The sequence below is a fragment of the Antechinus flavipes genome, chromosome 5, assembly GCF_016432865.1.
Source record: "Antechinus flavipes isolate AdamAnt ecotype Samford, QLD, Australia chromosome 5, AdamAnt_v2, whole genome shotgun sequence".
NCBI classification, from domain to species: domain Eukaryota; kingdom Metazoa; phylum Chordata; class Mammalia; order Dasyuromorphia; family Dasyuridae; genus Antechinus; species Antechinus flavipes.
Genome location: NC_067402.1, coordinates 208317335 through 208435514, shown reverse-complemented (window position 1 = coordinate 208435514; position 118180 = coordinate 208317335). Strand labels below are relative to the sequence as shown.

General features: G+C 35.4%; 1 protein-coding gene across 1 annotated transcript; it reads left to right on the top strand.

The window, feature by feature from the left end:
* Window positions 1–24102: 24102 nt before the first annotated feature.
* Window positions 24103–112532, top strand: IRAK3 (interleukin 1 receptor associated kinase 3). Its single transcript, XM_052001768.1, is given in 13 exon segments — window positions 24103–24306; window positions 43593–43775; window positions 59994–60061; window positions 61374–61428; window positions 64335–64486; window positions 69922–69986; window positions 77299–77413; window positions 82747–82865; window positions 109392–109590; window positions 109905–109967; window positions 110053–110217; window positions 111572–111979; window positions 111982–112532. Coding segments are annotated over 13 exon segments (1818 nt in total). The 5' UTR covers window positions 24103–24152; the 3' UTR covers window positions 112054–112532.
* The last annotated feature ends 5648 nt before the right edge of the window (window positions 112533–118180 follow it).

Here is a 118180-nt window from a genome sequence, read left to right as displayed (position 1 = left end):
AGGAAAAATGTGGTGTTGGAATTCTGATATATTTCTCCCTTCTTCTTTGGCCTTAATTAGTCCCTTTTGCAATCTAGTCATAGGAATGGCTGGATGCTGGGGGGAAGGGGGGGGGAGGTGTAGGTGCTGTCATTCCCCCCCCCCTCCCCCGCACTACCCCTCCTCCCTCCATCCCGGAGGGTGGAGTTGATGGAGGGGAGTCAATTACCTGCTCCTCAGGTGGGGCTGAAGCTGCCTCAAATTCACCACACCCTTGAGCCTCACTTAAGTCTCCCATGCCTGTGGGGATATGGTCATTAAATTGTTCATTGTCTTCGTCCTTTATCTCAGGCTTCCCATTTGGCTATTCCTGGAGTTTTTTCCTTTTCTCCTAGAACTTATACGGTTTCTTAAGGCCAAGTGTATTATATTGTATAAATAGGATGCCTTGATGGAAATTGAATGAGGACCGTTTTTATTGTAATATGCAGAGAGCTGTTGACCAACCAATGCCCATTTATCTAGAGAGATTTGCTCTTCCTCTAAGAACCAAGGGGAGGTGCGGTTTAATGTACCCAGAAGTCTAGCTGCCTGTTTCCAATTTATAAGTAGCCCTAGATCTTCTATCAGCTTAAGCAGGCTTTCTATAGCACCACTCCTGGGTGGGGCTGGGGGGGGGGGGGGGTTGGGGTGGGAGATGGAGAATCTTTAGCTAGGATCTGTCCCATTTCAGCCAAAAAAGGTTACTAGTTTAATCTGTTATACTCACTTAAGTCTCACTGGAGACTTCTTCAGTGAAAGTAGGGTCTTGGTTCCCACGCTTGGGCACCAAATGTGATGACCACGTATTTGAAATCAGCCAGAGTCAGGAATTCAGGTTAAGGGAAAAATCTTCAATCTTTATTGAAGTGAAGAGGTAAATAAGGATTGTGATAGCAATATGGGCAAGAAGGATTGTGATAGCAATATGGGCAGCTGCGACAGGAGGCCAGCTAACAGAGGGGAATCTGAGCTGAAAAGCCATCGCAATCACAATGCGAGCAGTCTCTCCTTCCCCTCCCTTTCCACACCCCTGCCTCCACCCACCAAAATCGTCATTTCCTATACAACACATCAGGACTTGCACAAAGAGTGGGCGGGGCCATTCTTTCTCCAAGCTTATATATTAATAGAGTATGGTCCAATTACTATTTAGCCTCATGTGCTTGGGACCTCAGTGCATCAACTCAAGCCTCAGCCCATTACACACATCCATTTCCATTCATTTTTTCCTCCTTTTGGACCTTTGAAATCCTTCTGGCAATAGCTGGGAAATATTATTCAAATCACCCAGAGCTGCTTCTCAAACTATAGAGTACTTCCCGCTTCTTCCCTATTATTCCCTGAATTGGCCACCATTGCTTCACTTGTATTATCAAATAGATCTCTGATTGTTTTGGTCATTCCCTCCAGCCGTGCAGATTACAATCCATCCTTGCCTGTACATCCCATAAGACATCTGTCCTTGTTCCTTTCATGATGTCTACCCAATATGCTGAAGGTCTTCTTTCCTTTTCTCTGATAGTTTGAGGAGGCTAGCAGAACATTGGCCATCTCTTTTTCCATGTGATCAGCCAATTTTTTTCTTCCTATCATACAATTGCTGGATAATTAGTATCTTACTTATATTCCTTGGGGTTCTTCACTAGTTACATATGACAGCCTGTACAAACCTATTTGATATCTCTCCACTTTCCTCTGTGAGAGTCTCATTCTTTATTCTTCAGAGACAATTACATGTCTTTATGTCATATTTCAATGCTGGTAGAATGTTTGCTTTTTTTTTTTTTTAATGGTCTTTTGCTTTCATTTTACTGGCTCTCAGTTTGAGTAAGTAAAGCCTTGTAATTTCTGGAAAATAATTCAACTCACTAATCTCATTCTGTTCCATTCTGGGCCCAGCTTATTGTTCATGTGTGCCATTTGATTGAATATATATAATGGTGGACAAGCTTTGTGGTATATCCAGCCAACTAAGTGCATGTCAAATTCTGGTCAAGAATTATTATTTATCCACTTGGTCACTGCAGTATGAATGGACAGGTTTGATTCCTTGAATGGCTTATAGATAGATATCCTCCAGGAGTCTTAGCAATGTTCTAGGACTCTTTGCAACTATATAATGTCATTTGCAAATAGAAGCATCTGGAGGATCTACCTCATCATCTACAGGGAATCTCTATCAGATCTAGACCCTGTCCAGGACCTACTAAATACACCTTCCTTTTTTATGCCTTGTTTAATGTTATAGCGTTCTAAAGCTCTTAAGCTGTTTTTACTTCCATTTTTTCATTCTTCCTTAAAAGGCAGTTGTGAAGCAGAGGTCAAAGGGTTGTTATCTCCATGTTACAGATGAAATGGAGACTCAGAGAGGTTAAACTATTTGGCCATTGGTATATCAATGTTATGGAATATTATTGCTCTATAAGAAATGATGAGTAGGCTGATTTCAGAAAAGACTTACATCAACTGAAGCTGAGTGAAGTGAGTAGAACCAAGAACATATTATACACAGTACTAACAAGATTATGTGATGCTCAATTGTGAGGGACTTGGCTCTTTTCAACAATGAGGTCATTTAAGGCAATTCCAATAGTCTTGGAATGGAAAGAGCCAATCACATCCAGAGAGAAAGAAGTATGAAGACTGAATGTGGATCAAAGCATACTATTTTCACTTTTTATTTTTGTTGTTGTTTGCTTGGTTTTTTTTTTTTTTCCCTTTCTCATGTTTTATTTTTCTCTTTTTGATCTGACTTTTTTTTTTTTTTGGGCACAGCAAGAATATGGAAATAGGTTTAGAAAAACTGCACATATTTAACCAAAAAATAAAATAAAATAAAACATTTAATACATGCCTAATTATGAGCAGATCTAGCATAAGAATTCACATTGTCTTGAGTTCTTTCCATGACATCACCTATACTATGCATTTTACTGGGTCTAAGTCAATCAATATTAAAACCTGCTGCTATTAAATGCCATGAAATATGAATTTTAAAGAGTCCCTGAATTCAAATATTTATATTGAATAACAACAATAACAACAACAAACCCAATGGAACTAAAGCACTTGCAGCCTCCTTTAAGAAATAGCCCCTTTCATCTCTGAACTCGTGAATACAGAGGAGAGGGAGCCTAGCTTCTAAAGAGAAAAACTCGGCTCTTTTCTCTCTTTCTTTTTCTCCCTCTATCTTGTCCATCTCTTTTCCTCCTTCAATCTTTCCCTTCCCAGCCCCCCTCCCTTCCCACTACATTGGCCCCTTTCTTTTTTCTTTTTTTCTTCTTTTTTTTTTTTAATACATTGGCCCCTTTCTACCACAACTATAAGACTAGGAAAAATTTTTCTAGAGCTTAAATTTAACTCACATTTAGTGTCTACTTAGAAAGGGTAATAGAAAAGCATTAAAGGTATAACATAAGTTAGTAAAGGATGGTTATTTTTTTCACATACAAAAGAAATGTTAAGCACAGAAGACTCATAAGTGTGCATTAATAGAGCATCTTAAGCAGCAGAGATTTGTAAGTACTCTTCTGGGAGGTTCAGACTTAAACATTAGAATATCAAATATTTTGTGAGACTGCTGAGTCAGCACTTCACATTTCCCCTCCGTTTTGTAGTATCTAAACAGTTCTTTTCATAGCTAAGTCTTCTGCTAAGCCAGTATTGAAGTTGGGCTCATCCTCCTGGCTGGTTGTCATTCTTTCTGATGTGGAAACTCCTGTTGCAGTCATCTCTGACTGAGAGACCTAGGAATTCTGACCTTCGAGACTTCGGGATCATTATTCAGCTACCTAAGGGAAGGGGGAAGAAAAGTAGAAAAGTCAGCCAACACAATTCCAATGGATTTGGGATGGAAAAAGCCAACTGCCTCCAGAGAGAGAATTATGGAGACTGAATATTGATCAAAGCATGTATTTTCATCTTTGTTATTAGTTTGCTTGGTATTTTTCTCTTTTTTGTGTGTGTGTGTTTTTTTTTACCCTTTTTGATATGATTTTTTTTTTGCACAGCATGACAAATATGGAAATATATTTAGAAGAATTACACATGTTTAACCTATATCAGATTGTTTTCTATTTAGGGGCGAGAGGGAGAAAAATTTGTAATACAAAGTTTGCAAAGGTGAATGTTGAAGATTATCTTTCCACACAGTTGAAAAAATAAAATGCTATTAAAAAAAAAATTATTGCCATGCTCACCTACATGCAGGAGAAAAAAAAAAGAAAAAGAAAAGGCAGTCAATAGTCTAAGGACCATGATTAACTCTTCTCCTGGCATATGAGATGCCACCAACAGCAGCCAACAAGGGGTGGGGGAAATGTCTGCAGAACACACTTTAAATTTAATCTATTTCATAAGTCTTTTTCCCATCACTTTCTTGAGTCAAAACAAAATAATAAGTCAAGCCCCAATTCATCCTCTTTACAAATTTACAAGATGTAAATGCTCACACTAAAAATTAAACAGTTGTTTTTCCTAGTTCTAGCACTTCCCTGCTCACAACCATCACACTACTGGAGTGCCTTCCTCCCTGGAAAGTTTAGTGAGAAGAAAGTGAAGCTGAGGATTTTACATTCCCTTGCTTCAGCCTGATTCACTTGTATGTTATAGCATCACCTCCCAGATGCCTTGGTCCTCTTCCAGAATGAAGGACAAACAACAAATTCTGTGAGTAGTAGTAGGAGCTGACCTACTGGGGACCCTTTTGGAACTGGACAGTTGGGCAACACAGCTTCTTTCTTTCTTTTTTCCTTTCTCTTTATTTTTTCCCTTTTTTCTTTGTTTCCTCTGTTTTGCTTTCTTCCCTTCCCCTTACTTTCTTCCTTTTCCCCTTCTTTTTTCTTTCCTTCCCTCCTTCCTTTCTTCCTTGCTTCCTTCCTTCTTTCCTTCCTTCCTTCCTTCTTCCTTCTTTCCTTCCCTACCTCCCTTTCTCCCTTTATTTCTCCTTCCCTCCCTCCTTTCCTTCCTTTCTTCCCTCCCTGCTTCCTTCCTTCTTTCCTTCCTTCATTTCTCCTTCCCTCCCTCTTTTCCTTCCTTCCTCTCTCCTTCCGTTCCTTCCTTTCCTCCCTCCCAAGTTCACAGACTCCAGATAACTCTGGAGAAGAGAATGAATTTGATGACTTTACACAGGCCTCCCCCACTTAAATCCAATTTACTTGCATGTCCAGGTACCACCTTCCTAATTTCATGATCCTCTTCAAGAATGAAGGGCAAAAAGTGAGAGATAATTTCTTGCTTCATAGGGGATTGAAAGAAACAGAAGGCAAAGTTACAATCTTTATGGTGACTGAGCCAGGAGCATTTCTGATCAGTGTCCAAATAAGGATTTCCTTCTTATCTCAAAATGCAAGTAATTCAAGACTTTTCCAAATAGGTTTCCAGCTCTTCCTCCGGCATTCAGCACTTGTTCTATTGAATGTCATTTGTGCAGAACAGTAAGTAAGCAAGTGTGGCTGGAGCAAAGAATGAGAGGAAGTATTATGTAGTAAGTCAAATGGGAGAGCTTCTATTTGATCCTAAAGACAAAGCAACTAGATGACACCTAAATTCAAACTGGTCTCAGATATTTACAAGCTGGGTAATCCCTGAGTAAGCATTTATCCCTATTTGCCTCAGTTTCTTCATTTGCAAAGTGAGGATAATAATACACCTGCCTCCCAGGGTTGTTGTGAGGCTCAAATGAGACAATAATTGTAAAGGGCTTAGAACATAGTAAGCTCTATATAAATGTTACCTGTGATTATTATGTAGCTCAATAGGTGACCCCACAGTGCATAGAGGTAAGACCTGGAGTCAGGAAGACTGATCTTGCAGAATTCAAATGTGGCTTCAGACACCAGCTGTTTGATCCTGGGCAAGTCACTTCACCCTGTTTCCCTCAGTTTACTCATCTGTAAAATGAGCTGGAGAAGGAAATGGCCAACTACTTTAGTAGTGAAACACAGTGGAAACAAGTGAACAATAATAGGAATTCACTAGAACTTTTTTGTTGTTGTTTTTGAGGCAATTGAGGTTACGTGATTTGCCCAGGATCACACAGTGTTAAGTGTTTGAGAGCAGATTTGAACTCAGGTTCTCCTGACTTCAGGACTGATGCTCTACCCACTGTGCCACCCAGCTGCCCCTTCACTAGAACTTTTTGAGCCAAACAGTGATGTGGGAAAATAACATAATATATGGTTCCAGGAAAGGGAGTCAAAGACTGTTTCCAGACTATGTAATGGAGAAAATAAAATAGTGAGTTAGGAATGATCACATCCAGCAGTACAAGTGATTGAAAGTATATAGAAATTTGTGACCAGAGTTGGGGGCGGGGAGGGGAGGGGGAGGGGAATGCCAGAACTGAAATATGATTTTAGGAATCCCTCCAAAAAGAGGGAATAATTAAAATCATAAAAGCAGATGAAATTTTCCTAGGGAAATGAATATAAGGAGAAAAAAAATGGAGATTTTAAAATGAAGTCTTAGAGAGTAGTCACAGTTAGAGGGAATCTACTTGAAGAAGATCCAGTAAAGGTGGTCAGATAAGAAAAAAGAAATCAAAATAATGCACTTGAAGTGGTTTAGGAGCAGGTATTTTCAGCACCAAATGATGTGATCTAAGAGAACAGTTCCTGGTAATCAATGATGAGACTGATATGGGCACCAAATGTTGGGGTTCAGTCCTGTGAAGAATTCACCAAGGTCAATCGCTTTGGCAAAAGGTAGGTTTATTTAGGAGAAGAGGTTACAGACAAAATGAAGAGATCCAATAGACACCAGAATTGGTAAATATGAAATAGAATTGGGAGAGTATATGATTAGTAAGGAAAGGGATTTTAACAATTAATGATGTTAAAGACAAATTCCCTAGTGGAACTCATAATTAACCAGGAGAAAGGGAACACCTTTAAGAGGTTGGAGCCAGCCTTTAATTGGCAGGCTAAATAGCAAAAGAGATTTATCACCCTGAAAGAATTAGTTAGCTATAAGAAGGAGAAAGACATCATAAGCGGAGTTGAGAGGATGGTATGGGAAAGGAGGGAGGGGAAAGCACTATAGAGTGTAGTGATAGACATTGATCCAAGAAGGGGTTCAGCAAAGAAAGTATAAATATGGACAGATTTATAGGGGAAATGTAAAATCATAAGCAGGGCTGCCCAGGACTTTCACAGAAGGTTGGTCTAGGGCTAAACTGATTCCCATCAGTGCCCCTCCCTGCCTGCCTCAGGGCAATAATTCATCCTTTCTCTGCCAACCTCATCACCAGGGACCATTCAGGACCTCATCACATTTTTACAAAGGTCAAAACAAGAATTTCAGAAAATCAGTGGTATCAAATGTACAGTAAAGATGTACTGGAAACAGTACATCAGGTTTTGCAATTTAGATCATTTCCTCAATTAAAAAAAAAAAAAAAAAACTTTTTTCCTCACAGGGATGTATTGTTCACTACTATATAGGACCTGAGGTCAAATCAACAGTATTATTGAGTCTGCTATGTGCTAAATCCTGGTGGTTTAAAAAAAAAAAAAAAAAAGCAAAGAATTTATTATTTAGTGAAGGAAACAACAGGTTTCTGGGTATGAAAAAGAAATGTATAGGATAAACTGGACATAGTCTCAGAGAAGACATAAGCATTGAAAAGGATGTGGAAAAAGCTTCTTGCAAAAGCATAATTTTAATTGAGACCTAAAGGAAGTCATGGAAGTCAGGAGGAGGAGAAAGAGATAAAGAGGGAATTTGGGATACAGGGAAAATTCAAGTGAAAGTGCGCAGAATCAGGAATGGAGGATCTTGTTAGAGAAAAAGTTACAGAGGCCAGTTTTCCAGGGTGGGAGACAAAGAGGGAGGAAGAAAGGAGGGAAAAAGAGAGAGGGGGAAAGGAGGGCGGGAGGTGTAGGGAGAGATTCAGGATTGTTTTAAGAGCACAGAACAATAAAATATCTAGATTCTAATTTCTTCCCACAAAAAAAAAAAAAAAAAAAACCAGTATGCCAGGAAACTACCACATATGTATAACTATTTACTAAATAATTGTCAACAGTTGTGTATACACATATGCTTATATAACAAGCCTACCCACATTCCAAGTTCTGGCTCACCTTATTCAAACCTTGAAGTCATGGTTTCTTTGGGGGATTTTAACCTAGGAATTTCTACTTTTCCCCAGTTTGAACAATTTCCAAATCATAGGAAGAAGAAAGCTGAATGTTTTGTTTTGTTAAGATTTATGCTTATAGTTTGCCAAAGGGCAAAAAGTTCCTATAGAAGAAGAAAAGTAAGCATTTTTCAAGCATTATTGAAACCAGAACTCCTGCCAAAAGAGTCAACAATAGGAACCAAGGGACAGTGACCAATATTTCCTGAAGCAAAACAGGTCCTTGACCCAGGAATTGTTGGCAAATAAAACAAGTCACATTTTTCTGGTAAGAAATTTCTCCACCTCAGATTCAAATTTCTTAACAAACAATTCAAAGCTAAATTTCTTCTATAGGAAGGAACTATTTACTTTAAAAATTAAAGTTCAAGTGGTGTGTGTGTGTCTCTGTGTCTGTATTTTAAAGTGGATGATGAAATAATCCTATAAGGGTCTTTTTGGTGTTGAAGTCAAGCTGTTTTCAAACAAAGTTTGAATTTTAAAATGTGTATTTATATTTATATATTTGTGTATGTGAATGTACATATATATGTGTGTATACACACACACACACACACACACACACACACACACACACACACAGAGAATTGCTTATTCCATGCTATTTCCCTTCTCTTCTTCAATTCCTCCCTTGTCTGTCGCAGCTGCCGACCTCTCTCTCTGCTAGCTGTGTTTCTCTTCTTCTTTTTTCTTTTTCTTTTTTTTTTTTTTAAGGGAAAAATCTTCAGTCTTTATTGAAGTGAAGAGGTGAAAAAAGATTGCGATAGCAATATGGGCAGCTGCGACAGGAAGCCAGCTAGCAGAGCAAGTGGGCCTGAGCTCTCCTCCCCTTCCTTTTTCACTCCCCTGCCTCCACCCACCAGAATCATCATTTCCTATACAACACATCAGGACTTGCACAAAGAGTGGGTGGGGGCCATTCTTTCTCCAAGCTTATATATTAATAGAGTATGGTCCAATTACTATTTAGCCTCATGTGCTTGGGACCTCAGTGCATCAACTCAAGCCTCAGCCCATTACATCTGTCAGTCATTCAATATAAGTTATTAAGTATCTACTAAGTGCCAGACACTTGTAGCTAAGAATCTAAAAACCTTGTAACAAAGAAAAACCAATGGACAGATTGAGCCAGTCAGTCACTTCAGAACCCTAAATTCATTTGGGACAAAGAGACAGAGATTTCATCTTCTGGAGCTGCTTTATCCTGATAAGGGGCCTAGAACTGTCCCTGCCTAATGGGGTCCAGACTGAGTAGGGAAGGTACATGACTTGAAGATGGCAGCAGCAGCATCCAGTGGGGTGCTGAGTATCAGAATCAGTTAGCTGATAGTATTCAGGGTGAACAAATAATTGGAAGTTCATAGCTTGGAGCCTGGAGGAAATAAATCTCACAAGTAGGTTGAAAATTCAGGGACCAAATAAGAGCAAAAAAAGAATAATTAAAAATAAAGTTAGTATGGAGGTTATTAGGAACAGTAACCAGAAAACCTACCCAGAGGAAGACTTGGGGGGTAGACGAGGCTATCATGAATATCTCATATCAAGACAGTTTTTCCTAGGATAAATACCAAAGACATTTCCCCAAAATCCCTGCTTTTGTTTCCTCAAAGGAGTAGGGCAGTGGGTGGAATAGTGGTATTATCCACAGTGAAAGGAGTGCTCAGGGCCTAGGGTGCAAGCACCATAATGTTTAAAAGGCATTAAGCATTGGATAGAGAGGATGACATGTAGAATGGAAATAATAATTAATCTTAAATGGGTTTGATTTTCTTTAGCAAAAGCCTCTGAGCCTTTTCAATCTTACAAGGGAAAGCTTTTACCCAGTTAGTAAAGGTGACAACAAAAACCAAATGCAGATTGAAGCCCCTGAGAGGGGGCATGTGTAAAATCTATCTGTCAGTGCAACTCTAGGTGTGTATCCCTCCTCAGGATGGGCTTCAGGAGGGGGAGATTAACAGCCCTTTCAGAATTTACTTGGGCACAAACTAAGCAGACTTGACAGACCTGTCTAATTGTTTCTCCCAGCTTATGCTCAGTGAAAATAGATTTCACAAGGAATTTGAGAGCATTTTTCCCAAGTGAGTAGCTTGGTTTAGGTCAAAGATAAGTTTGCACTGGATGGTTTTGAGATTAGAAGCTGGCCTGGAGGTGTTTGAAATCACCTAGAAGGAGAAAGAATGTACCTCCATTCTTTAGCAAAGGCCTTTTCCTGAGAGCTGGGGAAGAGTGTAGGAGGGGACTTCCTGGGGCAGAGTCAAGATGGTGGAGAGGACACACATTTCTTTCTTCTCCTACAACTCTCAGACCAATTAGCAGATCCAGCCTCTGAATTAGCTCTGGACCAGCAGAATCTATGAATACTGGGAGTGCAACAAATTACCAGCAGGAGATAATTTCGAAGATCGCCAGAAAAAGTCTGTTTCAATCAGAAATGGAGGGAGGTGGCAAGCAAGCCAAGCACAGATGCCAGCGCAGAGAGCTGAGATTGGGGGATGTGCTGACACACAGCACACAGCACAGTGGGGGTGGGGTGGAGTGCAGACTCCATGTGGCAGAGAATCTACATGGAGGAATCTACAGTAGTGTTGGTTACTCTGCCCTAATTGGAAGCCAGTGGATCAGCAGAGAAGTTATGAAATATCCAACACAAAGACAAAAGGTAAAACGTGAACCATGAAATGCCAGAATCTCACAAGACCTGGCCATGCCGGCCCAGCACCAGGAGTAAGTCAGCACTGACCCAGCACAGATGGGGCCACTTATAGAGGAAAATTGGAAAACCTCTCTACCCTAAAAGTAGACCTTAACTTTAAAAAAAAAAAAGAGTAAAAAAGTAAAGAGGACTCTGATGATAGACAGTTTTATGGTGAAAGAGAAGAACAGATTTCAAACCCTGAGGAGACTAAAAGCAGATTGTCTTCAGATGAAGCCCCAAAAGGTGACATAACCTGATCCCCATCACACAAGGCTCTCATAGAAGAACTTAAAGAGGATCTTAAAAGAGAGCTAGAAGAAAAATGGGGAAAGGAAACAAAAACTCTGCAAGAGGGTTTGGAAAAGGCATATAACTCATTAAAAGAAACATTTGATAAAATGGAAAAAAAAAAAAGCAACTCCCAGAAAAGCAGAATTTGTGAAACAGAAAAAGAAAATAACTCCTTAAAAACAGACTTTGTAAAATAGAAAAAAATTTCATAAAAGAAAACAACTAATTAAAAAATTCAATTGGATAAATACAAAAAGAAGTTTAAAAAAAAGTAAATGAAGAAAATAATTCACTAAAATTCAGAACTGAACAAATGGAAATGAATGACTCAATTAACAACAAGAATCAATCAAGCAAAACCAAAAATATGAAAGAAAAAAAAACAGAAAAAAATCTAAAATACCTAATTGGGAAAACAACTCACTTAGAAAATGCATCTAGGAAAGACAATCTAAGGATTATTGGACTCCCTGAAAACTATGACGAAAAAAAGAGCCCTCGACACTATTTTTCAGGAAATCATCAAAGAGAACTGCCCAGATGTCATAGAATCAGAAGATAAAATAACCATAGAAAGAATTCATGAAACACCTCCCGAAAGAGGCCCCAAAATGAAAACTCCAAGAAATTTTGTGGCTAAATTTCAGAACTATCAGACCAAAGAAAAAATATTACAAGCATCCAGAAAGAAACAATTCAAATACCAAGGAGCCACAATAAGAATTACTCAAGAACTAGCAGCTTCCACTTTAAAGGACTGAAGGGCCTGGAATCTGATATTCCCAATGGTGAAGGAACTTGGAATGCAGTCAAGAATACATTATCCTGCCAAACTGAGCATTTTCTTTCAGGGAAGAAGATGGACATTCAATGAAGCAGGTGAATTCCATTTATTTCTGATAAAAAGACCAGAGCTAAACAAAAAATTTGACCTCCAAATATAGAACTCAAGAGAAGCATATAAGAGTAAAGAGAAAAGAATTCTTGAGAACTGCATTTCTGTTTTGGGTACACATAGAAAGTGCATGTATAAAAAGAAACTAGAAGTGGAAAGGAGAATGCATCATAAGAAAGGGGGAAAAGGAGGCAAAATGAGGGAAATTAAATCTCAGGAAGAGGCAAAGAAAACCTATTATAATTGAGGGAAAGAAGAGAGAGGGTGGTGACATTGTGTGAATTTTACTCTCAACAGATTTGGCTCAAAGAAAGAATATTAGAAATATTTGGTTTCACTGAGAAACTTCTCTCAATTATAGAAAAGCAGAGGGGAAAGGGGAAAAGAGAAAGGATAGGCTAAATAGAAGGGAAAACAGAATTAGTAAAGGAAAGGTATAAGACAGGAGGAGAGTCTCTAAAGGGGGTGGACTGTTTGAGGCAAGTAGCACTCATAAATAAAATACTGAAGAAGAGGGAAAGGGAAAAAAGGAAAGAGAAAAGTATAATTTGGGGTTAATAAGATGGTAGGAAATACAGCATTAATATTTTTAACCATAAATGTGAATGGGGTGAACTCTCCCATAAAGCATAAGCAGATAGCAGACTGGATTAAAAGCCAGAATCCTACCATATGTTGTTTACAAGAAACACATTTAAAGTGGAGCAATACATACAGAGTAAAGGTAAAAGGCTGGAACAGAATCTATTATGCTTCAGGTGAAGTAAAAAAAAAAAAGCAGAGGTAGCTATCCTTATCTCAGATCAAGCAAAAACAAAAAAATGATCTAATTAAAAGAGATAAGGAAGGGAACTATATCTTGCTAAAAGGGTACTATAGACAATGAAGCAATATCAATATTAAAATATATGCACCAAGTAGTGTAGCATCTAAATTCCTAAAGGAGTAATTAAGAGAGTTGCAAGAAGAAACAGACAGCAAAACTATAATAATGGGAGATCTCAATCTTGTACTCTCAGAACTAGATAAATCAAACCACAAAATAAATAAAGAAGTTAAAGAGGTAAATAGAATACTAGAAAAGTTAGGTATGATAGATATTTGGATAAAATCGAATTGAGACAGAAAAGCATACACTTTCTTTTTGTCAGTTCATGGAATCTATACAAAAACTGACCATATATTAGGACATAAAGACCTCAAAATCAAATTCAGAAAGGCAGAGATAGTAAATGCATTTTTTTAGATCATGATGCAATAAAAATTACATTCAATAAAAGGCCAGGGGAAAATAGACCAAAAAGTAATTAGAAATTAAATAATCTCATCCTAAAGAATGAATGGGTGAAACAGCAAATCATAGACACAATCACTAATTTCATTTAAGAAAATGACAATAATGAGACAACATACCAAAATTTGTGGGATGCAGCCAAAGAGATAATAAAGGGAAATCTTACATCTCTAGATGATTACTTGCATAAAATAGAGAAAGAGAATATCAATGAATTGGGGCTTGCAACTAAGACAAGCTAGAAAAAGAAGAAATTAAGAACCCCCAATCAAATACCAAACTTGAAATTCTAAAAATAAAAGGAGAGATCAATAAAATTCAAAATAAAAAAATATTGAATTAATAAATAAAACTAAGTTGGTTTTATGAAAAAATAACAAAATAGATAAATCTTTAGTTAATTTGATTAGAAAAAGGAAAGAGGAAAATCAAATTCTTAGTCTCAAAAATGAAAAGGGAAAACTTTCCACCAATGAAGAGGGAATTAGAGCAATAATTAGTAGTTACTTGACCCAACTTTATGCCAATAAATTTGACAACCTAAGTGAAATGGAGGAATATCTACAAAAATATGGATTGCCCAAATTAACAAAAGAGGAAATACATTACTTAAACAGTCCCATTTTAGAAAAAGAAATAGAACAAGCTATTAATCAACTCCCTAAGAAAAAATCCCCAGGACCAAATGGATTTACGTGTGAATTCTACCAAACATTTAAAGAACAATTAACTCCAATGCTATATAAACTATTTGAAAAAATAGGGATTGAAAGAATCCCACCAAATTCCTTTTATGACACAGACATGGTACTGATACCTAAACCGGGTAGGTTGAAAACAGATAAAAAAATTATAGTCCAATGTCCCTAATGAATATAGATGCAAAAATCTTAAAGCATTAGCAAAGAGATTACAAAAAAATCATCCCCAGGATAATAAACCATGACCAAATAATATTTATTCCAGGAATGCAGGACTGGTTCAATATTAGGAAAACTATTAGCATAATTGACTATATCAATAACTAAAGTAACAAAAACCATATGATTATCTCAGTTGATGCAGAAAAAGCATTGGATAAGATCCAACACTCATTCCTATTAAAAACACTAGAGAATATAGGAATAAATGGACTTTTCCTTAAAAAATCAGTAGTATCTATTTAAAACCATCAGCAAGCATAATGAGGATAAACTGGAACCATTCCCAATAACATCAGGGCCCACTATCTCAAAATTTTATTAGAAATGTTACCTTTGGCATTAAGAGAAGAAAAAGAGATTAAAGGAATTGGAATAGGTATTAAGGAAATCAAATTATCACTCTTTGCAGATGATATGATGGTATACTTAGAGAACCCTAGAGAATCAACTAAAAAACTATTAGAAGTAACACAGCTTTAGCAAAGTTGCAGAATACAAAATAAATCTACACATATCACCAGAATTTTTATATAGCATTAACAAAAATTCAACAGCAAGAGATACAAAGAGAAATTCCATTTAAAATAACTATCGATAGTATAAAATATTTGGTAATCTATCTGCCAAAGGAAAATCAGGAACTATATGAGCAAAACTACAAAACACTTCCCACACAAATAAAGTCATATCTAAACAATTGGAAAAATATTAAATGTTCTTGGATAGGTTGAGCAAATATAATAAAGATTATAATACTACCTACACTAATCTATTTATTTAATGTTATACCAATCAGACTCCCAAGAAACTATTTTACTGACCTAGAAAAAATAACAACAAAATTAATCTGGAAGAACAAAAAAGTCAAGAATTTCAAAGGAATTAATGAAAAGAAAAGCAAATGTAGGTGGCCTAGCTGTACCAGATCTAAAACTATATTATAAAGCAGCAATCATCAAAACTATTTGGTGCTGGCTAAGAAATAGAGCAGATGATCAATGGAATAGGTTAGGTTCACAAAACAAAATAGTCAATGACTATAACAATCTAGTATTTGACAAACCCAAAGATCCCAGCTTTTTGGAAAAGAATTCACTGTTTGACAAAAACTGCTGGGAAAATTGGCAGTATGGCAGAAACTAGGCATTGACCCACATTTAATACCATATACCAAGATAAGGTCAAAATGGGTTCATAATCTAGACATAAAGAATAACATTATAAACAAATTAGAACAATATTGGATAGTTTACCTCTCAGACTTGTGGAGGAAGAAGGAATTTGTGACCAAAGAAGAACTAGAGATCATTATTGATCATAAAACAAAATAAATAATTTTGATTATATTAAGTTAAAAAGTTTTTGTACAAACAGAACTAATGCAGACAAGATTAGAAGGAAAGCAATAAACTGGGAAAACATTTTTACATTCAACAGTTCTGATAAAGACCTCATTTCTAAAATAAATAAAGAATTGACTCAAATTTATAATAGTTCAAGCCATTCTCCAATTGATAAATGGTCAAGATATGAACAGACAATTTTCAGATGAAAAAATTGAAACTATTTATAGCCACATGAAAAGATGCTCCAAATCTCTATTAATCAGAGAAATGAAGATTAGGACAACTCTGAGATACCACTACACACCTGTCAGATTGGATAAGATGACAGAAAAAGATACTGACAAATGTTGGAGGGGATGTGGGAAAACTGGGACACTGGTACATTGTTGGTGGAACTGTGAATGGATTCAGCCATTCTGGAGAGCAATTTGGATCTATACTCAAAATGTTATCAAACTGCATACCGTTTGACCCAGCAGTGTTTCTACTGGGATTATATCCCAAAGAGATTCTAATGGAGGGAAAGGGACCCACATGTGCAAAAATGTTTGTGGCAGCCCTCTCTGTAATGGCAAGAAACTAGAAACTGAATGGATACCCACTAATTGGAGAATGGCTGAATAAGTTATGGCATATGAATGTTATGGAACATTATTGTTCTTTAGAAAATGACCAACAGGATGATTTCAGAGAGATCTAGAGAGACTTACATGAACTGATGCTGAATGAAATGAGCAGAACCAGGAGATCATTGTACACAGCAACAACAAGATTATGACTTTGATCAATTCTGATAGACATGACTCTCTTTAACAATGAGATAAACCAAATCAGTACCACTTGTGCAGTGATGAAGACAGCCATCTGCACCCAGAGAGAGGACCATGGGAATTGAGTGTGGACCACAACGTAACATTCTCACTCTCTCTGTTCTTGTTCACTTACATTTTTTTTTCTTGCTCAGTTTTTTCTTCCTTCTTGATCTGATTTTTCTTGTGCAGCAAGATAACAGTATAAATATGTATACATACATTGGATTTAATATATATTTTAACATATTTAGCATTTCTTGGACTACTTGTCATCTAGGGGAGGGGGTAGGGGGAAGGAGGGGAAAATCTGGAACAAAAGATTTTGCAAGGGTCAATGTTGAAAAATTACCCATGTATATGTTTTGTAAATAAAAAGCTTTATTAAAAAAAAAAAAAGAGTGCAGGAATTGGGGAGCTGAGGAATTAAAGGTGCCATGGTCAAAGGCATAGGCAGCAACACTGGCAGCTGAATCCTGTTTCCTTTGGCCTGAAGTAAATTCCTCTTCTGGTGTCTTTATAAAGCAGCTTGCAATAATTGTAGAATTTCCTTACATAGTAGGGAACCTATTTGTTTATTCATTTGTTTTTTGCTGTCAAAAGTCCCTTTTTTCCATATAGTGCCATGAGCATGCAAAAACATGAAAGGCATATTTGGAGGCAGTATAGATGTTCATTTTTGTTCCTTTCCCCAATCCTAAAACTCTGTGAGAACAAAATTGCTCTGAATCTGGTCAATGGCTTAGGGTGAGATTAGAGGCTTCCTCAATTAGAAGGGCTGTGACAGCTAGCTCTAAGACAGGAGGGTCACTCCAAAGACACCAGGTTTCTTTGAGAAGTAAGCAAGGGGTCTGGGATAGGGTCCCAGGGACTGAGTCAAGACCCCTAGGACCTGGCCCTGTTTTTCATCAGTGTACAGCATAAAAGGCTTTAGGCAGGGCTAAGGCCAGGGCAAGAGATTAGTTTAGCTTTCGGTCTTAAGAGCCTTAGCCATTTGATGACAATTGTGTCAGGGCATTGAATAAATCACAGAGGGGCTTGGCAATAACCAGAGTTAGGTATAAAATTCAGCCATGCCCAGGAAAATACACAGCTGTTTCTTTGAAGAAGGTTCAGGAAAGGATAAGATTGTTTCTTCTTCACTGTGAGCAAAAGGGAGGTGAGAGTTAATTCATGATTCAAATACTTAACAAACCAATACACAGTGTGGGTCTTTAGACAAAGAAACTTCAAAGCCCTAGGGGTTTGTATGACTGCAGCCAGAGAAGTCTCTCAGGTGGGGCTGTGGATCAAGATATCATCTACATACTGGATGGCCAGGCCCTGTCCAAATTTATAGGGGTAGTCACAGAAACCTTGAGCTACTTCCATGTTTTGGACATCACTGCCCAGGTTAATTGATGAGGGGTTACATTCCCCTAGATTTGCCCCTTTGAGGCAAAAAGAAATTGTGAGTTTTTTGTAGTCATATGCAAAAGAAAGCATCTTTAAGGTCTAACATAGAAAACCATTGTGTCCCCTGGGATACTTGTACTGGACTCATGGCTTTCACTGACCATTTGCTCCGATTATAGAAATTTGCTGTAAGAGGAAAAAGCAGAGACACGATTATGATAGCTTCAAAACAGGTCCTTCAGGCTTTAGCCTGAAGATAAAGCATCTTTAGACAGTTTGATCATGAAGTAATAATTAGCCAGACATGGGAATAATTAGGTGGAAAACAAACAGAACTGGGAAACTGAATCAGAAGGATTCCACCTTGAGCAGAGGTTAAGGTTGTCCTCCCAGCTCTTGCCCAGACAAGATGTCTACCTATGACAGATCTGGAAGGCAGTCCTCTAAGTAATTTATGGCATTTCTCTCCAGTGATGGGTTACTGACTTAATGATCAGGCAATCAAATTCAAAACTCAAAAGAATATCAATTACTGTCCCAAGAGATTTTATATATCCGATAACAAATTCTAGTAATCAAAGCTTAGGGATACATACATTATTTTTAAAAGTTTTCCAGGACTTACACACATTGGAAATTTTATTTATCGTGTTTTAAATGTTAAAATTTATGCTGTTGCAAAAGATCAATCATTATTCAAGCTTATGGATTTTTAGTGAAAACATTCCTTGTTTAGGAACTATAAATCCTAAACAGGCTCATTTCTCAGAGCTGATACCCTTGCTTACCCTGATGACTTCAGAAAACTGGCAAGGTTACAAATTAAGGGGAGTTGACAGAGACCCCAAAGAAAGGACTGGACTTGCTGTTAACTGCTCCCTCCCCCCATCCCAGACTATTCGTGGTGTTTTCATGGGCTGTGCTATTTGATACCTCCTCCCACTCTGTGAAGGGGGAAAAGATGTTGCACACCTCATACTTGGAGGTGAACTAATAAAGCTTTCACCTCATCCCTGTTGTTCCACACACAGTAATTACCAATTTTAGATTTAACATGATGAAAATAATTCCAAATAACTTAGTTAAAAATTTTAGAATTTTCGTAATAGCCAAATAGTCTTAGCTGTAATTTCTATTCCCTTAAATAAATTCCCCTTTTGTGTTAGGGGAAAAAAAAGACAATTTTTAAAATTGAGATAGGACAGATTTTTAAATTGACAACTTTAATTAATGAGATTCCCTAAATTCCGATTAAATGTTCTAGACAAACTGAATTGCCATTTGGTTATTTTCCAGTTCACACAAACCATTTCTCTTTTGTGAACCAGGAAAGGGGTTAAGGTGCCAGTTTTTACTGACAAAGCCCTCAGCATTTTGACTCTAAATAACTCAAAAGCAGACTGTTTGTTGCCAGAGTTTTAAAAGTAGTAACAAACTGCTTTTCTGTTTTCCTAAAGTTCCTAAACTCTTAAATCTTCTGTTAACATAGTGCAAATAGATTACAATTTACATATACCTTTAGTGGGCTTTAATTAGAGCTCCTTTAAAATAGTTTTGAAGAATTTGAGTTTCTCTACAGTAATTTAGCTTCTTAATCTGATCTAAGACGAGAGAAGTTAGCAAATAGAGATTTTTGGGCTATGTTATCTTGTTTTACTGAATCCTATCTTGTCTGGAGTCCCCTCCTGTTCCTTTGGGAAAGCATCCTAGGAGGTATTAAGGGACTCCCTCCACTCCACTCCCCAGAGTCCTGAGTGTATCTCAGTTGTGGGGATTGCTAACAAGATCAATATAGCCAAACTTCTTAATTATTGCTCTCAAAACTTTAAGAATCTGTTAAGATGCTATTTTAATTTTAATTAGCTAACTTTGTTTCTATAGCCCCCAACTTGGCCAGAGCTGAGAAAAAATTAGGCTTTTTCTCCTTTTAAGGTGGGAGTCATAATCTTCCCAGCATTCTAAGTACAGCATAGAAGTTTTTTCTTGCTGGTTGCATTTTAAACTTTCCAGGTAACAGAATCTAACTCATAGAACAAACATGACACAGACAGTCTGCCCAGAGACACAGACACACAAAAATGACATGACAGAGGACTGTCCCATCTTTGCCAAAAGCCATAAAATTTCTTTCTTAAAAGCCATCCTATAGCACCTTATCTGCTCTGGTGTCTGAGAGAAGGTGAAAAGATAGGAATTTTGCCGAAAATTGCAAGACTTTCCAAGTCTGAGCGTCCCCAGTCAAGGAAAATTTGCTGAGTGTGGAACTCATGATGACTCAGACAAGCCTTCTCCCAGTTGCTTGAGGTAGTCCAGCTATAGAATTGAAAGAGAAAAAGCGGGGCTTACTTTGACAAGCAGGGAATCAAAGCAGGGGAGGCCAGACTCTCCCCATACTGGGCCACCAAATGTTGAGGTTGGGAAGGGAACCCAAAAGGTTGGAAATCATAGACCAGTGTTGGGAACTGTCTCAAAAGAATTTGCAAGCTTGAACCCATATCCAAGTCAAAGGGCAAAGTTTATTGTAATTATAATGCCAACTGAAGCTGGCTAAGTCCCAAAAGAATTTAGCAAAGGACTAAAATAAGGAGACAAATTTATCCAGTTCTTCACGTCACTGATATGCTAATTTTATGACCTAGAGGGGAGTGGTCTTAGGAATTTGTTTATCACTGATCAGCAGATCTATCACTATCCTAAGACCAGAAGATTGTCAGAACAATAGCACTCTAAGATCAGAGATCTCAGGATCACTAATATATTCCCTAAAGTCTAAGGGAAGAAATATTATTATATTCCTAGGCCAAAAGATTTTTACATTCATTGGTGGCCAGATTGTTAGAACAACAAGTGGTGATGGTGGTGGTGACCTCAAGATCACTGATTCTAAAACCAGAAGTCTTTAGAATCGTTTGCAGATTTTTAGGGAAAAAAATGGCAAGAATCTCCAAATGTAAGCTTCACAATTTGAGTAAATGAAACATTAAACAAAATGTTTCACAAATCCCAGTCTTGTTTGATTTTGCCTCCTGTACTAGAAAGCCTTTTGTAGACAAAAGAATGTTTCACACAAATTGAAATGTCATTTTGGTGAAGAACAGGACATTTTCACCTACACTTTTAAAAAAGTTTTTAAATGTTCAAATGGCCCTTGGAGCCAAAGAAATAAATATTTTGTTTTGTTTTTTTAATTAAAGCTTTTTATTTTTAAAAACATATCCATAGATAATTCTATAATATTAGCCCTTACAAAACTTTGTGTTCCACTTTTTCCCCCACTTCTATCCCCCTCCCCAAGATGGCAAATAATCTATGTTAAGCATGGTAAAAATATATGTTAAATTCAACATATGCATACACATTTATACAATTATCTTGCTGTACAAGAAAAATCAAATCAAACCAGAAAGGAAAATGATGAAAAAAATAAAATGCAAGTAAACAACAACAAAAAGAGTGAGAATGCGATATTGTGAGCTACCCTCAATTCCCACAGTCCACTCTTTGGGTACAGATGATTCTTTTGATTACAAGACCATTGGAACTGGTCTGAATCATCTCATTGTTGAAGAGAGCCACGTACATCAGAATCTGTCACCTTATAATCTTGCTGTTGCCATGTATAATGATCTCCTGATTCTGCTCATTTCACTTAGCATTAGTTCATGCAAGTTACTCCAGGCCTCTCTGAAATCAAACTGCTTATCATTTCTCATAGAACAATAATATTCCATAACATTCATATACCTTAACTTATTCAGCCATTCTCCAACTGATGGACATCCACTCAGTTTCCAGTTTCTTGCCATTACAAAAAGGGCTGCAATAAATGTTAAGAGTATGAAGGGCTTGGGGATTCTTTAGCTGCAAAGAGCTTGGGTTATCTTCAGATTGATTTGTTTGCTGGCCAGTTCTTCTTGTAGAACTGCAGAAAAAGATTTCACTTTTTCTCAAATTCTGTGAGAATTTCTATTTTTTATTCAAGAATCTCTTCATATGTGTCTACATCATAATCCACTTCTTCAGTCATTTGTAGGAGGGTACCCTAAGATCAGATCTTAAAATTATTGCTCTTTCTCCTAAAAGCTATACTCTTTCAAAAGGATCTGGATTTATATCCCAACTATTTACTACCTTTGTGATCTAGGTCAAATTACTGCATTTTCCTTGGCTCAGTTTCCTCCTCTGTAAATGTTTTGGATCAAAAACATCGAACTTTTTTCTAAACTTAGGAAACTTTAATCTTAAGTCAGTTCTGTCTCTTGATGTTATCATTTATATTATGTAGTCATTATGTATAGTGTCCTGGGGTCTACTTTCTTTACTTTATACCAGTTCATATAAGTCTTCCCATGCTTTTCTTAATTCCTTAATGCAACCTAATTCTTAATGTTTTTCATTTCTTACTGCAGCTGAATCCCTATATTTATATACCATAATATGTAGAGCCATTCTCCAGTTGATGGACATCTACTGTTTCTCCTTTGTTTATGGTTGTTGATTTTGGTTATCACAAAAAGGACTGCTATGATTATATCAAGGATTTTCCTCTCTATCTTTCATTTCCTTGGGATAAATATTCCTTAGTATTGATGAGGTTTAGGTTTCGGGGTTCCCTTTTAGGGAACCAAACAATGAGGTCTAGATTTAGTGAACCAAAATGAGATTAGGGTTTCTGGTGGTCAGGGAATTAACTGATGAGGTCTAGGGGCAGGTTCAGGGTTCAGGGAACCAAATGGAGAGGTTTGGCTCCCCTGCACTCCTTTGAAATTCTGTGCAAGGATAGGGAGTTTGGGGAACCCTCTTTTGGCGGCTCAGAGATTCTCTGTAAAGAGACCCAAAAACCTAGATTGATAAAAGAGGTTTATTATAGGCATTGGGAAGTAAGATTAGAAATCCTGACAGAGAGGCATAAAGTCTTGTTATGGAAATAGGTGAGGGTAAAGAGAGGGTAACACTGGAAAAAAATATTATCCAGTGGGCAGAGGTTTCCTTTGCATAACAAGCCTGGCATAGCTGATGTGTCAGGACCTCTGCAAAGAGAGGATTTTAGATTGATTCTTTTATAATAGGAGTTTTGGCTACAAGCTAGGTTTCAGCTTGAGCTGAATTCGAATAGAATTGCATTAGTTTCTTTAATTGAAAAGGGTTGGAATTCTTTTAGCTCAGTACTGAAACAAACACATCTAGATAACAGAATGAAGCTGTTTATGTTTTTTCCCTGGGGTGAGGTCCCTTGAGGTAGAGTCCAGGAGAATTTCTCCTTCAAGGAGTTTTAGAATTTCAGTGTCCTTTCTTCAGTATTGCTATGTTGGGGTCAGTCCCCACATGATGATATTGATGCCAGAAAATGTTGGGGTTCATCGTTTGAATAATTCACAATGACCATTCTCTTTAGCAAAAGACACCATGAGGCATGGGGAGGAGAGGGAAGGAGAAAAACACCATGAAGCAGACCCAAAAGGGCTTCAGTAAAGATGGTGTGAGCCATAGACATTTATGGGGGAAATTTAACCCAGGGAGTTTTATAAAACTTGGATTTCTGACTGGACACAGCAAGGTGGGGTTATCCAAGACCTCCACAGAGAGTGGGACTATAAGGTTAAACTGATCCTCCTCAGTGTCCTTTCAGGAAGTAATCTTACCAGCAATTCGGTCTTTTTCTGCAGTTAGCACCTAATTACTCAGGACCTCATCAGTATCACTGAGTTAAAGTCTCTTTCCCTGTCTCCCCCCCCCCTTCCTCCTCCTCTCTCTGTCTCTTTCTCTGTCTCTCTCTCTCTCTCTCTCTCTGTCTCTCTCTCTGTCTCTGTCTCTCTCTCTCTCTCTCTCTCTCTGTGTGTGTGTGTGTGTGTGTGTGTGTGTGAGCGCGCGCGCGTGTGTGTCTCTGTCTCTCTATCTCTGTCTCTCTGTCTGTCTGCCTGCCTCTCTCTCTCTGTTTTAGCTTAAGAACTTTCTACTTGTTCCTCTCTGGGCTGCACCAAAGTACGTCAACTAAAAGCTCTTCCAAATCATCTACTCAGAGTAGGGAGATGAATGAAAGACAGGGAGAGATGACAGGGAAGATTTGTTTCATTCTCAGGGAGGATTTCTCCAGCGGTGAATCTCTTCTAAATTGGACGCATTTTGCGTCACGGAGCGAACGCCTGTCCAGCTTCAGGCCGTTTGGCAAAGGTACATTGTCCTTCCCACGGGAGTGATGGCACTGGGAGGATTTCCGCAGTTGTGAAAGAGTGCGTCTAAGGAGAGGGGTGGAGGAAGCCCTCGCCTCCCCACCCCAGTTTCCCCTAGTCAACCAAGCACCAGCAAGCAGCACTTAGTAGAGGTTTGCAGGCTCCCGTGAGCGATGGCTGGGGCGCCCGCAGACGGAAGGAGGAACCGCTGGGAGCTTGCCGCCTTCCCCGCGAGCCTACCTCTGTTTGATTTGCCCCCTCCCCTCCTGGGCAGCTTCTGCTCGATCCTAGACTCCTGCGACGGAGCCCTGGGCTGGCGGGGGCTAGGTGAGTGCGGCCGCTGTCCCCAGAGTGCAGAGCTAGGGCCCGTGGGCGGCTAGAACGCATTTGGGGAAGTAAATGGTGTGGCTGGGGCTGAGCGGAACTTCGGGGCTCAGAAAAAATGCAGGTGATTTGGAGGTCCGTTTAAACAATTATACAAAAATCACATCCGTTTCTTTTCCTTGGAAAAACGTTTAACAGCTCATCACTTTGTCTTGGGTCAGAATAATCTGGGAGTGTCTCTGGAAATTAAGTCGAGACACTTTTTAACTCTCGCTTCATCCCCTGTCAAAACAGTAAATGACGTTTTAAATAGGAAGGGACAATTTCCTCAAAACATTATTTGCATGTCCCCGACATTACCAGCAGTCTTATTTGTAAGATTCACAGATAACTAACTTGCAGTACTATTCACAAATTCCTTTTATCCCTTTAAAGTTTCCATTGCTACTCAACTCATACAAGTTAAATTCCCTTTGACAAGCTTACAGTTTTAAACTTTATGATTGTACATTTGTGTATATAACATGTGTATACATAATTACATATTTTATAACATACTTATAATTGTATATTTCTATATACTTTATAACTTTAAGTATGTAGACTTAAATTTACTTTTCATCAGCTACTAAGCGTTTAATTCACCTTGATACAGTGAAAAGAGCATTGACAGAGAACATAGGATCAAAGTTCCATACTGCTATGTACTACTTGCATTAGCTTGGTCATATCATTACAATTTCTTGGGCCATAGTTAATCCGTCTGGAAAATGAAAAGCTGGGGCTCCATGATTTCCTAAACTGTCTTCCACTTTGGAATCTATGATCCCAGAATAGAATAAAGATTTCAGTTCAAAGAAAGGCTTTCAAAATTTCAATCTTATTAATTCTTTTTTCATTCTTTGCTTTTTAAAAATCATATTTTATTTTTTCCAATTAAATGTAAAGATAATTTTTAATATAATTTTTAATAAGATTTTTTGTTTCAATTTTTTTCTCCCCCCCTCCCCAAACTGGTAAGCAGTCTGATATAGAGTATACATGCACTGTTATATAAACATGTTTCCACATTAGTCATTTCTGAAAGAAGAAACAGAATAAAAGGGGAAAATCACTGAAAAGAAAAAAGTGAAAATAGTATGCTTCAATTTGCATTCAAATTCTGTAGTTCTTTCTCTGGATGAGGATAGCATTTTCCAATATGACTCTTTTAAAAATTGTCGTAAATCACTATTGCTGAGAAGAATTAAGTCATTCATAATTGATCATTGCACAATGTTGTTGTTACTATATATAATATTATTGGTTCTGCTCACTTCACTCAGCATCAGTTTACATAAATCTTTCCAAGTTTTTTCTGAAATCCACCTGCTCATTTTTTTTCTCACAACATAGTATTCTTATAGCATGACAGTACTTTCATATACTACAATTTGTTCAGCCATTCCCCAATTGATTCAATTGAAAATTCTTTGCCACCACAAAAAGAGCTGCTGTAAATATTTTTGCACACGCAGGTCTTTTCCTTTTTCATGATCTCTTTGGGATACAAAGTAGTTATCTTTTGCTTTAAAGGAAATGTGAAAAGTTAAGCATGTGTAGATTAGGCAGTGTGCAAAATATCAATCAAAAAGACTTTTTTTCTTTAATAGCATTTTTGGCTATGTAAATACTTGTTTCTACTTTGTGTAGACAATCATTATGTCTCCAATTAAAACAGTTAAAATAAATGTATGTATACATATATGTATTTATGTATATTTGAATTATCTAAAATAATGCCTAATAAATTTATATGCAGCTGGATATGAGTCATGGGGAGAAGTTGCCAACTTGGTAAATTCTGGATCATCTGGGAAAAGTCTCAGACAAGGATCTTTTGTTATTTACAAAGAGGACAGATTTCCAATGAAAATGGGGACTTTCCTTTTGTCATCTGTCACCTCTTTCCTATAGTGGATTTCAATAGTAATACTTCAAAGGACTTGTGCCTTATTCTATAGGGAGAATGTCATTATAAATATAGGTTGAAGCCAGCCCCTTCCAAAACTTAACAGGTGATCTTCGTGTGTTGATGTGTCCAAAATTATTTTGCTCATTATAGCCAAATTTCTGGTAATGAGTATTTTTAGATAGATTAGTCCTCAGACAACCAGCATCCTGGCCAGTATTCAGAGTCTTTTCAGTTTAGTGGGGCCTGCCTAAATTTATTTTCCCTGGTATATCCTTCTAGAACCTAGGATTACCACAATGCCACCATGAAGTACTGAGTGGAACTTTTGTAGGGTTGTACTGGAGCCAGAAATAGTAAACTTTTCACCATGAACATTTATATCTCAGAAGTCAGTACCCTTATAGATCAGGGTTTGGTTTATTTTTTTATTGTTTGTCTAGTCTTCAGTAAGTAATGGAGAAAATGTTAAAAATACAGATTAAATTTTAAATGTGTCATATGTGTATTTCACTCACATCCCTTGGAGAGCCGGTTGTTAAAAATTTAACCAGCATAATTTGGGACTTTGTGAAGCATAGATCTCATAAAGTTACAGGGTTTGAGAACTTCAAGAAATTGTAAAGATTATATCAATCAACCTGCAGACAAACTGAAGACTTAGAAGTAAAATGGGCTGCCCAGTAGCTAGTTAGTTGATGGCAAACTATAGCTAAACCTTAGGCTTCTCTGTTATTTGTGCTATATTCTCTGCTCTACCCCCCACTTATTATTTTAGCTTTCTTCGATTCAATCATCTTTTATCTTAATGAGCAGTTTAATATGTGGCAGTTTTTCTGGAACTGCCCTTCCATGTACTTGTGGAGATTGGGTCCCCAAGAGAGTAACTATCTTCAGGGTATTCTGTGAATCTGTACTCTTTAAACTATTGTTCATGAGCCCCACCAGAGAACTTACCTCTAATAGATAGTCAAAGCAAAAGCATTTACTAATATGGCATCAGAAGGGCAAAAATGATAAAACAATCTCCTATAAACCTGGGGTGCACTCTCCCACAAGTACACATGGAGTCAGCAAGAAGCACTGAAACACAGTTAAATTATGTTAGTAAAGAGACATATACTTCAAAGTCTTAGAATCTACTAGGATTCTTTCTTTTCTAATGGTATTCTCACATTGCTTTCTTTGGACAGAGAAATACTGCTGGGCAGTTTGCTCAGCTGATTTCATGAGCCTACAACTCTCTGTTGTTCTACTCCCAACCTCTAGGGCTAATTTGTTCTTTGAATCCATGACTGGCTATCTTCCTGGTCCGGGTGGGGAATCAGTCCTCAGGTGAATGAGTAGTGATTTTTCCTTCCTTAATTCTTATTGAGTTTTTTTTTTTTTTTTAAACCACTAAGGGTGTAACTGAGTCTTTGGAGCCAGCAAATAGCTATCCTCTAATTTTTTCCTCATCTCCAACTATTACCTCCTGACTTCCTTTTAATTCCCAACTAAAATTTCATCATCTATAGGAAACTTTTCCTAATACCTCTTAATTCTAGTGGCTTTCCTTTCTTAATTATTTCCTATATTCTGTATATAGCTTATTCTTACTTGTATAAGTAGTAAATTGGGAACTCCTTGAAGGCTGGGTCTCTTTTTATACCCCCAACATTTTGCAAAGTTTTTTTTAGCACATAATAAGTACTAAATAAATATTTGCTGATCATTCTATCAAATTTACTTGAGCAACTTTTTTCACATTTTCTTTATGATTTTAACACCTTTTTGCCTCTGTAACTTATTTCTTGACATTCTGTCATTTCACCAATTGGGCTGAGAGGGGAAGTCAGATAATAATCCCTGTTCAACTCTCCCCAGTAGAATACTGTGTAATTGAATGATTCATTTCACACATTTGAATTCATTCTCCTTGTTGGGGCAATTGGAACATTGGGGAAAAGTGCTTTCAAGTATCTGAAGAGGAATTAGTCTTATTCTACTTGGGCCCAAAAGGCATAACTAAGATCAATGGGTGGAAGTTTCAAAGAGGGAAATTTAGATTTAATGAGAAGACAGTTTTCCTAACAATTAGTACTCAGAAGTAGAATGAGTTGCCTAAGCATGTGGTATCACCTTCATTGGAAGTCTTAAAGCAGTGATTGAATAACCATTTGTCCTGTTTGCCATAAGAAGATATTTTTGTTCAGTTACATTTTGGATCTCTGAGTATTCTTCCAACTCTGAAATTCCATGATTGTGCACTCTACCCATCCCCATCCAGCTGTCAACAGAGAAACAAGGGGCTATGAGACTTTGGCTAAATAATTTCCTTGGAACACAATGCCTTGAAATCATACCTCTGAAAATTATAAGCCATCTGTGTTTAATAAACTATGTTAGCTAAAATAAAAACTACTGGAATTTTTTTAGTACTATTACCAGAAATCTAGCAAAACAGGGATGACCATTTTCTGAAAATGTGATAAAAGCATATTCCAGTAGAGTTTTGGGTACGATGAGATAGTTTTTGAGGTCTTTTCTGCCTTTGAGACTGTGTAATTTTGTATAGATAGAGGAGAGCAGAGATGATGCATTTTTAAATTGAAGAATGTTTCCTGCTTAAACAATCTGATAAACAGAAGTTTTAATGGGGATATTGTTGTTTAAAGGGCCCCTTGAACTTGTCTTTGTGAATTAGCATATTTCGAAATACACTGAACCCAGATGGTTGGTTAACCTCATATGTAGAGTTAAAGCTAAAAGAGACCTTAGAGGTAAGCTAAATTCAATCCTCTCATTTTAAAGACAAAAAACCTGAAGACCAGAGAAAGCCAGTGATTTCTAAGATCACCAAAGTGGCAAATGAGATCCCTTCACTCCAAATTCAAGAGACTTGCCACTATACCCACTATCTTGTCTTCAAGTTTTGGAGGCACCATTATGTAAAAGAGGAAATAAATTTTTCTGCTTTACCCCAGTGAAAAGAGACAGGTAGAAGTTGCAAAGACAGATTTTCACAACATCATAAAAAAATTTCCCACCAAAAATGCTAAGGGTTGGCTCAGGAGAGTGTAAGTTCCTTATCTGTCAGAGTCCAAAGTGTCCTAAATTTCTAATTGAGGTTTAGTCAACTTCCAGAGGGTTAGAGTTAGAAAGTCAAAAAAGTCTTTCTAACATGGAGGAGAATCCTCTCTGAGCAATCTGACGCTTCTCTTTCCCTTTTCTGGAAACAAATATACTTCATGCTAGAAATTCTAGGTCTTGTGCTTATACAGATAGAACCTTGTTCACCTTTTCCTAGAGTTTCCCTGCCTAAGATATCAGGAATGAGAAACTAATAACACATTCCTGAGCAAAAAGCAGTACTCTCTTGATGAGGCATAGAGCCTTGCCTACCTCAGTAAATTTCCCTGATTTAGAGGTAAGAAATTTCCCAGACACCTTATATATTCACTTAAGAGAAGACAAGAAAACATAGTAGAAGCTATGTGCCAGTTCTGAGAGCAGCCTATTACAAGACTGCTGCTGATCCCCCAGTTGCATATATCCCCATATGTTATGGCCTTAAGATCCTAGCATCCTACCTTCTAACAATCTCCTTTGTAGTAGCCACTATTATCCCTCTCTTCCTGCTCACTCTTCAATAAATCTTGGACCTTCCCTTGAGTGTGTTAATGAATGCAAGAAGTACTATTTTTTTTTTTCTGTACATCACTGCTCTGTCTAGCCATTTTGTAAAAAGCTTCTTTCACCTCCCAAATGGATATACTCAACTGGAATGCCATCACTAGAAATCTTCAAATAAAAATTGGATGATTACTTTGGGGAATTGGTAGAAGAGATTCCTATTCACATACAACATGACACCCGAGATCTTTTCCAGACCTGGATTTCTAACCCCCATCCATTATGTTACACTATCTCTCAAATCTTTCTCACAGTCTTCTATCCTGGTGACATAGTAGCATAATAAAAAATACTGTTTTGGAGTTAGAGAACCGGGGATCAAATCCCACTTTTGCTACTACCTAGATGATCCTGGGCAAAAGAGCTTAAAAATATTGGTTCATAAATGTCAAACATGCAGCCTACATGAAGATCACAACACTCTCTACCATGTGCCAAGTCAGATTAAAATGTGTTTGGGAAACATCTAAGAAAATAAAGGAAAGTATAGTAAAAATAGATAGTTAGTATGTGGTTTTCTAAGTCAATATAATGCCTGCAATATGTAGTTTGTTGTTGTTCAGTTGTGTTTGCTATTCATGACCCTGTGGACTATATCCCACCAATACTGTCCATGTTTTTTGGTTTGTTTTTGTTTTTGGCAAAGATACAGGAATGGTTTGTCATTTCCTTCTCCACTGATTTAAAGCAAACAGGATTAGGTCACTTATTCAGAGTCACATAGCTAGAAAGTGTTTGAGATCACATTTGAACTCAAATCCTCCTGATTTTAGATACAGTGCTTTGTCCACTGTATCACCTGGTTGCCACATGTACAGTTTAATGGTCCCTATTACTATTTGAGTTTTGTATCATGAAACTAAATGACCTCTGAGCTTCTTTTCAACTTAAAATCTATGATCCTGCAATCTTCAAAAAAATGTACAAAAGTGAATCTTCTAATCAGTCTTGTAAGATAAGCGTCCTTTACCTAGGGCAGATGACAAAAGGATTCCTTTTGGTGGGTATTGGGATGAAATGGAACAGTACAAATAAGTAAATGTTCTTTAACTTTTTAACAACTTTGCAGATGTAATGAAACATTCTAGAAAAGTCAGAGTTTCAAGCCTTCTTCAATGAATTTTACAAAAGATTGATTGATGTTTGAGCTACATTTCAAATTTTAGCCAAAACTTCCAAAATATATTTACTTCTCCACTGATATACTTCCTTCAATGTATTGCATAACAATTTACATTTAATTTTCTTCCTCAGTACAAATAGAGTGATTATAAGGGTTTTCATCAATATGAAATCTGGCCTCAGACACTTATTAGCTGTATAATACTGGACAACACATTTAATCTCTGTTTACTGTTCTATAAAATGAGGCTAATAATAATAATAGTATCTGCTGTCCAGAGGAAGGGAAGGTAGGGGGGAAATTTTGAAATACACAGTTTTGCAAGGGTGAATGTTGAAAATTATCTATACATATGTTTTGAAAATAAAAAGTTTTAATAAAAAAATCATAATAGTATCTACCTTGCAGGGTTGTTATGAGAAGCAAAGGAGATAACATTTGCCACTGACATTTGCTAAATGGTCATTGTGCCCAAAACTACAATCTCCATGAATAGAAGGATTTTCCAAACTGAGAATTCCCTATAATGATTAAATCATATATAGCTTATCAGCACCCTCAAAATTGCCAGACTTTTATTTAGCACAGTGCTGATATATGGAAGTCATTTAATTAGTGCTTGTCTTGCCCATTAAGAATTTCTACTTCAGGAACTCATAAAAATAAAAAGCAAAGAATTTCCTTAGTGTACCCCAGTTGATGTAGTCATATAGCCTAGAAAGTGATCACAATGTATTAAAGAAATGTTAAAGTGTTTTCCTATAATCCTACAATAATGTATGAATAAGTATTTAAGCCATTTTAGGGGATTATAGAGCCTTGGCCATTACATAAAGGTAACTGACACCACACAGAAAATAGCTTAAAAGAATTGTCAAATACTTACAGAATCAGTGTCCCTTGAAAATATATAGACATACATACATATGTGTACAAATATTACATGCACATATATAACATATGTATATGTATTGTATAAATATGAAAGTATATAATATAAAATTATATACACATATATTTAGCATTTGGGGAATTTAGGTTAGGGTGTGCTTTGTGGAGGAGACCCTTGGGGATTTGTGTGTCTATGTATATGTATAGACACACACCATATATACATACATATACATTACTCTTCTTATTTTGCCTTTCCTAAGAGCTAATTAAGCACCTTCACCAATTGTAAATGGAAAACACATTAATGGGGGCTTGGAAGTTATGATGTTAGAAATACTTCTTTATAGGATTATCACTAGAATGCAATATAGCACCCACACTCTGGGAATCTACCCCTCAAGTGAGAGTAAAAGTTAGGAAAGTCCCTGAAGGGTTAACACATTGTATACTTATATATTATTATTAAAAATGTTGTTACCTGGTTTTGGTATTATTGCTTGGTATAAGCAGTGTGGCTGAGTTGTGATTTTGCATTTTTCTGCTTTTTATACAATTAAAAACTTTAATTGGAAAAGTTGGATTGTTGTTTTTGTTTTTCCCTTGTATGCTTTGGAAGAGAAAAAAAGAGAAAAATCATTAATAAGATAAATTGTAAAAATATTGTCTTAATTTCTTAGGGAATTTTGCCTGGGGTTATATGCAAAAACACACATACCAAATAAGGTTGTATTGCATTATTCTAAAAAACCCCTTCAGACACTTATTTGCATACATGAGCATGTGATTTATTGAACTTAAGTTCCCAGTGGTTAACGTGACCTAGGAATGTGTGTAATATAAATATTATAGCTTTGATTTCCTTCCTGAATATTGTATGATTTTGAACTATTCAGGATTATTAGATGAAATATTTCTAAGCTAGCTCCAACTCAGATTTACAATTTGTTGAGAAGGGATAAATAAGTTTGTATTTCCCCCCCAAACCTTCTCTTTTCAGGAAATGCTATGAAGATTATCCATATCTCTTCCCTGACTTTGATTCCCACCCCCAAAAGATATGCTCAATTTTCTGGCAAGCATTCTGTCTTTAATTTGTCTTTTGAACATCTTGTTCTCCAAAGATAGACTCCAGATATTAATTCTGAACTTTATAATTTCTGTTTTATGTTAAGAAAATACCCAATCAGTTATGTGCAAGTTCAATATGAAATCCTAATAAAGATAGTAATAAATGTCAAAGAACATATCCGCTTTTATCTTGGTCAAGAATTTGTAGCATGAATTTCCATGTTGAATGGTTTATTTTCCAGTATCAAAATTTTAAAAAGCAACAATATGGCATAATAGGAAAAGCATATGATTAAGAATCAGGAGACCTGGATTTTAGTTCTTATTTTGCCTTTAACTTGTTTTGTGACTGTTGGCAACTTACTTAACCTTTCTGTGCCTCAGTTTCTTTAACTGTAAAATGAGACAGTTGGATTAGATGGTTTCTAAGCATCATTCAAATTCTTTCATTCTGTGATGATTTTGAGTGAATTGGGTACTTTCAACATTCTATTTATATCTCTTACAGTCCTTTACCATTTGAGAATGAATTACTTCTGTGAGTGTTATAATAGAACTTAATTGTTATTTGAGAGGCAGCTAGGTAGTGTAGTAGATAGATTAATGGCTTAAAGTCAGGAAGGCTCATATTTTTGAGTTCAAATCTGGCCTCAGATACTTACTAGCTGTGTGATCTCGGGCAAGTCACTTTATTCCATTTGTTTCAGTTTCCTCATCTATAAAGTGAGTCAGAAAGGGAAATGGAACTTTGCCAAGAAAACCCCAAATGGGGTCACAGAGAGTTAGCAATTGAATACCAGCAACATCAGGGAAAAGAGAAAAAATATTATAATATTGCAGAGTGAGCCATCAGTTAGAAAAAGGGAACACAACATCTCACGTTTTGAATCTTAAGTTGAACTTATTTTATAGATTTAGAGATGAAAGACTTTTGGAGTTATCTACAAAAATTACTGTGGCAACCATTTGGAGAATGTTTTAGGGTGGGGTAAGGACTTGAGGCAAGGTGACTAAGTAGAAAGTTATTGCAATAGCCCAGGTAACAGGTTGGGAAGGTGTGACTTAGGAGGATGATGGTGGTTGATGAAGATTTCCAACATGGAGAGAAAAGGACTATGGAAGAGATGATGTAAAGATAAAAATAAGATTGGCAACTAATTAAATAAATGGAGGGAGTAAAAGCCAGGAATAAAGAATGACCCAGGCAGAGATTCCAAACATGGCTACCATGTGAGGGCCCTCTGTCCACTGGACCCTCTGTCCAGTGCCTTCCTTATCTCTACCTTCGCCTATACTTTAACTTTGCTTATCTAATAATAAACCTCTTTTATCAATCTAAAAAAAAAAAAAAAAAGAATGACCCTGAGGTACTTAGTGATCCAAGGATGGTAGTGCTTTGACTAATAGAGTTTTGAAGAAGGATGCATTTTAGGGGAAAGAAGTGAGTTCTATTTTAGATTTAATGAATTTGAAATGCTTGTGTAGTCTCCAGGCAGTCAGTGATGTAGCATTGGACCTCAAGAGACTAGCTGGATGCCTCTGAGAGTAATCTGTAGAGAGATGATGACTGAGTCCATAGGAGCTGATGGAATTATTATGTGCATATATAAAAAGAGGGCCATCTCCAATAGTCTTGATCTATATCTACATAAGTTTTCCTTTTCAGATTTATCTGTTTGTTTGTTTGTTTAGACTTTTTTGGAATAAGTGAAAGAGGAAATTCTTTGTCTCAATTCCCACCTAGCCTTAATCACTGAATGGTTGCAACCTCAGTCAAAGTGAGACTTATTGAAAATTTTAGGTTAAAAAAAGGCCAAGGTCTCCCATTTCATCAAGGTCTCTCTCCAGTGGTCCTGATCTATATATCTGGCCAGTGGACCCAGATGGTTGTGGAGGGGAAAGTGCAGCAGGTGACCTTGCCCAGCCCTCCCTCACTTAAATCCAACTCACTTGCATATCATGGAATCACCTCCCTGATGTTATGGTCCTCTTTGAGAACAAAGGATAAAAACAACAATAGCAATTTAGAAAAAAATAGAAAAAAGCCCAGAATGGGGATTTGAAATACAGCAAACCTAGGGAGGATATAGGTAAAAAAATAAGTAAAAGAGATTGAGAAGAAGTCAAACAAGTAGGAACAAAATCTAGAGGGCAATGTCACAAAAACCCCAAGAGAAGAGAGTTTTCAGAGGGAGAAGTTGGGCAACTCTTGTTGTCAAATGCTGTGAAGAGGGCAAGAAGGGATAAGAGTTGTAGGGGAAGGGGCAGCTAGGTGGATAGAGCACCAGCTCTGAAGTCAGGAGGACCTGAGTTCAAATTTGATCTCAGACACTTAACACTTCCTAGCTGTGTGATCCTGGCCAAGTCACTTAACCCCAATTGCCTCAGCAAAAAAATAAATAAATAAACAAAAAATTTTTTAAAAGAATGGGAGGGATTAGATTTAGCAATTGGAGATTATTTATAATTTTGGAGAAAGTAATTACAATTGAATAATGAAATCAGAAGCCAATTTATAGAGGGATTGGAAGGGAATGAATGGAGAAGAAGTAAAGATACCAAATGTAGTTGACTGGTTACAAAAAAAGGCTAGTAGGGATGATAGAATCTAATGGTTTTTTTTTAAGGATTGAAGAGATTTGAAGGTTCTTGTAGGCATCAGACAAGACACCAATAGATAAGGTAAGATTAAAGAATAGAAAAAAGGGGGAATGATAGTAGAAGAAATTTATTGGAGATGACCAGAAGGAATGGGATCAAGGTTTTGGATAGAAGGATTGGCTTTGGAAAAGTTAAGGGCCATCTCTTTATCAGTTTTGAAAAGCCAGAGGAGAGAGATGTTCCAATTCACTGGCCTGAAATATTAGTTGTAGCTGTTCTTTTACAGCCTAACTATGCATTTGAATCAAATCCATCATCCTCACTTAATGTGTGCATGTTTCATTTTTAATAAAGAGAGCTGCTACTCAAAGTTAGAAGTCATTGGTTCCCAGTTTTTTCTGCCCGATACCCCGTTTCTGCACGACTACATTTTTCATTTCCACCTTTCAATTTTGTTTGCACAAGATTTGGCAGCAATCACAATGAAAACATGTAAAGCATAATGTGGTTTTTCAGTTTACAAGGAAAAGCAGACCAGGACTTTTGTATTTGAAAATTTCTTTAAAGCAAAAGAACTTGCCTGTTGCAATCTATGTATAGCTTGCTTAGAGTTTAAATCAAATTACTCACAAGTAGAATAGATGATGTGAAGATGCTCTACCTGTTCAATTTTATTTAATTTTATAAACATTTCTTCAGGGTTTACTATGTGCAATGCATTGTGCTTTTCCCAGGGCATTTCATTTCAAATAGTATACTTAGTCCATCAATCAATAAACATTTATTAGACACCTACTGTGTGCCAGGCACTTAGTGTAGATATCTTTCAAGAACAGTAAAACTGAAGGCTCAGAACTCTGATGATTCACTCATGATTATGGAGGTATAGAGAGAGCTAAGGAGTTTTAATAAATGCAGAGAAATCTGGGGAACTGACAAGAGGTACAGGGAGATCATGATGGTTGTTCCTTTCTAGGATGCATCCTAGATTTTGCCTACCATGCTCCAGAAACATCAGTCACCTCTGAAAGTCACAAGCAATAGTCTGAGTATCTTCCACAAGGTCCCTGGGGTGGCTCATACTGGAGTTTTTAGTACCTTTTTTGGGTACAGCCAGAAGGGATGGTCCCATTTGTAAGCACAAACAACATTAACAATATAAACATGGATAGGAAAACAATATGACCCATAAGAAAATTACTACAATTGTTATAGTTTCTTTCCATTTCACCCTAGAGAGGTGAAGTAAGAACCAATAGCATGTGGTGGTACAAAAATTACCATCAATCTACTCCCAATGTCCATTTAATCAGCACATTTCATCTTGCAACTCAGATGTCCCGTTTAATTGTGTGGCATCTGGAACATTTCTTCTTACACACTCTTCTGTTGAACTGGTTTCTTTTTCCAAGTTACTTGCAAAGGTTCCTCAGATGTTCCTGCTAAAATCTCTTACCAAACAGATCTCAATACAAGTTGGGACAGCTTCTCAAAATTTATTTCTCCAATGATTAGTTCTTATTGTGAAAATCAATTCACATTTCTAATTAAAACTCACAGTTTTAATATAATCAATAACAAAACTAAAAGGGGTGGGGACACCAAATTAAGAATTCATAATTCATTTAAAACTTGTCTTTACTGTCACTAAAATTTGATATGCTTTTTTCCTAAAAATTTTCTACTCTGATAGTATTGTTCTTACATCATTTTGAAATATTTAAGAATTTTATTTCATAAGACATATATACATCTAGTAATAGGCATATGATATTTAGATTTAAAACATCAAGATCTCATATTCTTCTATTGACTACTTGCTAGAAATATTCTATAACAGAAAAAAAAAACAGGATTATAACAGCATTAAACTGGTCCTTTGGGCTGAAGCCTAAAGGTACATATATGGCAGGATAAAGCATCCTTAACTTTGTTTGACTTCAGGTAAAAATTACAATTGACAAACATCCATGCAATAGCAATTTCACCTCATAGCCAGATACAAGAATAGCCGGGTGGGAAACATTCCTGTTCAATGGAAATAACATAGTTGGGAAACTGAGCCAGAAGGATTCTACTTTAGGTTAGGCCAAAGGTTGTCCTTCTACCTTTTTGCCCAGACACAGACCACCAGTCATAACGGCTTCTCCAGAGCTTCTCTGAAGGGTTTAGGCTTTCCTTCCTTTTCACTTAAATAAGTTTCTCTTTGTTTTAGAAAGGAAACAAGACAGTTACTGAAAGTCACATAGAACAAAAATTGTGTAGGACTCATATAATTTGCACTCGGGTTTTCAATTTTGACACACACACCAATTTAAAAAGATTTTAAAATTGATCAATACTTAACTTTAGTTTGCATACTCCTTAAATTCTAACTTCAAGTTCCAATAAACTCAATTACTTTTTGGTTGTTTACTGATTCACACAAACTTTTTCTTTCTTTTTTTCTTTCTCTGTTTTGTTTTGTTTTGTGAGCCAGGAAAGTGTTGTGCTGTTCTATTCCAAAATACAGGTCTTCATCTTGAAATTTTCAGTAACAGCCTTTAAACCTGACTCTTGATAATCATGCAAATTCAGGTCATTTACTGCCAGTTTTAAAGTGAAAATAAACTTTCCTCTTTTTTTCAAAAGTTTCCAAACTCAAATCCTCAATTCACATTGTCAATGCAAACAGTTACCACTTCCTTTCTGCCTATGATCCTCTCATTCCTACCTACTTAAACTTTCTTACTTTCCCTTCTATATACAATTCCTTCTACTGGGTTTTGATTAAAGCCTCTTTAAAACTGCACACCTATTCTGATCTGAAACTTCTCCTACCTTCTACTTGCTTTTATCATCATATCTCAAACAATCTTCACTGAACTTTTTTTTCTCTCTCTCTCCTGTCCTCTCCCACCCTCATCCCCAACCCCTATCCTCCTTTTTCTCGGGGGCCCAGATTTTAGGATCGCATTACCCGTTCACAATCACATACCTTATTTACCTTCCTGTAAATGTTTAATTCCCTTCAGCTGGGCTATGTTTTGCCTTATCTACTTTATCAGCTAAATCCTTGACTACTATACTGGAGCTTTTAATGTATGGTGTTCTAGCTCCGTCTCCTCAGTTAGAGGAGTTATACTCTCTCTATATATATTCTCTCTCTCTCTCTCTCTCTCTCTCTCTCTCTCTCTCTCTCTCTCTCTCTCTCTCTCTCTCTCTCTCTCTCTCTCTCTCTCTTCTCTCTCTCTCTCTCTCTCTCTCTCTTCTCTCTCTCTCTCTCTCTCTCTCTCTCTGTCTCTCTGTCTCTCTCTCTCTCTCTCTCTCTCTCTCTTCTCTCTCTCTCTGTCTCTCTCTCTGTCTCTCTCTCTCTGTCTGTCTCTCTGTCTCTGTCTCTGTCTCTCTCTCTCTGTCTCTCTCTGTCACTGTCTCTCTCTCTCTCTGTCTGTCTCTGTCTCTGTCTCTCTGTCTCTGTCTCTCTGTCTCTCTCTCTGTCTCTGTCTCTGTCTCTCTGTCTCTCTCTCTGTCTCTCTCTCTCTCTCTGTCTCTGTCTCTGTCTCTGTGTGTGTGTGTCTCTCTCTCTCTGTCTCTCTCTCTGTCTCTCTCTCTCTCTGTCACTGTCTCTCTCTGTCTGTCTCTCTCTCTCTCTCTCTCTGTGTCACCACTTTCTTTTCCTTCTTGCCCAACCTGATGGAACTTATCTCTGCAAAGAAGGATTCTAGACCTTTTGGAGTTTTCAAGGTGTCATGCAGCAGTCTATGTGTCCAACATACAGGCCATACTATCCCACTCTAAGTCTCAGGCCATTCCAGAATTCCTCCTGGCCTTGCCTCTGCTCCCCACATTTCTTCAATGTCACACTGACCACATAACTGGAGAGTTCATAGTTCCTTAACCAAGAGAACTCTGAAACTACCTTCTCCAATAAAAGGAATGAGCTATTTTTAAGTTCTGAGTTCCCCAACCAAGGGAACTCAGCCTCCTACCAACCAAGGGGCAAACCAAAGAAAGAGGCAGGAAGGTCCATTATCATTATATGAGTGATTTAATAATCATATGGGTTAGTTACATAAAAGCTGTCTGTGATGGCCACCAGAATAATTCAGTGGATTATCTCTGATCCCCATCATGCAATCTGGGGCAGTTCTGTGGATTTCCTCAAAGACCTGCTCCCTTCAAAGCCCCATGATAATTATAGAAATCAAGCAAAGGAAGAAGACGCTGTAGAATATCATTGCATACATTAGTGCAATTTAGGCTAGAGTTTTGATTTACTTCTCAGTACTGAACCTGATTCCAGTTCGGGGCCAGTTCAAGTAGTTAGATGTTCAGGCACTCAAGGCATATTTGAATATGTTTGCAGACATACATAAGGTTATTTGTTAAACAGTGTGTCCTTGTAATAACTTTCAGTCCCTTTGGTATAACTTTCACCTCAATAGAGATCTCACATACCCTACATTCCATCCCAAAGCCCTTGGTGTGGTTTTTACCACCTGGGACTCCACTGTTCCTTTTCCCTCTTAATATATAAGCTCTTTATGGATAGGGACTGTCTTTGTTGCACTTGTCCTGAAACTTAGCATACTGCCTGGCATGTAGTAAATTAAGTACTTATTAAGTATTTATTGACTGATAGCTTTGGGGACTGCCAATGGTCCCCAGGAGGTAGTTTCCTGAAGAACCCTTCTCATTTTCTCAGGGATAGGGATTTCCAAGTTTTTATCATTGGATACTATCAAGGACTGTGGAATTTGGGGGATTTCCTAACTCTTAATATGACTTTCTGACAGTGGTGTTTCTTAGGGCACTCTTGGTTTTAATTTGAGAATACAGCATTACATAGTGTGCAGAAACAAATCTTTTCTTCAAACTGAGGTTGGTTTTAGTATCTAATCATGGAACTTACTTTTAAGTTCTATGGCCTTATCAACAATCCTATAATTTGATTCGACGCACAAGACTGACTGGCTGTAATTCATAAGCAATAGAGGATGGTTGATGTCTAGTATTAACCAACATAAATCCTTTACTAAAATCATGCCAGATTCCATGAACATATTCAAGGATTTGGTTGTTTTCTTTGTCACCCTCACTCTCCTTTAAAATGCACTTAAAATTTGAAATTCATGCTGAGAAGCCGTAAAATATCATGGCAGCTACATGGTGGAATGGACAACCTGCTGGACTTGGAATCAAGAAGACTTAAGTGTGAATTCTGCTTCAGGCACTTACTAGCTGTGTGACTCTGGATAAATCTCTTCATCACTTGTTATGTGTGAGTTGCTTCAATTGTGTTTCACTCTTAGAGCCCATCATTGGGGTTTTCTTGGCAAAGATACCAGACTGATTTGTCATTTCCTTCTCTAGTTCATTTTACAGATGAGGAAACTAAGGCAGATAGGGTTAAGTGAATTGCCCAGGGTCACACAGCTAGTAAGTGTGTGAAGCTGGATTTGATTCTATCAATTATATATTCTGTCCTTTATCTACCATACCACCTAGCTGCCCTTCATCTCTTTCAGCCTCAATGTCCTTATCTCTAAAATGGTTAAAAATAATAATAATGTACCTCAAAAGATTTGGGTGGTTTTTTTTTTTGTTGTTGTTGTTGCTTTTTACATCAGTATTATGGGTTTTTTCTTTCTGAACTCAACAGATTCACTAAACAAGATGAGCATTTCCATATACAAAAAAGAACATAAAAATAGAATTGTACACAAAGCTGTAAATCTATTACTTTTAGAATGTTTTTCTTTTTACATATGTAGTAAAAATCAGAATGTTATTTCAAAGTTGTCATGCTTGTCTGTTCTATTGGTTTTCCTTCTGTTCTTTTCTGTGCATTTAAAAAATGTTTCAACGAATCTATTTTTCTTAATTTTTTTCCTATTTTGGTAATTTCCCCTCTTCTTTGCTTCTCCCCAAGTCCCTTTACAAACTGAAAGGAAAAAAAAAAAACCCTTTATGTTAGATTTTTACAGTCAAGGAACAAAAGACCACTTCTCTTCTCTGTCCCTTTTTCCCTCATGCATTAACTAAGCCTGAAAATAAATGGATAAATGGTCTATTCTGCTTATTCATTTCTCTGTCAGGGGATAAGTGTCATGTTCTCTGAAATCATGATTAATCATTGCTTTGATGATTTTTCTTAAATTAATTATTTTGTTTTACAATGCTGTTGTATAAATTGCTCTTCTTGAATATGCTGTTCCATCTCTTAGTATTTTCACTGGCTGTGCCCCACACCTGGAATGCTCCCCCTCCTCATCTCTGTATCCTGTCTTTTCTCAGTCTCTTCAATTCACAACAGCAGCAACAACAACAAAATCCTGTCTCTTATAGAAAGCTTTTCCCGATCCTTACTAATTCTATGAGCTTTCTTGTTGGTAAAGTTTTATTTTTCTTGTATGTAACTTGTTTGTATCTAGCTTTTTTGCATGTTGTCTTCATTATATTGTGAGTTCCTTGTCTTTTGCCTTTCTTTGTATCTCAAGTACTTAACACAATGCCTACCACTTCATAGACATTTAATTAATGTGTATTGATTGACCGACTAGTTCTGAACATTTCACTCTGAATCAATTCATTTAAAGCTTGTCCAAAGTCATCTCACAGGGTAGTTATAAGAATCAAATGAGATATGTAAGTAAACCTAAAAAATCACATATTAACTGCTGTATCTTTTAATTCAGTGCATGGACTTCAGGACACGAACCTTTCACTTTAGCATTAGAATCTTAAACATGAATTTTAGTTCAATTTTAGAAATATTTATTAAGCATTTATTGTTATAAAAGTATGCTAAAAGTATAAATATATGCATATTTAAATCCTGCTCTCAGGGAGATGATAATTAAATGAGTGGAAATGACAACTACTCAAATAACTATGTTACAAGAAAAATGATACTAGATGATCTCCCATTTATCTTCCTAAATTCCATAATGTTTTTATCCTAAGTATGAGGAAAGGTCCAGGGTAAGTATCTTGAGATATTTAGGAAGGAAAGAAACAGGAAATGCTTCATGGAGAGAATTCCACATGAGATGGGCCTTGAAGTACAAGGACTGATAGGTAATGGCTTTTGGCCATTTCAGCCACTTTGCTAAAAGCAAAGATATGGAGATGGAACATATCAGGACTAAAACAGAAGATTCATAGTAGAACAGTTTAGCTAAAATATAAAAGAAATAGAGAATATTATGATATAAAGCTGGACAGGAGTTGGAAGCCAATTGAAGAGGCTATTTTTAAGTAGTTATAGATCTGTCAAAAATTGTCACTAATTCTTCATTGCCTCCTTATTAATTAATTAAGGTTTTTCATAGTTTGATGTTATCCTACCTTCTGAAGAATTAAATGTGATCTTAGTTTAAATTTTCTTCAGTAGATATAGGATCCTACTGACAGGGTTTGATTAGAAGTAATATGATCAAGGGCAGTGAAGTGCTGCAATGGGTAGAGTATCAGGGCTAAAATAAAGAAGATTCATCTTCCTGAATTAAAATCTGGCCTCTGACTCTTACTAGCTATGACTCTTACTAGACCCTGCACAAGTCATCTATCCCTATTTGCCTCCATTTCCTGATCTATAAAATGACTTAAGAAGGAAAGGGCAACCAATATCTTTGCCAAGAAAATTCCAGATAATGTCATGAAGAGTTGGACCTGACTAAAAACAAGTGAACAACAATAATGTAGTCAGAGAAAAGTGATAGGAAGATTACTTAGCAGTATGGAGAGAGAATTTTTGTTCCAGTTCTTTTAACTATGTACCTATCTATCTATAAATTGTTTTCCTTCTACATATTTTTACAAATAGCACCTATCTCAGTTGAATATCTCCCTCTCTCCCCTTCAATATTATTTTTGACTTCCTCAGAAGTTTTTATCAACAGTCACTCAGGGGCTTTTCCTTTTGGTCTGATATGAAGATGATATGTTATCTTCTCTATGTTCTCTCCTTTCTCCCTCCCTGCCCCAATGCCACAGCTGAACGTGTTTCCAACAGTTGGCTAGAAGTTCGACACATTGAAAAATATGTTGAGCAAGGTAAAAGTGGAACGAGGGAATTACTCTGGTCTTGGGCACAGAAAAACAAGACGATCGGTGACCTTTTGCAAGTACTACAGGAAATGGGCCATGAGCGAGCAATTAATTTAATTGTGAATCATGGTAAGTCCTTGTTCTTATAATATTGATGTTAAATATTGCTATATCTGTGACTAGTTGGGAGAGGCAATATGGTATAATAAAGGATGGTCTTGGTGTTGGGAAAACCTGGGTCTCTATGACCCTGGGCAAATAAATGAAACTCTCAGTTGCTCCTGAACCACTTTCTAAATTATAGATGAGTGGCCTTTCTGAAGGCATAGAACACAGGATCTGCTATCTCAAAGACCTGAATTCAAATTAGGCTTATGAAACTCATTACCCAAATGACCCTGGGCAAGCCATTTATCCTCAGTCTCAGTTTCTTCATCTCTAAAATAATAATAATAACAACAAGGTAGTTCCAAGGTAATTATGAGATTAAATCTGGTCATTTTTTATAAAACACTTTGTAAACCTTACTCTATAAACATTAATTGTTTTGCTTTAGTCCATATAGTGAGTTCTATACACTGATGAAATTGTGTATGTCTAAGACCAAAAAAAAAAAAAAAGAAGAAAAGAAAAGAAAAGAATGATTCCACTTATTTCTTTTGAAAAATGTAATATTTCCTCAAATGACATTGACTTGTTCTTCTGTCAAAATCTGCTCTTCACCAGTAATTCTATTCAGAAAAGGACACAAAACGTCTTTCACCACATTCCTTCATTCTCAATTCACAATGACATTGATCTGTCCTTTTCTGCAGTTTCATTTCTCTCTAACGTTCACAATACAAATCTGATTTTTTTTTTAGCAAAACAATTCAGTTATCTGTTTAATAAGCATCTGAGAATACTTTTGAGGTCTACACATTAGTTGAAATGAAACACATTGTTACTTTCTAGATAATTTTATGCCCATGATTTATCACATAATTAAATGTTAAGAATATAATGAGATTTCTTCCTACAATCCATAGGAGACTGCTGGAACAGTTCAATGATTTTTTAAAATTTTTTATTCTTTGGATTCTGTTGTATCCCCAACTCATTCTTTCTCTGCAGCAGTCATTCTGGTAACCTTCTTTCTAATTATTTTCTTTTTCTCCTCTACTTTTGATAGCATATAATCTGGAATGATATAATAATAAGTCTTTCGTTCTATTTAAAAGAAAAACCAATCTTTAAAGCCTGTGATCCATGCAGATGGACTCCACCACTAAGGGGCCGCAGCTTTAGAATCATGATGACTTGGTTTAGGACTGGAGGAAAGTTTAGTGATTCCAAAGCATGGGGATATATTTGCATCCTCATTGCTCTTTATACCCTCACACAAGATCTGAAGGGAAGAGTTTTAAAGCTTTAAGCTTTGCTCAAATGGGTCTTCCCCAAAGGAATTAACTTAGCCCCTTCTAGAAAAACACTTCTAGTCAAGAAGTTGACTTGAAGTATCATAGAGGAAAACAATTTCCCCAGAAACCCTCCCTCAACTATCTCAAAAAGTGATGAGATCAGGAGAGCCAAGGATCCAGACAGAAAACCAAAGAGAAACAGCCAATGAGCTTCTCCATCTAGCTCAGGGCTACATAAGCAGATGGCCAGGAGACTATGGGAACTCAGACTGAACAGAGAAGGCAGAAACCAAAATGAACTCCAGGAAACAGCTTGAACTTGCAGGGTGCTCTGAGCAGGGATGGAAAACAAAATGCTGCTGAAGCCATTCCAGAAGAATGATGAAGGAGCCTCTCCACCTCTTGGCAAAGAGATGAAGGAATAGAGGTAAAGAATGAAACTTACAGAGACAGCTAGGGTGGTACAATGGGTAGCACAAGGGGTCTGGAATCAGGAAAACTTTGGTTCACATGTAGCTTCAGATACTTACTAGATATGTGATCACTTAATGCGTTTGCCTTAGTTTCCCTAATTTGGGAAATAAAATGGGAATGATAATAATAAATAACATTTACCTCCCTGGATTGTTGTGAGACTCAAATGAGATTGATATTGATATTTATAAATATATTTGTATAAAAATTATATTGTGTTGTATAAAGATAAAAATATAAAGTGCTTGGTATAAAAATCTGCATATAGTAAGTGCTACATAAATGTTAGCTATTATTATTTTACCTCGGTTTGCCTCAGTTTCCTCATCTATACAGTAAAGAATAATAATAACTGAGGATTGTTGCTAGGATCAAATGAATGCTTTTGGTAAAGCACTTAGGACACTGCTTGAATCACTGTAGGCTATCTATGTAAGTGTTAGCTACTATTATTATATATTTTCTGACAGCCAGCATGTGAATTTGTTTTGCATAACTATATTTGATGTTAGAGCTTTTCTTTTGGGGGAAAATTTAAGGAATGGTGGGGCATTGTTTTTAATTTATTGGGAGCACACATGAACAGACCCTATCAACTTTCTTTGTTGGTACAATTTCTCTATGTGGAGGATTTGGGGAAGCTTGTTTCTAAAAAAAAAAAAAAAGTTCAGTCTGTAAGGGAAGTATCTTGGAGAGACTGTGAAATATAGAAAATCTGTAAATGGTTCTAATCAGCTAATCAAGTAGTGAAAGAAAAGCTCTGTGATGGGCTTTAAATTCCTTGGTTAAGACCATGGTCTATTTTGCTTCTGTCTTTTGAGGGATTTCATTGATTCTGTAATTCAGAGTGTCTAGTGAGAGATAATGTCATAAGGTAAGAAAGCATTGCATATTTTCCTCTCTCTCAAGCCATATGTCTCCAAGAAACAGGTCTGGGTCTTTGGCTTTTTTATAAATGTTCTTTTCTATTCTAGGTGAAGGAAATGGGTCTCCATGACCTTCTGTAGCATCCCAAGTTCTAGGTTGGGTTTTATAGCCTTCCCAGTCTTGATGCTCTAATGAACAAAGAGCAACCTCCTAGACAGATCCATTGAGATAATGATGCATTTGGCAGAAATACTGCCTTTGGATGTGAACTTAAAGAAACCAGTACTATGGGAAACTAAACTAAGTTGTGATCCTATTCTCCCAGATTCTGAGTTAGAATAGAGAAGTATATGCCCCTTGAGATGTTGAGGAAAGACAATGTTAATTTGTTCTTGCTTTGTAATGTCAGACAGTCAGATGGAACTAAGACACTAATTAGTTATTATCCCCTAACAATGGAAGGTACATAGCTAATGAGGGCTCTAGATGATAGTGACAGAAAAAAGAGCTAGCCACCCTCATAATTACCCTTAGAATTCTTAAGAGTTGATGCAGCACCCTTGTTGAAGAAAGAGCCATGGCATACTAATTCATTAAAAATGAAAAAAATGAAAAAATCAATGAATAATACTAATAAAACCCAGAAGAGAACATAAAGAGTTCAGAAGGAGACCCAGATAAGGAAGTGTAGTATCTGCCATTTTAAATTTGAATTATGCGAAAAGACCCAACATTTATGTAATGAACAAAAAAATACATCTATAATAAGAGGTTTAGTTTCATAAATAATCCTCCTTTTCATCTTTCTTTACACATTTGAATGTTCACATTGATGTTTCATAAGTTCATAATTTTAAAAGAGAATTAAAAAAATAAAATGCTCAGAGCAGCATTGAAAAAAAGGCAGTATTAAGAACAGGTTGTCTGGGTCTGGATTGAGAAGTGGGAGAAAAGAAAACAATGACTGTAATATTGGGAAGGAAAAGAATTTTGAAAGCCTTAAGGACTCTGAACAATGCAAAGATCCATCAAAATTCCGGAAACTGACAATAAATCCTATTTCACAATTTTTGGCAGAAAAGTGATGAATTAGAGATACAGAATGTGGTATAAATTTTCCAATACTGATAAAGTATAGACTCCTTTTCCTTGACTAAACCTTATTTGTTCCTGGTAAAGGCTTTTCTGGGAGGGAAGAGGAAAGGGAAGCTAATTATTGGAAAGAACAAAGCAGGTAATGATAGTGATAGCAAAATAAAAGAGAAAAGAATTTAACATGTACACAATACTCAGCCCACCAAGATAGTGTGTTACAAGCATCAACCTAGCTGTACTCTGAACATTCCCTCCAAACAACTTTAAAATTCCGTCTGAAATACAATATCAGAATGTCAGAACCAATAAAAGGTCAGAGTGAGACATTTTTCTGGCCTACAAAACTTTGAAGGTTAGGAGAAGTTTGTAATATGTGGTGAAAACCTGTTCAGAGTATACACACAACAGCAGCAATAAAAGTGGCTCGCAATAACAATAGCAGCAGCAGGCTTGGGAATTCTCATCCCAGAGACTATGAAAGAGTTAGACTAATGGTCAGAAAAAAGATATAAAGGGATCTATGGCTGGCACTGGGTACAACTAGCACTGATTAGCAACTTTTTTGCCCATATGTAGTTTTGAGTTGCAGTTCCAGAGCAAAAAAAGAGCTTGGTCACAAGGGAGTAAGGGCCCTGGTTGAAGTTCCAAGGAAAAGCAATTGCTAATGCTTATGGTTGCAGGAGACAAAAGACCCTTCCTGATAAAGAGTAGACTAAAGAACAAGAGAGCAGTCACCACACCTCTCCCAGGATCATACCCCTTAGAAGTACCAAAAACTGACAGATCCTTAACGTTAGCTCTAAAAAATATCAGGGTGGGAAAAGTTTGAAGTTGGAAATAGGCTCTGTTTATCTGGAGGTAAGAAACTAAGTTTAATACCAAATTCAAAGCTAGGAAATAGGATGGAAATATGAGCAAGCAACTAAAAAAGAATTTGACCGTAAAAAAAGCTATTATGACAACAGGGAAGACCAACACATAAACTTAGAAGATGACAACAATGTGAAAATAGCTCACAAAAGAGCATCAAAGAAAAATGTTAATTGGACACAAGTCCAGTAAGAATTTCTGAAAAAACTTAAAGAAAGAGTGTGGAGAAAAAAATGGGAAAAGAAATGAGTGGTGCAAGAAAATCATGAAAAGAGAATTAACAGCTTGCTAAAAGAGGCACAAACAATGCTAAAGAAAGTAACACCTAAAAACTAGAATTGATCTAATAGAAAAAGAGTAATGAAAATTTACTGAAGAACTCCTTTAAAAACAGAATTGGTCAAATGAGGGACAAAAATATAAAACTTCTTTGAAGAAAATAATTTTTAATTAGAGTTGGGTAAGTGAAAATTAATGACTTCATGAGATATCAAGAAACAACAAAACATAGTCAAAAGAATGAAAAAATGCAAGAAAATATGAAATATCTCATCAGAAAAGCAATTGATCTGAATAATAGATAAGGAGTGATAATTGAATTGTTGATAAAAAAAAAAATAAAAGAGATAAAAGAATTACTGGCCTACTTGGAACCTATCACCAAAGTAAGAGCCAAACTGTCGTATTTCAAGAAATTTTTAAGGGAAATTGCCTCAATATTTTAGATTCAGAAGGTAAAATAAAGACTGAAAGAATTTATTGATCATCTCCTGATAGAGATCCCAAAAAGAAAATTCCCAAGGATATTATAGTCAAATATCAGAACTCCCCAATTAAAGAAAATATTTCAAACATCCAGAAAGAAACAGTTCAAATATTGTAGAGCCAGTCAGAATTACACAAGATTTAATGACTTTCTTAAAAGAGCCTAAGACTTGGAATATGGTAATTCCAAAAGGCAAAAGAGCTAGGATAACAATCAAGAATAATCTATACAGTAAAACTGAGTATAATTCTTCAAGGAGGAAATAGACATTCAGTAAAATAGCATTCCTGAATAGAAAATTTGACATTTAAATATAAGGCTCAAGAGCACAAAAAGGTAAGCATGAAAGAGAAATCATAAAGGATTCAATACTCCTATGTGGAAGATGATAAATGTAATTTTTACTTACTTTATTGTTGTTGGGGCAGTTAAATGGAATTTATGTAAACATAGGGAAGAGTTGTGTTAATCATTTGTAGTGGCAAACAAGGGGATGCTCATCAATTGGGAAATGGTTGAACTAGTTGTGACACACGATTATGATGAAATGACTAGGTGGGTGGTTTTAGAAAGATATGGCCAGACCTACATGAACTGATGCAATATGAAGATAGAAGAACTGGGAGATCATTATACGTAGCAATAACAATGTTGTAATAATAATAATCACTTGTGAAAGAGTTGGCTAAATAATCCAAGACAATTTCAAAAGACATGTTGAAAAAAATGCTTTTGATCTCCAGAGCAATAACTCATGAACTCTTAGTGGAAATAGAAGTATAATTTTCTTATTTTATTTATTTTTTTTGCCTTTTTTGAAATATGGCTATTATAGAAATATTCATAATTTCACATGTGTAATTGATATCATCATATTGTTTGCCTTCTTAGTGGATGGGGAAGAGGTGGGAGGAAGGAAGAGAATTTGGAACTCAAAATTTAAAAAGAAAAGAATGTTAAAAAACAATTTTTAAAAATTTCATATATATTTAAAAAACCAAGCTGTGAGTAATAAAAGATTCATCATTTCTTATATAAACCTCCTCTGTTATCTTCTGTATATTAAAATGTTCATTTTGTTGCTATCTGACAAGCTTACAATAAAAAGTCTCTAAAAAAAAGTATTCTGAATAGAGATCAAGTAGGTATTGATTGTATCCACCAAAAAAGAAATGTTTCAAACATTAAACATGAAATCATGAAACCCATAAGCGTGCACTGACAAATTGCTGAAAATGTGAAACAATAATTTATAATCTTATTATATTCTCCAAAAAGGTTGAGATTTAAAAACATCAGGGCATGAAACATTTTGTGGGATTGCTAAACAGACATTTCACCTTAACCACAATTCTACAGTATCAAGCAAGCTACTCAAAGACCATATCTTTGATTAAGCCAGGGCATAAGATGGTCTCTTCTTCCTGGCATTGGTCATCTCCTCTGAGTAGTTTTTATTGGGAATACTTCCTACTGAATACCCAGTACTTGGTCCCAGGAGCTTTTTGACATCTTAAACTCATGTGGTTATCATCAAAGGTAGAAAATGTCTATCTCAGTATTATTGTTTGGTCACTTTGATGAGGGAAAGAAACAAAGCAAAAGAGATAGCCAGAAATTTAACATCCAATATTTGGCTTGCCTATATAACACATATTTTCACAATCTTGTGTGAACAGCTACCATAACTGCTGTGGGGAAGAAAGAAAAGTCCCCTTGTTTCCTTGAGAGGGATGTTCTAAGAATCTCAAAATGCTTAACATACAAAAAAAGAAATAGAGAATGTGAAGATGAAGTCATTCCTTTTAAAGTCTACTGAGGAACAGCTAAGTAACACATTAGATACCTAAATTCAAATCCAGCTTTAGACACTTGACCCTTACTAACTTTGTGACCCTTGATTGCCTCCCCCCCCAAAAAAAAAATAGAGTTATCCATGCTGACTCAATGGACAGTCCTTGATGTCCTAATGGACAGTTCCCCTCATAGGGAACAAGAGAAATAAGGGTATGGCTTCATTACCCTAAAGTACAAGGCTATGAGAACCAGTAGAGTGTTGCTGATTCATTCCAAATCTTAAATTCTTCAGGTCTTTCTATAAATGACTTAGCATCCAATAGATTAGGGACCAGGAAATGTGGTGTTCCATATCAATTTAAAACCTATTCTATTTTCTCAACCTTTGTGGGTGGAAACATACCAACGGTACTGATCCCTTGTCATCTTGCATGTTTATTTAAGTACATTAGAGTACTTAGAGCTCTTAGGTTAACAGCCCTTCAAATTCATCATCTTTACTCTGGTCCTTTTCATCAATATGCATTTTTTTCCTTTGCTGCTTCTGTGATAAAACAGAATGTGCAAACAATTCCAGCTTGTTACCCAAAGAAACTTTGAACACACAAAGATTTAGACCTTGAAAGTTGAACCTGAAAATAATAGCTTCTGAATGACTTTGGTTGTTGTAGGTTATTCTCTTAATGGGATATAAGACTTAATTCCCATGGAATTCCTGCCATGTAATCAGCTACATTTCTCAGCTTTAGACTTCCTCTACTCTTGTCTCTTTGCTTAGCTAGCAGAGCATTGCTGTATGAAGTTGACTCATCAAGTTAAATTCAATGGGTCCCCTGGAATCATAAATGTGATGCCTTTTCATTGTCTGAACCCTTTTGAGTCCCTAAAGCCTCCCACATGACTTGCTGTTCATGATATAAATACACAGAGATTTGACTGGATACAGCTGCATATTTTATGTCTTGCTTTCCTCAGACAGATTTTGGCATGGCTTTTTACCCTCTGGGTTATTTTGTCAATGTAGAAGAGGCTGATTTGGCTTAGGAAAAGGCCTAAATTCTATCTTTTCACTTGGCTCCATTATTATGCAGTCTATGTAACTAGGATTTTTTTTTTGTCTTAAAGAAAAACCGCTTCCCTTGTTAGTGAATTCATATAAACCCCCTTTATTCATTTATGTGCTTAATGCAAGGTGACAAATAAAAACTGAGATAGAAAGGAATAGAGATTTCAAAGATGCATCCTTCATTAAGGAAGATAGAATTGTTTAACTGTGACTATTGGAATTTCTTTTGTAATGCCAAATTAAATGTATTTGAGCATAGAGTTCAGTAGAAACAGAGATCTGATTCATTGGGGAGAAAAACACAGTCTGCTAGATGCGTATTCTATCTCACTGGCTATATATTATTACGAGTTATTACTAGCTAAGTAAGTAATAAGAAAAAACTGTTGCACTTGATTAAAATCATGGTCGGGTTTACAAAAAGAAGGGCAGTATACTATAGTGAACACAGTATTGACTTTAGAATCGAGACCTAGATTTGAATCCTACTTCTAATACTTACCAGCCATATGACCATAGGCAAACCAACTAATCAAATAATGAGCATTTTGAAAGTGCCTACTATGTGCAAAGCTTTGTACTAGAAGCTGAGGGCATAAAAACAGGTGTTTCTCCTATCTGAGCCTCAATTTCCCCAACTATAAAATGAGAATAATGGCACTTATCTATCCTTGCTACTAGAGTTCTTGGGAGGAAAATATTTTGCAGATTTAAAAATATACCAACCTTATAACAGTTATAACAGCATAGTATCCTAAAGATAGGGCTGGATTTTAAATTAGGAAATAAGGGCTTGACACTACTTTCTGGTACTTACTTACTTTGTGACCCTAATTAGGCCCTTGAAACTCCCAGTGGCTTAGTTTTTTCATCTGTAAAATAGGGAGAATAATGCTTCATTATTGATATCCCAAGGTCATTGTGAGTAAAGCACAGCAAGGAGTAGCCCCAACTTTGAGAATACAGATGCATTTCAACATTTAAATGCTTAGTGATAAAACTGCAAATAAAGATTTCACCTTTCTTCCTTAACAATATTGGCTGCTATCTGGGTGTTTTGACACTGACTCTCCATACTAATGATGTCTTTTATCTTTAATCCCCTATTTTTATGTGAGACAAATTTTTGTCTCATCCCATACACCTAGAGAGTTTGCTGGGTGGTTTGAAAGCAATCAAGTTCCCTGCTCCCATGATAAAATTCCTAAAAGATATCTTTAACTTGGATTATTCAAAGTTTTTCATTGATTATATGTTAAAGCATAGACATCATGCATCCTTCTATTGCCTTCTGTTTAATTTTTTGGTGAAGGTGGTATTTCATTTTACTATTATGTACCAACATGCAGAATAATTGGTATTTAAAAAGATGGGTCTTTATTTTTATGGGAATCTAAGATCAGTAAAGAACGATTAGCTATTTTTTGAAGGCAACCCAACCTGCTCTCCTTCTCCTATTGATGAGGGCAGATTTGAGATACCCAAATGAAAATGAGGTCTAGTGGCAGGTTCAGGGTACAGGGAGTCAAATGGAGCTCTCCTGCAACCTCTTTGGATTTGGCACAAGGATAGGGAGTTAAATGAGATCTAGTAACGGTGTGAGAGTCCCCTGTAAAGGAATTTACAGATCCGAAAACCTAGATTGATAAAAGAGGTTTATTATGGGGGTTGGAAGTAAGGTTAAAGTCTAATCTAGTTAAGGAAATAGGTGAGAGTAAAGAGAAGGGGTATTGGAAACCGTATTCCAGTGGACAGAGGCTCCTTGGGATGCCAAGTATGGCATAGCTGGCATGTTTGGAAGCTCTGCAAAGAGAGGGTTTTAGTTGGCTACAAGCTGAAGGGGGCTCGTGGGTGGAGTCCCAGGTTGGCTCCTCACTGGGTTTAAGATAGGGCTAGAATTTGAATTGAATTCAATGGGTTTCCAGACTGAGTCAACCCCATCCAGGTAACAAAGATGAAACTGTTTGTGCTTGGGGTGGAGTCCCCTCACTGAGGCAGAGTTGAAGGTTTTCTCCTTCAAGGATTTTCCGAGTTCCGGAGTTCCCTCTTCACTACTCAATTCTGGTGCCTACACATTATCTATCTATACTGTGTATCCTAGATGTACATAGGGTGCTCATTCAAAGGTATGCTAAAAAGTGTGCAATTGAGATTCTTCATCTACTTGGTCATAGTTTCATAGTTGTGAGGACTGAACTGAAAGAAGGATTGGTGGTGGGCCAGGGAGCCATTGATATTGCAGATCTTTGTTGCAGTGGATCTTACCTACTTGAATTCCCAAGATATTCCACGAGGCAAGCAGGAGGGAACACTGACAGAATTATTGAATTCCTTGCATTGACAAAATCAACATGACTCCACAATTACTGTATCCAATCAAAAGTACCTCCCCCGCAAGGTAATTTGTCTCTTATAAAAGAAATTCCCATTACCCCACTTCTTTACTTACTCCTTTTAGTATACTAATTGCTTTTAAGGCTACCTCGCTTGCTAACCATCACAATGGTTAGTTTATTAGGAATTTATTATTGCCTTTAGGGCATCTTCCTCCTAATGTGGCATCTTCCCCCTTGTCTGTATCCCATCAGTCCCTTAACACTCATAATTATATGGCATCTAGCACTGAGCTCCTTTATATACCCAGCTTTGATGGAGAAAAATTTGTCAGGATGATTTTTGCAAAAGATGTTCATTTGTCTTCTGTTAATGTTATGTATCTTCTTTTAAGTGAAGGACTTGTCTCTTTCTTCCCTGTTCCCCCAAAGAACATAGAGTTCCTTTGGTCTTTACCTTTAGCCTGCCTGCTTAGCTTGTGTCCTGTTTGTCCCTATATTTGGTAATATAAAAATCATTACAACTTTAAAGTCTATCCAGCTTCCAATATCTTCCTCATGTTTCTTTTTCTCTACTGGTATTCTCATAATATGGCCTTAAAGTCTACCTAAGCTCCTGCAGATATTAATTAATTTTCCTTTATTTTCTGTTATTCCCCACTACTTGACTCCTCTGCTCCCTCCCAAATATATTGCTTCAGAATTGTTAACTGCTTAGTAAGTAGTTTCTTCCCCTATTATAACTGCCACACCTTGCTTAAAGCAAATCCCAAGACTCACATAGCCTGAAATTGGCTGAAATTCTAAACTTTGGAGCTAGTACTGCATGAAAATCACTTGTTTGGGGCTATGCAACTCCCCTTCCCCCATCCCTATAGAGTGTTCATTATTAACCTATTTGATAATTGGTTGATTGTCTTCTGGGAGTGAGAGAAAGGAAGGTAAATTGCAAGTTAAAAAAGGTTAATGGTTTCTTAACTCATGGTAAATTAAAATGACAGAAGCAAGTTAATTCAGGACATTTTCTATATCCCCTTTAAAGGAAATTTCTCAGATGATTAGGGAAAAAAGAAAAGAAACTATATGTTCATAGCAGCTCTCTTTGTGGTAACAAAGAACTGGAAATTGCAGGGACGCTCATGAATTCAGGAAATGACTGAAAAAGTTATGGTATATGATTGTGATGTGATATACTACTGTGCTATAAGAAATGATAAGAAATGATGAGCACAATGATCTTAGAAAAACAGAAAAGACTTGCAAGGAATAATGAAGAAATAATAATAACAGAACCAAGAGAATATTGCATTCAGCAATTGTAGAGGATTGGAATTCTGGAAAAGTATATTTGAAATAAGGTGTTAACTTAGTGGAATTGATGAGATAATGGTTCTCTAGTTGACATATATACTTAGTACATAGTATAGTGATATAATAGTGATGAGGTCTAGATTTAGGGAATCAAAATGAGATTAGGGTTTCTGGTAGTCAGGGAGTTAAATGATAAGATCTAGTAGCAGGTTTGGGGTTCAGAGAAACAAATGGAGGTCAGAATTAAGACAATTCAGCACAGATTAATTACCCCATAGCAGTATATGAGCAAATTATTACTGCTGCTATAAAATTTTGGGGTACCCTCCCAGGAAAAGATCGAGGGAAAGCCTTCACAAAAATAGAGCAAGGTTCCAATGAACCTTTTGCTGATTTTGTTGGATGTTTGCAGACAGCTGTCTCAAGAACCATTGGAAAAAATGCAGCTACAAGAATAATGATCAGACAATTGGCTAAGGAAGTTGCCAATGAGGTTTGCAGAAGAATTATATGGGGACTACACAAAGATGCTCCTTTAGAGGAGATCATAAGACGCTGTGCCACAGTGGGTACAGATGCTTATTATACCCAGACTATGATGAACATGGAAAGGCAGGGTCCCTCTTGGCAAGGGACTTCTAGAGAGAGTCGTTGATATTTTCAGTGTGGAAAAATAGGACATCTGAGAGCTCAGTGTAGGTATAGAGATAGAGGGAGAGGACAGGATAAGAGAAGATCTAAAACCCCATGTCCAAAAGGCAACCGAGGCTTCCACTGGGCCTCAGAATGTAGATTGACCCAAGGAAATGAGAGGCAGGGCCCAGCCCCAAGATATCATACAAAAGACAAGTGGGGCATGATAGCGGCTGAGGTTACACCTTTAGAAGTTCAGGACTCTAATGTGATCAATCAGCAGAAAAGCAATCAGATAGCAGAAAGGGATTACAATTAAGGAGAATACAGGCTTTTTTAACCCAACAGAAGGGCAGTGTCCAGTGTGAGCAGCTCCAATATAATTGCCAGATGATGTGGAAAAATCTAGAAAGTGGTAAAATAGAAGGGACTAGACAGGTTAACTGCTTGGGAGAAAGGGTTTGCTTGTATTTCTACAGATAGAGTGGAATCAGATGGGTTCCAACAAGCACCTGGAGAGAGAGAGAGAAAAGAGAAAAACCTTGAAACAAAGACCTAAGAAATATCTGACATTAAAAGAGCATGGCTGATAATGAGACTGCTGCAGAACTTTAAAATCAGCAGGAATCATTGGATTTCCTGAGATAAAAAATTGTTGATAAGACTGTTACAGAACTTCAGAACTTGCAGGATTCCCCTCACACATGAAGTAATGGACAATAGATTCCTTTTGGACTATTTCTAGGACTTATAGACATATATAATTCCTTATGTTGATTCATGCTATTTGTTACATCACTACTAGCCTGTTACTATATGCTTATGTAATTTGTGTAATTATGTGTAATACCTCCCATGTTGATATTATGCATACCTGTTTCAAATGAGACCCTTCAGAAACCAGCTAATCTAATCTGATTTGATTTTCCATTTCCTTTGGTGTTTTCATCACCCTTCCTGAGACATCAAGAAGGGTATGATCACCAACTTTTATGGTGTTTTCACCCCTTTTTTGAGGAGTCAGGAAAGGCATGATCACCTCCTTTTTGGGGTTCTCACATTCTTGAGAAATGAGGGGGAGAGTGACTACCATAAATCCTAAAACAAAAGAAAGTGGGAGATGTTATGGACCAGAACTCTGAATTTGAAACAAGGATTCTTACAAGGTGCTAACTCAGTGGAATTGATAAAGACAGTGGTAGTTCAGTACATATACTTAGTACTTAATATAGTTCTACAAGATTCACACCTATGATAAGAGAGCATGTAACCTTGGGCAAACTCAGGGAGAGACAGAACTAGGGAAGACAGAGATGGTGGTGGTGGTCCTTCTGCCTCCCCCACAGAAAACAAGATACCAAGATTCAGGAGGACCTCAAGAAAGCTGGCTTTGTCCCCAGGCAAGAAGATAATAAAGGATTTGGACTTTAACACCTGGCTATTCTTCTGATGATTACTGAACTGAAATAAAGGCTGTTCCCAGAGATCCCAAAGAAACCAAAGAAGAACACTGCAGGAGATGATCTAAGCCTACTAGTTCTTTTGAGACACTTTGCAACCCAGCTCCAAACCCCAATATGTTTTGGGGTCCATCCCATATTCCAACATTTGGTGGCTTGTATAGAAGAGTTCTAGAACTTAAATGTATTTTGGGGAATCTAGTACTTCTGCACCCTCTACAATTTCATATACCAAAAAAATCAAGGCAACTACTAACACTATCAGCTCAGGTAGAAAATGAAACCTCCCATTTAATACCCAACTTGTATGATAATGAGTCAAAGTAAAGTCAAGGCTTGTTGGCAAATACCTGTGATTATTAAAACAATATTAGAGGGAGATTAGTCTAAAATTTGCTATCAAAATTTAAGTACAGTATCTATTGGAAAAGTTGATTCATTTTTTCTTTAGTTTTCTATTTTCTTCCTTAGCCTAATAAATGACAAATGTTTGGTAATTATTTTCAGACATATTTATCATGTAAATCAGCAGTAATTCCATGGGTATCAATCTCATTATTGAAGGGGGTTGTGGTCCTTTTAAGAAACTGTATTTCCTATTGATTTGTGATTCCTTTCAGATTATTCCCAGCCCCTCCTGGTTGAGGGCATTTCAGTTCAGGAAGCCAGGGCCTTTGATTCACAAATCCTAGTCTAAAGCATCCCTTTGAATTCTAATAAGAAGCCCAGCCCCCATGGGATCTGAGCCAATTTGAGCTCTCCCAGCCCCCATTCTGATCATCTGCTAGTGTTTCCCAACCCCCACCAAGATAAGCAATATAATGAGCTTCCATCAATGAAGGTCTTTGCAGATGGACCTTGGCAGTTCCCTTTACTGCCAGGATCTTCTACCAACAGAACTGCATTCTCAGTGCAAAACTCCATTTTCCATAGATCTGCCCACTGGAATATTCTTTCCAGTGCCATCCTCTCTTTACCCTCACCTATTTCCCTAACCAGACTTTATGCTTCTAATCCCCATAATAAACTTCTTTTATCAATCTAGGTTTTCGGTCTGTAAATTCCTTTACAGAGAACCTCTGCACCGCCAGAAGGGAGAGCCCTAAACTCCCTATCCTTGCGCCAAATCCCAAGGGGTTGCAAGGGAGCTCTAATTGATTCCCTGAACCCCAAACCTGCCACTAGACCTCATTTAACTCCCTGACCACCAGAAACCCTAATTTCATTTACATTCCCCAAATCTAAATCTCAGCATTATGATATGAATTTTGAATTTATTCTCTTCCCTTGTCAGAAAGAAGCCCAACTGGCTATTATCAGACATAACCTAGTCCCAGACTATCCTGTTTGTGTAGAGTGATTCTAAAAATGAAACTCTTTTCTCAGTCTCCATTGTCTATCTCTCCAACCCCTGAGCCTCTTTTAGCAACCTCTGAGATATTGATTCACATATCTTTACACAGGTCCATCTGGTTCCTCCTTGATCCCTCCCTCTGAGTTGCCAGATTCTTCCCTGATACTCCCCTCCCCTGAAAAATCCCCGAGGTTGTATTTCCTCTATAAAAGATGTGCTCAAGATAAAGATCTTTGCTAAGTCCTTTCCAAAACTAAGCCATGAAAAGATACTCTCTTCCTCATAATGTCTTCCTTTCATTGTAGTAAACTCCTCTAGGAATTTAGGCTGACAGTCAATGGCATATTCAAGCCCCATAGCATATTTCTTTAATGAATTCTTCCAGCTCCTGTCCTTGGTAACCCTATTGATCTCCCAAATTCATTTCACATTTACCATTCCTGGTGTTTGTTCATTTTGTCTATTACCTTTTCTCCTAAATAACTCCACTTTTTTGGCAAAGAGAATGACCATTGTGAATTTGTCACATGTTTATTTTGAACTAGGAATTGCTACTCTGATCTCATCAATTGGTCTTATGATTAAATACTATCACTACAGAATTTTAAGTTCATAAAAGGCAGTAAGGCATTGGGCCAAGAACTGATCTTGGAATTGAGACGACCAGGAGTCCAGTCAGATCTCAGCCTTTGACCTATACTGACTCTGACCCAGAGGAAGTCACTTAAGTTTACAATGCCTCAGTTAACTCCTTAAGACTAGTTTGTAGAACAATTGTAAATAAGCTTTGGTAGAAGTTGCAAAAGATTGTTTACCAGAGAGTTTCCTTCAGGTCTGAGCAAAACCAAAACATCATATTTCAAAAACTTGATTGTTTCAGTCTCAATCTCTCTTATCTGGTTTCTCTTACTTCTGTCCTAGGAAAGACCTTAAATGCCTCATCTAATCAGAGTCAGCAGACAACTGGATTTCCAAATATTTCTTCCCAGGTACAGTACAGTAAAGTCTTAGTAGGGGTATTCAACTCAGAGTTTAAATGTGAGCATAAAGAAAGAACCTGGCCAGTAGATGCCAGAGAAGAAAAATGCTGACTTGATACAATTTTTTTTAATAGTATTTTATTTTTCCAAATATTGGCAAAGATAGTTTTCAACATTCACCTTTGTAAAACCTTTGCAACAACTCATTTGGGGGAGGAAGATTATAAGAGGAAAATCTTATATTGAATCTTGTTTCTCTTTCAGATGAGAACTTAAGAATTTGGAGGATTTTAAATATGGGAGGGGAAAGGTTTGAGAATTTCCTCCTCTTGATAATTTAACTCTGTTTACCCAAAATTTATTAAATGTCTATGGTCATTGACACCATCAGCCTTAATATTAATCACTATTATTCCAGAGTTTTGAGTTCATAAAAGGCAGTGAAGTTCTGGCTTCAAATTCTGCCTCTGACACACAAACTGATTGTTAAGAGCATTGTACTAAATGCTGGAAGGAAGTCTCTTGTCTTATCATAATAGTACATCAGAAGTGATACACAAAGAATATGACCTACAGAAATAGAAAATGGAACTTCTATTCATTGGAGAGGTCTGAAATATTATACAAGATCTTGGAGCAGGAGAGGGAGATCATTTTTGATTGGGCTATTAATCAAGATTACTTAGAGGATGTGTTTTAGAAGCTCAGTTGGAATTAAACAAATGGAACTTGGCATATGGGAGAAATAAAGTATAAAGAACAGTATTCCATGTATTCAAAGACCCCAAAGTAAGAAGTCATGAAGCATATATTAGGTAACAGTTTTTCAGTGTTGGGACTAGCAGTTGCTAAAGGCATTTTCCTTTTTTTTTTCTTAGCTTCCTATGTATTTGTTTTAATCCCAGATTATCCTCCAATGTGTAGTTTCTACCAAGCACCTTTGATTTTGATCTCTACCACTTCTAGATTTTGACTCAATTAAAAATGTTGTTATCTCTTCCTCAGGGAAGAATAAGAGCTTCCATGTCTTAAACCTAAAGACTATACATTTTCCCCAGACCTTTTAGAAAAAAAGCAGAAATCATTGTTTAGAATTGTCTTGTTCCATCAAAATCTTTGCCACCAAGGCCTGTCATCATTTTAGCAGGTATTTCAACCTCAGGTACCAAACTTTTTAAAGAAATGGCACCTCTACAACCAGCTATTGTCTTATGTGTTCTTTTGTAAAGGGATCCCTCTTTTAGTGGGACTTCTGACATTCATAATGAGCTTTTCTCTCCAAGGTTAGAATATTGAATTATTGTAATATATTTTCTTTCAGGTAACAACTGACAACACAATCGATAATATAAGATGTATGCCTGAATATCAGAAAGGTGAAAAAACCTTTTTTTTTTTTTTTTAAGGAATTGGGAAAGGGATAGCATTTTCCATTTTTTAAGTCCAGTTAGTACACTATATTTATGTAAGTTCATTAACATGTTGATTCTCTGTACAAGTAGGAAATACAAGATAAGGTGCCTGTAATTTTGCTGACACTTAAGATGAAGATAACAAATTATTTAGCAAATATTAATTTTCTCACTAGCCTTTGCAAAATCCAAACATGAACTTTTTAGCTAGGAGAATTATCTGCTATCTTTGGTTTTGAAATTTGGTGTTGACTTGAGGTTTTGTTTGTTTGTTTGTTTGTTTTGTTTTGTACAGTGGGAAAACACTTTTGAAATAACCCTTAGGAATTATTTCATGTTTTTCATCATTATGGATCTCATGGATGATGGTAGATTAATTTGGGAGCCAACATCTAACTATGCTCCATATCAGTCTTCACTTTATAGTTTCATTAGCAGAGAAAATAATTTAGTATCACTGGAATCCATTGCATGGTACAGTGGACAGAACATTAGATTTGGAGCTGAACAAGATCTGTGTTCAGATTTTATCTTTTGTAATTACTGAGTGAAGGTGGGTGAAGAACCTCTCTTCTCTAAGCCTCAATTTCTTTATTTACAGAATAGAGATAGTAATAATACTTATTTCATAGGGTTATTATAAGAACTAGATGAGAAAATTTTATAGAACATTGAAAATTTTTAAAAACTATTGAAATATCAATTATGAATGTTCTTAAAAGATTATTATAATCTTGTATAATGCCTGTCCTCTATTATCCTGTGGATTTCACTCTTGCTTTTATTTTATTTTTCCTCTAAAGCTTAATTAGAATAATTATTAAAGAAAAATTCCTGTATTTTTAGTGATCAACTCTATTGATGTATTAAATATTCATGACCAAAGAACTCTCCTTTTTTTTGCTTGAATTGTGGTGACAAGAATTTGACTGTCAAAAATTTAACCAATTACATGGAAGATTGTTTTCTAACTAGTTGATTCGGAAAGTTTAATTTGGGTTTTTTAACACCTTAAATACTTTAGTACTTCATTTCAGTATTAGTTTTATGTTCTGTGTGAATCAGCAAATAAATAAGTTGTTTCAATGTCAGGAAAACAAATTGAATCATCTCAGCATAGAATCTTTGTAAATTCCCTTTGGCAAGGCTGATAAATTTCTTTCTTAAAAAAAAAAAATCAATATATTTTTTAGAAACAAGATCATTTCCGAGCAAACATCCAAACAAAACCCCTAACACAAACATTCCTCAAAAAAGTTATATATTTAAAAGGAATAGCAAGTTGTACATAAAAGATTTAAAATTTAAAACTATGTATACCCATTAGCTTTAGCAATATGTACTTAGCTCTATACAAAGAATGTTGTATTTGTTCAGCGTTTTATTGTTTTGCCTTTTTTTTTCGAGCAGCTGTAGTCATTGTGAATATTGTTCTTTTGATTCTGCTTTCTTCCCTGTGCATTACTTCATACTCATGTTTCCCTGAATTATCCCTGTCTGGCATCTCTGTGGTGCAATAATATCCTATTACATTCATATGCTGTAATTTGTTTACCCATTCTCAAAGTATTGGGCACATATTTTCTTCCCATCTCTGTCTTATCACAAATAGTGTTGCTATGATTACTTTTTACATATGGAAGCTTTTCCTTGTTGTCAATCATCTCCTTTGGATATAATTCCAGTAATGGAATATCTGGAGCGAAGGGTATGAATGATTTAGTAACTTTACTTTCATAATTCCAAATTATTTTCAAAAGCAAACCAATTCCAATACTATTAACAACGAATTAGCATTCTTGCATGTTTTCACAGTCTCTTCACTAAAAACTTTTTTTATAGTTTATCATCTTTGTTAGCTTAGTGGATATGAGGTGATCCATTAGAATTACCTTAATTTGTACCTTTTCATTATTAATTATTTTTTAATATTAGGTAACTACTGATAGTTTATATTTCTTTTGAAAGTTGTTTGTGTCTGACCATTTTTCTATTGGAAAATGATTCTTGATTATGGTGGTTTGCATGAATTCTTATAGTTTTTATGTCAGACTTTTATCATATTCCCTTAATGAAAAAACTAGCCAGTTAATATATTGTCTTTTTATTTTAACTGTATTGACTTTGTATAAAAATCTTTTAATTTTCTTTAGTCAAGATTGTCTCTCTGTTTTTGTGATTTTTTTTATCTTGAGTCTTCTCTTCTCTATATAATTATTATTGATAATTTTATATCTATTCTCATCTTTTTATGTTGTGATTTTCATACTTTAATTATATATTTATTTGGGATTTATTGTGGCATGTGGTAGACCATTATCTATTTTTTAAAAATCCTTTCAGGTTTTCCTAGAAGTTTTTGGTCACATAAAGAACTCCTGCTAAGTTCTTTTCAGGACTAAGCCCTCTCTGAGATTGCTTTCTCTCTCCCTCCTCATAATGCCATCCCTCTAATGGCACCTTTCTCCTTATTGAAGCTAATTCTAGTTAATTTAACTATATGTTCTACCACACTATTTTATATTTACCATTCCTGGTGTTGATTGCATCCCTTCATTTTGTCTGTAACCTATTCCCCTAAATAAATCTACCTTTTGCCAAAGAGAAAAAAATAAATAATTCCTTCCCCAACAATTGATTGATTTTTTTTTTTTAACGATGAGGATATCATCGTTTTATTTGACATAATTAGCAGATTTTTTTTATGGCATATTGGGAACTAAAAGTCTATTATGTATGAGGAGAATACATGTGTGGATTTTGCTTTCCAGCTATTGTTTTCCTCACCTGAGTTCAGATCTAACATATTAATGTAGATTATAATAATTATATCAATCATCTCACTTAACTTTTCTTCCCTCCATCTGAAGGAATAAACCTAAAATCTTCCTTCAACTTTAAAAACATCATAGAAGGAACCAGAAGCTTCCATAAAGATTTTCTAATTGGAGAAGGAGAATTATTCAAAGTATTCAAAGTGGAACTTCAAAATGGAACATTTGCTGTTAAGTTATTTAAACAGGTATGAAATATAATTACCATAACAATCTTGTAGTTTTTATAATTGTTACAACATGTGATTGGTTGTTTACATGCACATGTCTTATCCCACATTTTTCTTCCTTTATTCAGTTTTTCTTTTTAAATTTCAAAACGCAAAGGTATATTTTAATATGCTATAATGTTTAGTCTCCCAACCCCAACTCCTCTTGTTAAGTTCCTAAAATGAAACTACTATTTTGTAATGCCGGAGAAACTGAGGCAAGATAGAAATTAGAGAGTTTTTAATATTTTATTTGAAAGGGAGAGATTGTGCTAGAACAAAATGGATCCATGGTTTAGTCCCAGGGCTGAATGAGACTATCGTCTCCAAGAATCCAGCATCAATGTGAGTTCTCAATGACCTATGTACACATGACTCAGACACAGGAAGTAGACTGAGCCAGGGGCGGAATCAGGGTGCTGAGAGCAGAACAGACTATCAATCAGGTTCTGACAGGTGGGAGGCACCAGACATTCTGATAAGTTGGGATCAAGAAGAACAATGATAGAATGGGGGAGGCACTGGACATTCTGATAAGTAGGATAAGTGGGGTCATGATGTCTTTCTCCTTTTCTGGATCATGATAATTAGGAGGGAGGGAAGGTGTTGCAGGATTGAGCAGAACAATTAAGGGAAACTGAGGCAGGACAATTAGGGAAACTGTGGCACAACATTTGTCTATTCAGGACTCTAAAGTTGGCTTTGAGAGTTTGGAAGATTCTTTCTAATGCTATAAGTCTCTTCTATTGTGTTTCTCTCCATATTTGTTAGTTGATATCAGTCAGTTAACATTGAATTAGCTTTTAGAAAAGGATAGTTACTAACATGGGCAGATAGCTGACTCAATAGTATACAGAATTTTGGCATAGAGTCAGAAAGGCACATTTTCCCGAGTTCAAATGTAGCTCCAATTACTTATTAGCTATGTGACCTTAGGTAAGTCACTTAATGCTGTGTGCTTTCATTTCCTCATCTGTAAAATGCTCTAGAGAAGGAAATAGCAAAACACTCTAGTATTTTTGTCAAAAAAAAAAACAAAAACAAAAACCAACCCAAATTGGGCCACAAAGTCAAACAAGATTGAAATGACTCAGCAACAACAAAATTTACTAAGGTAGTATATAGTTCCAAGAATTGGTACAAAGCATCCTCCCACAAAAGTCTGTGACACACTCCTACTACTATACAGAAATTCTGGTGGAAAGTGGGGGTCAACCTTAGAGCAAATATGGCAAAAGAGGATATTCAGTTCCTGAAAGTTGTTTTGCTAGAATCCTCAAGATTTTCTTCATAATTGTAGTATTGTTTTTCTGCAAGCTCCTCCTAAGGCATTGAATCTGCCTCATCTCATCATATCCAGAATATCATTGTCTCTTAAATATTGTCCTGGGGAAACCGCTAGGATGCTAATGCAAAAGTCCAAATTCTCTGGTCTCTCACAGTTCATGAGAAGGGAGGAACGTGGAGGTGTTCTTATCACTCTCACATGGTGTTTTTTTCCCCTCATGAACTGCTTTCTCTTGGCTTATCATTTACTCCAATTTTTTAATCCAATCAGCTCAATGACAGATTTCTTATTCAACTTCACTCCATTTCTTTCAGTACTTTTCAAAGACATCTACATTGATAAAGAACCTCTCATGCTTGTCTAAGGTTTGTGATCAATTGAAGTGCCAAGTCTTGTTCATATCTAGAGAAATCAACTATTTTCTTACACAGTTAAGGTATCAGTAGCATCTTATCACTTAATTTAAATTGAATGGAAGTAATTGTCTAAGCTAATCTCTTCCTCCTGCCAAGAGTATTCATGGACATCATAATACCTACTTCTTTCCAATTATTTAAGGAGCTTAAATTGAGTGGAATTTTATGATGCCTTGGATGAATATAAAGAAAAAATTAGGAAGTGAATGTCTAGCTGACAGGAAATGTGAGATGGCTTCAATAACTTTATTTTTTGTTTAAATCTACAGCAATAATAAAACTAATGACAAGGTAGTTTATATTCTTATAGTGCTTTATAAATTGTACCCAATTGTAACATACATTATCTCATTTGAGTTTCCTGACCACCCTGATGAAGATTTTCTTCTAACAGCAGCAGGACTTTTGTAGTTCTTTCTTTAACAATTTTACTTAAGGCAAGCTATTATTTTTTTTGTTTGTTTGTTTTTGTAGGCAATTGGGATTAAGTGACTTGCCCAGGTCATACAGCTAGAAAGCCTAACATATCTGAGTCTGGATTTGAACTCAAGTCCTCCTGACTCCAGGGCCGGTGCTCTATCTACTGTGCCATCTAGCTGCCCCAAGCTGTTAGTTTTGATTATTACTACTAAAATTTCTAAGAAACTTTAGGAATTTTAAATGCAGCTCATACTGGATCAGTCTTAAGTGACTTGAGCCAAAGAAAGCAAGTCAAAGGCAAGAGAGTCAGGAATCAAATAGTTTAATTTCAGAGTTGAGGAAATGCAACTTCATGCAAACAGAAGCTTACCTCCCAGAGAAAGAGGGATTATGGCCTATGGTAAGGGGCGGGGTTTTTAAGCATCAAAACCACAAAAAGCAGGACCACAATACGATTATTTTTAAGTCTTCAGTAAACAGTTTCCACAGTTGGTATTTTTTGGACACAACAGGTGATCTTAGGACTTGTGGGAACAGCCTCTGAGTTATTAAAGTCACTGAGATTCGTGATTATCTCAAGTCTTAAGGTCAAGTCTTATTGAGCCTTGTGATCATTTAGCAGGCTACAGAACCAGAGTTAGCATGGAAGAAACAGGAATGCAGCACCTGCTTTAGTTGCCTTAGCAGTTACAAGCTCAAAGAGTGTTCAGAGTGTCAGAAGAAGTGATTGATCACTTTGTGCTGCAGTCTGTCAGCTGTAGTCTCAACTCTCAGACCAGTACTTCTTGGGAAATAGGAAAGCTCCAGCAAATCTAAGGCATTACACATATATAAAATCACAAATCCCATGACAGTATTTGCCAGAGGATGAGATCATTGAGGGAATGAGTATAAAGGATTGTCTAAGGTCAGGTCACAGCCTGCTTGCTGGACCTCGCCTCTGTAAAACAGAGTGTCTCCTAATATCTTGACAGGGGAAATCCAAATTATAAGGAGTACCAGGAATGGAGGAAACTAGAGATTCACCAGAATATTTGTGTGCTATCTAGATGTCAATTCTAACTTCAATTCCTTTTGAGGAATGCTTAAAGTGATTATTCATATCTCTTGTAAATCTTTTACATCTTCTGTTTCTAGTAGGGTGAAATAGAAATTATCCTTTATTCATAAATAAAAAGGAACAGGCCGTCAAAGAACAAAGCACAGTACTACTATAAGATACTTATGTGGGGAATTCTAGGGGGAAGAGATTTCCTCTTTGTAAAGGAAGGAAACAAACAAATATTTATTAAGTGCTTTTTACACATCAGGAACTGTTCACTTTACAAATATCATCTTACTTGATTTTCAAAGGAATCTGGAAGGTTAGTGGTATTATTGTATAAATAGATAAGGAAATTAAGGCAGACAGATTTAAGTGATTTGCCCAGTATTACACGTCTAGTTATGTATCTAAAACTGGATTTCAACTCTTGAAACACACACACACACACACACTAGCTCTATACACACATGTGGGTATTTTTCTCTCTTTCTCCCCCTCTTCTTCTCCCTCTCCCAACAACCAAAACATTCAGAGCTCATCATTAAAGATACATGTATATAATATGATAAGGGAAGGGGGGAATCTAAGAATCTTTTTTTTTTAAGTAAGTTTTATTGATGACTTGTCATTATATTACAGTTGTTCTGTAAGAAAAAAAAAAAAAAACCCTCTCCCTGACTATATTTGACCCTTGTAATACAAAGAAAAACTATTAAATAAAATCATAAGACATAGTGACCATATTTGACAGTGTTTATATAAGCTGGTGCCATAGGTGCCTTCTCTTTCTCAGTGATAAACATATAATAAATATTACATATGTGTGTATAAATGTGATCCTATGTATGTTAATGTGAAATATAATAAATATTAAATATATATGTTAAAATTAGCAATTAATTAACAGAAATCCCCTATTTCTTTGTATTTTTTAATTTGTTTGCTTTTTTCTGTACATTAATAATAAGTGCTTGGGACAGGCGTATTTACCACTATACATTGTTGCTGAGTCATTTTCAATCACATCCAACTCTTCATGATCCCATTTGGGGTTTTTTTTTGTTTGTTTGTTTTTTTTGGTAAAGATTCTAGAACTCATTTTTATAGAGAATGAAATTGAGGCAAACAGGTTAAGTCACTTGTTACTGTTACAGTTATACAGTTAACATATATACAGTATACATACATATATACAGTATACAATTAAGTGACTTGTATAGGATCACACAGCTAGTAAACATGTGAGGTCAGATTTGAACTCAGGAAGATGAGTCTTTTTGACGCCAAGCCTGTTACTGTACCACCTCCTACCATTATACACATTGTATATATATTTGTTTATATTTTTATATTTGTTCTATATATACTTTTTTTTTTTTTTGCACTGAGTCCATTGCAATTGGGGTTAAGTGACTTGCCCAGGCTCACACAGCTAGGACGTGTTAAGTGTCTGAGACCAGATTTGAACTCTAGTCCTCCTGACTTAAGGACTAGTGCTCTATCCACTGCTCTATCTAGCTGCCCCTACATATACTTCTATATGTACTATATATATTTCTCTTTAGAATACATAGAATGCCTTACAAGTAGGAATTGCTAAATTCTTTTATTTGCATATCCCACATTTAGCAGAGTGCCAGGCACATAGTAGTCACTAAATAAATACTTATTGGTTGATTTTTTTTTTGCAAGGCAGCATTTGAATACAAGTCTTCCCGACTCTGATACTGATTTCTAACCGCTACCACATGTTGCCTTTTGTACACATTATTATATGAAATAAGTTAAATTGTTTGATATTTGCTAAGACAAGAACAAATTCTCCTTTTTTGTTGTAGTGGTTAGATTCCAATTCTGGAGTGTTCAGGATCTGACCCTCGGTTATTCCCAAGAGTAAAATGTCATATAGTCAACATACTGTTTTTATTCATATTAAGACATTCAGTTAATGAAATAATACAATCCGGGCAAGCACCAAATGGGGATTACTGTGAGCTACTGAGGTCCAACCGCACATACCATATATCCCACCAAGGAATGACCCAGAAGAGTTTGTCATTACAACGAAAATCAACAAGCAATTTATTCTGATCAGGGTGGGATTTTTTGATATTTGAAGCATTATGTTAATTTTCATAATGAAGCAGTTTGAATGTTACATTTATCAACAGGTTAATAATTTAAGATTTGTACATTTTCTTTGTAATTACACCCAGTTTTTTTTTTCTTTTCTTATATTATTTAGGAGAAAACTCCACAGGATAACAAAAATTGGAAGATGTTTTTCTCAGAACTTGAAGTTTTGAATATGTGAGTATATTTTCCATCTTTAATTCCTCCAATTTCTATTCCCTTGCTGTTAAAAATATTTAAAATATCGTTAGTGTTAGAGTGTGCTCCATAAGGTAATTTTTAAAATGGACAATTTATGTTACTAATACAAACATATTTTAATTAGGGCATTAGATCTTCACAATAGGGCAAGCAGCTAGGTGGTATCATAGTACACTAAGTGCTGGGTTTGGAGTCAAGAATATTGGAATTCAAATTCAGCTTCAGACAAATTCCAGTGACTTCATTTTTATATAAAAACAGTTATATATTTGTGTAGGTTATCATCTTTTATGTATAGGTAATATTTTAATAAATTTTCAAAACACATGCAAAAATAGTTTTCAACATTCACTTTTGCAAAACCTTGTGTTCCAAATCTCCCTCCCTTTCCTCCACTCCCCTCTCCTAGATAACAAAGTAGTCCAATATAGGTTAAACATGTACAATTCTTCTAAACATGTTTCCACATTTATCATGTTGCACAAGAAAGATCAGATCAAAAAGGAAAAAAATGAGAAAGGAAAAAAAAGCAAGCAAATAACAACAAAAAAGGTGAAAATGGTATGTTGTGATCCACATTCAGTCTCCATCTCTCTGGATGCAGATGCCTCTCTTCATCACAAATATATTGGAATTGGTCTGAATCACCTCATTGTTTTAGAGAGCTATGTCCATTAGAGTTGATCACATAATCTTGTTGTTTCTATATAATGTTTTCTTAGTTCTACTCACTTACTTAGTATCAGTTCATGTAAGTCTCTTCAGTACTTTCTGAAATCATCCTGCTGATCGTTTGTTATAAGCAGTACTATTCCATAACACTCATATAACCATAATTTATTCAGCCATTCCCCAACTGATAGGCATCCACTCAGTTTCCAATTCCTTGCCACTATAAAAAGGACTTCCACAAACATTTTTATACATATGGGTCCTTTTTCCTTTTTCATGATATCTTTGGGATATAGAGCCAGTAGAAACACTGCTGGATCAAAAGGTATGCACAGTTTTATAGCCCTTTGGGCATAGTTCCAAATTGCTCTCCAGAATGATTGAATCAGTTCACAACTCCAACAATATATTAGGGTCCTAATTTTCCCATATTCCCTCCAACATTTATTATTATGTTTTCCTGTCATTTTAGCCAATCTGAGAGATGTGTAGTGATATCTTAGAGTTGTCTTAATTTGCATTTCTCTAATCAATAGTGATTGAGTGCATTTTTATATGATTAGATATAGATTTAATTTCTTCTTCTGAAAATTATCTTTTCATATCCTTTGACCATTTATCAATCAGAGAATGGCTTGTATTTTTACAAATTTGAATCAATTCTCTATATATTTTAGAAATAAAGTCTTAGGGGCAGGTAAGTGATGCAGTGGATAGAGTACCAGCCCTGAACTAAGGAGGACCTGAGTTCAAATCTGGCCTCAGACACTTAACTCTTCCTAGCTGTGTGACCCAGGGCAAGTCACTTAACCCCAATTGTCTCAAAAAGAAAGAAAGGAAGGAAAAAAGAAAAACAGAAAGGAAGAAAGAATGCCTTTATCAGAGCCCTAGAATATAATTTTTCCCCAGTCTTCTCCTTCCATTCTAATCTTGGCTGCATTGATTTTGTTTGTACAAAACTTTTTAAATTTAATGTAATCAAAATTATCCATTTTGCATTTTATAATACTCTCTTTTTCTTTGGCCATAATTCCTTCCTTCTCTACAGATCTGAGAGATGGACTATTCCTTGTTCTCCTAATTTGCTTATAATATCACTCTTTATGTCTAAATCATGAACCTATTTTGAACTTGGTATGCCTAGTTTCTGTCATATTATTTTCCAATTTTCCTAGCATTTTTTGTCATTTTTATTATATAGCTCATGAGCACTTGATAATCTTTCAATTGTTTAGATCTAACTTTATTTGTATGAAAAGTGTTTTTATAATTGTGCACTTACAGTTCCTTTCTCAGGTATTTTTAGAACCAACAAGTAGTAAGGACAAAAAACTTAGTCTTACCTCTTATCTTTAGCCTCATGATCAACAATCAAAATACCAAGAATTCATCATTTGAGATTCATGTGTATGTTAGAATAAGGAAGGAAAAAATTTAAGAATTATTATTTTGTTGTTGTTGTTGTTGTTGAGGCAATTGGGGTTAAGTGACTTGCCCATACAGCTAAGACTTGTTAAGTGTCTGAGGCCATATTTGAACTCAGATCTTCATGACTTCAGGACTAGAGCTCTATCTACTGGGCCACTTAGCTGCCCCAAAAATTATTTTTTAAAAATAAACTTCTTTGTTGTCTTTTGTCATTATATTACAGTTATTTGGGAGAAAAAAAATAATTATCCCTAAACACATTGATCCCTTCCCCTTGTAATACCATCCCCCCATACAAAATCACATGATACAATGATCAAATCAGATAACCTTTTGCCCTAATCATATTCTGCTTTTCTGTGGGAAGAAAAAGGAAGGAATTTTTCTTCATTGTCTGTTCCCTAAGACCACACCTACAATTTTAATGATTAGGGTTTTTTTTTTCCTTCTTTTCAAAATGTGTTATCCCATCATATTTCAATTCTTTCCTTCTACTCTCTTGCCTATATAAATCCTACCTGTCCTTCAAAATCTAGGTGGAATTCTGGTTTTTCATTTATTCCTTTGTTTGTAGCAGGGTTTAGGATTAATCTTCACATAAAGCATAGGTGGTATGGTTATCTATCTCTCTATTTGCTATTGCTTACTTCTTAATTCTAGAAGCATAGTTCCACCATTCAGTACTCTCAGAAAGGAAGCCAAAGTTTTTATTAGTTTTTGTTTTAAATGAATTCTCTTTATAATGTCTGTTCACAAGATACAAAACAATTTTTTTTAAAGAAAGAAGTTCTCTTTAACCTCCTTATCTTTGTATCTTTTTAGTCATGACAGTTAATGTAGAATGACAGTTAAAATGCCACTTTCTCAAGATTATATTCCTTCTTTGAATAATTAAATTGCAGAATCAGATCTTTTCACTTAAGGGGAAAACAATTAGCTATTCTGAATTTCTTTATAGTTCATCTGTTATTGTAATCATTTGTTTCTAAGTATGATGCTATGTCTTCAGTAAAGCTGTTGTAGCTATGATTGAAAAATATTTAAGCTTCACTAGCACATGCACATACAATTTTCAGGAATCTTACATTTCATAGTAGGGCTCAAGGTTCTATCTGGTAATGACATTTGTGAGTCAGACTTAGCTAATTTGTCTAAACAAAGAGATGACTATTCTGCACAGCAAAAGTATAAACAGGACATTGCTACTTTGCATTATAGCTTCTGAATTACAATGTCTAGAACATGCATGTATATGGACATATATATTCAGACGTATATTTGCATAGTTATTGTTATCTACATATTTTAGTATGTGCTCACATATATGAGGCAACATGACACAATGGAAAAAGCATTGAATGTAGGGTCCAACATCATGGATTCAAATCTTGGTTGAGTCTCTTAGTATCTGTGTGACCCTGAATAAATAATTTTTATTTTTTATTTATTTTGTTAAACATTTCCTAATTACATTTTAACCTGGTTCTGGGTAGCATTCAGGGCTGAATTTTCCTCTCCTCTAGAAGATCATGAGGAATTTATCATCAAGACATGAAGGGTAGTGGGAGTAATGATATAATCATGAAAGTTATGTCCAATTTTCCTTAATATACATTTTATTTTTCCCCCGGTTACATGTTAAAACAATTTTTAACATTTTTTAAAAGTTTTGAGTTCTAAATTTTATCCCACCCTCTCTTTTTCCCTTCCCCCTCTTTGAGGTGGTAAACAATCATATGTGACCTTGAATAAATTACCTTAATAGGCCTGTTTCCTCATCTGCAAAATAAAGAAAATGGACCATTTTATATTAAAATACAATATGATCCACTTCTAAGCATATAATCATGGCAATAAATCATTCTCATTCATTCCAAATGGATCATGTAGGTTAATTGAAAAATGGGCAAACATTTATTAAATGCCTACTGTTTGCTAGGCACTGAGATAAATAAAAGCATCTCTTCTCTTAAGGCACTTAATATAGATTTCTATACGATACTATATATTATGATTATATTATTATTAATGTACAATACTACATGTTACAAAAATATAGACAGAGTAATTGCAAAATAAATATAAGATTATTTGGGAATAGAGAGGATTAGGAAAAATCTTAATACAGAGGTGATATCTGAGCTTTGTCTTTTAGGATACATGTTATTTTAAAAAATGGAAATAAGATTTGGGAGAAGGCATGGGAAGCTAGAACAAAGACATATAGCTATGAGTTGGAGTGACATATGAGAATCAGCAAGAAGTTCAATTTGGCTGAACCATGAATGCAAGAAGGGAAGCAACAGATAATGAGATAGTTGATTAGTTGTAGAGATCTTTAAATGCCAAACTGATTTTCTTATATGGAAATAAGAGAGGTATGAAGAGATTAGTTTTTGTCCTTTTTGCAGAAGTGAGAGAATATAGGTATGAAAAATTGCTCATTATCTTAGATATTTTTGTATTTGTTAGTTTTGCTGACCTATGTTTGTTCCTCATTTTTATTCTTTATTAGAGATATGTAATATCTTATAATAGAAGAGGTTAGGAGGATTATATTTTTTTAATTTAATTTTATTTAATAATAACTTTATATTGACAGAATCCATGCCAGGGTAATTTTTTACAACATTATCCCTTGCACTCGTTTATGTTTCGATTTTTCCCCTCCCTCCACCCCCTCCCCAAGATGGCAAGCAGTCCTATATATGTTAGATATGTTGCAGTATATTCTAGATACAATATATGTTTGCAGAACCGAACAGTTCTCTTGTTGCATAGGGAGAATTGGATTCAGAAGGTAAAAATAACTCAGGAAGAAAATCAAAAATGCAAATAGTTCATATTCGTTTCCCAGTGTTCTTTCTTTGGGTGTAGCTGTTTCTGTCCATCATTTATCCATTGAAACTCAGTTAGGTCTCTTTGTCAAAGAAATCCACTTCCATCAGAATACATCCTCATACAATATCGTTGTCGAAGTGTATAATGATCTCCTAGTTCTGCTCATTTCACTTAGCATCAGTTCATGTAGATCTCTCCAAGCCTCTCTGTATTCATCCTGCTGGTCATTCCTTACAGAGCAATAATATTCCATAACATTCATATACCACAATTTACCCAGCCATTCTCCAATTGATGGGCATCCATTCATTTTAGGAGGATTATATTAGAAAATGTAGGTGATATAATAACAGAAAGAGTCAGGATGGCTTAGAATCAGGAAGACATCTTCATGAGTTAAAATCCATCAACAGCACTTATTAGCTGTGTGATTTTGAGTAAATCACCTAACCCCTTTTCCTTCAGGTCCTCATCTATAAATAAGCTGGAAGAGAAAATGGCAAACCACTCTACTATCTTTGCCAAGAAAACTCCAAAATGGTATCACAGTTCTTCAGACATGACTGAACAACACTAACAAAAGATGTCCAAAAATTTTTTTTAAGACAGAAATGCTTTCCTACTGTTCTGTGGTGCAATGAACTATAGCTACACCTGACTTGGCAATTATCAAGATAATATTATTTTCACCCTTATAAACATAAGTATAGGATACAGAGTTAAGAGAAGCCTTCAGCATCAACAATAGTCCAACTCTCTAATTTTACAGATAAGACCAGGAAATTTACCACTAGTGGTATTTCACTATGAATTTCAGTGCACATCCAAATTTCCACTATGCCTCCAGAGAGGTACTTTATTTACTCCATGTCCTCATTTTTCATCTTTTTCTGAAAGTCTTTTAAGAACCTGGATTGTTACGCTTCTGAGTAGGCACAAGGACAAAATGCTGCAAAATGTAATCAACACCACATAGCAACATTAACTCTGTGATTTACATTGATAGAAACCATTTTTTAAGCATCAAACTTTACTAGGCATGTGCATATTCACTTATATTTTCAATATCTCTCCAATTTGATAAATCTTCTCTCTTACAGAGTTCTGCACCATTCAAATGAAATTAAGAGTGGAAATATGCTGATTTAAGCTGCATTATGTTTGAATTATGTCTTATATAAAGGGAATGCATAATATAGTTACAGTGTATCCCAAACTACTGAGAGATGCATAATCTGCTCATTGATTCATAAAAAGTTCTCTAGAGAGAATCATAAGCCTGAAGAAACCATAATTTCTTAAATTCTCTTTTACATTTTGAATATCTTATTTACTTGAAAAATGTCTACTATCATAATCATCGAAATCTCCCAACTGAATCTGTAACATTTGATGGAAGAGTGCTCCAGATTGTATTTTTAAAAAGTAGTTTGCTCAGTATATGTACGCTGTTTTCACACTGTATGTCTGAATGTAGCACCATATTCTATTAGTGAAATGAAAAATGCTATATTATGAAAGAATGCAAGGTAATTTCCCAGTAGATAAGTATATGGTCAGATAGTTCTCAAAAAATTTTGGAACTCTTAACAATTTCATGAAAAAATGTTTCGTCACCAATTATAAAAGAATAAATCAAATCAATTTTGAGGTTTTATGTTACATTCTAAAAGTTGACAAAGATGAAAAAAGTGGAAATAGTCCATGCTGGAGGAGTTGTAAAAGATGGGAAAAATAATGCATTGTCGGTGGAACTGTGAATTGGTCCAATCATTCTCAGAATTTATGTAAAGAAGATGTCTAAAATTTACATACCTGTGGCTAAATGAATTGTAGTGCATAAATATAATGAAATATTACAGTGATGGAAGAAATTATATATGTGTGATATATATAGACATATACAGAATAATGGGAAAACATATGAACTAATACAAAATGAAGTAAACAGAACCAGGAAAACAATATACCCAGTGACTAAAACAATATATACAGATAAAACAAAAACTGAATGCAATAAAATCACAACTAACCTTGACCTCAAAAAGAGATATAAGAAGCTTTCTCTCTATTTTCTTTGCCGAGATGGGAGACTGTAAGTTTAGAACATTAAATATAATATCATACTTTTTAAATGTGTTAATTAGTTTTGTTTAACTGAATTTCCCCCTCCCTGATCCTCTGGTTTTAAATCTTGCCCACTCTATGTGCTATGAAGCTATCTTTCCATTTATTTCTTACTTTAGAATTATTCTTTTTGTTGAGATAAAAGTAATATTTATTTCTTCCAAAGTCATGTTTCATGTAGATTGAATAATTCTTTGGATTACATCTCTTTTCTTTTAAGGGTTCAACATCCAAACATCCTGGAACTGGTTGCTTATTTTATGGAGGCTGAGAGGTTTTGCCTTGTTTACCCATACATGAGCAATGGATCGCTTTTTGATAGGTTGCAATGTATAGTAAGTCCTTTTCATTATTCAATTTTCTGACTTACAAGGATTTTAAAATTTCTAAGAGAAGTAGGAAATCCTCCCTCAGTTTATATGAGAGGATACCTGAGAATTTGTTAATCTCTGTATGGAGGCAGAGTGCTTCTCCAGACATTTTGTGTGTCTCTGGATAGTCAATGAACATTTATTAAGTGCTTACTATGTACAGACACTTTGACAAGCACAGTAGGTAAAAGAAAGGCAAAAACATATTTTCATATATATGAACATATATATATATGAAAAAACATATATATATATATGAAAATATGGGAAAAGTGACTATGTACAAATAAGAAGCATGTAAACATTGTCAGTCAATCAACAAGCATTTATTAAATACCTACTATGTACCAGGCACTATGCTAAGTACTGTGGATATAAAGAATGGTAAAAGACAGTTCCCTCTCAAGGGGCTCACAGTCTAATGGGGAAGAGAACATGTAAACAACTATAGGCAAACAAGACATATATATGGAATAAACTGGAAATAATCAACAGAGGAAGGACACCAGCATTAAGAGAAATCAAGAGAGGCTTTTTTCTTGTAGTTGGAATTTTAACTGGAATCCAAAGAAATCAAGAGGCTTAAATGAAGATGGAGAGAATTCTAGGACAGAATTGTCCCCCTAAAGTTCAATTTAGTCTTTGCTCTTTAATTATTCCAGACCCCAGATTATCAATACAAACTATAGAGATAAGTGCTAGATTTGTGACCTTATAGGCATAGGAGACTCCCAAGTTTGGAAACTCTCTCTACCTATTCAGTTTGGCAACTTCTCTGCAATTCTTCATCTTAGTGAGCTGCCTAGAGCCCTGAAAAGTTAAATTATTTGTGTAGAGTCATATAGTCCATATATGTCAGAGACAGGATTTGAATGCAGGTAGTCTTAGCTTGGAGGCCAGTTCTCTATGCACTCTGCCTTGCTTCCCTTTGACACAGACAATTTTGTGGATATTTTTCTTGTCATCATCATATTGTTGCTGTTGCTGAATAGTATTAAACTCTTGGTAACCATATGGACTGTAGCACACCAGACTTATCCATGGAATTTTCCTGGCAAAAATACTGGTGAGATTTGCCATTTCCTTCTCCAGTGGATTATTTTTTCTCAGGACTCTCCATTATGATCTGTCTCTCTTGAGCAACACTCTACAGCAAAGCTCATAGTTCCCACAAGTTCCTCCACCATGACAAGGTCAGTCACTCAACTAGCATTTATTAAATACCTATTATGTACCAGGCACCACGCTAAGCACTAGGATACAAAGAAAGGCGAAAAACAGTTCTCAAAGAGCTCAGGCTCATGAGAGAGAAAATTGTAAACAAGACATAAACAGAATAAAATATAGGTTTCCCCTCCACCCCACCCCACCCCCCCGCAAAAAAAAAAAAGAAAGAAAGGAAGAAAGAAAAATAAAGTTTAAAAAAAGTATGCTTCAATCTGAATTCAAACACAGTTTTTTTCTTTAGGTACGGATAGCATTTTTCATTGTAAGTTTTTCTGTCTTGGATCATTGTATTGCTGAAAATAGCAGCATTCACAAGTGATCATTCCATAATATTCCTATTACTTTGTACATAGCACATTTCACTTTGCATGAGTTCATAGAGGACTTCTCAGGTTTTTCTGAAGCATCCTGCTCATCATCTCTCATAGAACAATAATATTCCATAATAATCTTATACCACAATTTATTCAGCCATTCTCCAATTGATGGGCATCCACTCAATTTATAATTATTTGCTCTGAGAAAAGAGCTACTATAAATGTTTTTATACATATAGGTCCTTCTCCTTTTTTTTTTTTTTTAACCCTTTTGGGATACATGCCTAGTAGTGATAGTGTTAGATCACAGAGTATGCATGATTTTATAGTCCTTTGGGCATAGATCCTATCTTTTGATCATTATCAATTGGGGAATAGCTCTTTTTTTTTTTTTTAATTTGGTTTAGTTCCATATACATTTGAGAAATGAAGCCTTCATCAGAGAAACTTGCCTTCAAAATTCTTTTCACAATTACTGTTTCTAACTATTTCCCACCCATTATTTATTCTATTCTCTCTTTCTTCTTTCACTCTATCCCTTCTCAAAAGTGTTTTGCTTCTGACTATCCCCTCCCCCAATATGCCCTCTCTTTTATCATTTCCTCCTATTCCCCTCCTACTTTCCTACAGGATAAGATAGATTTCTATACCTGTATTTAGTATATATATATATATATATATATATATATATATATATATAAAGATATGAAGGAGTGGGAAAGGTATCTTGGAGAAAGTGGAACTTTAACTGAGACTTTAAAGAAGCCATAGAAAGAGAAAGCAGCTGTGAGGAGGAAGAGTATCAGCTTGGAGTCAGGATATGGAGTATCTGTGATAGGAATAGCAAGGATATTAGTGTTTCTGGATCCCATCATTTGTGAAGGGGAGTTAAGGGTAAGAACACTGGAAGGGACCAGGTTGTGAAAGATTTTAAAAATCAAACAGAAAATTTTATATGGAATCCTGCTCTTCACGAGGAATTGCTATTTATTGAATAGAAGAGTGGTGCAATCCAATGAGTATTTTAGGGAGATAATGATGGCTATTTATTAAGCATAATGTTACATATCACTTTAATATATGATTTTACAACTTTATAATAATATGACAAATTATAATATAAAATATAATATTGTATAACAAAACATTTTGTATTATACATGGGTGACATGACAGAGCACTAGGATTAGAGTCAGGAAGACCTAAATTCAAGATCAGCCTTAGTCACTTACTTGTTGTGTTAATCTGGGTAAATCATTTAATCCTTTTTGCTTCAGTTTCCTCAACTGTAAAATTAAGAATATAATAGCATCTACCTCCCAGGGTTATCATGAGGATCAGATGAGATAATCATTGAAAAACACATAGTTACTTGCACATAGTAAGCTTACATAAATGCTCATTGTTGTTACTAAAATAAAAATATTTAATAGAAATAAAATTGAAGAACAAAATAGAGAGATTATTCCAGTGTCTTATCCACTGCGCCACCTAGCTGGCACTCTAATATATTAGGTACTAAAAAATGAAACTAGCAAATTGGGAAACAAAAAAAAAAAATTCAATTCTACAGTCAAATCTCAGTTATTAGTGTTTCCTATACATAAGTATTAAAATTCCTTATTTCTTACTCATGATATTCAAGGGCCTTAGGTCAGCCAATCATGGTTTGTTCAAGAAATGTCAAATAGTTCTAATAATAGCTTACATAAAACCTAGTGAGATAAATCTTGCTTCTGAATATAACTATATGTGTGTGTGTGTGTGTATATACACACACACATATGTAAATATACATATATGATATTTAATTTATCACATAGCAGAGAGAATAGAGATCACTTAAATAGGAGTAAGCATAACATATCAGAAAATAAGTGTTTCAGATTAATTTAAAGTGAAGTCAGATGAAGGAAAATTTTATTTTAGCTTAAGCTAGAATGAAAGCTTCTTGAAGACAGGAACTTTTCCACTTTGGGCCTAATATCTTTAATGGCTACAATAGTGCCTGGCACAAAGTAGGTACTTAATAGATTATTGTTGAATTGAATTTATGGATCATTCTTATTTAAGATCTCAATAAAGGAAAGCCAAGCTAAAAACAAGCAGTTGTTGAGTCGTTTCAGTGTGTCCATTAGGAGTTTTCTTGGCACAGATAATGGAGTAATTTGCCATTTCCTTTTTCTGAGTCATTTTATAGATTGGGAAACTGAGGCAAATATTATTAAATGACTTGCCCAGTAAATGTTTGAGGCTAGATTATAACTCAGATCTTTGTGACTACCTAGTGCCCCCCAAAAACCCTGAGGCCATGTTATATGAGAGTATATTGAAGAAACTAAGAATATTAGAGAAGAGATGACTCAGAAAGTATATAATAATTATCTTCCTGTACTTGATAGATTGTCACAGAGAAGAGAGATTTGAAGGTTTTTTTTTTTTTTTTAATCTGGACCTATTGAGCAGAACCAGGAATAACAGGTGGATTTTGTGAAGAGATGAAATTAGATCTGATGTCAGAAAAAATTTCCTAACAATTAGAAATGTTCAAAAATGGACAGCTAGGTAGCACCATAATGCATATAATGCCAGAACTGGAATCAGGATGACTTATCTTCTGAATTCAAATTTGGCCTCAGACATTTACTAGCTGTGTGATCCTGAGTAAGTTGCTCAACCATTTGCCTCAGTTCCCTCATCTGTCAAATGAATTAGAGAAGGAAATGGCAAACCATTCTCAGATCTTTGCTTAAAAAAATTCCAAATAGAGTAAAAAAAAGAATTAGACGTGATTGAGCAACAAAAGAGTGGAATGGGTTGCTTTAAGTTTATTAATTCATTCTAGCCAGCATTTATTAGATGATATAATATGCTGATAGTTTTCCACCCACTGGAGGTCCTTAAGCAGAGGCTAAATGACTATTTGTTAGGTATATGCTATAGAAGAAATTCCTTTGAGATATGAATTAGACTAAATGACCACTAAAGTCCCTACCAACTGTAAGTTCAGTGAATCTGACTCTATAGTATGGTAAAGACAAATAGAATTGGTTTTCAAATATGTAACATGAGTTTGTCAAGATAAATCAAAAATCATATATGTATATACACGTGTGTATATCTACACACACATATATGTGTAATAAGCAGCAAAATTTATCTTACTAAGTTTTATATAAGCTATTATTAGAAACATTTGACATTTCTTGAACAAGCCATGATCTGATTGACCTAGGGCCCTTGAGCATAATGAGTAAGAAATAAGGAATTTCAATACTCATATAGGAAACACTAATAATTAAGATTACTGAATCACTGAAATATTGAATCAATAATTGAATTGAGAATAGAATTGAATTTTACTATAGAATTCAATTTTTTTTGTCTACCAATTTGCTTCCATTATTATAATCTCAATTTTAGTACCTAATATACTAGGGTGGCAGCTAGTTGGTACAGTGAATGAAGCATTATATGTGTAATCATGAAGACTCATCTTCATGAATTCAAAAACAGCTTCAGATACTTATTGCATGATCCAAGATATGTACCTTAACCTTGTTTATCTCAGTTCTTCATCTGTAAAATGAACCGGAGAAGGAAATGGCAAACTATTCCAGTATCTTTGCCAAAAGACCCCAATGGCTTCATGAAGTGTTGGACCTGAATAAAACAAAATTAACAATAATAAATATACTAGATGTTTCCATTAGCACTGAACTTCAACCAAACTAACTACAATTCTCTTTTTAGGAAAATACTTTTCCACTTTCTTGGCAACTTCGACTCAGTATATTGATAGGAATAGCCAGAGCCATTCAATATTTACACAGTGCTAAACCATGCTCTGTCATCTGTGGCAACATAACAAGGTAAATCTCACAAACATCCTTAATTAATCCCTTATGGAATACAGAAATGCCTTCTTATTTTCATTATCAAAGGTAAGTAAAAATTATGACTTATTTAAGGAGGGGAACATGGACTGACTGCAATCTGCGTCACTGGAGAGATCCCCAGTCCATGAAAATATCAAAGTAGTTTTCTTGGCATAGATAATAAAACCAAAAATAGTCTAGTATGATTTGAGACTTTGGTGTAATGAAAGTGTATTTGATGAAGATTCAGAAGACCTGGATTCAATTCTATGTTCTTTTTTTGCAACCATAATCTAGTGACTTTACCTGTGAGCTTCAGTTTCCTCATCTATAAAATGAGAGCCTTAAACTAGATGAACTCACAGGTCTTTTCTAGCTCCTAACTTATGAGTTAATTAAAATCTTCTCTAATCATTTATTCTGTACTTTTTCCAAGTTAAATGCTTCTCTCAAGTTTTGTGATTCAGTCATTTCAATTGTGTCCTACTCTTTGTGGCCTTATGTAGGGTTTTGTGGGCAAAAATACTGGAGTTATTGGCCGTTTCCTTGTCCAGCTCATTTTATGGATGAGGAACTGAGACAAACGGGGTTAAATCACCTGCTCAGGGTCACACAGTTAGTAAATGTCTGAGGCCAGATTTGAACTCAGAAAGATGGTCTTCCTAACTTCAGGCCCAGTACGCTATCCATTGTGCCTCTTAACTGTCCTTATATAGTTAATATTTATATAGAGCATTTTTGAGGTCTTTAGAGCTACTAAGTTTCATGTTACTGAATGAGAATTTTTATTGCTCTTTTTTCATATTATTATAAGAACCTTTTTCTCTTTATTCTGTGACATGTGAATTATGTTCCCTGGGCTACTTTCCAACTCTCCCACATACTCCAAAGTTTGCCTTGAATTTTCAGGGAGTTCTTATTGGCTATATTGCTACTATTTAGTTATTATATATACATCATGAGCCCCTGCTGATGTTCTTCACATTAACAGTCAGCCATGTGATGCAATTTGCTCTTAGAAAAGATGTTTATTAAGATAGCATAGTAAATAAAAATAAAAAATAGTGATGATAGCCATAAATCTTTGTTCTCACAAATCAAGGACATAAACTCCTACAAATCCACATAGTGTCTATGGGAAAGTGGGCTCAAAATTAGGGTATGATGATAGCAAAGCACACATTTAGGATACATGTGTGGTAATGACAATTTATCATTTTTAATACTATACTGCCTGGAAGTCCTTTCTCCATAGAGTTCTCAGGCAGCTTTCTTTGGATATAGCATCTTTGCTGGGTATGTTGCTTAGATGGATTCCTAAAGATTACTCCTTGATTCCTGTTTGCCAGGGACTCTCTTCTGAGCCCATAACCAGCTCTTTTTTTTTTTTTCTAATTTTGCTGCCAGAGATCTAATCCCTTAAAGCTGCTGCCTCCCTCAAATAACTTTGATTCTTCATTGACATATTTCAAGAATGGGGGTCTGCTCCCTTGCCAGGTGCAGCTCCATTATGCTTTGTCTGGCCTCGTTACAAACCATGAATTTTCACACTTTTAGCTTGAGATGTCCCCTACCGAATGAGTAATTTTATTTCAAATCCACATGGCCAAGGGAAGGGAGGGGAGAGGAGAGAAACATCCTTTGCTACCCTCTGATATAAATGCATAGGTCTCCTCCACAGCTGTGCGACCTTTTTAAACCCTTCTAAAGTTTAGCTATTTAAGACCCTCTAAAGCCATGTCCAATTTTTATTTGTCTAAGAAAGCTGCTTCCTTTAATTGCATCAGAGAAAAGAGTTCACTCTTCATAAATAAATTACCCAGATGTAGTTAAAAAAATTTTTACAGTAGTTTAATACCTTGTTAATACAATAAAACCTCATCAATAAATTCTGTGGTGGGGATAGGAGAGGTACACCACTTACCGCCTTAAAACTCTTCTCCCAATTAAACATCTTCTGACTCTAGAATCCAGCATGATACTTTTAAGCAAGGCTCATATTTGAAGAAAATCCAGAAATTAGCATTTTCCCCCAAGAATTCAGGCACATTATAGCTGGTAGGCTCAGATATTACATTCACTTTCCAAAGTCATGATTATACAATTTTAACAAACAAGACATCATTTTAAAAGTGCTTTATTAGTTGGACCTGATAGCAATCCTGTGAAATAAATTAGTATTCATTGCTCTTTTTTCTACTGAGGATTAAGGAAAGGTTAAGCGATTAACCCTAAGGCATCACAGCAAGACAGAAGCAAAGCTGGAATTAAAATTCATAGCCCCTGTGCCTGCAGTCTCTTGCTGCTCCCACTGAACATGCTGCTCTGAGACTTTTCATATTAAGTTGTATAAACCTCACAGCATCCTTGGCAGTTCATTTAGTGAGAAATCAAAAAGAGAGATGGAAAGGCTTCCTCCTTTTTCTCTTGCAATGTGAATTCAGGTACATGGTTGATTTGCTATAGTAAGTTTGTACCAAGTGAATGAATCCTATCTTGGTAGTAGATCTTTTATCAGTCCCACAATTGGTAACTGTGCTTTTGATGAACAGTAGGGAAGACTGCAGGAAAGGGTTGAAACTTGTTTCCCGTAATCTCCCCAAGGACTTGTGAAAGTCTTTTGATGCATTTTTGAGCTTTTGTTTGCTCCTGCTAGTGATTTAAAAAAGAGAGGGGGTGAGTGATGTAATGGGACTTTTTGTCTCCCTAATCTTTCCTGGGCTAGAATCTCAACCCCTTCTGGCCTTTGGGAGGGGCCCCACCCTCCTGTTTATGGGGAAAACTCCTAAATGGCAATCCCCCACCAACAATCCAATTGGAGATCTTGACCTGAGGCATAATCACCACCTTTATTGAGTTGAAAATTAGTTCCTAAAATTGCTCCCTGGCTCCGGGCCACAAAAAAAAAAAAAAAACCCAATATAACCAAAAACCTGTAAACCCATCTTTGCTAAAGATCCTAACAGGATTTTGCCCACTGATGAAGATATTTCTTCTCATTGTAATAAAACCATTTTTGCCACAAATCTCACCTTTCTGGATTGTGAATTCTTTCACAATGTCTGCACTGACTAGGGGATCTCTTGCTCTCACCTCAAAAGGGGGACATCAGAATCCTATTTAGTTTTGGAAGACATCCATTTGGTACTTGGTCACATGGTGGCAGTGGTAAGCCTTTAATTTTCTTTTTTGTTCATTTTAATTTTTTATTCTGAACTTAACAAATACAAAATAAAATAGACATTTTCATGTATATAGTAGAATAGAAAAAAATTACATTAAACTGCAGATCCCTATTATTTATAACTTCCTTTTCTTTTTAAATTCTAATAAATTCAACATGTAACTTTCACTTAATAGTATTTTTTTTTTTTCCAATTTCATATAAAGTTAGTTTTTCATATTCATTTTTGTAAGATTTTGAGTTCCAAGTTTTTTTCTCCCTTTCTTTCTCCCTTCCCTCCTCCCTCCCCAAGATAGACTATACATGTGCCATAATTTTTAACATATTTTCATTTTAGTCATATTTTGAAAGAAAAATCAGGACAAAAGGGGAAAACTAAAGGAAAAAACCCACAAAAAAATGAGAATAGTATGCTTTGATCTGCATTCAGACTTCATAGTTCTTTGTCTGATTGTGAGTGCTTTTTCCATTATGTTTATTGGAACTGTCTTGGATCACTATACTCCTAAGAAGAGCTGAGTTTATCAAAGTTGATCATCACAAAATCTTACTGGTACTGTGTGCAATGTTGTCTTGGTTCTGCTCGCTTCATTCAGCCTCAATGCGTCTAAGTCTTTCCAAGCTTTTCTGAAATCAGCCTGCTCATCATTTCTTAGAAAACAATAATATTCCATTACATTCATAGAACATAACTTATTCACCAATTGATGGGCATCTACTCAATTTCCAATTCCTTGCCACCATAAAAAGAGCTGCCATACAATTCCATAGGCTTGTAATGGAAAGAACCATCCACACCCAGAGAGAGAACTATGGAGACTAAATGTAGATCAAAGCATAGTATTTTTTCCTATGTTGTTTCTTTGCTTGTTTTATTTCTCATTTTGATCTGATTTTTCTTGTGCAACATGACAAATGTGAAATCATTACACATTTAACCTATATGGATTACTTGCTATCTAAGGGAGAGAAGAATGGAGAGAGAGGGGGAAAAATATGGAACCCCAGGTTTTGTAAGGGTGAATGTTGAAAACTATCTTTGCATGTATTTTGAAAAATAAAAAGCTTTTATTTAAAAAAAAAAGTTGCTACAAACATTTTTGCACATGTGGGTCCTTTTCCTTTTTTTACATGAACTTTCAAAGGAGGAAGGGGAAAGAATAAACATTTGTTAAGGACCTATTAGGTACCAAGCACTATGCTAAGCATTTTATAAATATTATCTCATTTGTTCCTCACAACAACCCTGCAAGGCAGACAGAGCTGAAGTGACTTTTCCACCTTTACAAGTCTAGGAAGTGTCTCAAGTCAGTAAGTAAGATTAAGTAAGACTAAGAATACTCAAGTCTGCCTAAGTACAGGCTCAGCACTGTACTGTGCTGCCTCTTCTTTTAAAGTTGTCCTGTGTACTTTTTTTGAGGAATTGAAGTTAAGTGACTTATCCAGGATCACAGCTAATAAGTGTCTGAGCCAGATTGGAACTCAGGTCCTTTTGATTTCAGAACCAATGCTCTCTCTACTGTGCTACCTAGCTGTCCCTTGTCCTATACATTTGTGATTATTTTTAAATTTTCCTCCTATTTTCTTTTATACATTAAAAAAAGGATGCTTCAATGATCCTCTTTTTTCCTTTTATCTTTTTTCCCATGTATCTGGCTTACTTCTCTCTTCCTTCCCTTACAAAAAGCTACTCTTCATCTCTATCATGACCTCCAATACCTTGGCCTGTCAGTTCTTCCCTACACTAGCCACTCTTTTTTTCTATCTTAACTCCTTGATGAACCAATTCAATTCTAAACTGTCCTTTTCTCCCGAGTCCCTAGCTCTGGTATCACCTCACCAATTACAATCAGGCCTCAATCCTGATCAACCTCACCATTCGTTACCTTCACACCTACAGATCTGCTGCTGAATAAAGGAGGAGAAAATCACACAACTGTTTTGACTGAATCCATTACAAATATATGGTACACAGCCTTCACTGGATCCTCACTGTTGCTAGGCAATTCTGCAATACTTCCCTTATTAACTGACTCTTCCAGACCTTTTTGTTCTTCCTTAATGCCTTTTCCCCACTCTCAGTTGATAGCCTTCTTTCATATTTTACAGAAAAAAAATTGAATGGGCAGCTAGATGCGCAGTGGATAGAGCACCAGCCCTGAAGTCAGGAGGATCAAATTTGACCTCAGACACTTAACACTTCCTAGCTTGTGACCTGGGCAAGTCACTTAACCCCAATTACATCATCAACAACAACAAAAAAATTGTCACCATTTGCTATGAACTTCCTCTTCCCTCTTCCTCATCTCTCAGATTCCTTTTGCCACTTCTCCTCTTCCTTCTGTTTCCCATGAAATGACTTTACTCTTTACCAAGGCTAACTCCCTCTAATTGTTCAATTGATACTATTCTATCCCATCTCCTCTAACAGAGTGATCCCTCAGTTGTCTCTGTTGTTCCATTTATTTTCAATCTTTTACTCCCTGCTGCCTACAAATATGCTCATGCTTCCTTTGTCCTGATCTCGCTTCATCCTTCCATCCCTACTATCATCCTGTATCTCTTCTGCCCTTTGTAACTAAAATTGGAAGGGCTATCTACAAAACATATGTCTACTTTTTCCTTGCCCACTCTTTTCTTAACCCCTTACAATCTGGTTTATGACTTTATCATTCTATGAAACAGCTCTTTCCAAAATGATTAATGATCTCTTAGTTGATAAATCCAATGGCCTTTCTTCAATTCTCATTTTCCTTGACTTCTTTGCAATGTCTGACACTGTTTATCACTCTGTCCTTGATGGCCTCTCTCCTGATTTTCCTTCCAACTCTCTGATGACTCCTTCTCATCTTTTTTGCTGGATCTTCCTCCAGACCACACGAGTCTCCAATCTGACATCTCCAACTGCCTTTCCGATATCTTGAACTGGATGTTGAGCAAACATATTGAACATGTTCAAAACAGAATTCATCTTGACCCTTAAATCTCCCACCATCACCCACTACCTCTCCTATTGTTGTAGAAGGTAATACCAATTTCCTAGTCCCTTAGGCTCCCAACCTTTCTGCCATCCTTGCCTTTTCACTCTTTTTCATTCCCCATATCCAATCTATTGCCAAAGTGTGTTGATTTTACCTTTGCAACATCTCTTGTAGATTTCACTTCATTAGCATCTTTTGACTATATTCTCTTTTTTCTCCTCTGACATTGTCACTATCTTGGACCAAGTCCTCATCTCTCATAAGCTCCTTGAGGACAGGAACTGTTTTTTGTTTATTTTTGCATTCAAGTACTTAGCACAGTGTTTAGTGCATAGAACATGTCTTAATAAGTAAAACACCGATTGATGCACAAGTTCAGCCATTCCCCAATTGAAGAATATACTTTCATTATCTCTAATTCTTACTAAAAATAAAAAGCTAGTAGATCAATGTTATTTTTTTATTAAAGCTTTTTTTATTTTCAAAACATATGCATGGATAATTTTTCAATATTGACCCTTGCAAAACCTTGTATTCCAAACTTTCTCCTCCTTTCCTCTACCTCCTCCCCTAGATGGCAAGTAATGCAATATATGTTAAACATGTCAAAAATATGTGTTAAATACAATATATTTATACATATTTATACAATTATCATGCTATCCAAGAAAAATCAAATAAAAAAGGAAAAGAAATGAGAAAGAAAACAAAATGCAAGCAAACAACCACAAAAAGAGTGAAAATGCTATGTTGTGAGCCCCACTCAGTTCCCACAGTCCTTTCTCTGGATCTAGATGGCTCTCTTAATCACAAACAGATCAATTTCTGGAAAAAAAAAAGATTTTTAAAGGGAGATGAAAAGGGGTAAGGCAAAGGATTGTGTTTACAATTCTCTCAACGTAGATTCTGATTATAGACTTATTATTTTGGTATTTTGGGCCTCCTAGGATGCCCTAGCCTCCAACTCGCCTTATTTTAATTCATTTCAGTTCCACAAACTTTTGTTAAGTTTGTACTGGGTAATGTAGTACACGGCTAGCTTGGGGATAGAGAGACAAAACCACAAACTCACAAACTAACCAGACCTTGAAGCAATTTATATTCTACTAGAAAGACCAAGCAAGGACAAATTCTCAGAGACGAGATTCAGGCAGCTCCCACATAAGCAGAAGTGCTAGAAAGATGAGTAGAAAAGCCCCAACAGTTTTCTTGTCTTTCCCTGACTTCAACAATTAGCTTGAGCCTAGGAAGCATATTCTTTTTCCTCACATTTCACTTAACAATTATGAGGGAGGGTTTGTTGGGAGGAAACTGCATTATGGCACCAGTATTATTATAGCACACCCTTTTAGTTCTCCATTGTTAGTAGTCAAGATTGAGTGTTTGGCAGTGATCACCGGCTAAATGCCTGTCTGAGTTTATCTACTGAATGAGAGCTAGTATAGTAGTTCTACTGTAGAATTAGGTTTGAAAATATATAATAGATTGTTCCAAAAGAGCTGTGGCTTATTTTAAAATATATTTTCATAATCTTTTTTTCTTAATAAATGAATTGGGACCAAATGTATCTTGAGAGTATCCTTGTGTCATCTTCTCTGGTCACTTTGTGAGCACTTGCCCTATGTGAGTTCTCCATGAAATAGTCTTTTTGGCAAGCATACATTTGGCACTCAAACAATGCGGCCAGTCCAACGCAGTTGTGCTCTTTATATTAGAGTTAGAATGCTCAGGAGTTTAGTTCAAGAAAGGACCTCACTGGTCTGATATTTTATCTTGCCAAGTGATCTTCAAAATCTTCCTAACAAGATTTTTTTTAATCCAGTCAAAATTGGATTAAAAAAGAACAAAAAATCTCATAAGCATCTATCAGATCTTTATTGGTCACTTTTCTTTTTAAGAAAGAATTTGTGTTAATATGATATCACATAAATATCAGATTTTATTTCCCTCTAAAAAGATGGCAAAAGAGAGCAGGAAGTAGCTTTAATTCCTAAATATTTGAGTTTGATTCAGGATATTAAATTATTCATACAATCCTGAACTGGTTTAAAAATCATGTAGGAGGCAATGTGAAACACAAAGCCTATTGTGAGAAAAATTATTCTTATCATTAACAGGAATTAATGAATTCCTACATTAGGACCAATGGACAGCTAGTTGGTACAGTGGATAGAGCACAATAAAATAAGGAAGATCTGAATTCAAATTCAGTCTCAGATACTTATTAACTGTGATCCTGGAAAAGTCACTTAACCCTGTTTGCCTCAGTTGTCTCATCTGTAAAGTGAGAAGGAAATGACACATCATTCTAGTATACTTACCAAAAATTTCAAAGAGGTTTCATAAAGAGTCAAACATAATCGAATACTTGTATGGGCCAAGGGGAGAAATAGCTATGCACTACATCACACTACTAGTATATTGATTAAAATGTATTGAGGGGAATACAGAATGCAGGTAGATGGTATAACAGGATGAAGAGCTAAAGTTAAGAGTCCAAAAAACATGAGTTTGAATCCTACCTCATACACTTACTCATTATATAATCCTGGGGAAATTACTTCACTTTTCTCATATCATTTGTTTCCCTATAAAATGAGAATAACAGCTACTGTGTAAGGCTCTTGTGAACAGCAAATGTGATTTTTAAAAACATATGAAGTACCTTACAGACTTTAAAGTTCTATAAAAAATATAATTATGTTACAAAAGAATCATCAGAATCACAGAGGGAAATTAATCTGGGAAGTCTTCCTGGAGGAGTTAAGCTTTGAGCAACCTTTTAAGAGATAATGTCACAAAATGGATGATTTGAAAAGAGGGGCAACATCATTGTATTAAGTACTAGGAAATGGAAAAAAGAACTTGACAAAATGTGGGTGAAAAAAAGCAAGAAGATTTGATTGGTTTGAGAGGAGGAATCAGAGCATAAAAAGAGATGAGATTAGAGTACAGTATGTGAGTGAATTGATGGAGAGATGGAACTGAATAATTCAAATTCTATATTATAAGCAACTGAAAATCACTCAAACTATTTGGGGGGGATGGGAAGGCACTGATATCACTGAAAATAGTATTTGAGGAATATATATACACATATACATGTTTGTATATTATCTGTGTATTTGTGTATCTATATATTGTGTATATATAAATATGTACACATATATACACATATATATTTATATATACTACATATTATGTACTACCTACTACTATATATACACATATGTATATAATATACTATATACACACACAGATTGTTCTTTTTCATTCTCAAAGAGGATCACAATAACTCACTACGTTAGATTCAAGTGTGTCCAATCATGGCTGATTGGATCAATCTGATCTTAGAATATTCTACCACAGATCAGACACAAATTGTCCATGTGCACATTTGGGGTGAATTCTCTAAATCTGCACAGTTATCTGTGAACAAAAAATCATGCACTTCAGCTTATAGCCTTTTCATTGCCTTGCTATACAAATACACAATACACATATGCAAATGCACTCACTGTACATATGGATGCAGCTAGGTAACTCTGGCTACAGTACTGAGCCTGGAATCAGGAATACCTGAATTCAAGTCTAGTCTCAAACATTAGCTAGTTGTATGATCTTGTTGGACAAGTCACTTCATCTCTACCTTAATGTACTAGAAGAAATGACAAAGCTTTCTTGTATTCCCTGCTAAGAAAACACCATGGATAGTGTTTGTGGGCTATGATCCATAGAGTCATAAAGAGTTGGACATAACTGATCAATTAAACAGAAATAAAATACTATATTATGCTAATATGTATATATGTAAACACACACATATATAGTATGTGAGATATCACATTTAAAAATATATACATATATAAATATAATATGTGAGATATAGATATCTATTTAATTATCTTTTTATCTATATATCTGTTATGTGCGAATTAAATATTGTGTATGAATAATGGTGAACATTGCACAAAGATAGACCTGAGTTAGATATAAGGAAAATCATCACTAAAAGTGGAATGCCCTCATGAGGGAGACAGTGAATTTCCCCTCATTTGAGATCTTCAAATAAAGACTGAATGATCCTTAGGAGATGATGTTGCAGAAAGGATGCTTGGTCATGGATGGATTGGATGAGATGATCTCCAAGTTCCCTTCCATCTCTGGAATTCTATACTTTTACTGGATAAATTAGAACAGGGAGACACAAAGACTCTTAGCTGATCCCCAAGCTTCAGGAAAAATTTTTTATTGTTAAATCATTTCAGTTTTATCCAATTCTTCGCAACCCCATTTGGGGTTTTATTGACAAAGATACTGGAGTGATTTGCCATTTCCTTTTCCAGCTCATTTTACAAATGAGGAAACTGGGTGAGAGCACTTTTACAAGTCAAGATCTGCGCTATCCAATGGTGATGGCGGCACTGCCCTACCTGGATGGGAGATCTGGGCAATGTACCTCTATAGACTTAGATGGGATATTCAAAGATCCTGATGATTCTACCATAACAGTAGGCATTTGATTATAGGTAACTTTAAAATAGCTTAAACTATTACTTTAAAAAAGCAGTTAGATGACACAGTGGATAGAGCATGGGTCCTCGAGTCAGGAGGATCAGCCTAAGACATTTTCTAGCTGTGTGACCCTGGAAAAATCACCTCCATTACTTCCCAAAAATAAATAAACCCAACTATAATTAAAAGTGAATAGCATGGAATTAAATCAAAGAATGAACACTCTCATTACCATGATTCTGTCCCCAGAAACTGAATACTGTAAGTCTGCCCTCCATCTATTATCCCTCTACCTTCAACATGGAAACAAAGAAAAGAGGTATTTTCACTCATGCACAGATAGATGACAGAATTTCACCCTCACAATTAGCTCCGTTGGGTGACTTCCTTTCTCCCTCTCATGTCTTCTCTCTCTTATGGCTTCTAAACAAGGCTCTCCAAGCTAGAGAAAAGGAAAATGGAACAACTAGCCTAAGTCTCAGTGTCTTGGAAGTGAGACATCTTGGATCAAGAACAGTGCTAGTGATGAGTTTGATTGCTCTGAGGAACTGGAGGGAAGAAAACCTCCTGCTGCTACTTCTCCTGAAGAGCTTTAGCAATATTTGCAAATATATCCTATTTTCTTCTTTTCTCTCTCTCTTTTCATGCTCACCCATCTTTGTTTCTTACCTTGTGAAGCCTCCATTGGCATTTTTATACAGACATATAGAGCAAGATGGATAATGTTATCACCTGTTGGATTCACACAGTCTTCTGGAGGATGTAGCTATCATAGAACATGATATTCTTGTTCCCTGGAAGTGATTCTCCTTAAACTAGGAGTTTTTTTTAAACTTATTTTGTGTCATGATGAAGCTTAACATATCAGGTGAAATCTATAGATATAAACTCTCTTAGAATAATGATTTTAAATGCATAAAATAAAATCCATGAAATTACCAATCATGTTGAAATTCAATTATAAAAAATTTTCTAAAAAAAAAAAAAAAAGGTTTGCAGACCCCAGTTTGAGAATCTCTACTTTAAACCATGATCCTATGATCATTTTCAGCTCAAAAATCCTATGAGCTTAAATATTCATTTTAATGTGAGAGCAGAGCTTGTGAGCCTTGGGCATAATGTCGCTTCCCTTACATTTCTCTCTTTTATGTGTTCATTGTGTATATAGTAAGTACCATTCCAGGATACTTCTCACTCCCCAATATATATCAATATTGAATGAAGAATGAGGAAAGCTGTCAGGTCAAATTCTGTCTAGTACAAGTTATTCGAATTATGAACCCAGCCAAGCTCATTTATGCTATAAGAGCATACAGTATTTCTATTTCTAAAGAAAGGTGCCTGGAGGAAAGGTGATCATCAATAGTCAATATACCATTATTAATCACCTCTTAGGTGCCAGGCATTAGTCTTTGTCCTCAATTAGTTTATAATCAAACATGGGAAGATAATACACAAAAGAAAGATGAAAAGCTGAAGGTAGCTGAAGGTATCAAGAAATCCAAAAGCAATATAAATGGTGGGAAATAGAGAGACGACCATGCTGGGTCCCCTTCTTAAATAGAAGCCCTGGGGCCCATAGTTTTGCCCTCCGGTCAGAAGGCATGGGGATGGTATGTCTACCAGATCCTTCACAGAAATGCTTCATTAAAAAGATGAGACTTGGGTTAGAAATGTAACTATTGATATGGAACATTTGAATTTTTGTGGAAGGTAATTGCCATTAATTGTCCTCTAGTTCTTCCCTTTCCCCTTCCTCCTCTTTCATCTCTATTCTTCTTCCTCTTCTCTTTCCCTTTCTTTCTCTCTCTTCCCTTTTCTCCTTCCCCCTCCTCCCATCCCCTCTCCTCCTTCCCCCTTTCTTCTGTTCCTCCTTCTCCCTCCTGCAATCTCCTCCCTTTCTTCCATTCCTCTTTCTTCTTCCTCTTTTCCTTCACTCTCTTTTTCCTCTCCTTCCTTCCCTTTTCTGTTTCTTCTCTTCCCTTTCCTTCTTCCCTTTCCCCCCATTCCCCTTCCTCCTTTTTTCTATCTCTCTGTTTCACCCACACTAGAAGCACAAGGGTTACTCCCCAGCTCTACCCCCATAACTCACTGGCACAGAGACTTTGAGCAGTTCCATTTCTGACCTGAATCAGTTTGCCCCTCCTTAGGCAACCCATTGGTCCTTTCCTCTGCCCCTGACGGCTCATTATTATTGCTGCTGGACTTAATGTGAGTTAATCTTTAACTTTGTGGCAGCTCAGCTCATAATTTCCAAGCTCAAGACATCCACTAGCCTTATCCTTGCTAATGATATAGAATACAAGCATGTGTCACTATAGCAGGTAGCAATTTCTTTTTCCCAGGAGTGAAGAAATAAAAATAAAAGAAGAAAAAAAATAAAAATAAATTTGTCACCTATAATCAAAAGGATCCTTAGGAATGAAACTAAATTTATTTGGAACAGAATCATAGTATAGATTGACATTTCCCTGTCTGCTCTTTTTAAGTGTGAAGTAGCCTTGTTCCAGAAGGCTGAAACTAACTTAAACTTCATTAAATAACAAACTTTTTTTTAAAAAAAGAACTTTAATTATAAGTTAACCAAATAAAAAAAGTCTTTATGTATCAAAGTAGAGGATGTATAGCAAAAATACAATGTGAGGGTTTCTTTCACAATGTAGTATACTTCCTGCCTTTCCTTTTCTAAAGAGTAAAAGACAATTCCTCTTCCAAAACCCATTCAACTCTTGGCCTTTTCGTGCTAATTAGTGTCAGCTGGAACAGTGGGTTTGGTGATGTGAACACCTGTTCACTGGATACTGGAGTGAAACCATTTTATCTTGTCAGACTACTAAACATCCTTAGATGGTGATGGCTTTAAATCATCAGCAATCTCAGCTGACCTGGAATTGGGTAACCTGATCTAGCTTTCTGAATCTATTTTAGATGATTATTGTCCCCTGAGCCCCTCCCTCTCTCTTAGGCATCTCCATGGGCAACCTAACACCTTAGGAAATATTTACATTGCCTGTTATTATCTTTCCTATCAAGTAGAATGACTGGGTCTAACAAAACCGGTTTGGGGACAGATTGTTGTTGTTGTTCAGTTGTTTCATTCCTGTGAGACTCTTTGTGACCCCATTTTTGAGTTTTTTGGACAGAGATAATTAGAGTGGTTTTCCATTTCTTTCTCCAGTTCATTTTACACATGGGGAACTTGAGGCAAACAGGTTTTAAGTGACTTGCCCAGAGTCACATACCTAGTCAGTGTCTGAGGTTTAATTTGAATTCAAAAAAATGAGTCCAGATCTGGAGCTTTAGGCACTATGGTGTTGCCTACTGCCCTTTGGGGACAGATAACAGTCATAATAATCCTTTCTAAAAGAGAGACAACAGCTCTAATCACATGCTAAGAGGTGAGCTAGACAGTCAGGTCTTGCATAAAGCAATTTTATTTTTGTTGGGTGAGTAAACAATATGAAGGAGGTAATGAAAATAACCCTGGCTTTAGAGTCAGACTATCTGAATTCAAATTCTCCCTTCATTGTTTGCTACAAGGGCAAGTCATTTAACCAGTTCCTGCCTCAATTTCCCAGAAAGTGAAAGAATTGGCCTAAATGGCTTCTGATGTATCTTCCAGTATTATTGATAATAGTAATTTTAAAAATTGTTTTTTTTAAAAAATGTTTTTAAAAATAATTATTTTAAATAAATTAATTTAATTTTTTAAAACAATTTTTTTAATTTTAAAATTATTATTAAAAATAAATTATTCAGCTAAATCCATAGATTAAGCTGAGTTACAGAAACCTTTAGGACATCATTCAGTAGAAAACATATCCCATCATATTGAAAAACATGTGGCCACTTTAGAGAAGAGGAAAGGTAGGAAGTATCCCACTTTGGTGAATGAAGCCCTCAAATTTTATCATTTGCTATACATCCTCTACTTTGCTATGCAATGACTTTTTAAATTGGTTAATTTGTAATTAAAGTTCTTTTGCAAAAAAAATTGTTATTTAATGAAGTTTAGATTATATTTACCATAAAAGTTTCAAAATTGGAATGAAGATCTTTTGGTTAGGTCTATACAGGTAGGGCACCAGGGAAAGAGTTAACCTAGGATAGCAAAGAGAGAACTGGTTTGGGATTTGGGAACATTGTATGACGGATTAAAAATCTTTGAGAGACATCTGGGTAATTAAATCGTTTTATTAATAAAATCAGCATGTTGTTAATAAAAGTATAGTCATTTGGCCATCTCTCTTAGACCAAAGATAATCATGGCAGTGGGCTCATCACTTATGTACCCTTCAAAGAATAATTGTTTCTGAGGGATGGCAGTCAACTTTGATTGGACAAAGAAAGGAAAGATGAACTGAGAGTGACCTCATGTCACCCTTGAAAGGAGAGACTAACTCTACTAGATGCTACATTTTTGGGCTATCTATTCAAAAAATGTGTGCCCCACTTAAGCCTGAGCAGAACACAGTAACATCCACCGAGAAAGTTAATCCAATCTCATTATCATCAATGTCTCTATAATGTTTAAAATCATGATTTGGAAGAAAGAGAGAGCTCTGAATCTTCCCAAGTTATTGATTATTAATAATTATTTCATTCATTAATAATCATTTTTTCACTCTATTTGATTTTATTGAGCAATATGGCTTCCTCAATGAATCACTAAGTGATGTCAAACCCATCAAGGTTTTCAAACTTATGAGAAGACAAAGAGAGAGATGGACAGAGCTTTGAGAAAATCAAAAGGGCAATCTCTTTCGATAAGTAAACCTTAGAACTAAAAGATACAAAAAGAAAAAGTAAACAGCAAAACAAAATTGCCTGCAAAAGGTCAAAAGTCTCATCTCATAAAGCTGTCTGGTTTTTGGGATACCATCCAAAGCAGTCCTGTCATTTGGGTGTAATCTTAAAGCAGTTCTCTGACTCAGATCACTTGCAGAAATTTACTTCTCTGCTAAGATTTTCCTACAAATTTGGTTTTACCACGATTTTAAATTTACTTAGCCAATAACCTGGTCAAATAATAAAAGTTAGCTCAAACCTTATGTCTATTACTAGAAAACCAAATTGGGAATCTTTCAGACCAGGGATTTTACAATTTATTGGCATATCTAAAAAGCTGTAATATAAAACAGAAAAATTAGAACCCTCTTTTTATACTTGACATTATTTAATTGGTTCTAGTCCTGAATCTATTACTAACTAATTAGGTGACTGCAAAAATCTTTTAAACTGTCTAGCTCTCAGGTTTCTCATCTTTAAAATTAAGGGGAAAGAGGAAGGAGGACGAGGTGAACTTTTAGGTCCCCATCAGCTCTAAAATTATATTCAACAACAGCACAGTCATTTGTTACACCCCATATTAAGATATAGTCAAAAGAAAGTAGGTTAGTCCACATCCCAAGCTCGCATGAAACCATACTGTCAGATTCAAAAGAGAACCTGTTCCTAATGAGAAAAGTAGAAAATACAAAAAGCTGGAAGAGGGCAGGCCATGAGAAGTAATGGGAAGATGGAAGCACAGCTGCCATAAAAAAGGAACCAGAGTTCAAGTGAGATGGTTTTGGCCAAATGGGCAAAAGACAAGTCAGAACCAATGCTGTAGTGCCAAATTCTGTGCCTCGTGCCCATCACTGTACACCCCACGGTGGTACTAGACTCCCTTATGGAACACTAAAATCATTATTTCTATTGCCCTATTTTCCTTGTAAACATTTTACTTTATCTTTATAAACAGCGTTAATCATAGACATTTGCTAATCTGGGCATATTTATTGGAAATGCATTTGGAAGAAAACAATTGAGATAGAACAATCCCAGAAAATATATAGGAAGATCTAGCACTTAGGTATTTTGCCAGACTGCAGTCTTTATCAGGAAATTCTGTGCTAAAAAAAGGAAAAGAAAAGAAAAATACAGAGAGAATTAAGTTCTTTAATACAATTCATGTTTTGCCACTGAGTCAATAATAAATGGCTCAATAATAGGCCCAATAGAAGTGGCTAAGCAAGCATTCTCTACACATCACTACTACACATGTTATATGAATAAATCTGAATTATCAATGATAGATAAATTGATACAATCCAATAAACAGATATTGTAGAATCACATGATAAATTCCAAAAATCATAACTAGAACCAAATGAGTAGAAATTACAAATATTAGTTTCCCTGACAATGATGAAGAGCTCATTGTGTAGCCATTTATTTAGTCATGGAGACCTGATTTTAGCAATAAAGCCCAATTATTGGGAAATCCCATAATTAATTATTCCCCAATATTGGGAAATATATACAAAGTAATATAAAGTTGCATTAGTCAGATCTGATTACCTATTTTTTGTGTCGGTGAGAATGATGATGTTATTGACTCAAGGATGTTCCTATGTATAGAGCACATGAAGGGTAGCATCAGGTTTTGTTCCTTAGAGAAGCTACCTGTAGTGATGTACACTCTTGCCAAGTTTTTCCATTTAGTAAAAAGTTATTAAATATTGTTCTTGTTTGTTGCTGTTATCTATCTTATTGATTTAATTTTTTCAATAAATTTCCAATTTGTTTGATATAGCTTATTTGTAAATAGTTTGTCAGCTCCTTTGTTGGCAAAAACTGTTTTCTTCCCTTCTTTATATCTCCAGGACTTAGTACAATCAGTGCCCGGCTCGTAGTAGGAACTTAACACATTTTCATTGATGGACTGACTCCAGATCCTGAAATTGCCCTAAGACCTCTTTGGTATTTGGGTTCTCATTAAGATATTAGAAACTTGTGTTTTCCTCTCAGGCTAATTCCTTTTAAAATCTGCATTTTAAAAGAGTCTGGTAGGATGTTGATACTTAATTTAAAGGAATGAATCACTAATGGTAGAATTTTGATATGTGTCAGGATGGTGTTATGGTGGCAAGACCCTTCCCATCAGAATCCCATCACATATTTGGTATCCTGTTTATAGATAAAACCAACTTTATCCATACTTACGGATTTCTCTAATGGATTTTTTTTTTTTTTTTTTTTTTGCTCTTTGCTCACAATACAAATACTTATTCCTTCCCTGCCCTTTCCCCCCTAACCTCAAATTCTAGTGGGAGAACACTCCATCTAAAACAAAATTTCATTCTGGCTGATTAAAAGAAAATGAAAGGAAGATTAGACTAGTTCCACCCTTATAATTGTTTGTCTTCCAGGGTAGCTATAAAGAAGAGAAAGTTCCACTACCCAAGCAAGAATAGTATTAAGAATAATGGATGAAAAGTAGGTTTGGAATGTTTTCCTTATATATGAAAGGAAAGAAGTGATCTCTAAAATTCTTTCTTACTCTAAACTTAGATCATCTTGTGAATCAATGGAGAAGTCTTTTTTTTTCCTATTTTTTCCCCACAAATAAACATTTATTTTCTCTCTCCCACATTCCTCTCTGCATTTGGAAGACAAAAAAGAAAAACAAAGCTTTTGCAACAATTATGCATAGTCAAACAAAATAAATCCTGTATTGGCCATTCTAAAAATCTGTATCACATTTTCTATCCTGAGTCTATACCCTCTCTGAGAGGGAAGTGACATGCATCATCAGTGTTCTGGAATTATTACTAGTCATTGCATTGATCAGAGTTCTTAAATTGAAAAAGAAAACTTTTTTTTTTTTTACAAACTTCTTATGGGCTTAACACTGCATCAAATACTATAGCAGGCTTTTAAAATATATTATTTAATTTATCATAAATATATATATAATAAAATAAATATATTATTTAATTTATTATTATTATTTATTTTTATTATTAATATATTTTAAAATATATTATTTTTGCTCCTAAGGAACTAACAGTTTAGTTGAAGAGACAACACTGATACACATCAAATGGTAATAAGTAATTATAAAACAGCATGTGATTAGGTGCTAAATTGTATGGTACAGATTTATACTGTAGGATTTTAGTTAAGGGGATCTCTGTGGAACTGGAATAGGAAAGAAAGATTTTATAGAAGAGGTATACATTGAGAAAGGCCTTGATTAGTAGGGGATTTAGATGCCTAGAAAAGAGACGCATTCCAAATGAGGGAGATAACATGAGTATTTTGGGAATTGTGAAGAGATGATCCAGATTAATTAGAGCTGAGTGTACTAAAGTTTATTGGGGAATACTAGGCATAAGGTTGAATAACAGGATGGGATCGGAATATATGGGACTTGAAAACAGGTTTCAAATCTATCATTTAAGAGTTTAGATTTCATATAAAATATAGAAGTGGGTTGAAATGGAGAATAATGATCAAGTAGCTCTATGGTAGAAGTCTCTAGCTCTACTAGGAAGAAACTTGAGTCTGTTGAGTGTTAGGTCAGGATGTTTTCATAGTAATTCAGATGTGAGGTATTGAAGTCTGGATTACAATAGCAACAGTAAGTATTTAAAAAAAGAAAAGAAAAGAAAAGAAAGAAAGAAAGAAAGAAAGAAATGGAGGAAATTGTTGCCATTGCTAGAGATAGAAAATTGAGAACAGGAAAACCTAATAAGTTCTGCTTTGAATGTGTTGATTTAAGCAAATGTAATTGTCCAGTAGGCAGTTAAAATGACAGGATTGGACCACAAACAAGAAGAAAGACCTCAAGAAATAAATTTTGCTCTCATCATCTTGGATCTAGAAAATGGAGTCTGAGAATAGATGAAATCTCAGAGAGAGGATACCAAAAAATGAGCAGAGGAACCAAATATTAAATCTTGGAGTAGGTGAGAGGAGATGCCCTCAGTTAAGACATAGGAAGAGGAAGAGAAACCAACATTTCTGAAATGTCAGTGATATTTCTTTTTTTTTTTTTCAGCAAAACAAACCAAAAACATAACACTTAAGAGCTTAATCATGAAAATAATATTCATTCCAAATGATAAAATTTAAGAAGGAAAAGGATTTTATGAAAAGAATCATGAAAGAGCCTATTCTATATTTTTGGCAAAGAACTCTTAAAATATCATTTGGAAAATGAAGACATTTGTAAAATAACAAGATCATATAATGCACACCAAAATAGTAAAACTCTGCATTATTTAATGTCCTTTAAGAGCTTGCTTCCACATTTATAGAATAAATTTGCTGTTGGACTGAGATCTTAGTTACTGAATTTTAATCAAAGCTAAAAGTATTAGCTTTTAATTCAGTTTCCACTTTTTTTGTCAATTCTAATAATATTCTTAAATAGAGAGATGAATTTAAGTAAGGAAAGTTTGGTTCACCCTGATGGCTTCCTTGAAAAGTTCAACATCTCAGGCAGAGATACATTTGTAAAAGAATACATCTGGTAGTGTTCTCAGAGTAGAGAGACTGGGTTAATAGATAAAGAATTAAGCATTTTACACTTCCTACCAAAGCAATGCAAACTCAGTATCACCCTTTTTCTATATCCAGGCGAGTGAGGTTGATATTCATTTGCTAAGCACAATGAAAGAATGTTATGGAAAGGAATATACTATAATGGAAGGGAGAAACAAGCTTTTTAAAATGGATAACAATGAAACTGATAAGGCGTTTAAGAGATACACTGAGCAAGTGTATGGAATTTGATTTGGTTTGGGATTTTTTTGAGCTTTTTGAAAGATAGAGATATTGGTAATGGTTGATAAGAAGCTAACAAACCAGTATCTGCCAGATGGTCCTTAATGACTTGCTTTGAGTTTGATGTAGTATCAGTCTCAGGGAAATGCAGCTGGACCATTAAGCAAACCTGAAATCTCTACAGTAATCATTGAGAGCTGTTTCCAGTCTTCTTGGGCACTCCCCACTTGCACCCCTTAACTCCAAGCCTACTTCTCATTTGAGAATTGTCAAATATCGAGTATTGTTAAAAGTAAAGTTAAAAACTGAGTATTGTTAAATATTGAGCCAGTCAGTATTAGAGAGAGGAGGGCCTGTGGGAAATGATATCTTTTTATGAAGATATTTTTTCAACAAATATGAGTGACTACTATATGGAAAATGCCTTATCTATTGCAGCTACTTGTTAAACATTTATTTAACGAATAAGTGAATATAAAAATTTAAAAATAGTTGACATTTATATAGGAATTTAAGGTTTGCAAAGGATTTTGTATGTTATTTCATTTTATCCTCACAACAATCTTGAGAAGTAGGTACCATTATTATCCTCTTTTTGGAGATGAGAAAACTGAGGCACAGAGAAGTTAACTGATTTGCTGAGGGTCACTCATAATTCATAAATATCTGGGGCGGAATTGAACCCATGTCTTTGTCCAGTATTCCGTGCATGGTACCACCCACCTGCTTCTTCTATAAAGAAACTTACTTTATAAATGGGCTAAATAAAATAAATACACAAAAAAATTTGTACAAAAAAGAATATAAGTCCATATTAGTCTTGATGGATGAGATCAGTGTCATATCTGCAAGTCATAAGATGATACAGAGAAAAGAAAATCAATTAATCAAACTGTGCTAAGTGCTTTTTCTAAATATCTCATTTAATGCACACAGTGACCCTTCAAGGGAGATATTTTTATTATTTTTATTTTATAGATGAAGGAAAGTGGGGCAACGGGCCAGAACCTTCTTAAGTACTGAGACTAGATTTGAAGTGAGGTTTTTCTGACTCTTGGCCCACCACTCTAACCACTATACCACCAGGTACTTGTGAAAGATCTTAGAGGAATAAATAGGTAGAGCTTTCTGAGATACTGAGAGCTTTTGCTGAGCTACATAAAGAGCTGTTTGGGTCCAGGGATGCCATGAACCAACTCTGGCCACCCAAAGGAATCCCATCTACTAATTTGTTCCAGTCCCTTGTGCTCCATACCCCAGGATGGTTTGAGCTTGCCATTCTAATGTGAAAGACTATCATAGGCTATCTTACCTTTTCCTGTTAAATATAACAGGATTACAACTATTATAATAATAATATAATAATTATTATATGTAATAATATAATCATCAAATAGTTTAATAACTAGGGTTTATAGGATATTTGAACTGACCATGAGGTCTACGGTTGTATGTATTTAGTCCATGTATCTGAAAAAGTAAACATTTTTTTAAAAGTAATGTATCAGGTAATGAGTGACCAAAAGCTGCTGGTAGGCAAATAGGTGGGTCAGTTATCAAGGGCACTTGACAAGCAAGTATGAGCCAGAGGCAATAAGCATTTACATAGATTATCAGTTTTGGGATTCAAGATATTCAGCCCGGGAAGGTATTAAGTGTAGGGTCATGGTGGGTGGTGAGAAATAAAAGAGATCACTGGCCTGGGTGCCCTCCTTAAAAGTAGGTTCTGGGAGGAGCTCTTCATGTCCATCCTCTTTAATCCGAGGGAAGGACCCTAAAAACAGCAGGTACTGATGAGTTGCTAGAAGGTTTATCACTGACCATAGGGACATCCAACCTATCACAGTCATGATATGAAGTATGGTAGATGAGTCAAGAAACAGTAGAGAATAAATACCTGTCTCCTTTGGGTCTACAAAAGCTCTTATTCTTTACTGTATTTTTATTTGTTTAATTATTTAAGTTGTCTTTATTTTTCCAGGGCATTTTTCCCATAGGATAAACTTTTTTAGCTAACTGCATGGCCAGCTTACCCCTTCCTGAGGAAAGTTGTGGTCACCATACCTTTGAACACTGTTTAAGCTTTAAGAAAGAGAATAAATTCATGTGGAATTGATGGTCAAAAAAGCTTTTGCAATTCTCATATTGCTGTAATGAAACATCTTTCTTCCTTAAGATGCCAAGGCTCTTGTTTATTACTATATAAATCACAAGAACCAGAATTTATGTTGTTCAGTGCAGTCTGCTTACAGCCAACCTATCTTTTTTTTTTTTAACCAAACATCATCTCTCTAAGTAGAAATACAATGCCCTGGAACAATTTTGGAACTTCAGTCTCTGTTTCTCAGAGTAGTATTTCATCAGATGTTTGCTCTGAGTTTTACTACATAAAATTTTGTTTATGTCTGCTGTGTTTGGGTAACAGTCACCACTGAAATATCATGCTCAAATTTCTGGGAAGCTTTCTATAAACTTATTTTAAAAATAATTTTAATAGATGTCTTTTGTTTTACATTACTAATCATTTCTGTACACAGCATATCTCCCTTCTCCAGCATTGAAACCTTCCTTATAACAAAGAAAAATGAAATTCAGCAAAAACAAACCAAAAGAACAATCATAGCTGATAGTTTATTCAACATTCCGTTTGCTTCATTTCCCACCTCATTGCTAAGAGGAGAAAGACATGCTGTTATTGTGATTACTTAGAAGTTGGTATTCTTTTTGCTGTTCTTTTCATTTGTATTCATTGTGAACTGCTTACATTATTCTTTATCAGTTCAAACAAGTCTTCCTATATTTCTCTGAATTCCTCATTATGTGATTACAATTAATTTATATACAATATTATTACATTTTCATACTACAATTAGTCTTGTCATTTTCCTATCCACGGTCACCATTTGTTTCTAGTTGTTTGCTACCATAAAAAATGAATTCAATAATATTTGGGTATATATGATGGCTTTCTTTCTGTCTTTTGACAAAATCTTTTGATTCGTTTTAGGGTCTATGGCATATAGTGTTACTGGATCAAAGAATATGAATGATTTAGTCAGTTTTCTTGCATTGTGGTTCAATTGTTTAATCATGTCTGATTCTTTGTAACCTCATGGACCATTTTGCCCGTGGGTTTTCTTGGAAGGATATTGGAGTGATTTGCCATTTCCTTCTATAGTAGATTAAGGCAAACAGGGTTAAGTGACTTGTTCAGAGTCACCCAGCTGGTAAGTGTCTAAGGTCAGATTTGAGCTCAGATTTTTTTGACTCCCAGCCCAGCATTCTGACCAGTGAACTACCTAGGTGCCTCTTTTCTCTTGGATAATCCCAAGTTATTTCCCAGAATTGTTGGAGCAATTTCATAACTCTAAAAACAATTATTCTGCTATCTACCCCTTCCCTTTTTAAAAAGGTTTTTGCCAATATTATGGGTGTTTTATTTTAATTTGATTTCTCTATGGAACAAATTTTATTTTAGTCATTGATACATTTTACAAATTTAGATGAAATATTGGGGAGGGGGAGCAGTGTTAATGACCTTCAGAGTTCCAGCTTACTGCCTATTGTGTTTAGTAAGGGTTTCTAATGATTTCAGGATCCAAAATTTTTAGAACTTGTCCAGAAATCAATTTATCATTTTAAATTATTAGGTGGAACCATAGACATCAGCCTCTACATCTTATGAATGGAAGCCAAGAAATAGTTTCTGGAAAAAGAAAATGGTGTTAGTGTAAAGGATCCTACAAAAAAAAAAAATCTTTTAAATAGAATTCAAGTTCTTTTTCTCATTTCAATATTTCCCTAATACAGCAGAAGCAATTCTGCCAGTAGTGTGATGAGGGAAAAGAATAGTCTTAAGCAAAATTGTGAACTAAAGTTTGTCTTTGGTTTGATTTGGCTTTCATTTTGTCTTCCTATTTTCAATTCATAGCATGGTACTTGGCACATAGTGGGTCCTTAATACAATACTAGTTAAATTGAATTGAATTGTTTTTGGTACTTCTCAACTTTTCTGTAACATTTTTTTCCTCTCCTAAATGCTATTTCCCAAGAATGCACTCTTGCATTAATTTGGCTGTCAATAAGTCCCCAGTAAGATAGCAACTGATAATTAAAACAGAAGTGAATGACTTAATATTGACCTTTCTATGTTTTAACTTTTAAAGATAGTTCAAAGAAATATAGATGTAAGAATTAAACACCAGGTATGGGTTTGGTATTTTGTTGCCAGGAGACTTACTAATGGCTCCTTAAATATATATCAAGTAAATAGAAGCCTACTGCATTCCTTAGTTAGGTCAAGTCCTATAATTAAGTTCTGGGCACACATGGGAACTCCACAAATTAATTCAAATAATGGATTAAACAGAAATGAAAGAATGGTCAAAGAGAAAGGTCATGGAAAATTGCTTGATTTTAACATTTCCCTTTATTTCTTTTGACAAACTATCAACTCTCTTTACCAGTAGGCTTTGTTATAATCATGAACTGACCAAATTAAAAAAAACACAAAGTATTTCCTAGTGGTCCCTAATCATAGTGGAACATTTGGCACATGCCCAGTCTCAAATGAAAGAGTATTCTCTTCCAGTTTTTATTTATTTATTTTTCTGAGCCAGTGATCTTTATTAAAGGCTCTATGGTCCCCTGTAATGAAATGGACTTCAAATCTTCCTCACAATTTGAGATGTCACCATCCTTCAGGGGCCTTTTTAAAAATTTATTTTTTTGGTGTGGGTGTTTTTGTTGTTGTTGTAATTTATTGGACTAAATACAAAATAAGAAAAAACAGAATAGGAAAAAGAAAGATAGAAAAGGAAAATTAAAAAATCAAAACATTGTCATGTGCCCAGTAGAACATCAGGGAGGATTCAAAATATATAAAAATAAATTTCCATTTCAAAAAAGAATACTTAATAATAGAAGAAATTACATTCATGAAGGTCCATCTTTTCTTTGCTTCTTTATAGGTTATTCTTTTGTTCCCTGCTGAGCAGTTTTTCTTTATTCTTTTTCCTACTTTCCTCCCCCCATCTCCTCCAAGCAGGCTATAAACACATATATTTATATATACATGCGTGTATAGACATCATATATATGTATATATGCACATGCATATAACACACACATAAAGACCCACACATATACATGTTTATTTGTATGCATACATATATACATATGCATTTATGTAAACATGCATCTAAAACAATAATAATATAGCTGACATAAAATGTAGATTACTCTCTTGATTGTCTTTAACTTTGACTTTGTCTAAGATCAATGATTACTAGCTCTACTTTTTTTCCTAGTAAATTCTACTCCTGATCCTTGTTATAGTATTTCTGTATATCTCTTATTTCCTATCCCTTTTTCCAGTTTTTATATCCTTATATGTGAGAACCATAACATATTTCTAGGGATACATACTGAACCCATAATTTCATTGGTATAAGGAGTTCTCAGATGAAGAAATTCATATTCATAATAATCATTTCCTACTATACAATAATAATACCATAATTTAATCATTCCTCCATGAAAGGGTGACCATTTTTTTTTGGGGGGGGGCAGGTTTTTGCTACTACAAAGAGCACCTTTTATTTCCATTTTTGATTAATTTGGGATTGAGATAATTGATTCAGGTTATTGACAATGAAGTGGTATCCTGCCTTAGACTAGCCATGTGAACCTAGGCTTTTCTTCTCTCAATTTCCATTGGGGATGGTGTACCTTTCTCATAGGATGATTGTGATGATCAAATGAGCTGACATATGAAAAGCACTTTACAAAACTAAAAGTACTAGCTATGGCTATTATTATATGTTATATATTATTATTATAAAGAGAAAATTTATTTATTTTTTTCATCATTTATTTATTTATTTTTCATTATTTATTTATTATCCAAAACGGTTGAACTACTTCACAGTTCCTCCAAGTGCATCAGCATGCCAGTTTTGCCCCATCTTTTCCAACACAAACTCTTCCCTTCTTTGGTCACTTTTTCCAGTTTTCATTAAAAAAAGATGAAACTTCAAACTTGTTTTAATTTGCATTTTTCTTATTATTAGTGATGGGGAGTATATATTCATGTGATCATTTATAGATTGCAAATCTTTTGAAAATTATTTGTTTATAACCTCTGAGTACTTTTCTTCTGGGGAAGGACCTTTTGAAATTAACATGGCTTTGCTTACATTTGGCTAGTGATTTATTGTCTTATGAGTTATTAAATATACTTTTCTCAATTTTTTAGATTAATTTGTGCCTTCATTATGATTTCAGTTCAAACATACTTTTGGACAACCAGTTTCAACCCAAACTAAAAAATTTTGTTACGGCCCACCTCCGGCCTCACCTGGAAAAACAGAGTTCCACTATAAATATGGAAAGTGGTAGAAATAAATACCTTTGGTACATGCCAGAAGAATATATAAGACAGAGAAGACTGTCTCCTAAAACTGATGTCTACAGCTTTGGAATTGTGAGTGTCCACCTTCATAGAAGTTCTTAATTTAGGGTCTGTTAATTCATTTTAAAAATTTACTTTAATATCCATATTTCATTTTCTTAGCTTTCAGGAAAGAGAGAGAGATTTCATTAATAATTTTCTAACTTATCTGGAAAAACAAAAAGGACTTGCACTTTAGGCTAATTGCTTTTGCCTTACAATGGTGTTTGGTGAAATAATACTCTTATTTATAAAGTATAAATTGCTTTACTAATTAATTGTCATAATTAATGACAGATTATAATTCATGGGGGCATTAACTAGATTTATTTAAATTTGTCCTCTAGGTCATAATGGAAGTTCTGACAGGTTATAAAGTGGTTCTAGAAGGTCCAAAATATGTTCGACTGGTAAGAATTGCATTTGTTTGTATATATCTCTGTTGATCATATTCCAAATGTAGTACTATAAAAAATCTTTTCCTTTTCCCCCTAGAGGGATCTCCTTGTGGAATTGATGGAGAAGAGAGGTGTTGAGTCATGTATCTCCTTATTAGATAAAAAAATAAATCCATGTCCTCAGAATTTCTCCTGGAAATTATTTACTTTAGCAAACCAATGCACATCTTCCCGGGCAAAGTTAAGGCCAACAATGGATGAAGTGAGTATTCTCAAGATGCTTTGATTCAAAATAGAGCATCGAACATAGAACATAGAAAATAACAATAACTTTCATTTATAGATCATTACAAAATTTACAGTATTATCTTTACAATAGTTCAATTCAGTTAATAAGGACACATATTATTAGAGCAGTTTTATGGTTGATAAAGTCAATCAATGAGCATTAAGTGCTGATCATGGACCAGGCACAGTGCTAAGCTGTGGGGATGCAGAGAAAGACAAAAACTTGGTTTTTGTCTTCAAAAAGCTGACATTGTAATTGGGGAGACAATATGTAAATAATAACATTCTTATATGGTATATGAGAAAGTAATATCAGAGGGCCTCCAAGATGGTAGTTTTATCTATTCTCCTGTATTAGCTCTTCCTGGAGGAAAAAACAAAACAAAACTCAAATGGAGAAAATATGTATTCAACTTGAAGTTTTTGTTAATAACAAAAATCAGTTAAATATTTTCTAGAAAGAAAGCCTTCCATGTTTAACCTATATTGGATTACTTAGTGTTTAGGGGAAGGGATGGGGGGAAAAGAGGATGAAAAATTTGAAACACAAGGTTTTTCAAGAGTGAATGATGAAAACTATCTTTGCATGTATTTTGAAAATAAAAAGCAATTATTAAACTTTTTTTAAAGAAAGTGCTCACTTAATAAAGGTAAATTAACCCCTTTCAGGTCCAAAAATTATTAATTTTGTCATAGTAATAGCCATTTGTTAAAAAACAACAGGATGCCCAAATTAACATAGTAAATTAATATGGTATTTGGGCACTGGTAGAATTGGAAAGAATCTTAGCAATAACCTAATTCCATTTACTTCATTTCACAGATGAAAATGAAGTTAAATTTGTATAATTTACCTAAAGCCATAAGGCTATAATTATTCGTTGTATTACATGACTCAGTCAATTAATAAGTATTTATTAAGTACCTCATGTAAGTCAGGGAAGTATAGTAAATAAAGAACTGAGCCTGGAGACTACAGGACTCCTCTTCTTGAGATCAAATCTGGTCTCAGACACTTATTATATGACTTTGGTCAAGTCACTCAATCCAGTTTGCCTCAATTCCCTCATTTATAAGATGAGCCGGAGAAGAAAATGGCAAACCAGTCCAGTCTCTTTGCCAAGAAAACTCTAAATGGGGTCATAAGAACTGGAGAAGATATTTTCCTGCCTCAGTTTCCTCATCTGTGAAATTAAGGGTATGGTTGAGATTTAGTGCTAAAATTCTTTGAGTAAGCATATTTTGTTAAATTTGATAAAATTATGTTTAACTAAAAAAAGGAATATCTGTTCTTAAACTATTGTTTGTTTGTTTGTTTTTTAAATTAGGTCTTGATTACCCTTGAAAGTACTTACCCTATCTTACATTTTGCTGAAGATCCTCCCAAATCACTAAAGTCCTTCAGGTCTCCTTCCCCTCTTTTCCTTGATCGCTTACCCAGTATTCCCATGGAAAATGATGAAAATCAGGAACTTTGCTTACCTCCTAATGAAAAATTGGACAAAGCTGGATTGGCTCAGAAAACACCACTGGAGTGTAGCCAGTCTGAAGTTACCTTTCTAGGCTTTGACAGAAAGGCCCTGGGAAAAGAAAAGGCCCATGTTTCTGAAATACCTGCGACTTCCAGGAAAGATGACTTCTCATCAAATCATACGCTTCCATCCCAGGACTCAAGGGTTTGTTTTATGAGTATGGACCTTTCCTCAGAGTCTAGAAGCTCTTCTGTTTTGAGCAGGCACTGGTGGAACCCAGTTCCTCCTCAGAATCATATAGGAATAAAGGCGGAAAGTTGGAAGGAGATGACTGTTAAAAGTTCGCCATGGGGACAGCTAAGTGGCCCAGTGGATAGAGCATCTGGAGTTTAAATCTAGCTTCTGACACTTGACACTTATTAGCTGTATGACCTAAGCAAGTCACTTCACCCTGATTGCCTTGCCAAAATATCCACATCAGACCAACACAAGCTCAGAATGCTCTGCCACAGGTCAGACACAAGTAGCCCACATGAACATTTGGGGTGGATTCTCTAACTTTGTGCATCTTGCATTTTCTCTGAGCTAATTAAATTCTGCTTTGCTCAAAGAGCACAGAACCTTCTCTGATGAGGGCACACCGTGCTGGGTGGTCCTGTGTCAGTGCGATTAATTCTCAGGTTTTTAAGAGAGACCTTGAGAGTGTCCTTGTATTGTTTTTTCTGACCACCTTGTGAGCACTTTCCCTGTATGAGTTCTCCATAAAATAAATTACATATATAGGTGTATGTATGTATATATAGATATAAACATATATATGAATATATAGCACCATCAGATTAGAAAAATGAGGCAAGTCCTGCATTTTTTAGTTTATATTGAATATAACTTTTTTAGTTTATATAGAATATGTGTGTGTGTGACACACACTACATATATATGTGTGTGTGTGTGTATATATATATATATAAACATGTATGTGTGTATATAACACCATCAGATTAGAAAAATGAGGTAAGAACTGCATATTGATAACTATAAACTTTTTTTTGATTTATATAGTATATGTATATACTATGTACCACATAGTGATGACTATAAACCAATTTTTAAAAGGAACCAGTGATGTCTACAGAGATAAATGCAGAGTTGAATTTGGTGAATTTGGATCATTTATATTGACAGTCTGGATTTTTCACATTCCTACCTCTTTCAGGTTTATTTTTTGGGGAGAGGGGTGCTTTTTTTTTAACCTAGTTGCATTAAAAATTGCCTTAACTTCTGCCTGTATTTAAAAGGAGCCAAGCTAAAAGAGAAGAGAAATATATTTAGGGCTGTTATAGACTCATTCAGGAGGGCAGCTAGATGGCACAGTGAATACAATGCCAGGTCTGGAGTTAGGAAGATTTATCATTCTGAATTCAGATCTGGTCTGATACTTGACTAGTCACTTAATCCTGTTTGCCTTAGTTTCCTTGCCTGTGAAATGAGCTGGAGAAGGAAATGGCAAACCACTCTTTGCCAGGAAAACCCAGATGGTGTCACAAAGAGTTGGACGTGACTGAAAAATGATTGAAAAACAAACTCATTTTGGGGAACTCTGGTTTAAACGGAGCATAAACCATTTCAATGATGGAAACTGATTCTTCTACTTCTTGGAATTTTAAAGGCCAAGTTTTCTCAGCATCTCAGGTGTCTTATGCCTTTCTCTCTGTTTCATCATTTTGTTTTATGTGTTTGTTAAAATGTTATACTATGCCGACAGGGATATTCGACTGTGCATGTCCTTTGTTCTAGCAATATCACTACCAGGTCTGTATCTCAAAGAGATTATTAAAATAGGGAAAGTAACTATTTGTACAAAAATATTTATAGCAGCTCTTTTTGTGGTGGCAAAGAATTGGAAATTGAGAGGATGCCCATCCACTAGGAATGACTGAACAAGTTGTGGTATATAATTGTAATGGAATTCTGTTGGGCTATAAAATATGATGAGCAGGTAGATTTCAAAAAACCCTGGAAAGATTTACATAAACTGATGCATAATGAAATGAGCAGAACCAGAACATTGTACACTATAATACAGTATTACATGATAAATAAATGTAAATGAGTTGGCTCTTCTCAATCATACGATGATCCAAGACAATTCCAAAGGACTCATGATGAAAAATGCTATCTGCATTCAGAGAAAGAATTATGAAATGTGAATTCAGATTAAAGAATACTTTTTCATTTTATTCTTTTGTCAGTATCTTCTTTCACACAATTAAATAATGTGGATATATGTTTTTGCATGGTTTTGTATGTGTATGTATATTTTATGAATATTAAGAGTTGTCTTTACATAATTTGGGGGAAAATAAAATATTGTTTATAAAATAAAATGTATCCCATATGCAGGTAATTCTTAATTGTTAAGGTGAATGATTAAAGTTGGGAGGAGCCATTGAATCTAATCCCCATATTTTACAGATGGGAACTAAAGCAGAGAGAGGTTATGACTTCTCTGAGATAACAATTTATAAGTATTTTAATTAGGATTTGTAATTAGGATTGTAATTAGGATTTCTGATCAAGTACTCTCTGTCAACTAGTTTATGCTGCTTCAAACTGATATCCTTCAAAATGAGCATACATTTTAACTAGACTTGATGTGTCCTTTAATATTTTTCAACATTTGAACCAAACCAATAACACATTTCCATTTAGAATAGAGTCCATTTACAGGACAGTTTTTTAAAATCAATCTCATTTTATAAAGTTTTGAAGACCTATTTTTGTTCTGTATATATATGTTCTAAATAGAAATTCCCTCAGTATATAATTTTCAAGTTTTTTTCTCTCAAGTAAATGACTAATCACTGGGCCTTAATTCAATCCTTAATTATGGTTATAATTATATGAACTTTACTTTTAAAGATTGGTTCTTAGATTTAGATTAAAAGAAATCTTAGAGATGGCTTAATCTAACATCTTCATTTTAGAGATGAGAAAGTTGAGGCCCATAGATTGTGATTTGTCTAAAGTAATATAGTCAGTAATAACCAGAGACATTTATTTGAACCCAGGCCTTTACATTGCTAGATTCATTGCCCTTCCTATTATATACCATGCTGAATACCCAATGGCACTGTCCATTCCAAACATCCCTGAATATCTTGTCATGATTTATTCAAGTGTGTTCTCAGTCTGATCACATTTCTCTAGATTATTTCATTGATCATTTGGCATTTCTATCCAGAGGACAAAGAAAGTAAAATGCATGTTGCTACATGTGAGTTCTTTTACCATCCCCCTACCCCATCCTCCAATCCTCCTTAAAAATTTCGGCTAGTGAAAGAGTTTGAAATAATTGGTGAAGAAGGAAAATATGGTGGTAATAGAATGAGTGGGAATTTGGACATCTGGGAACCTGGGTTTTCATCCTCTTCACCCTTCTGGATCACAGTATCCTCTGCAAAATGAGACAGCTGATTTAGATTGATGACTCAACCTTTTCTATTAGGAGAACACCTTTTTAATGTGAAAAAAAAAAAAAATCTGGATCCTTATCTGTTAATATTTTTCTCTATATTTATTGATTGAACAAATATATAATGACAAAAAACTATGAATCAGCAACTTTTAAACAAATTTGTACTTGTTTAATCACATTTTTTTTAATTTTAAAAGTAATACTACATATATGTGTGAAATGTTATTTGCTCAGTTTTCAAAAGGCCTGCTTGGTGATTAATGTAGGAAAACCAGCAGGGGTGTTCTGGTAAATGTGAACTAATGTTCACAGGACACATTTTAAAGTTTCACCTACATTATTAACATTTTCTCCCTGGCTTTCTTGAGTCTAGACAATCAACAAAACAATAAATCAAGTCCTGATTTGGAGCATTTGCCAATTTACAAAATAAAAATGTGCACAATGAAAATTTTCAGCTCTGACACACCCCAGAAGACCTGTGATTTTATGACTCTTAGGAATGCATAACAAAGTCAGAAACACAGAAGGAAAGAATTAGAGTAAAAGTCTTGGTCCTTCCTGTTTTGCCTCAAGTTGATTTGCAAAGTAGTGAAGGACCTCATAGGAGCTGAAAAGAACAAGCTATCCTAGCTCCTCATAGCTGTTTTGCATTTTTGCTAAATGGAATTATGAGGTTGTTTCAAGAGCCACAGTTTAATACACAGCAGGGTTATGACAGAGCTTGGAAAAAATTTCTACTCTCATCAGAAAGGAGACTGGAGTCAAGGAACCACATCTCAGAGGTTGCATAGTGGATAGAGTACCAGTTCTGCAATCAGGAGGACCTGATTTCAAATCCAACTTTAGATACATATTAGCTGTGTGACCATGGGCAAAACATTTAACCAGGACTGCCCGCCCCCCCCCCCAAAAAAATGGGGGGTTGTACTGATTTTTCTCTCCCAACATGATTCATAGAGAAATGAATATTTTAAAAAGTTAATACACGTGTATAACCAGAAAAAAAAAAAAAAGAAATTTTAAGAAGCAATTATTCTATATCCTAAGAAAAAAAGGGAGGGACCCAGTTCTCAGCAAAGGAAAAATGCCCAAGTGGGGCTGATAAAAGAAAACATGTTTTTGGAACCTTGTGTGATGTTGGTTTGAGTGGATGTCAATTCATATCTCAATGTGCCTTGACCTAGGTGACTTTCAGCAGAGTAGAAGGCCCAAGTATGACAATTATTATACTGAATCACAATTCCTATTTTATTGAAACTGAATAAAGGTGACAGTGATTTAAATATGGATTCTAGCTTACTTTCATAGTTCCAATCCCCAATAACTTCTGAACCAATAGGTTGAGAATAACTGGACTAGATAGGTCCCTTCTAGTTCTAAATTCTATACTTCATGATCACATATGATTAATATTAACAATATTAAATAATTTTTAAATAATAAACACTTATTAAGTGCTTACTCTATGTCAAGTAACTTACTAAACACTAGAAATAAAAAAAGAGGCAAGAGACAGAGTCCCTTCCTTAAGGATGTCATGATCTAATGGATTAAAGAAAACAGGGATATTGGCCATCTTTCTAAAGATTACTGAGATTAAGATACTAGAGCACATTTCCAAGATATCTGTGTTCAATAATTTTTTTCCCCAGAAATTTATAAAAGGACCCAATTCTAGTAAGTTAGGAAGTTTGGATTTGATCTGTTATTTTATATTGGCTTTAAGATTTAATTGAAAAGTTGACTTATACAAAATTACTATAAATCAGGAACCACAGAAAATCCTCTCATACAATCATACATCTGTCTTCAGAGTTATAACCAGGAATATTTTTGTCCAAGGCAAAAGCCAGAGTTGCTGTTATATTAGGAGAGGAGGTAGTCTGACTCTTTTCCCCAGTAGGTGTTGAAGATGAAGTTGGATCCTGGAAGAGGGATACTATTTTCATGGGTTCCTCAAAGTAGCACCTGAGGCTAATTGTCCATAATGGGAACGAGACTAGTAAAGGAACATACAGAGATGATGGTGACCACAGGGAGAGCTTCTCCCGGGACAGTCTTCTACATCCCCATCTTTCTGGGAAATCTCCGCAGCCCATGTCAAGGAGGAGTTTTATATTCTCCAAAACATCAGCATTCCTCTTGATCTTCACAAAATAAAAGTAATGATCATTTCATAAAGAAAGAAGATATTTCTTCTCTCGCTTATCTCCACCAATGAAAGAAAAATAATCTCTTCAGTTTCTCTTAAGTCCTTAATCTTAATAGTTTCCTTCTAGGCACACTCATTCTAAAATTCTCTTTATACTTCTTCATAAAAAAATTACTTCTAACAAGAGAAGTTTTTTCTTGCCTTCTACTAACTGACTGATAATGAAAAGCATACCACTGAAGACTGGTAAGCTGTAATGTGAGAAATAGCCACCAAGAGGACACCCTAGAATTTGGAGTCAATTGTTCTAGAAACCAACCAGTGAAAACAATAGTAAATCAGACAAGTGAGCCCCCAAGGGATGCTACTCTTAAAAAACAGCTGTCATATTCCCAGAAAGTCTTATCTTCTCCTCTATGCTAAATATCACCATTTACTTCAACTAATCCTCATATAACTTATATTCCCATGTAAGAGCTTGCCTCATTCTGCTTGCCTTCCTATTTATTTTCCCAGTTTTCCCAGTCACGTCCAAATGACTGTATTTAGGATTTCCTTGGCAAAGATACAGGCGTGGTTTGCCATTTCTTTTTTCAGTTTATTTTACAGATGAAAAAACTGAGTTAGAGTTAGGTGACTTGTCCAGAGTCATATAGCTAGTAAGTATCTAAGGACAGATTTGAACTCAGGGAGATGATGAGTCTTGCCGGACTCCCAGGTATTCAATCTACTGGGCCACCTAACTGCCCTGCTTTCAATTTGTTATTGTCCTTAAAATGTAATACTCAGAACTAAACATGATATTCTAGATGTGGCCTGAGTAGGATGGAGT